Raw genomic sequence first — 128,711 nt, 5'->3', positions numbered from 1 at the left:
GTTTGAAAGCTGCAATAATACAAATTTCAAAATGTTTTGTAGCTAAAGATGTCTGACAACTGAAATGTCTTGCTGCCTGAGAGTGTTCTTGGTTTGTCTTTGAGATCAGAGAAGAGCAAATTGGAAGTTATTGGCTAGAGTGGTAGGATTGTTTCATCACTGGCTGTGAATTTCAAAGCCCTTAATGACAAGGTTGGAAATTGGCCAGCAGGACAACTGGCCAGGATCTAGATCACAGGATGTGACCATGTGTCCAAAGGACTCCTTCCACAGTTTCATTCTGCCCTGAGGCTTCAAGTCTGCCTCACTGGGGGGTCAAACAGTCCAGGAAAGAGTTCCTTAAGCAGTGGAACAGTCTTCCAGAGAGCATGTCAGAGCTTGTGGCCTCTCCTCTACCCCTTTAGGGAGGAACAACTGATCAATTATCTGTCTGTTACCTCTTAAGAGTCATTTTATCTTCACATACTTGTGTCTCTGGCCCAACGGAAATTTGGAGCTTAGGAGAAAGCATGAAGCTCTTCTATAGAACTAAATAACACTACCTTTCACTGAAAATACCAGCTTTGATAAAACTAGAGACTAATATTGAAATAATTGACACTAATTTTTAACCTGAGAGGATTATGTATATATTCACTGTAGTATATGCCTGAAAAACTTAGGTGATCCTTTCATTTACAGATGAAGATAAAGAGGTGCAGAGAAAGTATGAGTTTGTTAGTGCTAGAGATGGGGCTAGAATCTGGGTCTCTTCATTCTGAGTTAAAACTCTTAACAACTTATGATACTTCTTCTTCAGTTGCTCCAAATTCTTGACCTCCATCCAAATCCTTCCCTGGTGCTACAAATTCTTGAGATGGTTCTTCCCTCTTGTACCTTGCAACCTACTTTGATGATTGTTTAAAGGATCAAATTGTGCTTCTCTTGGAAAATTGGAGGAGTCATGGCACCTGTAACATAGGGCAGCATATGGAGAGGGCACATGGGTAATGAGTGTTGATGCCTGAGGATGCTGCTGGAAAAGGGCACACGGCAAGGCTGGTTGAGCCTTCAGGCCACGTCTTGATGGGATCCTTGAATGGTAGTCTTGCAGGACAAGAAATTTGGTTTTGTCTGTGTTTCCAGAGGGCACAAGACCTTTACTATTTTTTTATTTCAAAATATTTTTCATATGAAATAATTATAATGGCAAATGTTAGTCTAAAAACTGTATTCAATTAGCAAAGTAAAAGTTACAATTCTTGGGTCCTAATTAAAAAAATATTAAGTCTAGTCTGTGGAATTTCAAAGTGTAGAAAACACTCTTTTTTTTGTTTTCCAAGGAAAAATTGTTTTGCCAGATGGTTGAGACTGGGAGTGTTTTGTTTTTGTTTTGTTTTTTTTTTGGTTATTTGTTTTTGTTTTTTCAGGAGAAGTTGATTTAAAGCTCTTTGCTTCTAGATTCATTCAGCTCCTACTCCTCACATGCATTGTACCTTTATTAGACCTCATCTGCCCTTAGTCTTGACCTACTTTTTCCCTTGTGTGGACCTCTTCCTCCAAGAACACAGTGGACTTGGCCCCACTGAGCTGTGATCTGTGTCCACCCTCAGAGCTTATATCCTTTGATGTTTGCACTTCCTTGACTAATGGCCTGTCAATTCTCCTTCAAGACACAGAAGGGGATGTTTCCTGTTCTTTCTAATTATATTTTTGGCTACCTACTAGGGAAAAGGATACAGAAAATGTCCCATGGAACAGAGTTTAATATGATGAATTGAGCTGAAAGCTCTGTATAACCATCAAGTATCTTCCAGAAAGACCTGTTATCATGTCTAAAAATCCTTACCAAGTCGTTGTTTAGAAGTCTTCCAGAAAGAAAGTTAAATTTTGTTGACATTTGATATCACCTGGAAATAGTAGCACAGTGACATAGTGGAAGAGAGCTGAATAGCCTGTTATCATAAAGAATTTGTTTGAGCAACGTTTTCACTTTCTAGAATATTATAGGGCCCTAAGGAAATAAGACAGGGGCAGGTAGATTTTGATGTAGGGTTGAGATGGAGTGTGCATCAGAGTTTTCTTTTCTAACTAGCTTAGGTTTCTATTCTGAGCAGAGGAGGTTGCTGAAGAAAGTCATGATGTGTATGTGAGTGTGTGTGTGTGAGACTCTCAATCCATCATGCCTGGAAGCAAAACTCGCCTTTAATTTTGAAGGATATTTTCATTGGATATAATATTCTTGGTTGAAAAAATTTTTCTTTCATCGCTTTAGATACATCATCTCGTTATCTTCTGGCTTGCACAGTTTCTGAGAAATCTGTTGTACATATTAACTTTATGCCTCTATGTCATTCCCCACCCCATCTCAGCTGCTTTTAAGACTTTCCCCCTTTTCACTGATTCTCAGCCATTTGATTATGGTATGCCCTGGTGTGATTTATGTGTGTGGAAATTTTGCTTGGAGTTTATCAAGGTTCTTGGATCCATAAGATGGAATTGTTACCAAATTTGAAAAGTTTCCAAATATTATTTCTTTAGTTTTTTCTGTCTCCTTTCTTTCCTTTTCAGGGACTCTATTACATATATGTTAGATTTCTTGATATTGTCACTGATACAGGTCGCAGAGTCTCTGTTCTTTCCTGTCTCCCCTTCATTTCTCCTTTCTCTGTGTACTTTCATTTGTATAGCTTTTAAAAAAATAATTCTATTTTCTCTTTTAAAAATACTTTAAATTTTTTCAATTACAGTTGATGTACAATATTATATTAGTTTTAGGTATACAACCCAGTGATTAAACATTTATATAATTTGCAAAGTGATCACCCCAGTAAATCTAGTACCCATCTACCACCATACATAGTTATTACAATATTATTGAATATATTCCCTATGCAATACTTTACATCCCCATGATTATTCTTTAGCTACCAATTTGTACTTCTTATTCCTTTTGCCTTTTTCACACATGCTCCCAACCCACGCCCCCTCTGGCAACCATCAAACTAGTTTCTGTATCTATATGCCTGTTTCTGTTCTGCACATTCATTTATTTTGTTTTTCTGATTCCCAGTATAAGTGAAATTATATGGCATTTGTCTTCCTCTGTCTGACTTATTTCACTCAGCACAGTACCCTCCAGGTCCATCCATGCTGTTGCAGATGGCAAGATTCCATTATTTTCTTAAGCTGAGACATATTCCATTTTATGGATTCGCCACTTCTTTATCCATACATCCATTGATGAACACTTAGTTTGCTTTCTTATCTTGGCCTTTGTAAATAATGCTGCAATAATATATGGATGTATATGTCTTTTTAATTTAATGTTTGGATTTCTTCAGATAAATACACAGAAGTAGAATTTCTGGGTCCTTCATTGTTTCTTGTTATAGCCTTTGTGTTAAAGTCTGTTTTGTCTGGTATAAGCATTGCTATCCCAGCTTTTTTGTTTGCTTGTTTCCATTTTGATGAAAAATCTTTTTCCATTCCTTTATTTCAGCCTGTGTGTGTCTTTCAATCTGAAGTGAGTCTCTTCCAGCCAGCATATGTAAGGGTATTATTTTCTTATCCATTCAGCCACCCTATGTCCTTTGATGGGAGCATTTATTCCATTTGCATTTATTTATTTTATATTCAATATTATTTTGTATTAGTTTCAGGTATTCAGCATAGTGATTAGACAGTCATATACTTTACAAAGTGTTCCTCTGATATTTCCAGTGCCCACCTGACAGCATACATAGTTATTACAATTTTATAGACTACATTTCCTATGTTGTACTTTACATCCTGGTGACTATTTGTAACTATCAATTTCTACTTCTTAATCCCTTCACCCTTTTCACCCAATTCCTCAAGCCCGCCTTCCCTCTGGCAACCATTAGTCTATTCTCTGTATCTTTAAGTCTGTTTCTATTTTGTTTGTTTGTTTATTCTGTTCTTTAGAGCCCACATATAAGCAGAATCATATGATATTTGTCTTTTTCTGACATCTCACTTAGAGTAATACTCTCTAGGTCCATTGATGCTGTCACAAATGGTAAGATTTCATTTTTTTAAATTGCTGAGTAATATTCCATTGTATATACATACAACTATTTTTTTATCCACTCATGTATTGATGGGCACTTAGGTTGCTTCCATATATTGGCTATTGTAAATAACGTTGCAGTGAACATAAGGGTGCATATGAGGAGGACCCCCCAAAATGGAATTTACTTATAAAAAATTGTGTATTTATTCTTATATTCTTACATGTTTAAACTTCATTCACTTTCAGAGGCTCTCCATTTGGTGCCATACATCTATTGAGATTTTTTTCCCACTGCTCAGTTTTTCAACTCATTAATTTTGGTGCCTTTTGTTGAGTCAGCTGTTTTTTGTTTCACATCTTACATATGGGCAAAACGTTTCCTTTTGAGGCCTTTTTTTTAAATCTGGGGAAACAAAAAAACATAGCCTGGGGTGAGATTAGGTGAATAGAGAGAGTGGGGCATGGGGGTCATGCAGTTTTTGGTCAAAAACTGCTGCACACGCAACGTGGTGTTGGCAAGTGCTCTTGTAAATAACTCACATGAAATGGGCAAATGTATTGAAAGAGGCTTTAAAAAATTCACTGAAGCCAAATGCAGTTTCTCACAACAATGCCAGCTGGTACACTGATATAGATGGTTTCCTAAAACACGAGCAGGGGAAGCCTGTACTACAAGGGGCCTGCCCTCCAGAAGATAATTCCAGTTTTTTTGGGTCCCCTCTCATATATTCTTTTAAATTAATGTTTTAATTCACATGGCCAATGATTCAATCAATATGCTTACATAATGGAACCTTAATAAAAACTCTGGAAACTAAAGCTTGGGTGAAGTTTTCTGTTAGACAATACATTTCATATTGTCACATATAATGTGCTGGGAAGGTAGTGAGTGGGTCCTGACTCCATGGGGAGAGAACAAGGAAGCTTCATGTTTGGGACCCTCTAAGACCTCATCTTTTGCATCTTTTCTTTTGGTTGTTTATGATTTTTTTCTGCTATAATAAAACTGTAATCATATTTATAGGGCTTTCCTGATTTCTTTAAGTTGATCTAGTACATAATGGAACCTGAAGGGTCTGTGGGAACCTTCAGATTTATACAGTTGTTCAGAAATGTGTGTGGTCTGAAGACCCCTGAACTTGCTGGTATCTGAAGTGAGGGAAGTCTTGTGCAGGACTGTGTCCTAAACCTGTGAAAGTTGGCTCCACTCCAGTAGCTGGTTTCAGAAGTCAATGAAACATGTTTAACAATTTGATTACTATACGTCTTAATATGAGTTGTATGTCTGTGTGTTCATTTTGCTTGGGGTTTGTCAATGTTCTTGGGTCTGTAAGTAGGGTGTTGGATATTGTGAAGGTTACATTGTTACTTGTCTGGATTTAATTGCCTTCCTTTCAAGAGGGTTAGGTTTTGTTAAATCACTTGGGAATTATCTTGATCCCTTTGGGGCATTGATTTGACATTTTGTTAGAAAAGATGCCTTAACTCTAAAGATTTCTACCACTAAAGCATGATCTTCTGGGATCTCTATTTCTTAGGTGATTTCTCCCTTTCTCTGTCTCTGTCTCTGTCTCTCTGTCTCTGTCTCTCTTCTCTCTCCACACACACATATACACACACCATGCCACAACCACCTCTTACATCCAGCTCACTCTGGACCACTATTCACCTGCTCTAGTCACCCCAGAGACCGATAACTAGAGATAGTCCCCAAAACAAAGAGAACACTGAAATTATTCAAACTAGACAATTAAACTAGACAATCATAAGCCTCCTTACTCTGCCTTGTCCATCCCTTCCTGCAAAAACTACAATAAAAGCTCTTGTCCATATTTTCCTCTCATTCCCTCTGCCTTTTGCCTTATCCTGATCCTGCCCCATGTGGTTCTGTGTGACATGCTATGCCTCTTGTTTCTAGGGATCTGTGAGTATAAACTTCATTCATGACAGTCATTTCTGTGTCTGTATATCTCACCATAGATGATTAAAACAAATCTTGGGTACCATTAAAAAACACACAGAGTGTAAATACTATATGATTATATTTACATAAAGTTCAAACTTGAAATATTAGAGGGATCACTTTGAAAATTATATGATTGTCTAACTACTGTGCTATATACATGCAACAAATATAAAATAATATTTAATGTCAACTGTAATTGAAAAATAAAATAAAAAAGCAAGCATAAAAATTATGGCGTTAGAAGTCAGAGTAGTGGTTATTCTGGGAGGAATATAAGGAGGCATGAAGGGAGCTTTTGGTATGCTAATAATCTGTTTCTTGACCCAAGTGCTGGTTACAACAAAGTGTTCAGTTTATGCAAATCAATCAAGCAGTATATTACAGTTTGGGGACTTTATGTATGTAATATTAAACAGTTGCGTTATTGGTTCTGATTCTATATCTCTCCCTGTATCCCTGTTTTTTGCCATCTAACTTTGCAATACTCTCCCACTCTGACTCTGGAATCCAATATGTGATTTGATTTGGCCAATAGAATGAATAGGAGGTAAGAGTGTACTAGTTCTTGGCCTGAGTCTCAAGAGGTCTTGTGCATTTCTTGTACTCTTGTGCTTTTGTTATTGAGATTACATAGATATGTTGGGACTAGCTCACTCATCCTAGGATGACAGCCATGTGGACTAGAGCTGCCCTAGCTAAGGCTGCCTGCCCCAGCTAAGGCTCCCCAGTCAAAACCCAGTCTGGAGCAAGACTCTCAGTTGCTCCACAAATGAATGAATGAACACAGTCAAGATCAGCCAAACCCAGCCTAGGTCAGCTGACCCAAACGTGACTTACAGACACATAAACTGAAAATAATTAGTTTTGTTAAGCCACTGACTTCTAGGGTAGTTTGTAGTGCTGCAAAATCTAATTGGTACAGTGAGAAAAATTAATAAGCACCAAAATAGGGCAAAGTTAGGAAAAGGAGAGGAGGGAATTGAGATGTGAGAAATTTCATTTTAAAAAGTTCTTCCACTGAGTTGGGTTTGAAAGGTCACATTGCTTATTTTCCTGATACTGTATGGCATCAAGAAATCTATAGTTTTCTGTGTCTACAAGCCAGTCTCCCAGGGAGGCTATAGCTATTGAGGACAGAGGAGATGTAACAACTAGGAATGGCAGAAGGAGGATCTGGATATGGATGGGGCATAGAAGGGATGATAAATTGATTCAAGTTTGGGTAGGGTTGAATTTGAGATCTTGGAAGGACATGCAAGTGGAGTTGTTCAGCAGGGAGGAAATGCAGATCAGAAGCTCTGGTCTTTGCTGGAGATCTAGATTTGGGTGTCCTCAACTAGCAACTAGTAACTGAAGAAGCTGGGATTGGAGCTGTGCTGTAAAGCCAATGAAAAAACAGCTCCAAGAAACGGTGAGAGCCAACACCTGATTACTCCATGCAAAGTGCTTCAGTCAGCATAGGTAATTCTTACATGGTGATTAGGTGGAAACTGAAGAATGATTACTGCTTAACACATTGTTGACCAGCAATTTCATGCTGAAGCTATCTCATGTCACTGGCTATTATTTCATAACTGAGTATGAAAGTGAAACAATCTAATAAACTTCACTATACATTATTTATACATAATGAATTGAAATGAAACTTCATATATATCTTCTATATAAATTTTAATAATTCTTTTTGGTATGATAAACTGTAGCAACCACCTACATGCAATGGCATACAACAGGTTTTGCAACTATATCTGGTTTTGCAGTGCTATCCTTTTGAAGAGCATACTCTACATGTTCTAGTTGGATTCATTTTTATGCCAGTGACTATTTTTTTCTAAAATGTGGTCTTTTAGTTGTCCTGAAAGCCTGAATGGTGAATCAATGTAAGGAACTCTTTTAGAGGTACCAGTAGAAGTGCCAGGTTCTGTGCTGCATTCATTTGAATCAGCAGCTATCCATTCTCTAGCTACTTTTAGTAGAAATTTTTGTATCTTATTTTAGTTTGAAAATTGTAATTACAGTAAATTTTGAATGCACTGAATAAAGTGCAATTGATAAGAAAGAATGCTACTTTTTTATGCCACTTTATACTTTTTTGAAAGATACTGCTGTTCACCAAATACTGGTCTGCCTGATCAACTCCTTTCATGTATTTGTTGTAGTCTAATATGCATACAGGTTTAACTACGTCTTGTCTTCCACAGAATTCCTCTTTTGTGTTCCAGTGGATTTCATAGAGGCATCATAAATAGTTGTTATCATATTCACTAGCCTTTTATCTTTCCATGATATAAAAACAATGGGTCCTTTCCATAAAAACGTCATTTCCCCTCTCTGAAGATTCTTTGACTTTTCTTTTAGTAGCTTTGGCAAACCACAGTTCTCCCTTATGGCAGCACAGATTAGTGTTTTCTTTTCTAATAATATTTCAGCTGTAGAAACTCTGTTATAATAATTATCTTGATATACATGGTGCATGAATCAAGATATGGGCTCTTAGACAGATAATATAGTTTCTTGTAGCATTTTGCCTTCACCTGAATAGATCTTGAAGTTGTAAATGTAGCCAGTCTCACTTTCACAAAGCATTCTCACTAAAATCCCACATTTTGTTATCTTTGCTGGATTACATGTTCTGAGGTTGATATGTCCTCTACATGGACCATTGCTTCATCTAGAAGGTAACTCCTGTTTAGGTATATACAAAGACTGACATTTTGGAATAAAGTAATCCAAGAGAGGTCTAATTTTATATAGTCTGTCTTTACTAGATATATTTTGTGAATTATCACTAAGATGAAAAAATGTAAGAATTTTTCTTGAACCTCTTACTGATCATAGTTTTAGGAAATATTGGTGCTTCAACCAAAGGGTCTGTTGAATAGTAATCTCTCCAATGTGATTTTTTAGTTTGTCCCATCAATATCAATAAATTGAGAACCTTCTTTATATCGCTAGTGGTAACTTCAGCCCATGGTAAAGTTTTAGCAGAGTTTTTATAAAATTGTTCCATTTGGCAGTGGTATAAATTGGTTTGAGAAACAACTAAATAAAAAAATTATTATTGAAATCTTACACTTAACTGATGCTCTGTGGATCACTAAGTTTGACAGTTACACCAGAAATATTTGAATAATCCTCCAAAGTTGGTGTAATATCATTTTCAATCCACTCTCCTTCAGAATCACTTTCCCTTTCAGATTCTATTACATTTCTCTTTTGCCATTTTGGCAGTCTAATATCAGATTGATAACTGTCTTCTGATAAACTATCAGTTTCCAAATCACTACAATATATTTCAAAATCACTTGGACAATCAGATAAAACATCTGCATGTAATTCATTGAAAAATTCTTCACTGTCATGATCCATCATGGTTGAGATTTTTTAATAGTAAAACTGACAAAAACCTAAATAAGAAAAGTAATTTTTTTATAATAAAGTGAACACGATTGAACAAGATGATGAAAGATTTTACAATATCCTATATTACCCTGAGTATTACAAATTGAAATAGCTAATGCAAGTGCAAACACGAGCTAACTCGTGATTGGTCAATAATGTTTGGACATGAAAACATGCGTTAACTCGTGACTGGTCAACAATATTTGGGCATGAAAAATGAGTTAAGTTGTGACTGGTCAACGATGTTTGGGCATGAAAACATTGCATTGACTAATGACTGGTCAACAACGTTTGGGCATGAAAACACTAGTTAACTCGTGACCAGACCAGTCAATAACGTTTGGGCAAGAATACATGAGTTAATTTGTGACCGGTTAACAATGATTGGGCATGAAAACACGACTAGCCAACAATGTTTGGGCATAAAAACATGAGTCAACAATGTGTTAACAGACTTCCAGCCAAGATGGAGGTGTAGACAGACACGCTGTGTGTCCCTCCACAACTAAGAAGGAATACAACTACCTCAAAACAAGAAAGTTCCAGAAAAACAAACTGCATGGAAGTCCAGCAAACAAAGATATAAAGAAGAAATACTCATCCAGACAGGTAGGAGGGGCAGAGCCAGGGCAGAGAGGACACGGTGTGATGGTGGCAGCAGCGGCAGGCCCATGGAAAGCACAGTCACACGTTTTAGAAAGTCAGGGGGGACACCTGGGGAGCATTCCCAGGTCCTCACTGGACCTCACAGCTCATGGTTCCAGCATTGGCGAAAACCAAGCCTCATTGCTTCTGACTGTGCAGACCAGGGGTGGTTTCGGTTGAGGCAGAAACTACTTGTCTCTCAGCAGAGTCCACTTGTTTAAAGGACCCCCAGGGTCCTAGAATGTCTGCAGACCCACCCACTCTGGGAACGATGGCCAGGGCAGCAGCTAGAGGGGCACCAGTCTGGTGCACAAGTGGGAGAGATGCCTGGAAAAGGGGTGAGTGCTGGGCAGGCGACATTGTTCCCTCTCGGACCCCTCCCCCACATACAGCACCACAACATGGTGAAACAGGTCGCCCTATACTGATGAATCCCTAAGGCTCTGCCCCTTACAATGTAACAGGAGCAACAGCTCTACCTGGGGTGTGGAGACAAACAAACACAGGAGCCTGTTAGAATGAGGAGACAGAGAAGTATGACCCAAAGTGGGAACGGATCAAGGTTCCAGTGGGAGAACTAAGCTACGAGGAGATAGCCAACCTAACAGATGAGGAGATAGGCAACCTAACAGATGCAGAATTCAAAACACTGGTGATAAAGATGCTCACAGGCTTGACAAATATGCTTGAGTATGGCAAACGCATAAGAGAAGAAGTGAAGGCTATGCTAAGTGAAACAAAGGAAAATCCACACAAAACCAATGGTGAAGGGAAGGAAACCAGGGTTTAAATCAATGATTTGGAACATAAGGAAGAAAAAAAAACAGTGAACCAGTGCAGAATGAGGAAGTAAGAATTGAATAAAATGAGAATAACTTCCCAAATTTTGTGAAGGAAATGGACATACAGGTCTGGTAAGCACGGAGGGTCCCAGGCAAGCTGGACCCAGAGGGGACCACACCAGGACACATCATGACTGAGATGCCAAAGGTGAAAGATAAAGACAGAGTCCTGGGGGCAGCAAGAGAGAGGCAGAGAGTTGCCTACAGGGGGGTGCCTATAGGACTATCAGCGGATTTCTCAGAGGACACTTTGCAGGCAGAAAGGGACTGCAAGCAGTATTCAATGTGATGAAAGGCAACCTACAACCAAGATTACTCTATCCAGCAAAGCTATCATTTAGAATGAAAGGATAGATGAAGTGCTTCCCAGACAAAGTAAAGCTAAAGGAGTTCATCATCACCAAGCCATTATTATATGAAATGTCAAATGGACTTACTTAAGAAAAGAAGATCAAAACTATGAACACCAAAATGACAACAAACTCACAACTATCAACAACTGAATCTAAAAAATACAAACAAAATCTAACTAAGCAAAGCAGAGTAGGAACAGAATCATAGGTATAGGGATCATTTGGAGGGTTGTCAGCTGGGAGGGGGAGGAGGAGAAATGGGGACATGGTGCAGGGATTAAGAAGCATAATTGGTTGGTACAAAATAGACAGAGGGAAGTTAAGAATAATATAGGAAAGGGTGAAGCCAAAGAACTTTATATGCACAACCCATGCACATGAACTAAGGGTGGTGGGATTGCTGGAGGGAAGAGGGGTACTGGGTTGAGGGGAGCAAAGGGAAGAAAAAAATTGGTACTACTGTAACAACATAATAAATAAAATATACTTTAAAAAACTGTGTTAACATATTACATAGCAGGGAGATGATAAGTACCTCTTGGTCAGCAAGCAGAGGGTGCTCTGTAGCAATAATAGTGTCATCAATATATCACCCGTCCCAGGAATCAGAAAGGCCCTCCCCCCATATTGGGCAGATGAGACAGTATGCCTTTCATTAGAACAGCCAGTACAATGGGGCAAGAGTGGATGGGGAAATTAATACTGAGTGGGTCTTCTGAGAGGGAATGCATTGGAGCTAAGGGGGTTAGACTGAAGAAAGCACCCAGGAAAATGGGCGGGGAAGACGGGAAAAGAGAGAGAGAGAGAGAGAGAGAGAGGGAGAGGCATGGAGAGAGACACACACTGAGGTGGAGCCTGAGATAAGGACCAGAGAAGAAAATTAATAGGGAGGAAGTATAAGCTTGGTGCAAAAATGATGTCCGATTTCGAGGTCTATTTAAAAAGTGAAAAAAGCCCATGATTATGAAAATATTTATTTGTTAACATAATCTCCTTTTCTTTCTAGAACCCCATTCCACCTGTCAACTACCTTATAAATGCCACACTTGTAAAATTCTTAAGGTTTTGAAGCAAAATATGAATCCAACTCATTTTCAACCTCTTCTCTTGATGTCACCCTAAGACCATCAAAATGGTTCTGTAGTCCATGAAACAAGTGATATGTAATTAGAAAGAGCAAGGTCAGGAGAATATGGAGAATGAAGCAATATTTCCCAACCAAGCTCTTTCAAGAAATTTTTGGTGAGTTAAGCTGTGTGAGGACGAGCATTATTTTGATGGAAGATGACACCCTTTCTGTTGACTAAGGAGGGTTGCTTTTGGTTCAAAGCTGCTTTCAAACGATGAAGTTGTTCACAGTAATGATTAGCAGTAATTGTTTGATTGTTGTCTAACAGTTCATAATGGACAATTCCTTCCATATCCCACCATACACTCAACATGATCTTCTTTGGATGAAATCCTCTTCTTGGTTGCTGAACTCTTCTTCCTCCTTGACTGATCTGTGATCGGTGGCATTTAATGTTATAGTAAAGGATCCACTTCTCAGCACCTGTAACAAGCCTACCTAAAAATGGTGCCTGAAGGTATTGCAAAAGCAATGATTCACAACAAGCAACACAATTTGCAGATTCTCTGGAGACAGTTCGTGTGTGACCCATTTTCCAACTACTGAAACCTTTCCGCTCCTTTTCAATTGGCGGAGCACGGATGTATGGGCTACGTTAAATTGTTCTGCAAGTTCCCTAGAGGTAATGGTGGGGGTTTTCTGTGACAACAGCTTCCAACACTTTGGAATCAAGTTTTTTGGACGACCCTCTTTTGGCTTGTTTTTCAAATTGAAATCCCCACTTCGGAAATGGGAAAACCACCTCCTGCAACTTCTTTCAGTCACTGCATTGTCCCCATAAGCGCTCTGAATAATCTTTGCTGCTGTACTTGCATTGGCACCTTTATGAAACTCATAGAGTAAAACATTTCTAATGTGGTCTTCAGATTGGGTCGAACATGGGTGCAAATATTGCAGATGATTATGAACAATACTTCAATAATCTGAAAAAATAAGGTATAAATTAGCCACTGTGACATCAAAAAATTATACAAAGAGGCACAAATTTAACAAATACTATCTAAAGTTTTCTTTTAAAAAAGTTGGACATTACTTTGGCACCAACCAACCAAAGTTGTTCACAGTAAAGATTAGCAGTAACTGTTTGATTGTTGTCTAACAGTTCATAACGGACAGTTCCTTCCATATCCCACCATACACTCAACATGATCTTCTTTGGATGAAGTCCTCCTCTTGGTAATAAAGGAAGGTGAGACAAAAGGGTGTACAACAGCAGGTGGGAAGAGGAGGCTAACGCGGAAGGAGGAAAGCTAGGTCAGAGAAAGGATGAGAGGTAAAGAGGCACAAAATGAAGGAGGAGGGTAGCCAAGGAAGTCTGGGTGCTGAATTAAAAAAAAAGAAAAGAAGAAGAAGAAGAAGTAAATAATGAATAAAGTTGGAGAACGACAGGGCGGAGAATAAGGAAGAGTAAGAACGTGTCTGGGTATTTAGAGCTCAGGAACATCTCCAGTGGCACCACCTGTGGAGCCTGACTCATGGGCTGGCGGAGCTGGAGGAGGGAATCTTGCAGGAGAAGCCCCAGATGTTAGCCTGAACCTGGCCAGCTTCGGGGGTCCCGGGGAGGACCGGCAGGGTCACTACTCACTGCCTCAATCTGTGCATCCACACCCGCGCTCAGCGGACTTGACTGGCAGAGGACAGAGTCCCCGGGGCACACCTGGAGATCCGAAGAAAAGCTGCTAAGGAAGGAATTAGGGCCGGGGAGAGGCTGGTACCTGACTGGGGGTGTGGTGGTGCAGAGGGAGCACTGATGCTGAGCGCCGCGAAGGAGTGCGCAGTGCCAACTCAGAGGCGCTGGCAGAGGCGGGAAGTGCGAGGTGAAGAGCCCGGTGTCGAAGGAAGGGGGCAGGGTTGGACGGGAGCGGGCGGGGCCCGAAAGAGCGTGGGGAACTAGAGGGGTTAGGGATGTCCTGGCTTGGGGTGCTTCGAGGGTAGGGGCTGCGGGACTACCCCGCAGAGGATGTGTGTGCAGGTGTGGGAGAACATTCCTCGCTAAATCATGCCTGTTGTTTCTCTCTTCGTTTCCCCGCTCCAGCAGTTGCAGCTTCAGAGGTTGATGGGTGAGGAATAAGTTTACGAAGGGCAGTCTAAGGGGGGAGACCAGTGGCAGGCAGTGAAGAGAGCGGCCGCTTGGGTGGAAGCGCGGATATGAGCTGGTCAAAGGCTCCCCAGGACACATTTTTTGGACCAACAAATGCCTTCGTCCCTGCTCCCATCCTGCCTGCCTCCCGAAGCGCCAGCCCCGAGAAAGGGGCACTGATGCTGAGCAGACAGGGCTGGCCGCGCCCACGTGGGAGGTAGGATGGAAGGCGGGAGCCAAAGCTAAAGGGGCGGACACAGAGAGGTGTCTTGCGCTCCATAAAGGGGCGGCAGGGGCCCCCTCTCCTCTACACTGGCAGCGGCCACTGGCGGAGAAGACAACACCATGCCCGTTCACTGCCAGGAGAGCCCGGTGCTGGCGGGCAGCGCCACTTTGGCCGCTCTGGGAGCCCTGGTACTGTACTTAGGGGAGCCCTCCAGCTACGGGAAGTACACAGGGAGTCTGACGGTGGCTACCCACCTGCCCGCCCGCGCCGCCTGGTTCCTGCAGGAGCTGCCCTCCTTCGCAGTCCCCGCGGGGATGCTAGTCGGTCAGCCCCGCGCTCTCTTGGGCCCGCCTGCGACTGTGCTTCTGGGACTCTTTTGCGCACATTACTTCCACAGGTAGCGTTTTCCCTCTGCGGGCGGGCGTGCGGTGCATAGCCAGCCTCAGGGTGTCCAGGAGCGCACCGTGCACCAGAACTGCCGAGGGGCTGTGGCGACAGCGGCCAGGCGGGCAAGAGTTGGGCTCACAGAGAGCACCTGTGTGGGGTGGGGCAGCTAGATGGACAGGGGCCAGTGGAGAGGAGTTCGCGCCGGGTTCCAGTCGAAATCCTCTGGCTCCTCTGGGGAAGGAGGTTGAGCGGGGTGGGAGGGGAGCGGAAAACTCAGGCTGGGCAGAGCTTTTGACAGGGATGTTCTCTCCAACTCCTCGAGGTCCAGTGTCGCCAATAGGTCTAACCCCTTTTTCCTTTCCTTTCCTTTCCTTTCCTTTCCTTTCCTTTCCTTTCCTTTCCTTTCCTTTCCTTTCCTTTCTTCTCCTCTCCTCTCTCCCTCTCCCTCCCTCTCTTCTTCCCTCCCTCCCTCTATATCAGCCTCCCTTCCTCCCTATCCCTCTCTTTTCTTTGCAGGGTAGGGTCAGGCTGCTTTAAGGATCCTGCTAAATAAGTGTTGACACCTCCAGAAGGAAACAGCTCAGAGGGACCGATGAACTTAATCTTTGAGAGTCTGAGGAGGGAAGTAGGCAGAGCCAGACCTGGACTTTAGTTGTGGGAGAGCAATGATGGAAACCCACTGACCTGAACAGTGAGAGCCCCACTTCTTAGGCTCCACCAAAAGGGACCACTTACCACCTACTAATCTGCCTTTCCAGTTCCCTGGGACTTAAGTGTGAATGGGTTGAAGTTAACTTAGAGCTCAAATGTTCATTAAGTTAGAATTTTCACGTTAAGATCAAGTTTGCCTCATGGTCTAAGAAAGACAGTCAGGAAAGAAACCAAGGGCTTTTAGGATTCAAATCACTGCTAACCTCCAAAAAAGAGGAAGAGGAAGGGGGGACACTATTAAATTGCCTGCTGTGCCCAATCATTTAGCATCTATTGTCTCATCCAACCCTATTATAACCTTGTGAGATATGCATGTATTTATTTATTTTAAATTATATTTTATTGATTATGCTATTATAGTTGTCTCAATATTCCTCCCATTATCCCACTCCACCCAGCACCCCCACTCTCTCAGGCATATCCATGGGTCATGCATATATGTTTTTTGGCTACTCTATTCACTATGCTGTACTTTATGTTCCCATGACTATTCTGTAACTACCTATTTGTACTTCTTAATCCCTTTACTTTTTTTGCCCATCCCACCAACCCCCCTTTCATCTGATAACCATCAAAATGTTCTCTGTATATATGATTCTGTTTCTGTTCTGCTTGTTTATTTTGTTTTTTTAGATTCAATTGTTGATTGATATGTATTTATTGCCATTTATTGTTCATATTTTTTGATCTTCTTAAAGGAGACCCTTAACATTTCATGTAATAATGTCTTGGTGATGGTGAACTACTTAGGCTTTTTATTGTCTGGGAAGTTCTTTTTCTGTTCTTTGATTCTAAATGATAGCTTTGCTGGGTAGAGCAATCTTGGTTGTAGGTCATTGCTTTTCATCACTTTGAATACTCCTTGCCAGCCCATTCTTGCCTGCCAAGTTTCTTTTGAGAAATCAGCCAGTAGTCTTATGGGGGCTCCCTTGTAGGCAATGAACTGCTTTGGTCTTGCAGCTTTTAAGGTTCTCTTTATCTTTAATATTTGGCATTTTAATTATAATGTGTCTTGGAGTGGGCCTCTTTGCATCGATCTTGTTTGGGACTCTCTCTACTTCCTGGACTTGCATGTCTATTACCTTCACCAAATTAAGGAAGTTTTTTAAAAATTATTTTTTCAAATAGGTCTCCAATTTCTTTCTCTTTCTCTTCTCCTTTTGGCACCCCTATGATACAAATGTTGGTATGCTTAAAGTTGTCCCAGATGCTCCTTATGCTATCCTCATTTTTTTCTATTCTTTTTTTCTTCTTGATGTTTTGCTTCCTTATATTCCTATTGCTGATTTGACTTTCAACTTCGTCCACTCCACTATTGACTCCCTGTAAATTGTTGTCTATTTCAAATAGTGTATCCTTCGTTTCTGACTGCATTTCTTTTATACTTCTGAGGTCCTCACTAAGTTCCTTGAGCACCCTTATAACCAGTGTTTTGAACTCTGCATCTGATAGATTGCTTGTCTCCATTTTGTTTAGTTCTTTTTCTGGAGTTTTGTTCTTTCATTTGGGTCATGTTTCTTTGTCTTCTCATTTTGGCAACCTCCCTGTGTTTGTTCTCTATGTATTTGGTAGAACTGCTATGACTCCCTGGCTTGGTAGAGTGGCCTAATGTAGTAGGTGTCCTGTGGGGTCTAGTGGCATAGTCCCCCCACCCCACCATCACCCAAACTGGGTACTCAAGGTGCACCCACTGTGTAGGCTGTGTATATCTTCCTCATGTAGTTGAGCCTTGATTGCTGTTGGCAGGTCAACAGGAGGGCTTTACTCAGGCTGATCTGCTGCAAGAACTGGCTGTGACCACTGACCACCAACCTCCAACCGCCGTGGAGGATCAGCTGTGCAGGTGCCCACTCTACAGAGCAGGGCTCTGGTGCCTGCTAGTCTGCCCTTTGACTGTGTCACTTGTGGAGGTGACTAGGTGGTGGTGCTATGACATGGTCTGTAGCTGTCCACTGGGTTTGCCAATTTTGGGTCTTCCTAGGAGTTGCAGGTCAAGGTCATCCGCAACCTATGTTCTGTCTGGGGCCACCTGATATAAGCTATAAAGCAATCGCAAATGGCTGCTACCTGTGCTGAGTGTGAAGGTTTCCAGAGAGGCCAAGCTGTGAACCAGGATCAGCTGCTGCTAGTGCCAGGTCTAGGAAAATCTGAAGCATGAACCAAGATGAACCATTCATATGGAAAAGCCCCCGGAAACAACTTGGGTGGGTCTGAAAGTTGGGTGGGGTGGAGTGTCAGGGAATCACCGGGGTGAGGCAAACAGTGTGAGCCAGGTTGATGGATTCTCAGATATGGCATTCACCTTTCAGCTCTGTGGTGGTGGGGCTCAGAAAAGGAACAATGGCCTCTGCCAGCACTTATGTCTGGGAAAAAGCTGTCCCCTAGCACTTATTCTGTTGCCAGACACTTCAGCTCCTCCCTCTTTGCCTCTGTTGCCTTTCAAGCTGCTGCCCCAGTGCTGGAACTCAGAGCAAGTGAGTCCGAGTAAGTCTGTGTGCAGGCCCTTTAAGAGGAACTGCCAGGGATTACAGCAGTTTCTGTCTTCCACAGCCTCAATCCCTGATGGTTTTTACAGTAGAAGTTATGGAAACTTATTTTACTGGCACTGGAACCCTGGGCTGGGGTGCCTGGTGTGGGGCTGGGATCCCTTGCTCCCAAGATATCCCTCCCAATTTTATCCACCACATGTTGATGTGGGACCAGCCCACACCTCCACTCCCCCTACGAGTCACGATGTAGTTCCTTCTTTAGTTCCACAGTTGTAGGACTCACATTCAGCTCAATTTCTGGAGGTTCTGAATGATGGTGGTTCTGTAGTTTAGTTGTAATTTTGATGTGGTTGTGCGAGGAGGTGAGCTGTGTTTACTGAGGCTACCATCCTAGCTTTTCTTGAGATATGCACTTATAGATGAAGAAAGTGAGGCAGAATAAGGTTAAATGACTGAATGAAGACGATACAGCTTGTGCCCAGTCAGATTCAACTGAGCAACTCCATAGTTCAAGACCCTTTCTTTCCTTTCCTTTTATTTTTCCTGTTTTTCTTTTCTTTTAATTCTCACCTGAGGTCATTTTTATTGATTTTAGAGAGAGAGGAAGGGAGGGAGAGAGGGAGAGAGAGAGAGAGGGAGAGAGAGAGAGAGAGAGAGAGAGAGAGAGAGAGAGAGAGAGAGAGAGAGAGAGAGAGAGAGATCAATTGCCTCCCATAGGTGCCCCAACCAGGATTGAACTAGACCTAAGTGTGTGTCCTGACCAAGAATCAAACCTGCTCCACCCTACCAGGGCTCAAGACCTTTTCAGCATGATAGGCAGGCAGAGACTCTATGCAGGGAGAAAACAGGGTCCATGGACAGTGGAAGATTGCCAAACCAGGTCAATAACTTGAACACAGTCACAGCCTTATATTTGAGTAGAGAATTTTGAGGATCCAAAGATCAATGAAATCTAGACTAGAAGTCAGGGTAAAGAATGTCTCTGGAAGCTGAAAGGCATAATCCCCTCTCTCTCCATTTCAGGAGAAAGAAATACAGAGAAACTAATTTCAATCTATTTTTACCTATAATCCTTTCTTATCCTCTGGATCTTTTTTATTGGTCAATTCCTACTCCTTTAAAAGAAGCATCTTTGCTGCATTTGATTTATTGATAATAGCCATTCTGGCAGGGTTGAGGTTATATTTCATTGAGGTTTTAATTTCAGTTGCCCTGATGATTAGTGATATGAGTATCTTTTCATAAGTCTATTGGCCAACTCTGAATTTGTTGTTTCTAAGACATGAAGATGTGATGTTTGTTCACCTTTCCCCTTGTGTAAACTCTTTCTTTGACGCCACTGTAGTATTGGATCTGTTATCATTTTGAGTGCTTACAGGTATTCTGCTCTGTGCTAAACACTCTAAATATATTGTCTACTAATCCTCATATTAACCCACTTAGGTAGGCACCAATGTCACCCCCACTTGGCAGGTTGGAAACTGAGGCAAGCAAAGGTTATACAGTAACTTGAGAGCCAGGTTCAGACCCAGAGAGTTTGCAAACAGAATTCAGGCTCTTAGTTACCACGATAAACTATTTTATATTTGTACTTTGCAGGCTTGTCCTTGCCTTTTAAAAACTATATTGAGGCTTAATTTTTTTTACTGCTAAAAATAATGAATGTTAGTAAAGAAAAAATGGAAAATACAAGAAGTAAATAAACATCCATAATTTCAACACCTAAGTATATCAATTGTTAGTTTTAGAACATTTCCATCAAGGCCTTTAAAAAAAATAATTCTTTAATTACAGTTGACATACAATATTATATTCATTTCATGTATATGACAAATGATTAGATATTTATATCTTACCAAGTGATCACCCCTATCAGTCTAGTACCCGTCTGACACCATACATAGTTAACAATACTATTGACTGTATTCCTATGTTATTTTACATCCCTGTGACTATTTTTATAATTGGCAATTTCTATTTCTTAACCCCTTTAATCTTTAAAAAACTTATATTTATTTTTTAATTACAGTTGACATTCAATACTATATAAGTTTCAGATGTACAGCATAGTGGCTAGGCATATAACTTACAACTTGGCACTAATAACCACCTGGCACTGTGCATAATTATGACAATATTGTTGACTGTATTTCCTATGTTGTACTTTACATTCCCATGACTATTTTGTAATTAGCAATTTGTGCTTCTTAATCCCTTTACCTTTTTCACCCAGCTTCCTAACCTCCCTCCCATCTGGTGACTATCACTTGTTCTTTGTATCGATGAGTTTGTTTGTTTTGTTTGTTTGTTTACTTTGTGTTGAGATTCCACATATAAGTAAAAATACATGATATATGTTTTTTTCTGATTTATTTCACTTAGCATAATACCCTCTAGGTCCATCCATCCTGTCACAAATGGTAAGATTTCATTTTTTTAAGTGGCTGAGTAATATTCCATTGTATATGTGTTAAAGTTATACTATGCTGTACACTTGAAACTTACATAGTATTGAAAGTCTAGTGCAATTTAAAAATGAAACTAAATTAAAAAAAATCAGGGTGTCTTGGTTTCCTGCAGCCCTTTGTCTTTCTTAGACAAATTCCCCACTGGTTTCCCAGCCAGATGTTATGGGGCCTCCTCTTCCTGGCACTGGTGTTCAGGGCTGGGAACCTAGTGTGAGGCTGGGACTCCTTGCTCCTTAGAAAGCATCTCTGCACCCAAAATATCCCTCCTGATTCTTAACCACCTCACTGTGGGTGTGGGACCTGCCTCTTCCATGTCTCTGCCCCCGCCCCCACCAGTCTCATTGTGGTTTCTTCTTCTTTCTTTTTTAAAAAAATTAATTAATTAGTTTGTTTATTTTATTTTTAGAGAGGGGGAAAGGAGAAAGAGAGGGAGAGAAATATCACTGTGCGGTTGCCTCTCACTTGCACCCCCAACTGGAGACCTGACCTGCAACCTAGTTATGTGCCCTGACTGGGAATTGAACCAGCAACACTTGGCTCACAGGCCGGCGCTCAATCCACTGAGCCACAGCAGCCAGGGCTGGTTTCTTCTTTATATCCTTAGTTATAGGACTTCTGTTCAGCTAGTCTTCAGGTGGTTCTCTGCTATGGCTGTTTTCTAATTTAGTTGTAATTTTGATGTGATGTGATGTAATGTGAGAGGAGGCAAGCACAGAGTTTACCTACTCTACCATCTTGACTTGCAGTCAAGGGTTTTATTTTTCTTAGTAGATTTTTACACTTGTTATAGTTATACTTGTTATGTTGACTATATAGGGGCTTTTCTTCTGTCTGATTACCTAAAATTTTTAATGAAGTATTTTCACACATTGTAGAGTCTTTGGAAATGTCATCTAAATGGATGCTTGTGATGGCATCTCATGTAAAAATGATAATTTACTTATCCATTAATTTATAGTTGGACATTTAATATCCTTCCCCCCACCCTTTTTTTTTTTTTTGATGTGGAAAGGAGGAGCTAGGTTAAATAAAGCTGTGATGCACATGTTTGCATCTACATTATTCTCAGAACTTAGTACTGTATACTTGGTCAACTTTCCCAGAAGTGACTCAAAAGTCTATGAGCACTTTTGCTTTGAGCCTTAAGGAGTCGTGTGGCTTGATAGTGAGGGTACATGAGGAAAAAGCATCAGGCTGCTTTGGCTTTACCCTGTCCTGCGCATAGCCATGACATAGAGAATAAGATAGAGGGACAAGATCTCAGGAAGAAGGTTGACTCCGGTGTGGGTTGGACTCTTTTGCAAAATGTCCCCCAGGGACTGTTCAGAACAGTAATTTGCCCAGGTGGAAAGAAGTTAAAACTCTTTGCACCTTTGTCCATTCGAGGGTAACACACTAGAATGTAAATTCCAAAAGGGAAAAGGATTGTTGTCTCATTTTTTTTTAATGGCTGTGTCATCAGTATACAGAAACCTGCTCTCAGGTAATTGGTACTAAAATTTGTTGAATGCGTGAATGATCTCTACTTCTGACATCAGTACAGGCAGTTAGAACTGTGGGAGAGCCGGCGATTACTTAGAAATCATTATTGTTGAGACTTCATAAGCTAGGTCAACTCAGATAACTCCCGTCCCTTTGGAATCCATTGTTGCAGATGTTTGGATGGTTTAATCACATGAAAATAACTGTTGAATAAGCATGTTGCCTAATCTCACTGCCAAGATTGTTTGAAGTTAGAGTTAGCTCATCTCTCATTGACCTTGACAACAGCCCTGGAACAAACTTTGCCCAACTCTCTCCGACTGTCTTCATTTTCCTAAGGAGCCTTGGTGTCCCATGCGATGGCTATCACATTACCTATGCCTCTAGCAGCTAATGTCATATTCAAGCCTTGGATGTGACCTCGCTGGAATGCACACATTAGAGTCCGTTTGCGTTTGGAGAGATCTTTTCTGGGATTTAGATGCTGAAACAAATGATATTTTCTAATCAGCACCCCCTTCCCCCACATGGCTCTACTGGTCCCTTCATTCTCCAGCAGCATGAATTCTTCCTCATCCTTCAAGACTCAGATCAGGCACCACTTCCTCCGGGAAGCCTTCCCTGGGGCCCCTCTCCTCTGTAAATCCAGCTGTGATTCTGTTCCTTGGCCTTTCATAGCAGTCAGCATGCCCTTCCATGAGGCACTTCACACACTGGACCATAATAGTCTGTTTTAAGGAAATTTCATTCTCATCTATCCAACCTCCTCATTTTACAGAAGCAAAGCACCAAGAGGTTTAGTCAGTTGGGGCAAAGAGGGGACTGGAACTTGAAGCTTCTGATGTGCCCTGCCAGTGTTTCTCCAATCTCATAAGGGTTGCAGATGTCTCAAATATTTAGAGGTAGTCAAACATCACAAAGATAATTACTCATTGGCTGAGAATCAGATAATGATTAATACCTACACTGGAAATCATCCACACAAGTTCTGCCTCTTGCAGATTGAGAAAGAAGAAAGACCCAGGCAGGGTAAGTCCCATTTTTGTGGTCACTTAATTATGTGTTAAGGACATTCATGAGACATAATTTGGATCGATTAAGATGACTCGAAGGGTTCCTTAGAATGGGAGAGGGTCAGAAAATGTTTTTGTAAAAAGCCAAATAGTAACCATCTTAGGGTTTGCAGCCGTATAGTTTCCATTGTAACTACTAAAATTGGCTGTTATAGCATGAAAGAAAACACAGTCAATATGTAAACAAATGGGCATAGTTGTGTTCCCATAAAACTTTGTTTACAAAAACAGGCAGTGAGCTCTATTTGGCCTGTAGGCTGTATATTGCTAGCCCTTCCTCAAGAAAACCATAAATGACATAGCTTTATATTCAGTGCCCTGATAATTCTATAATAACATTTTGTTATATTCTATAGCAAAGAAGTGGGCATGTTTTAGAAGATTTCTGCTACATTTAAGTAGGATTTCAGTAATAAATACAATTTTCTGAGACTTCATGGGTTCCAGGGCCTTTATTTGAAGGCTTGTGGGAAATAGTAGAAGGCCAGGAATTTACATGGTAAATGGGGTGACATCATAAGCCTATCTAAAAAATATCAAGCTGTGTTTGCCAAAAATGTAAACAGGCTTTAGAGATCTTGACTGTTTCCCTTTTACAACATTGAAGAAATGATCAAATTTTTGTCCATTTAAAATCTAACTTAATGTCACTTAAAAAGATCAGACAAGATAAGGAAACAGTGACCCAAGCTGGCAAAACGATGTGTACAAAGTCACATGGGAGAAAGGAGCAGAGTTCGTAAGGGCTTGAACCCCGGTCTCATGATTCTTCATCAGAGTTCCAACCATTCAGAACTGTGCTAAGTCCTTTGGGAGACACACAAGAAGAGCTCCAGGAGGAAGGCAGGAAGGAACCATCCTTGTGTGTCTATCACTCTTTCTGGTGTGAAAGTTGGGTGGCAGAAAGGTCAGGCCCCAAACAGGTAGGAAAAAGCAAACTGAGGGAGATATGGACCTGAGGGGAACCACAGCCAAGCCACCGAGGTCTCTGGTGCCTGTCTAGGTGTGAGTGTGTGCATGGAATAGAGGGCGGATGAGTGAGTGGGTTTTGAGGGAACCCAATTAATGTCATACCTCTTCCCCACCCAAGTTCAGAGTCAACTGAGAGAGAGACCTAGGAATCAGACAATTAGAGACAGATGACCCCCCTTACTAGTGGTGAAGCTGGTTTGGGATAAAACGTGGATTACCTTTTGGATCATGTGGGCCTCCTAACACTGTACCTCAAAAATATTCACCAACAACCATGGCTGAACAACCATGGACTTTTCCAAGTGGAGCCCGTTCTGAAAAGACAGCAGAATGAGAGAAGGGCTGAGCTGTATCTTTGAGAGGTCATGCTTTCAGATTTACCAATCAAATAATTCACTTCTCCTTCCCAGGGGAGGAGTGGGTGAGAGACTATGAGTGGAAAGGCCAAGAAGGATGCTTTAAAGAAGAGCCCTCAGCTGGCAGAAGGGGGACATGAATGTATTCTGTTATTAGACAGAATACAAACATTGTCTACTTATTGATTTTTGTCAGACCCTGGCACCTTGGTTCTGGCAAGTCTCTATTTTGCTTTTTGACTCCCTGCCATGTATGGCAATGGGGAAACATCAAAGTGGACTCAAGTTGCTTATAAAGTTACTATGCTCAACCCAGGGGACTTTAATGAGAGTCAGCTCAGCATAGGAGCTCTCAATTTTAGAACCCTCTGAACTGGGGCCAACAATGCCATTTGCCTTACATTTGGTTATGGAAGGGGTATAAGAGAAGGGGAAACCAATATTTATTGAGGTCTGAGTGTTCCGGGAATTATGTTACATGTTTTACATTGGTTATTTTATTTTGTCCTCAGGGCAATCACTATTACTAATCCTGTTTCACAAGTGACTGTACTCTATCTGATTGCTGTGACTGGTAGGAGTGAGTGCGAGTGATATGCAAGCACTCGAGCTGGTCTGCAAAAGATGCTCTATTCCCAGATTTGTGGGTGGGAATGTCAGGTTCTGTCTGGAAAAGGAGCCTACTTGGTGACCAATGACTAAAAATTGCCTTCCATGTACTTTGTTTTTGAAAACCTCTCTTCTTTTTAATTTCCAAATATTTTTTGCATCTATGCCACAATATCCAGTTATACTATCCAAGTCTTAAATCAGCCTCTGGGCCATTTTCAAGATTCTTTTATTATACTTGCTTCATGTTGTCAAGACTGATCCTAGAAGTTACTGTGAAGAAAATGTGACAGTTTGCTTTTGACATTTTCCCCATCTGACCATGAAACATCCCAACATCCATTTCTGTGTGCAGTTTCTATTGTTATTTTTTTGTATGTTTTATTGATCATGCTGTTACAGTGTCCCAATTTCTTTTCCCTTTGCTCCCCTCCACCCAGTAGCCCCCCTCCCTCCAGCAATCCTCCATCCTTAGTCTATGTCCATGGGTTGTGCATAAAGCTCTTCTCAACATCCCCCTGTCTATTCCTCACCCTCCTACTTTGCTTCTTAATTCCTGCACCATCTCCCTTCCTCTCCCCCTGCCCTCTCCCACCTGCCCTCCCCCAACATGCTCCCCATACCTATGATTCTGTTCCCACTCTAGTTGTCTGCTTAGTTGACCTTTGTTCCGTTCCCTAGCTTCTGTTGTTGATAGTTGTGATACAGTTTTCATTTTTTAAAATTTAATTTTATTGTTTTTCTATTACAGTTGTCCTATATTTCCCCCATTTCTCCCCCACACCTAGCCCACACCTTCTCCCAGAGTCATTACCCACCTCGTTGTCCATGTCCATGGGTTGTTTATATTAGTTCCTTTACTAGACCCTTCCCCTATTTATCACTTCTCTCCTCCCACCCCGATAACTGTTTTTCTGTTCCTTGTTCAATTTTGTTCATTTGTTTGTGTTGTTCCTTAGTCTTCTGTATTAGGTGATATCATATGGTATTTTTCATTCAGTGCTTGGCTTATTTCACTAAGCATAATTCTCTCTAGTTCCATCCATGTTGTCGCAAATGGTAGAAGTTTCTTCTTTCTTCCTGCTGCATAGTATTCCATTGTGTAAATGTACCACAGTTTTTTAATCCACTCATCTACAGATGGGCACCTAGGCTGTTTCCAGCACTTAGCTATTGTAAACAGCACTGCTATGAACATAGGGGTGCATAGGTTATTTTGAATTGAGGTTTCAGAATTTTTTGTCTAAATTCCTAGCAGTGAAATCACTGGTTCAAAAGGCAGTTTCATTTTTAATTTTTTGAGGTAATTCCATACTGTTTTCCATAGTGGCTGCACCAGTCTGCATTCCCACCAACAGTGCAGTAGGGTTCCCGTTTCTCCACATCCTCGCCAGCACTTGTTGTTTGTTGATTTGTTGATGATGGCCATTCTGACTGGTGCAAAATGGTATCTCATTGTGGTTTTTATTTGCATCTCTCTGATGGCTAGTGATATTGAGCACTCTTTTATATGTCTATGGAGCCTCTGTATATTCTCCTTGGAGCAGTGTTTGTTCAGGTACTTTGCCCATTTTTTACATGGGCTGTTTGTCTTCTTGGTGTTGAGATGTGTAAGTTCTTTATATGTTTTAGAGATCAACCCATTGTCTGAGATATCTATGGCAAATATATTACCCCTTATGGTGGGTTCCCTTTTCATCTTGCTGATGTTTTCTTTTGCTGAGCAGAAACTCTTTAGTTTGATGTAGTCCCATTTATTTATTCTTTCCTTTATTTCCCTTGTCTTAGGAGATGTATTGGTAAAAATATTGCTACGTGGGATATCTGACATTTTCCTGCCTATGTTTTCCTCTAGGGCATTTATGGTGTCATGGCTTACATTTATGTCTTTGACCCATCTTGAGTTTATTCTGGTGTGTGGTGTAAGTTGGTGGTCTAGTTTCATTTTTTTGCACATCCCTGTTCAGTTCTCCCAGCATCATTTGTTGAAGAGGCTCTTCTCACTCCATTTTATGTTCCTTCCACCTTTGTCGAATACTAGTTTACTATAGAGACCTGGGTTTATTTCTGGGCTCTCTATTCTGTTCCATTGATCTATATGTCTGTTCTTATGCCAGTACCAGGCTGTCTTGACCACAGTGGCTTTGTAGTATAGTTATTTGTCAGGTATTGTGATTCCTCCTACTATGTTCTTCTGTCTCAAGATTGCTGTGGCTATTCAGGGTCTATTTTGGTTCCATATAAATTTTTGAAGTGTTTGTTCTAGGTCTGTGAAATACATTGCTGGTATTTTAATAGGGATTGCATTGCATCTATAAATTGCTTTGGGTAGTATGGACATTTTAATGATGTTGATTCTTCCCATCCATGAACATGGTATATGTTTCCATTTATTTGTATCTTCCTTAATTTCTTCCTTCAGAGATATGTAGTTTTCTGACTACAGGTCTTTTATTCTTTGGTTAAGTTTATTCCTAGGTACTTAATTTTTCTCATTGCTATAGTAAATGGGATTTTTTTTTTTAGTTTCTATCTTTAACATTTTATTGTTGGTATATAGAAATGCCTTCAATTTCTGAATATTGACTTTGTACCCTTATATTTTGCCAAATTCACTTACTATATTGAATAATTTATTAGTGGAGTCTATAGGGTTTCCTATGTACACTATCATGTCATCTGCAAATAATGACAGTTTTATTTTCTCTTTTCCAATTTGGATGCCTTTTATTTCTTTTTCTTGTCTGATTGCTGTGGCTAGAACCTCTAAGACTATGTTGAATAGGAGTGGAGAAAGTGGACATCCTCATCTGGTTCCCGATCTCAGGGGGAATGCTTTCAGTTTTTGTCCATTGGGTATGATGTTGGCTTCAGGTTTCTCATATATAGTCTTTATTATGTTGAGACATGCTCCCTGTATTCTCATTTTGCTGAGTATTTCATCATAAATGGGTATTGTACTTTATCAAATGCTTTTTCAGCATCTATGGATATGATCATGTGGTTTTTGTCTTTTATTTTGTTTATGTGGTGTATTACATTTATTGATTTGTGACTATTAAACCATCCTTGCATCCATGGGATGAATTCCACTTGATCGTGAGGTATAATCTTTTTAATGTGTTGCTGGATCCTGTTTGCCAATATTTTGTTAAGGATTTTAGCATCTATGTTCATCAGCAATATTGGCCTGTAGTTTTCTTTCTTTGTTGTGTCTTGACCTTGTTTTGGAATTAGGGTAATACTGGCTTCATAAAAAGAGTTTGGGGTTTTCCCTCTTCTTGGATTTTTGGGAATAGTTTGAAAAGGGTAGATGTTTTGTATAATTCACCCATGAAGCCATCCAGTCCAGGGATTTTGTGTGCCAGGAGTTTTTTATTACAATTTCAATTTCATTCTTTGTTATCAGTCTGTTCAGGCTTTCTGCTTCTTCTTGATTCAGTTTTGGAAGTTTATGTTTCTAGAAATTTGTCCATTTCATTTAGATTTTCATGTTTCTTGCCATACTGTTGTTTGCAGTAATTTCTTACAACCCTTTGTATTTCTTTGATATCGGTAGTGATTCTCCTCTTTCATTTCTGATTTTGTTTATTTGAGTCCTCTCTCTTTTTTTCTTGATGAGCCTGGCTAAGGGCTTGTCAATTTTGTTTATTTTTTCTAAGAATCACCTCCTATTCTTATTGATTTTTAAAAATTGTTTGTTTAGTCTCTATGTCATTTAATTCTGCTCTGATCTTGATGATTTTCTACCTTCTACTCACCCTGGGCTTTGTTTGTTGTTGTTGTTCTGGTTCTTATAGATGTAGGGTTAGATATTTTATTCAGGATTCTTCTATCCTTTTTAGGTAGGCCTGTATTGCTATGAACTTTCCTCACAGGACTGCTTTTGCTATGTCCCATAAGTTTTGCGCTGTTGTGTACTCATTATCATTAGTTTCCAGAAACTTCTTGATTTCTTCCTTGATGTTGTTGTTAGCCCATTCATTATTTAATAGCAAGTTATTCATTCTCCATGAGTTTGAAGGTCTTTGAGTTTTTTCCTTGAGGTTGATTTCTAGTTTCAAGGCATTGTGATCTGAGAAAATGCCTGATATAATTTCAATGTCCTTGAATTTGTTGAGGCTTGTTTTGTGTCCTATCATGTGGTCTATCTTTGAAAATGTCCCATGTGCATTAGAAAATAATGTATATTTTGCTTCTTTGGGGTGAAAAGTTCTATATATATATCAATTAAGTCCATTTGATCTAGAGTGTCATTCAATGCCTCAATATCCTTGGTGTTTCTTTGCTTTGAAGATCTGTCTATCATTGATAATGGGGTGTTAAAATCCTCTACTATGAGTGTGTTGCTGTTGGTATCCTTCTTGTAGTCTTACTATTTTCCTTATATATTTGGGTGCTCCTATGTTGGGTGCATATATGTTTACCAGGGTTTTATCTTCTTGATGTATTGTTCCCTTAAGTATTATGAAATGTACTTATTTGTCTCTTTTCATGGCCTTTGCTGTGAAATCTGTTTTGTCTAAGTATTGCTACCGCAGCTTTTTTTTCATGTCCATTTGCCTGGAGTATTTGTTTCCGTCCTTCACTTTCAGTCTTTGTAAATCTTTTGTTTTGAGGTGTGTCTCTTGTAGACAACATATATGTGGGTCATGTTTTCATATCCATTCTGCTACCCTATGTCTTTTGATTGACGCATTTAATCCATTTACATAAGGTTATTATTGACAGGTACTTATTTATTTCCCTTTGTACCTGTGTTCCTCTCCCACTCTTTTTCTTCTTTTTCTTAAAGCATTCTCTTTAGCGTCTCTTGCAATGCTGGTTTGGTGGAGATGTATGTATTCTTTTAGTCTTTGTCTGGAAAACTCCTTATTTTACCTTCCATTTTGAAGGAGAGCCTTGCTGGGTAGAGTAGTCTTTGTTGTCGTCATCGGCAGCCGTCCGTCTCGAGAGACGATGGTGTAGCTTCTTAAGAGTCTATCTGCACCGCCGAGAATGGCTGTGCAGTCCGACTCGGGAGTGACATGGTATCTGTCTCCTCCCGTGTTGAATCGACATCTTGTGATGACGCTGAAGCTACAGAGCCTGGGCAGGGTAATATGGAGGGTCTGCTGTTGCCCATGCAGCAGACCCCCCCTCTCTTCGCAGCTGAAGGGTCCAAGGGAAAGACGGAGTCGATACAGCTTGGGTTCAGGTGCGCCGCAGGAGTTGCCGGTGTTGACTACAACGTCAAACCGCCTTAGGGACTCCGGCTCCGGATTTTCTGTCGGGGTTTACTCCCTTAGCCTTTCCCCTGAAGAGGTATGCCGCAAGGCAGCGGAGGTTTTTTGGAGTCAGAGTTTTCCTTCTCTGATGTACCCTGACTGGAAGATCGAACCAGCGACACTTAGCTCGCAGGCCGACGCTCAATCCACTGAGCTAAACCAGCCAGGGCAGTCTTTGTTGTAGGTCTTTGTTTTTCATTGCTTCAAATATTTTTTGCCATTTCCTTCTGGCTTGTAATGTTTCTTTTGGGAAATCAGTTGATAGCCTTATTGTAGCTCCCTTGTATGTTATTTGTTGTTTCTGTCTTGCTACTTTTAGGGTTCTCTCTTTGTCTTTGAATGTTGCTATTTTAATTTTGATGTGTCTTGGAGTGGGCCTTCTTGGGTTAATCTTTATTGGGACCCTCTGTGCTTCCTGGACTTACATGACTTTTTCTCTCACCATGTTAGGAAAATTTTCTGTTATTTCTTTTTCAATCAGGTTTTCTATCCCTTGCTCTTCTTCTTGCCTTCTTGTATCCCTATGATTCTAATGTTGTGTCATCTCATGTTGTCCTGCAGGTCTCTTAAACCTCTTCATTCTTTTTTATTTTTATTTTTCATTTTGCTGCATTGTTTGGGATTCTTTTTCTACATTGTCCTCTAACTCATTGATCCAATCCTCTGCTTTGTTTAGCCTGCTTTTGATCGATTCTACTGTGTCCTTCAGTTCAGAAATTGTATTCTTCATTTCTTCCTGGTTCTTATTGATAGTTTCTATGTCCTTTCTTATGCTTGTGTAGTTCTCAGTAAGTTTCTTGTAGCTTCTCTTGAGTTCTTGGTAGTTTTCCTGGAGTTTGTTGTAGTTTCCTCTGTTTGTCAAGTTCACTGAGTTTCCTTATAACCATTCTTTTGAATTTTATGTCTGATAGTTGGCTTATGTCTGTTCCATCTATCTCTCTTTCTGGGGATTCCTCTTTTCCTTTCATTGGGAGATTGTTTCTGTGTCTCCCCATATAGTATGCTTCTTGTTTGTTTCTGTTTCTTGGATTTGTATGCTTTGATACCCACTTTTGTGTTATGAGATTCTGTATAGGAGACCTGGGGGATTCAGTGGTGCAGTCTATTTGATCTCCTGAGCTTGATTCTCTTGGGATGCCCTTTATGTCATTTGTTTAAGCCGTCTGGTTATATTTTGTTACTCTTTGGTAGAACCTTCCCTCTGGCTAGTTGATTGAGAGTTACTCTGCCCACCTTGTCTTGAGTTCTTTTGTGGAGATGCTGTTAAAACATAAACACACAACCCAGGCAAGAAACCCCCACCATCAAAAATATCCCCCATGCACAACCACACTATCATTAGCAAATGAGCCAGTATTAATATAGATGTAAAGAAGTTAAGACTATTACACTATATGAAAAACTGATAAGAGTTGTTTTAACTGATAGACGGTTTTTGAGAGAGAAGATGGTAGAATAATGGTAGTAGCAAGTAGGGTTAAGGCTTTGCAAGACAGTAAGTAGTATTTAACCCTGGCTGGTTTGGCTCAGTGGATTGAGCGTCGGCCTGCGAGCTAAGTGTCGCTGGTTCGATCTTCCAGTCAGGGCACATCAGAGAAGGAAAACTCTGATTCCAAAAAACCTCCACTGCCTTGCGGCATACCTCTTCAGGGGAAAGGCTAAGGGAGTAAACCCCGACAGAAAATCCAGAGCCGGAGTCCCTAAGGCGGTTTGACGTTGTAGTCAACACCGGCAACTCCTGCGGCACACCTGAAGCCAAGCTGTATTGACTCCGTCTTTCCCTTGGACCCTTCAGCTGCGAAGAGAGGGGGGGTCTGCTGCATGGGCAACAGCAGACCCTCCATATCACCCTGCCCAGGCTCTGTAGCTTCAGCTTCACTGGAGAGGACACTCCAGCGTCATCGCAAGATGTCGATTCAACACGGGAGGAGACAGATACCGTGTCACTCCCGAGTCGGACTGCACAGCCATTCTCGGCGGTGCAGATAGACTCTTAAGAAGCTACACCATCGTCTCTCGAGACGGACGGCTGCCGACAGAGGTAGTATTTACATTGTATGTTGAAAAAGGAAGGAAGAATGAAGAATGAAGTAAGAATGTGGCATTGTATAGTATTAGGTTTATATAACAGTTATATGCTATATATTTTGTGTGAGAGGGAGGATAAACAAAACATAAAAACAAACAAAAAAATTAAAGATGAAGAATAGGAGGGAAAGAGGGGAGAAAACGGATTAAAGAAATATTTTTTTCTCCAGTACAACCTTTGGGCACTGTCCTTCTTTTTCTGGATCTGCCCGTGGTCAAAATTCCATGATTTCAAATCTTCTTTTCTGGCTGTCTGGCTGTGAGAGAATCTAGCTGGATTCTGGGGCAGCTATATTCTCACTGGTGGGCCTGCTGCCGCTCCCTGCTGTGAGCCTCACTGAGTTGGGTCTCTCCCCACTTGTCCTGCGGCACCCTCCATCAATCCTCAGGCTTGTCTAGCAATACTGTTCTGCTGGCAAGCCAGTGTGCAAGCTCCTAGTCCCTGCCCAGCCTTAGGTCCTGTCTCCGCTCCTTCTCCAAAAAAGCCTCTGTGTTACCTCCCAGCTGCAGCACTGGGCTGCATCCATCCCTGGCTAGCAGCACCTTATTGTGTGCCTGTGAGTACAGCTTGCCTGTCTGGGGTCCCTACTGAGTCTGTGTTTCCACTGCAGCTTTCCTGTATGGGCCCTTCTCCATGGCTCAGTTCTTCTCTTTTGTTTGGTGGAGCAGTGATGCACACACCGGGGCGCAGGGTTGCCAGTCCAGGGTTGTTAGCCCAGGGAGTTCCCACCTAGACTCAGTTCATACGGTTTCTCACAGTTGGGCTGTTCACTGTCTTCCACGCCTCTGGCTGTTTCAACAAAACCTTGATGACTCCCTCCAGGACTTTGCTGGTCCTAGCGCCTATGGGAGGGAGCAGTTTCTAAGCAAATCCTGGCTAATGGGCTGGTCTGCAGCTGCCCCTTTCAGGTGTGGTGCAGGAGAGGCATAGGGTTGGGGGGCCCAGCGACTCTGTCTTGAGAGCGTGGGCAAGCTTTCTGCCTTCTTTCATGCCGCTCCCACACTCCCTTCCCTGTTCACGCTATCTGAAATCTGCACTCATTCACTCCTCTCCATGTTTGTACTCCAAGTTCTTCTGCAATGGGAGCAAGCAGACAACACTGCTACCTACTCTGCTGCCATCTTCTCTCTCCTCCTGTTTTCATTTTAATGTTCATAGTTTTGATATCCTTTTTCTTAAATAAGTCCCTTTAACATTTTGTATAATAATGGCTTGGTGATGATGAACTCCTTCAGCTTTTCATCGCTTTGAATATTTCCTGCCAGTCCCTTCTTGCCTGCAAAGTTTCTTTGAGAGATCAGCTGACAGTCTTATAGGTACTTCTTTGTAAGTAATTCTCCTCTTCTCTCTTGCTGCTTCTAAGATTCTCTCTTTATCCTTAACCATTGGCATTTTGATTATGATGTGTCTTGATGTGGTCCTCCCTGGGTCTAGTTTGTTTGGGACTCTGTGCTTCCTGGACCCAAATGTCCATTTCCTTCCCCAAATTAGGGAAGTTTTCCTTCATTATTTTTTCACATAATTTTTCAATTTCTTGCTCTCCCTCTTCACCTTCTGGCAACCCTATGATTCTGATGTTGGCACGTTTATAGCTGTCCCAGAGTTCCTAAGCCTCTTCTCATTTTTTCTAATTCTCATTTCGTCCTTCTGTACTGGTTGATTGTTTGTTTCTTCATTATGTTCCAATTTGTTGATTTGAACCCCAGTTTCCTTTTCTCCACTACTTGTTTCATATGGATTTTCCTTAATTTCAGCCAGGATAGCCTTCATTCTCTCCCCATCCTGTTTGATCTTTGTTGTTAGAGTGGTAAGCATCCTAATCACCAATGCCTTAAACTGTGCTTCTGTTAAGTTATCTATCTTCTTATCTGTTAGGCATGCTATCTGCTCATTGCTTAGTTGTGCCGCTGGGATCTTGATCGGCCCCCACTTCTGGGTCGTACTTCTCTGTCTCCTCATCTTCCTGTGTTTGCCTCTGTGATTTGGGCAAAGGCTGTCCCACCTCTTATGTTCTAGGGGGCAGAGCCTTAGGTATTCGTCAGTACAAGGCAACCTGTTTCACCACGTTGTAGCGCTGTATGTGGGGGAGGGTCAGAGAGGGAACAATGCTGCTTGCTCAGCACTTTCCCCTTTTCCAGGCACTTCTCCCACTTTTCTGGCACCTCTCAAGCCATTTCCCTGCCTGTCATCCCCAGAGTGGGTGGGTCTGCAGGTGTTCTAGGACCGTGGGGGCCCTTTAAACAATCGGACTCTGCTGAGAGACCAGCAGTTTCTTCCTCCACGCCAACTCCCATGGCATTGCACAGTCAGAAGCAATGAGGCTTGATTTCCCCTGGTTCTGGGACTGTGATTTGTGGGGTCTGGTCAGGAGCTGGGAACACTCCCCAGGTGTCCCTCCTGACTTTTTAAAATGTGTGACTGCACTTTCCACTGGCTTGCTGCAACCGCCGCCGCTGCAGCCACCACACCACGTCCTCTCTGCCCTGGCTCCACCCCTCCTACTTGTCTGGATGAATATTTCTTCTTTATATCTTTGTTTATTGGACTTCCTTGCAGCTATATTCATAGCTTGACTTCACCTGGGAATCTCCAAGCCCAGTACAGGTAGCAGTCATCTCAGATTGCTTTATAGGTCAAGCATGGTGGTCAAGAGCAAAACATGGGTGGAGGCTGACCTTGGCCTGCACCACCCAGGAAACCCCAGAGTCTTCACACCCAGTGGACAGCTACAGACCACATTGGAGCACCAGCATCTGTCCCTGCATAGCTGATCACCCACAGAGGGTGAAAGTTGGTGGTAAGTGATCACAGCAAGTCCTTGCAACTGACTGGCCTGGGTAAGTCCCTTCCGTTGACCTGCCAACAGCAACCAAAACTCAACTGCAAGAGGAGGGTGTACTCATCCCACAAAGAGTGTGCACATTGAGTACCAGGCTAGGGTATAGGGGAGGCTGTGCCACTGGACCCTACAGGACACTTACTATGTTAGGCCATACTACCAAGACACAGAGTCAAAGCAGCTCTACCTATTATATAGAAACAAACACAGGGAGGCTGCCAAAACAAGGAGACAAAGAAACATGGCTTAAATGAAAGAAAAGATCAAAACTCCAGAAAAAGAGCTAAAAAAAATGGAGAAAAGCAATCTATCAGATGCTGAGTTTAAAACACTGGTTATAAGGATGCTCAAGGAACTTAGTGAGGACCTCAACAGCATAAAAAAGATCCAGTCAGAAATGAAGAATACACTAAGTGAAATGAAGAACAATTTAAAGGGAAACAACAATAGAGTGGATGAAGCTGAGAATCAAATCAATAGTATGAAACATAAGGAAGCAAAAAACAACCAATCAGAACAACAAAAAGAAAAAAGAATTAAAAAAAAAAACGAGGATAGTATAAGCAGCCTGTGGAACAATTTCAAGCATTTCAACATTTTTTTTTGGTAGGAGTTCCTGAGGGAGAAGAGAAAGAGCAAGAAATTGGAAACCTATTTGAAAAAATAATGAAAGAAAACCTCCCTAATTTGGTGAAGGAAATAGACATGCAAGTCCAGGAAGTACAGAGAGTCCCAAACAAGATGGATGCAAAGAGATTCACTTCAAGACACATCATAATTAAAACACCAAAGATTAAAGATATAGAGAGAGTCTAAAAAAGCAGTTTGTTACCTACAGGGAAGTTCCCATAAGACTGTCAGCTAATTTGTCAAAAGAAGCTTTGCAGGCTAGATGGGATTGGCAAGAAACATTCAAAGTCATGAAAAGCAGGGACCTACAGCCAAGATTACTCTACCCATCAAAGCTGTCATTTAGAATCAAAGGGCAGATAAAGAATGCCCCAGACAAGAAAAAAACTAAAGAAGTCCACCATCACCAAACCATTATTATATGAAATGTCAAAGGGGCTTACTTGAGAAAAAGATCAAAAGTATGAACAATAAAATGTCAATAAATATATATCTATTAACAATTGAATCTAAAAAACAACTAAGCAAACAAGAAGAACAGAAACAGAATCATGGATACAGAGAGCGTTTTGATGGTTGCCAGGTGAGAGGGGTGTGTGGGGGAGTGGGTGAAGAGGTGAGGGGATTAAGAAGTACAAATAGGTAGCTACAGAATAGCCATGGGGATGTAAAGTACAGTATAGGAAATGGAGCACCCAAAGAACTTATATGCATGACCCATGGACATGAACAATGGTGTAGGGATTGCCTGAGGGAGTAGGGTTTGCTGCATGGAGGAGAGCAAATGGGGAGAAAGTGAGACAACTGTAATAGTGTAATTAATAAAATATAATTTAAAATGAAAGTTGTATACAAATATTTGTAGCAACCAAAATAAACTGGAAACAACCCAAATATTTGTCAACAGATGAATGAGTAAACAAACTGTGGTATAACCACCTGTGAGAATATTACTCAGTAATAAAAATAATGAAATATTGATGCATGCCACAACATAGATAAATCTAAAAATATTTATTCTGGCAAAAAGAGGCAAAGAAAGAAGAGTGTATGCTTTATGATTTCATTTATATAAAATTCTATGAATTTCAAACTAATGTATAGTGCAAAGAGTGCATTAGTGGTTTCTGGAGACAAAGGGAAGTGCAGCAGAGTGGGATAACAGGGTAAAAGCAAACTTTCGGTGGAGATGGATATGTTCTTTATTTTTATATCAAAATGGTTTCAAAATTTGCTAAATTTCATACTGCTAATATGTGCAGTTGATTGTTTGTTATACCTCAATAAAGATTTAAAAATACTATAGTTAGGCCTTGAGAAAATAGTATGTATGTGTGGCCCTTTGTCACTGAGAACTGTCCAAACTTTCAGTTTAACAATAGTTGAAAACATACCCCCTTTTTTTTGGTCCAGATATGTCATGTGGAAGAAATACTCAAGAGAAATAATCAAAAGAATAAAATCAATTTACACAAAATGATATAGTGTTTTTCTTCACAACTATGAAACACTGGAAGTTACTTAAGTGCTCTGTAATTTGAGGGCTGATTGTAATCAATATGATTAAATATCATGTATACTTAAAAATATTAGCCTCTTGGACTGTATCTAGAATGGAAATAAGTATACGGTCATTTAGTGAAAAAAATGGCACATAAAGATTACACTCTGAATAAATTCACATCAACATGTATAAATTCATATTAACAATGGTTGGAATATAAAAACCTTTACCCCCAACCCTTTTGTTTCTGTTGTCATGAATTATCCCTACTTATGCTGTGAGTTCACGTCCATATCACAGTAGCTATTGTCTTTCTTTCTTTTAAAAATGATTTTACCTCCTTTAACCTTTATGTTATATTTCAGTGTATAATATGTATTCTTAAAAAGTGTTGCAATTTCCTGCTTCTGTCTGTTAGTCATCTTACTCATAGTTTTGTATCAATTTGTATGATGCCAAATGGTTGGAATTAGAAAACCATCATTTTCTTTTTGCAGATAGTAAGAAATAAAGGAGACAAAATTGCATCTTAGAGAAATGATGCATTTGTGTTTAGCAGTGTGTGTGCCTTGTCCTTAGGTTTGTTGAACTCTGCACTTCAAGATGAAAACCACCCCATGTTGCCATTCATAATTTATTAATTTGCTCATGATCGGTTAGCATGAGTGGCTGAGCAGGTGTGCCTACACACAATGCCAAAAACTACGCCAAATTTATCAACTTAAAGGAAAAGAAAAGATAAACTAGTTATTCAAATGAATTGAAAGTACTCAGGTCAAGAGTTTGAACCAGGTCTCTTTGTGTACTCAGATTTTGTTCTTCTGGGGTTTGAATGAATGAATGAGTAAGGTCAGCAGTTAGTAGCTTGTTTCTTGTGGGAGGTTGTGGCTCATTGATGATTATCTTTCCATTACTCAGAGAAATCCTCAAAGTTTTTAGAACCTTGGGAATTCATTAGTCTTTTATACTGAACTTTTATTTTGAGATAGAGGCAGGAAGAAAAGAAAAATGAGTGAATGAACAGTTCCAGGGTCTCCCAATACTACCAGGACTCAAATAAAAAGATTCAAAAACACATTAAACAGAAAACTTAAAAATGGTGTACCATATTATAGGTCTCCATGAGCTAATACACTTAATGATTTTTTAAAAAATAATTTAAATAGCTCTCCTGAATTATGAGCAGATGACATCCACAGGGGGTTGACAGGATGACCTGGCTATCCTCAACTTCCAGGACATCAGACAAGATGGGAAGAAATCCCAGGAGCTTTGGGGGGAAACTTCACATTGAATTTTTCCCATGGCACTGCCTTTAATAGAAAATGATTAACCACTTTATTGCAGAGAAGAAGCATGGTTTTATTGAATTGGGCCTTTCTTTTTATTTTATTTCTGAGTTTTAAAAAAAGATTTGATTATATTTACTTTTAGTGAGAGGAGAAGGGAAGGAGAAAAAGAGGGAAAAACATCGATGTGTGAGAGACATATCGATCCGCTGCCTCTAGCACACCCCTATCAGGGGACGTGGCTCGCAACCCAGGCATATGCCCTGACTGGGAATCAAACCGGCGACCTTTTGGTTTGCAGGAGGGAGCTCAATCCACTGAGCCACACCAGCCAGGGCAAGCCTTTCTTCTACTAGATTTGGCAATCTAATTTCTCTGTGTAGATACAGAATTGGGAGGAGCCAAAATATCTGGTCAATGTCAACTTGAAAAAATTGATTAAATCAGCCACCGGAGGTTATTATGCCAGCAGTTTTTAACCCTGACTGCAATTTGGATCATCTAGGGAGATTTTCAAAAGCTACTAATGATGAGTGTCCTATGTCTAGGATTCTGATTAACTTATCTTCAGTGTGCTTCTTCCCTTTTAGTTCCTAAAGCCCCTCAGGTGATTTCATTATGTAACTGGTACAAATCTCTGATGTAGACAAGTGCTCATGCAACTGATTCAATTTTTTTTTTTTTTTTTAACACAGTGACTGCAGGAGAGTGAAATGCTCAATAACATAAACCCTGGAGTTAGCTTCACCTGGACTTGAATCCCAGCTTTGACATTTCATAGCTCTATGACCTTAGGCTAAGTTAATCTTACTGTGCCTCAGTTTCCTTATTTGTAAAATAGGGACAACAAGAATACCTTTCTCCTAGGATTGTTATAAATATTAAATGACTTAATATGTGCAAAATACTTAGAACATAGTAGACACTATAAAAATATTAGCTACCTGTGGTCCTTGCTGGTGTTTCCTCTACTAGATGAATGAACTGAAATGAATTCCAATGGCCTAATATTTCTCTAACAAGGAGTTTCAGTTTCCTGCAGCTGCTGTAACACATTATCACAAATTGGGTGGCTTCAAACAACAGAAAGTTTTTTCTCTACCATTCTGGAGACCAGGAGTCTGAAATCAGGTGTCCATAATACTGCTCCCTTTGGATGCTCTGAAGGAAATGCCATTCCTTGGGTCTGTCAGCTTCTTGTGGCTGTCAGCATTCCTTGCCTTGTGATTGCCTCTCTGTGCTGTCTTCCCATCACGTTTCCTCTGTGGATCTTTCTTCTCTTTCTCTGACCCTTTATTGTATAAGAATACATGTGATTGCATTTAGGGTCCACCTACATTATTTAGGATAATCTCTTCTCAAGATCCTTAATTTAATCACATCGTTTGCCATGTAAGATAAGATTCGCTTTTTTGTTGTTGTTATGATAAAGTCATATTTAGAAGTTCTTGGGATTAGAGAGTGGTTATACTTTATTTGAGGGCCACCATTCAACCCAGTACACAAGGTCATAATAAAATGTAAGTGGATGGGATGCACCACTGATTCATTCTGTGATTAGTCACCTTTGCTTTTGGCCTATGCATCCTACTCTCTAGTATGTCCAAAACCATTATTTACAATGATAGGTATGACATGAATACACAGACAAATTAATGTTCATTGTCAGTGTTTGTTAGTTCTTGGGAAGGACTCAGGGATGTGGGCCAAGTGTTCAGAGGACTGGTTGGCCTAATGCCCTCTGGCATACAGAGAGGCTCCAACAAGAAAAGACATCTTGGTGGGTTCTGCTCCAAAGGAAATAATTTGGGGGGAACTTTATTTTGTGATTAAGTGCAGCCTAAAATCCTCATCAATTCTGGCTTTAAACTTGGATAAATTTGGTGCTTATTTCAAAAGAGAACAGTGTGATGGTTCATTAATCAGGACTCTCAGTTTCAAGTGACAGAAAAATCAATTTAGATAGGCTTAAGTAAAACCTGAACTTCTTAACTGTCATAACTGGAAGATTCCAGCTTCAGCTCTAGATTGATGCTGTGGTTCCAAAGATACTATCAGGACCCGGTTTCTCTCTCCAGCTCTTGGCTCTACTTCTCTACTTCTTTTACTGGCGCCATTCTCAGAAAGGCCATCCTTTGGTTGTGCCAAGACAACTGTAGAATCTAAGAGCTTGTATCCTCTCAGATCCAAGGGATGTGTAAAAGACCAGTTCTATAAAAAATGTAAAAAAACCAAAAAACTTAACTGGGCTTTGTTGGATCACATGCTTATCTTGAAACAACTATGGTTCTGGTTGGCTGAGGAGCCTGGAGAGGATGAACTCTCTCATGGGCTTAGACTAGGGAAGGAGAAATGGGGTAGTTACCATAAGAAGGAAGAATGAATGTTGAAGAATAACTACTATAGATGTGACAAGATCTTTGGACTGAAATGACTGAAAACAAAACCTGGATTCTCTTGAAGGGAATATGGGATTTTCCCCCAATTTTATACTTCTATTTAAATTCCCCTTTCCATTTGGAAATCAATGAGTTGATTTGAAGCAAAGGACCCTCATTTAAATCCCATCTCTGTTGCCCCTTTGTAGTTGTGTGGCCTTAAGAAAATTACCACACATTTGTGAGCTTCATATTCTTTACTGGCCCAGCATTAAGATGCATGTGCACACACACACACACACACACTCATGACAAATATCTTATTAGGACCATCCATCACCAGGATGCATTTTGCCCTTACAATTCTTTTCCTATGGTCTCAAAACATCTCTGAAATTCTTTTTTTTTTTTTTTATCTCTGAAATTCTTACCATTCAACTCTTTTATTGGGTTTAAAGCAAATGTGTTTCTAGAGAGCCAGGTAAAAAACAAAAACAAAAACAAAAACAAAAATCTAGTAGATCCCAAGGAGAGGCAACATGAAGTCCTCCATCACTGACTACTCATATGCCATCTTGGAGGGGATGAGCCAGATAAAGTCATATTGTGAGATGATTTTTATTGCCACATGCAAGGCAACCATCAAGAAAAAGTGGTCTCTCCATCCTTCCACATCTGTTTTAAGATTTTTCTCTCACTACTTCTCTTGTCGTCCAGGCAGGGCCTTCGTGTTCCCTGGAGATACTCAATGCCGTAGGGAATCTCTACATTGAAAAAGTATGTCTATAGTTTTTTGTTCCCTAAGGGTCTCCAGTTGCAAGATGACACCTCTCCTCCTTAACCACCATTCTCATTCTCACGGTGAAGTGGATATTCGGTAGGGAGAGTGACATGTGATCGCTGTTTGATTAAAGCAGTCATGTGAGGCATGAGTGCACAACGGGTTCAACTCTCTTTCAAGGGATAGTGTATATCTTCAACCTTCTATTTTGGTGTAAGAGATTTTTTGAGAAGGATACTGGGTCTCGTTTCTAGTCTCCTAAGATCAGTTGCAGATGTATCTACAACAGGTGCTAACTCCACTTCTGAAATCTTACTGGTCATAGGTTTTAGCTATCACTTAGAAGATAATAGGAAGAAGAACAAGGAAAATGGAATGGTAGGTTTCCAGAAAAGAAATGGAAAGATTTGAAGACAGAGACATTTCCAGGAAAATAAACCTTTTAGAGTGTGAGCATCCATGTTTCTGTCATGCATGACTGGGATCCCGAGAAAGTAGGAGAAAAAGGTAAAAAGGAAGAGAGGGCCCCACAGGAAATATGATGTGAGCAGACACAAAGACCAGTTTCACCACTGGTTTTAGGCTGTCCCTAAGCTTCTACAGAGAAGCTCAAATGACATCTTTCCTTGGTTGGGGAAAGAAAAACACACTTAGTCATTAAGTTCTAATATGTTCCAGTTACATTAAATTATACATCTAATTCTTTCAACAAACTTTTGTGAAGTTGGTACCATTATTACCCCTTTATCAGTGGGAAACTGAGGTTCAGAGAGATTAAGCTTCTAAGGGCATGTGGTAGTTTAAAAATATGTCCACAATTTTTTTGATATGACTTCTTTGAAAAGCTGGTACCCAAGTTCCCTCTCCTTGAATGGGGGCCAAAATTTGTGGCTTGTATTTAGCAAATACAATGTGACAAAGTGATGGTGTGTGACTTCTGAGATTAGGTCATAAAAAAGATAGCTTTTGTTGGCATCCTCTCTTGGATTGCTTGTTCTGGGGGAAGCCTGCCACCATAATATGAGGACACTCAGGATGCCCTTGTTTGAACCCAATGTGGTTAAGTCCCATGTGAGGAGAAGATAAGGACTTCTGCCCACAGCTGGCACCAAATGTCCAGCCATATGACTGAGCCATCTTAGATGCAGATCCTCCAGCCCCAGTCAAGCCTTCTGACAATGGCAGGTTTGGCCAAAACCTTACCTGCAGTCTCATGAGGAACCCTGAGTCAGCACTGCTCAGCCAAGCCGCTACTGAATTCCTGACGCACAGGAACTGTGAGTGAAACTACATGTTTGCTGGTGTTTTTAACCACTAAGTTTTGGGAGTAATTTATTATGCAGAAATAAATAAATAAATGATACAGTCATGTGTTTAGGAAGTAGCTCTTGTACCATTTTCTGTTTGCCTAAATTGTCACCTAAATAGAAACAACCAAATAGAAAGATGGTAAATAAAATTTAGAGTAATTTGTTACTTATATATTAAGTTCTTTTAAAATTTCTTGAGTATATACTTATTGAGTATTCTATACCCCAAGAACTATTCTAGATTCCAGGTTAGCTTTCACACAACTGAGCTTCTCTCAGGCCTAGCTCCTGAAACTGATTTGTGGATAAGTGTTGGGCTGGTGGCATCAAAATCATCTGGAGAGCTTTGGTAAATCCCTGAGAGAGTTTAATTTAGTAGGTATGGTAATTTTGATATTCAGCTATATCTGCCACTGACCTAGAAAACTTAGGGGCTGTCTCCAAAGTCAGAGACAATGTCTTTCTAGGTGTCCACAAACAACTGTTACAGTTGAAAACTGATTCTCCAAGTCAACCAACATTGCTCATGACATATATACCTTCAGACAGTGCACATTTCTTAAACTTTTAAATTTTGAGATAATTACAGATTCATATGTAATTGTTAAAAATAATATATAAGGAGTTCATGTAACCTTTACCCAGTTTCCTTCAAAGGTATTATCTTGTGATACTATACTACAATATTATATCAAGGATATTAAGACCTCAGTCCAGTTAAGAGACAGAACATTTTTGTCACCAGGAAATTTCCCAGTGTTGCCACACTCACTTCCCTCCTGCTCCCACCCCAGCCTGAATTCCTGGCAATCATTCATCTCCTCTTCATTTAAACACTTTTGTGATTTTAACAATGTTATATAAATAGTAGCATATTGCATGTAACTTTTGGAATTGGGTTTTTTTTCACTCAGCATAAATACCTGGAGCTTCATCCAGGTTGTTTCACGTATTCCTAGTTCATTCCTTTTTATTGCTGAATAGTATTCCATGGTAAGAGTATATTCAGTTTGTTTAATCATCCACCAATTGAAAGACATCTGAGTTGTTTTCAGTTTTTGACTGTTATGAATAAAGTTGCTATAGACATTTGTGTACAGGTTTTTGAAAATTTAAGTTTTCTGTCATATCGTAGTTTCATGTTTAGGTTTTGAAGAAATTGGCAAACTGTATTTCAGAGTGGATGTACATTCTCACCAGCAATGTATGAGTAATCCAGTTTCTTCATATCTTTGTCAGTATTTGGTGTTGTCAGTTTTTATTTTAGCCATTGCCATAGGTGTGCAATAATATCTTATTGTGGTTTTAATTTGCACTTTCCAACAGTTAATAATGTTGAACCTTTTTCCATATACATATTTACCATCTGTATATACTCATAGGTAAATGTCTATATCTTTTGTCCACTTTCTAATTGAATTTTTAATATTTAATGTTGAGTTTTGAGAATTCTTCATGTATTTGAAGTTCCATTTTTTTGTCAGAAATGTAGTTTGCAAATATTTTCCCCAATGTGTAGCTTGTGTTTCCATCCTCTTGACAGGATCCTATGAAGAGCTAAAGTTTAAAAAAATTGATGAGGTCCAATTGATGAAAAAATTAGGTGTCAAGTTTAAGACCTCTTTGCTTAACCCTAGGTCTGAGAATTTTTCTCCATTTTGAGAGCCTGTCTTTCCTCCATTTAATTTTCTTTCTACCTTTATAAAAAAATCACTTGGCTCAATTTGTGTGGGTCTATTCTGGTACTCTGTGCCATTGATCGACGTGTCTGTCCCTCTGCCAGTATCACACAGTCTTGATCACTATAGCTATACAATAAATCTTGAAATCTGGTAGGCTAATTCCTCCTACTTTATTCGAGTTCCTTTGCATTTCCACATAAGTTTTAGAATTATGCTGTCTATATTTATGAAAAATCTTGCTAGAATTTAATAGGAATTTTGTGAACTATTTGGGGAGAATTAACATTTTTACTATGTTAAGTCTTTCGATCCATGAACATAGTGTGTCTCCACTTATTTAGCTCTTCTTTGATTTTTCTCATTAATGCTTTGTAGTTTTCACCATACATGTTCTGTACATATTTGTTTAGATTTATATTTAAGTATTTTAAGTTGGGTTAATTGTAAATGTTACTTTGTATTTTTAGTTTCAGTGTCTATATGTTCATTAATAGTATATAGAAATGTAGTTGTATAATAGGATATCCTGCAAACTTGCTAAATTCACTTATTGGGAAGTTTTTTTGAGTATATTTTTTGGGATTTTCTGTGGCGATAGTCGTGTCATTTGGAAACAAAGATATTCTTGTTCCTTCATTTCTGATCTGTATGTTTTTAATGTTGTTCTTGCCTAATTGCACTGACTAGAGTTTCCAGTACTTTGTTAAATAAGAGTGGAGAGAACAGACATTCTTGTCCTTTTCATGATCATAGAGGGCAAACATCCAGTCATTGACTATTAAGTATGTTAGCTGTAGATGTGCTTTATCTAGTTCAAGAAATTTTACTCTATTCCTATTTTCTTGGCATTTTTGTCATTATTATGTGCTGAATTTCATCAAAATATTTTTTACAATGATTAATATGATAAAAATATTTCTCTTTTTTTTCTGTTAATATGGTGGATCACATTAATAGATTTTTGAATATTAAGTCAGTCTTGTATCCCTGGAATAAACCCCACTTAGTCATGCTGTATAATTTTTTAATATTTTGTGTTTACATTTATGGGGGCTAATGACCTGTAGTTTCTTTTCTTTGTACTGTCCTTGTATGGTTTTTGTGTCAGAGTAATACAAGCATTATGAAATAAAGAGATTATGTAGAATTGGTGTTAATTCGTCTTCATATGGTTGATAGAATTCTCTAGAGAAACCACATAGACTTTGAGATTTCTTTTAGGGGGAGTTTTAAAATTATGAACTAAAATTTTAAAATAGTTATAGGGCTAGTCAAATAGTCTATTTAATGTGAGTTGTAATAGCTTAGATTTTTCAAGAATTTGGTCCATTTTATCTAAATTGTCAAATTTATGTATGTAAAATTGTATGTAGTATTTCTTTATTATCCTTTTATGTTTGTAGGTTCTGTAGTGATATCCCCTGTTTCATTCCTGATTGTGCCTTCTTCTTTTTCCTTCTTAGGAAGTGTGCAAATGTTATTAATCTTTTCAAAGAATATCTTATTTTATTTACTGTTTCAATGCTTTGAATTTTATTGATTTCTGTTCTTTATTATTGTCTTCCTTCTGCCTGTTTTGGGTTTATTATGCTTTTTTCTAAGTTCTTAAGGTAGGGACTTTGAGACCTTTTCTATTATCTATTATATTCAATTAGTGCTACAGATTTTCCTTTCAGCATTGATTTAGCTAGCTGTGTCCCACAAATTTAGATATGTTGTGTTTTTGATTTTCACTGGGTTCAATGCAGTTTTTTAATTTCATTTGCAGCTCCTCTGAATCATAAATTATTTAAAACTATGCTAAATTTTTAAGTTTTGGAGATTTTCTCTTCTTTCTATTTGATTTGTAGTTTGACTCTGTTGTGGTCAAAGAACATGTTTTATATGATATTAATTTTTTAAAAGTTACTGAGGTTTGTCTTATGATCCATGATGTGATTTATTTAGATATGTGTCCTGTGGGCTGTTGTTCAGTAGAGCATAATATAAATGCTGGTTAATCCTGTTGGTTGATGATATTGTTTAGTTCTTCTACCTTCTTCCTGATTTTATAGCTTTTCTAGTTTTCCTATCTATTATTGAGAGAGGTGTGTTGAAGTTCAACTATTATTGTGGATTTGCCTCTTTTTTCCTTTTAGTTCTCTTAGTTTTGCTTCCCATAACTTGCAGCTTCTTTGTTTGGTGATATACATTTAGGATTACTATGTCTTTTTGTTGGATTGACAGTTTTATTTTTATATAATGTCTTTCTTAATTTCTGGTAATTTTCTTTGCTTAGAAGTATACTTTATTTGAAATTAGTATAGCTTTCCTGCTTTCTTTTGATTAGTGTTTGCATGATATTTTTTTTCTGCCTTTTTCTTTCAACCTGTCTATATTAGATTGAGTTTGTAGTGGACAGCATGTAGTTTAGTTATGCTGAACTATGTATTTTAACTGGTGTGTTACATTTAAATTTAATGTAATTATTGATATATTAAAGGTTAAGTGTGACATTTTATTTTCTGTTTACTGTTGGTCAGTTTTCCATATCTGATTTCTTTTTCCTGGTTCCTGTGGATTACCTGAATTAAAAAAACTTTCTTATGACTTCTGGTCAAGATGGCAGCAAAAGTAAACATGGCTTGCTTCCTCATACAACCACATAAAAATTAAAGCTAAAATATAGAACAGCTATCACTCAGAACTGTCAGAAAATGAGTTGAATGGAAGTCCAACAACTATGGAATTAAAGAAACCACATCCATCCATCCATCTGATAGGAGAAGTGGAGTTACAGTATGGGCTGGTCCCACACTTATGTGTGGAGGATGAAAATCCAGGAGGCATATCTAAGCAGTGAAGAATCCCAGCCCCATACCTGGCCCCCCAAACCAGGGTTCCAGTGCCAGGAAGATAATTCTGCATAATTTCTGGCTGAAAAATCTAGTGGGGATTGAGTCACTAGAAGAAACGTCTGGAAACCCAACAATTCCCTTAAAGAATCCACACATGGACTTACTCAGACTCACTCCCTTTGAGCTCCAGCATAGGGGTAGCAACTTGAAAGGCACCAGTGGTACACAGGGAGAAACTGAACTGTCTGGCATCATGGCAAGAGCTTGGGGATAGCTTTCTCCCAGACAGAAAGACTGGCAGAGGCCAATGTCTTTTTCTCAACCCTCCCTATACAGAGCCACAGAGCCAGAAGGCTGGTGCCATATCTGAGACTCCATTAACCCAGCTGATACTGTTTGCCCTGCCCTGGAGAGCCCCTGAAGCTCTATTCCACCCAACTTAAGGGCCCATTCAAGCTGTTAAGAGTGGCTTTTCCATATGAATGGCTGGTCTTGGCTCATCCTTCACAACTTCCTAATCCTCTCAGACAAGCAATAGCTGGCCCCAGCAGGTCCCTAGCCCCCATACCTGTTGCTAAGTGGTCCTAGGCCTGGTACTAGCAGCAGCAAGTCTAAGTTCAAGCTTGGCTTCACTTGGGAATCACCAGGTCCAGCACAAGTAGCAGCCATTTCAGACTGCTTTATAGCTCATGCAGGGTGGCCCCGCACAGAACACAGGTTGGGGATGACCTTAGCCTGCATCACCCAGAAAACCACAGAGCCTGTACACCCAGAGGATAGCTGCAGATCATGTCGGAACACCACAGTCCTACCCCTGCACATCTGATCATCCACAGAGGTCAGAGGTTGGTGGTCAGTGGTAACAACCAGTCCTTGAATCTGACTGGCCTGGATAAACTCTTCCCATAAACCAGCCAACAGCAAACAAGGCTCATCTACAAGAGGAGGGTGTACTCAGCCCACACAATGGGTGCATCTTGAGTACCCACATTGGGTGATAGGGGAGGTTGTGCCACTGGATCCTACAGGACACCTACTACATTAAGTCACACTACCAAGACAGGGAGTCATAGCAGCTCTACCTAACACATAGAAGGAAACATGGTGGGGGCGGGGTGCCAAAATGAGGAGACAGGAAAACATGGCCCAAATGAAAGAATAGATAAAAATTCCAGAAAAAGAACTAACCAAAAGTCAGATAAGCAATCTATCAGATGCAGAGTTCAAAGCACTGGTTATAAAAATGCTCAAGGAACTTAGTGAAGACCTCAACAGCATAAAAAAATTAGTCAGAATAAAGGATACACTTATTGAAATAGAGAACAATTTACAGGGAAATAATAGTAGAGTGGATGAAGTCAAGAAGCAAATCAATTATATGAAACATAAGGAAGCAAAAACAATCAGAACAATAAGAAGAAAAAAGAATTTAAAAACACGAGGATAGTGTTCTGGGATAACTTCAAGCATTCCAACATTTGTATCATAGGGGTGCCAGAAGGAGAAGAGAAAGAGCAAGAAATTGGAAACCTATTTACAAAAATAATGAAAGAAAACTTTCCTAATTTGATGAAGGTAATAGACATGCAAGTCCAGGAAGCACAGAGAGTCTCAAAGAAGATGGATGCAAAGAGATTCACTCCAAGACACATCATAATTAAAATGCCAAAAGTTAAAGATAAAGAGAGAATCTTAAAAGCAGCAAGAGAAAAACAGTTACCTACAGGGGACTTCCCATAAGACTGTCAGCTGATTTCTCAAAAGAAGCTTTGTGGGCTAGAAGGGATTGGCAAGAAATATTCAAAGTCATGAAAAGCAGGGACTTACAGCCAAGATTGCTCTACCTAGCCAAGATATCATTTAGAATCAAAGGGCAGATAAAGAGCTTCCCAGACAAGAAAAATCTAAAGAAGTTCATCATCACCAAAACATTATTATATGAAATGTTAAAGAGACTTACTTCAGAAAAGGAAGATCAAAAGTATGAACAATAAAATGGCAAAAAATACATATCTATCAACAATTGAATTTAAAAAGCAAGCTATGCAAACAAGAAGAACAGAGACAGAATCATTGCTATGGTGAGCATTTTTATGGTCAGATGGGAGTAGGGAGTGGGGGACTGGGTGAAGAGGTGAGGGGATTATGAAGTACAAATAGCTAGTTACAGAATAGTTATGGGATGTAAATTGCAGTATAAGAAATGGAGAAGCCAAAGAACTTATACTATACGCATGATCCATGGACATGAACAATGGTGTGGGGATTGCCTGAGGGAGCGGGGTTGCTGCATGGGAGGAGGAAAAATGGGAAAAATTGAGACAATTGTAATAACATGATCAGTAAATAAAATTAAAAATTCCAATTTGACTTATCTATTGCATTTATTAGTTATTTTTGTTTAAAATATATGTTCTTGGCTTATTGAAATATAATTGACATATAACATTATGTAATTTTAACATGTCATCGTCATCATCGGCAGCCGTCCGTCTCGAGAGACGATGGCGTAGCTTCCTGAGAGTCTATCTGCACCGCCAAGAATGGCTGTGCAGTCCGTCTCGGGAGTGACAATCCCTGCCGCACTTGTTACAGGTGAAGGCAGATGGCTGTTGTTGCTGCTGTTGACGCTGCTTCCGCCTCGATCTTTTCTGGGCCGCCTCCTCGTTGCGCGCAGCCTCTGCACGTGACGTACCTTGCCTGACCGCGAGCCTCCAGGCTAGGCGGTCGTCTGCTTGAACTTCCCATGTGTTGAGATTGATGGAGCATTGTGTCATGTCCTTTTTGCAGATGTCTTTGAACCGCAGTTTTGGGCGCCCTGTCATCCTCTTGCCTTCTGCTAGCTCGCCGTAGAGGAGGTCTTTAGGGATACGGCCTGCATCCATTCTTTTGACATGGCCGAGCCACCTGAGGCGTCTCTCGCTAAGAACTGCATGCAAACTGCTCATGTTGGCTCGCTTCAGCACCTCGGTGTTGAGAACCTTATCCTGCCAGGCGACATGCAGGACGCGTCGCAGGCACCTCATGTGGAAGCTGTTGAGTTTCCTTTCGTGCCTTGCGTAGGTGGTCCACGTCTCGCTGCCATAGAGGAGAGTGCTGAGCACGCAGGCTTGGTAGATGCGCAGTCTGGTTTTCTCAGTGAGGCTGGAATTGTTCCATGCTCGCAGGTTCAGTTTGGCCATAACTGTGGCTGCCCTGGCGATTCTCCGGTTGACCTCCCTCCAAGTCAACTGACAGAGAGCTCGAGATGGTGGACCCGAGGTAAGTGAAGTCGTTGACAACCTCCAGGGTGTATCCGTCGATGGTGATGCATGGGGGAGTCCCCGTGCCTTGAGCCATAACATTCGTCTTCGTCAGGCTGATGGCTAGTCCGAACTCCTTGCATGCGTGGGAAAGGCAAGTGACTAGCTGCTGGAGTCCCTCTTCAGAGTGTGATGTCAAGGCTGCGTCGTCGACGAAGAGCATCTCACGGATGAGCACCTCTTTGACTTGGTCTTGGCTCGTAGACGGGCCAGGTTGTAGAGCTTGCCATCGGATCTGGTGTGAATGAAGACACCCTCGCTGCAGTCCTTAAAGGCGTATTGGAGGAGCATGGAGAAGAAGATTCCGAACAGCGTAGGCGCGAGGACGCAGCCCTGCTTTACTCCGCTGCTGACTGGGAAGGCCTCAGAGGTTGCGCCGTTGTAGGACACCGTGCTGTGCATGTTGTCATGAAAGGACATGACCACAGCAAGCAGATGTGGTGGACAGCCAATCTTCCGTAGCAAGCTGAAGAGTCCGCTTCGACTGACCAGATCAAACGCCTTCGTGAGGTCGATAAAGGCGAGGTAGAGTGGTTTATGCTGCTCGTGACACTTCTCCTGCAGCTGGCGTAGGGAGAAGATCATGTCCACTGTTGATCGGCCAGCTCTGAAGCCACACTGGGACTCTGGGTAGACGCGGGAAGCAAGGGTCTGCAGGCGGGCAAGAGCGACCCGGGCGAATACTTTGCCGACGACGCTGAGGAGAGAGATGCCCCGGTAGTTGTTGCAGTCGCTGCGGTCTCCTTTGTTCTTGTACATGGTGATAATGTTGGCGTCTCTCATATCCTGGGGGATGTAACCCTCCTTCCAGCAGCGACAGAGTAGATGGTGGAGCGGCTGTAGCAGGACTGGTTTCCCGCTCTTTAGGATTTCTGGAGGGATTCCGTCGCTTCCTGGTGCTTTCCCGCAAGCGAGGCGGTCGATGGCTTTGCCGAGCTCTGCCGCAGTAGGTGGGGTGTCTAGCTCCTCCATGACTGGTAGGTCTGGGATGGCGTTAAGAGCAGTGTCTGTTACGGTGTTCCTCGTCGCGTACAGCTCGAGGTAGTGCTCGGTCCACTGCCGCATTTGCTGTTCCTGGTCAGTGATGACCTCACCTGTCTTGGACTTAAGGGGGGCGATCTTGGAGGGGATTGGGCCTGTTGCCTTCTTGATACCCTCATACATTCCTCATGCGTTGCCTATATCGGCGGCTTCCTGGATGGTTCTGCACAGGTTTAGCCAATAAGTGTTGGCACAGTGGCGGGCAGTCTTCTGGACTTTGTTCCTGGCAGCCCGTAGAGCTTGAAGTGTACTGGGAGTGGGCGTGGCCTTGTAAGCCAGTAGGGCCTTCCTCTTAGCCTCGATCACGGGTTCCATTTCTTCCCAGTGAGCCTCGTACCAGTCAGCGTTCTTCCGCTCTTTCTTCCCGTAAGCAATAATGGCGGAGTTGTATATGGCGTCGCAGAGACGTGGCCAATTGGATTCGATAATGTCATCTGCCGCCATTCCCTCGCCGAGTGCATCTTCCATCCTGTTGATGAATTGCTGGGTCTTAACTGGGTTGCTGGCACAACTGGTGTTGATGCGTGGGCGACCCTTCATCTTGGAGTGGTGCAACCTCTTCGGCATTATGCGCACCTTGCTTACCACGAGGGCATGGTCCATGTTGCAGTCTGCACTGTGGTAGCTGCGGGTGAGGAGGGTGCTGCCAATATCCGTTCTTCTGGTGATGACGAGGTCAAGCTGGTGCCAGTGGCGGGAGCGGGTGTGCCTCCATGACACCTGGTGGATCTCTTTGCACTTGAAGAATGTGTTTGTCACGCACAGGCCGTGGTGACACGAAAGCTCAAGCAGTCGCTGACCATTCTCATTGATCTTTCCTCTCCCAAAGTTTCCGAGGCAGGTGGGCCAGGCCATGTGGTCGGCTCCTACTCTTGCGTTGAAGTCTCCAAGGAGATAAAGAGCGTTACTTCTGGGGATCTTGGATAACGCTTCATCCAGTGCATGGTAGAACTGTTCTTTCTCTTCAGTGGTGGCGCAGAGGGTTGGGGCATATGCGCTGAGAATGCTGACTGGGCCGAAAGTTGTTGACAATCGGAGGGTAAGTAATCTCTCTGTGCCTCCTGTGGGTGGCTCTATGGAGTTAACAAGCGTGTTCTTCACAGCGAACCCAACACCGTGCTGTCTTGGTTGGTCCGGAGACTTCCCTTGCCAGTAGAAGGTGTAGTTGGTTTCTCTGATAGCTCCGTTGTCGGCCAACCGGGTCTCCTGTAGAGCCGCAATGTCGATGTTTAGTCGTGCCAGTTCCCTGTCGATGACGGCGGTTTTCCTGGCACCATTGATCCACGGAAGGTCTGCAGTAAGTCCGGGACACATGGTCCTGATGTTCCAGCTAGCGAGGCGAAGAGCTGGAGGCTTCTTTCTTGTTGTTTGCTTGGAATTGCCTGGTGCGAGTGTTTTGTGGCCCACTTTTCAAGAGACGCCTCTCTGATCCCCACGCACCCAGTGGGGCAGGCGAGCCATGGCGAGACGGCACCTAATTGGCTGGGGGCTGCCCAGCTTGAGGCGGGCGGTAGCTGTCCAGTGAGGTGCGATGACCTCTCCCACTGTCAGAGGAGACCCCTGGTGCTCGTTTCCTTCGCCAATCGGATGAGCTTATAACCGGTAACTGTCTCCTCCCGTGTTGAGTCGACATCTTGCGATGACGCTGGAGTGTCCTCTCCAGTGAAGCTACAAAGCCTGGGCAGGGTGATATGGAGGGCCAGCTGTTGCCCATGCAGCAGACCCCCCCTCTCTTCGCAGCTGAAGGATCCAAGGGGAAAGACAGAGTCAATACAGCTTGGCTTCAGGTGCGCCGCAGGAGTTGCCGGTGTTGACTACAACGTCAAACCGCCTTAGGGACTCCGGCTCCGGATTTTCTGTCGGGGTTTACTCCCTTAGCCTTTCCCCTGAGGAGGTATGCCGCAAGGCAGCGGAGGTTTGGAGTCAGAGTTTCTCTTCTCCTTAGCCTTTCCCCTGAAGAGGTATGCCGCAAGGCAGCGGAGGTTTTTTGGAGTCAGAGTTTTCCTTCTCTGGTGTGCCCTGACTGGAAGATCGAACCAGCAACACTTAGCTCGCAGGCCGATGCTCGATCCACTGAGCCAAACCAGCCAGGGGGTAATTTTAACATGTACAATGTGATTATTTAACATACATATGTATTGTGAATTAATGACCACTATAAGGTTAGTTAACACATCCATCACTTCACATAGTTGCCATTTTTGTTTGTGTGGTGAGAACTTTTTAAGAACAAGTCTTAGTAACTTTCCAGTATATAGTATAATACTGTTAATTGTAGTCACCATGCTGTACATTAGATCCCCAGTCCTTATTTATTTTATATCTGGAAGTTTGTACCCTTTGACTACCTTCATCTATTTTCCTGCCTTCCCCCAACTCATCCCTAACCCTGACAAGCACCAATCTTCTCTGTTTCTATGAGTTCAGTTTTTAAGAGTTCCCATATAGGGTAGATCATACAGTGTCTGTCTTTTTCTGTCTAACTTATTTCACTAATGTCCTCAGGTTTTATCTATGTTGTCACAAATGGCAGGATTTTCTTCTTTCTTGTGGCTGAATAACATTTCATTGTTAAGTATACACAACATTTTGTCAGCCCATTCATTCATCAGTGGACACGTGCATTGTTTCTATGTCTTGGCTATTGTAAATAACGCTGCAATGAACATGGGTTGCATATATCTTTTTGATATCCTGTTTTTATTTCTTTTGAATAATTCCCCAAAGTGGGAATTCTGGGTCATACTGTGGTTCTCTTCGAATTTCTTGAGGAATCTCCATAGTGTTTTTCATAGTGGCTGCACCAATTTACACTTCTACCTATATACAGTGCATAAAGGTTTCCTTTGCTAATACTTACCACTTGTCTTTTTGACAGTAGCCATTCTGACATGTGTGAGGTGATATCTCAGTGTAGTTTTGATTTGCATTTCTCTGATGATTAATGATGTTGAGCACCTCTTCATGTACCTGTTGGCCATTTGGATATCTTCTTTGGAGAAATGTCTATTCAGTTCTGCCCATTTTTAATTGGATTATTATTATTATTTGCTATTGAGTTATATGAGTTCTTTCTACATTTTGGATATTAACTCCTTATCACATGTATAATTTGCAAATATTTTTTTCTATTATGTAGGTTGTCTTTTTATTTTATTGATTATTTCCTTTGCTCTGCAGATATTTTTAGTTTGATGTAGTCCAATGTGTTGATTTTTACTTTTGTTGCTTGAGCTTTTGATATTATGGCCAAAAAATTATTGCTAAAAACAATGTCAAGGAACTTTTTCCTTATGTTTTCTTCTCGGAGTTTTAAGGTACTGATACTTACATTTAGGTCTTTAATTTATTCTGAGTTAAATTTTGTGACTGGTGTAAGATAGGGGTCCATATTCATTCATTTGGATGTGGACATTCAGTTTTCCTAAACCACTTATTGAAGAGACTATCTTTTCCCCATTGAAGATTCTTGTATTCCTTATCTTATATTAGTCAACTGCATACGTGTGGTTTTATTTCTGGGTTCTTAATACTTTTCCATTGGTTTATGTGTCTGTTTTTATGCCAGTACCATACTCTTTTGATTACTACGACTTTGTGACAAAGTCTGAAATAAGGAAGTGTGATGCTTTCAAATTTGCTCTTCTTTCTCAGAATTGCTTTGAATATTCAGGGTATTTGTGGTTTCATGCAAATTTAGAATTTTTTTTCTTTTTCTATGAAAAATGCCATTGGAATTTTGTTAGAAGTTGCATTGAATTTATAGGTGGCTTCAGATAGTATAAACATTCAAACAATATAAATTCTTCTGATCCATGAACATGAGATAAGTCTCAATTCATTTGTGTCTTCTTCAGTTTCTTTCATCAATATCTTACAGTTTTCAGCATATAGCTCTTTCACCTCCTTGATTCATTTACTTATACATATTTTATTGTTTTTGATGCTAGTGTAATGAGATGGTTTATTTATTTTTCATATAGGTCATTGTTAGTGTATAGAAACACAATTGACTTTTGCATGTTGATTTTTTATCCTACAACATTACTGAATTCACTTATAATTCTCATTTATTAGGCTTCATAATCAAAATTTGCTGGTGTGTGTGTGTGGGGGGTGGGGCCCAAGTTTTATTTTGTGTGTGTGTGTTTGGCGGTAGTGCCGCAGCTATTTTCTTAGAAGTTTCAGTTTGCTGGATTGCTCCTTTTCCTTGTCGGTTGGATAGAACGAGTAAGCTTTTGTTGGGGCTTTCGTGCCTGTGCCCATTGGCACTTAGGGGTTGCTAGCTTTTCAGCTTAACCTCTAAGATGTATGAGGCTAAAAGAAAACCCAGAGAACTGAATGCTAAGTTGTTCTTTAAAGCCCAAGGTCTCTAGCCTATGTGACTTCTTCTCTCCATCCTTTAGAGTCTTCTTATGTTTGTTTTTATATGAAATGTGCAAAGAATTAGTTATATTTAGCAGTAGGAATAGAGAAAAGTACATTTACTTTACCTTCCTGGAAGTGGAAGTTATGATGCATATTTGATATGCATGGATATTATTTAAAGATTTGTATGCATGTGATATATAATGTCCAAAGACGGTGAGAGACTCTTTCATTCATTCAACATTTATTCTAGGCCTACCGTGCCAGGCACTGTTCAAGGCACTGCAGATATAGCGGTGAACAGAATAGATGATGTTCTCATTACAGGCCATACATTGTTGTGAGAAGAGAAAGACAGTTAGCAAACAAAACATAGTGTGTTCCATTGTGAAAAGTGCTATTGGAATAAGGAAAGAAGGTTTAGGAAGACAATGAGTGCTGCAGACATTGGAGGTCTGGTATTTTATACAGGTGGTCAGCAAAAATAACGTTGGAGCAGAGACATGAAAAAGAGTGAGCCTTGTGAATATCTGGGGAAGATCTCTCCAGGTGCGAGACGAAGGTCTGAGGTGGCGCACACTGGTTCTGTTCAGGTAACAGCAGGGAGGCCAGAGTGGCTAGAGTGAGATGGGCAAGGGAAAAAGTTGTAAATGACATCAGAGATGTAGTTGGGCAACCGGACTGTGGAGAGCCTTGAAGGCAGGCATAGGAATTTGGGCTTTTCCTTTGCAATGAGGTTTTTTGTTTGTTTGTTTTCAGAGGAAAATAGTATGATCCAGCTTACAGGTTTACTCTGTCTGCTCCGTGGAGGAGTGACTACAATGAAGGAGGTACAGGTCAAGTGAGGCAGCTTTTGCAAATGTTCAAGAGGGTTCAATGATGGCTTGAACTCAGATAAGAGTTGGTGAGGTGTGGCCAGACTCTGGAAATATTTTGAAAGTATAACTTACAGGTTTTGCTAATAGATTCTATGTGGGGGATGGGAGGGGAGAGAAAGAGAAAAGAGAAAGAGGGAGAGAGAGAGAGAGAGAGAGAGAGAGAGAGAGAGAGAGAGAGAGAGAGAGAGAGAGAGAGAGAAAGAGAGAGAGAGGGAGAGAGAGAGAGAGAGAGAGAGAGAGAGAGAGAGAGGGAGTCAATGATGGTTTAAGGTCCTTGGTATGAGCAATTGGAAGAATGAAACTGCCATTTTTTGAGATAGGGTAGACTCAGGGAGGTACAGGCGGTTTTGGGAAGGGCAGGAATTAAGGGTTTGCGTTTGGATGTATAAAGTCTGAGATACTCTTTAGTGTGGATGTCTAGTAGGAACTTGGTCATATGAGTCTAAGTTTAAGGACTGCAGCCATCCTGTGTACAGACATAAATTTGGGAGGGATAATTATATAGATAATATTTAAACATATGAGATTAGACATGATTACATATACAGTGGCTGTAGATAAACAAGAAAAGAGTCCTGAGCCTGACACACTCCAATATTTAGAGGTCAAGGGGGTGAAGAGAAACTAGCAAAGGAAAATTAAGAGAAATTAGTGACATAGGAGAAGAACCAAGGGAGAGTGGTGTGCTGGGAGCTGACCGAAGGAAGTGTTTCCAGAAGGATGGAGTGATTACATGGTCAAATAAAAAGAGCTGAAAATTGGCTCTTGGATTTGGAAATGTGGAAGTCCCTGGTGGTCTCACCAAGGGGAGTGTCCATATTGGGAGAGGAAGAGAGGAGAGAAGTGAAGACAGATGGCGAGTGTAGACAACTCTTCGGAAGAGTTTTGCTGTAAAAGGAAACAAAAAAGGGATGGTGGTTGAAGGGGGAGGTGGGGCTGAGGAAGGAGTTATTACTATACATACCAAGTATATGTATATTTAGATATTTAGATATAGAATTTGAATTTATTTTGATTGACAATGAAATCTAAAATTTCATATAGTGAAAAGTCTTCACTAGGCTTGGTAATCTTAGCAATAGCATTTATATTTGAAGAAGACTTAGTTAAGTATGAATTGGTCTGCGCAAGATGTATAATTTTAAAGGCTGTTTCTTTGGTTAAAATAGATTCGCAATTTCAGTTAACCCTTTCCAATAAGAGTCCCCCCAAATGAATATTTACTTAGCAATGATAGAAAATTTTATATTTACAGAGTATGCATCAGTCTCTTCATCAGAACCAACACAAAGATGAAACTTTACATTAGCAGTGTAAGAGGGAATTAAAGTGAAGTGGTCTCAAGTCAGAGAAACTGAGTCTGCTAAATGTGGGCCATGGGATTTGAAGGTGAAACTCACCTGCAACCCTCCACAGCACTAATTTAAGCCTCTTGAGCCACTTGATCCCCTTTGCCTTCCTCATCATTGTTTCTATTGCTTCCTACATTGAAGCATTTATTTTGAACTGCTTCCAGCTTTCCAAAATCATAATCACTCAGATCAGAAGAACTGTATTTGTTCTCCAGGACGCCTGGCTCTCCAGAGCCTTTTGCCTGTGCTGTGTGTTCACCAAACACCTTTCTTTTTCCAGCTAGGCTCCTTTTCCCAGGCTTCCCTGCAGCTGGGTGGGGCCAAAGTACTGAGGGTGGGAGTAATACAATATAAGGTTCTTTCAGCCAGTACTTCCAGCCCGCAGCCTGGCCCGCGAGATAGCAGGTCCGTGAGATAGCGGGTACACAATCCTCTATGCTCTCTCCCTTCCCTTGTCTGCTGGCTGGAGGAGGAAGATGCGCTGGAAGAGCCTGGCTCCGGATTGTGGAGCAGAGCATCACCCCTGAACAGGTTTGCACTGTGGCCTGAGCAAGAAATGAGCTTTTATTACGTGGAACCTCTGAGACTTTGGAATTGTTTATTATAGTAGTGAGCCTGCTTTGATTAATACCTACTCCTTTGGTTGAGATGTGATTAGTATTCACTTTGCATTCATACTTAGAAGGTCCAGAGGGTAGGGGTGGGAGGAAAACATGGCTACATGCACTATGTTCTGGGTCTTTGAAAGGCAAGGACTCTGTCTTTGGGCCTATTTGGGTGGCACTGTTGGCATGAACAGGACCACATTGGGAGGCAAACAACTCTTTTTAAATAACCTTTCTGTAGTTTTCCAGAAACATTTCCCTCTAAGAACTTAAGCCACTTTTAGGGCCTTGAAGGTCTCATGGGGTATAAGAGGAAGGAGAAACAAATTATTCAGCAACTATCCTGTGTCAGGAATTTTTTTATTGCATCATCTTATTTAATTTTTACAAAAATCCAGTGAGGTAGTAATAATTAACCTCAGATTATAGATGCTGATAACCAACTACACTCATTGTTCTTTGTGATACCCAGTTTGTCAAGAATTTGGGCAGTGGAGCTCTTTCTAGCTGGCATCTGTATAATTTTGACAGCCCCTGCCTTCCCTTTAATCTTCAATGTTTCCTTGCTTTTCAGCACAACAAACGGACTCTTGTACTTTTCCTGCCATGGATCTAAAATATGCTATTCCTCTGCGGTGCCCAGCTCATTTAGGGAAAAGTATTTACAAACAAAGACCTGGGTACTGTGTGCTTGTTATTGTTGGGGTGCCATGACTTTAAAAGGGAGAATTAAAAAAAATTCTTATTGATTTTAGGGAGACAGTAAAGGAAGCAGAGAGGGAGGGAGGGAAACATCGACTAGTTTCCCCTAACATCTCACACCCCCTGTTGCATGTGCCTGGACCAGGGACTGAACCCACAAACTAGGTATGTGCCCCAACCAGGAATCCAGTCTGGGACCAACCAACTGAACCACATTGCCAGGGCAAAAAAGGATAATTTTATCTTAATTAAAATTTTTCTCACCAGCAATGTATAAGGATTCTAATTTTTCCACATCCTCACTAACACTTATTTTCTGTTTTATTTTTATTTATGTATTTATTTTTTTTTACTTGTCAGAAGGAGACTGGCAGCATTACTACTGAGTTATACTGCTAATTAACCTTCAACTATTTGTATAGCCCATAAGAAATAACACTGCTCACACATACGAGAAAGCAAGTCAATGAAATGTGCACTGTTTTATTTTTAATTATAGCCTTCTAGTTGGTTTGAGGTAGTATGTCATTGTAGTTTTGATTGACATTACCCTAATGATGTTGAGCATCTTTTCATAGGCTTATTGGACATTCATTTATCTCTTTTGGAGTAATATCTTTTCAAGTCCATTGCTCTTTTAATTGGGTTGTTTGTTTCTTTGTTGTTGAGTTGTAGGGATTCTTTATATATCCAGATATTAAATTGTTATCACAAATGATTTGCAAACATTTTCTCTCATTCTTTAATTGTCTATTTACTTTCTTGATAATGTTCTTCATTGAAAAAGAATTCTTATAAGTAGAAAAAAAAGAGTTCTTAATTTTGATAAAGTCCAATATATCTATATTTTTCTCTCCTTAATGTTAAAAATATATATTTTTTCAATTTCAGTTTACATTCAATATTTTTTTGTATTCATTACAGGTGTACAGCATAGTGTTTAGACAACAATATACTTTACAAAGTGTTCCCCCCTGATATTTCCAGTGCCCAACTGACACCACACATAGTTATTACAGGATTATGGGCTATGTTCTCTGTGCTGTACTGTACATCCCACGACTATTTAGTACTTCTTAATCCCTTCACCTTTTTTACCCAGTCCCTCAACCCCTCTCCTTTCTGGAAACCATCTCTCCTTAACTTTTGAGGGAGTTCCTCCATTGAAAATTTCATTTCAGTTGTAGTTTTCAACTCCAGATTTCTATTTGGTTCTGTTAACCAAAAAATGAAAAGCTGCAGTGAGAGGCAATAAGTGTTTACTTGAGATCCAAAGAATAGCTCTTTAGGAAGCACTGATTCAGGCAGAAATCCAAACAATATTCTGGTTAGGGGATAAGGCAGGGCTTGTTATGAGAAAGGGAAGCGACATAATTATGTGAATAGAAGAAAGGAATTTCTCTTGGTGTTAATAAGTCAGGGAAGGAATTTTTATAGGTGCAAATAAGCTAAGTTATTATTTTTAAGTGTATTTTATTGCTTATGTTGTTACAGTCATCCCAATTTTTTTCCCTTTGCTCCCCTCTGCCCAGTACCCCTTTTCCCCCAGCAATCCCACCTCCCTTAGTTCATGTCCATGGGTCGTGCATATAAGTTCTTTGGCTTCACTCTTTCTTATATTATTCTTAACTTTCCCCTGTCTATTTTGTACCAACCAATTATGCTTCTTAATCCCTGCACCAATTCCCCATTTTTCCCCCTTCTGCCTCCCAGCTGATAACCCTTCAAATGATCCCCATACCTATGATTCTGTTCCTATTCTGGTTTGCTTAATTGGATTTTTTTTTAAATTTATTTTATTTTTATTTTTTAAATTTTATTTTTATTGTTTTTCTATTACAATTGTCCCACTTTTCTCCTATAGCTACCCTCCACCCAGCCCTCCCCTTCTCCCACAGTCAATCCCTACCCCGTTGTCTGTGTCCATGGGTTATTTATACTAGTCTCTTTACTGAAGCCTTCCCCTGCTTACTCCCCCTCCCCCCCGATAACTGTTACTCTGTTTCTTGTTCAATTTTGTTCATTTGTTTGTGTTCTTCATTAATTTCATGTATCAGGTGATATATGGTATTTTTCTTTCATTGTCTGGCTTATTTCACTAAGCATAATTCTCTCAGGTTCCATCCATGTTGTTGCAAATGGCATGAGTTCCTTCTTTCTTTCTGCTACATAGTACTCCATTGTGTAGATGTACCACAGTTTTTTTATCCACTCATCTACAGATGGGCACCTAGGTTGTTTCCAGCACTTGGCTATTGTAAATAGTGCTGCTATGAACATTGGGGTGCATAGGTTCTTTTGAATTGGTGTTTCAGGATTCTTTGGGTATAGTCCTAGCAGTGGAATCGCTGGTTCAAAAGGCAGTTCCATTTTTAATTTTTTGAGGTAATTCCATACTGTTCTCCATAGTGGCTGCACCAGTCTGCATTCCCACCAACAGTGCAGTAGGGTTCCCGTTTCTCCACATCCTCGCCAGCACTTGTTGCTTGTTGATTTGTTGATGATGGCCATTCTGACTGGTGTAAAGTGATATCTCATTGTGGTTTTTATTTGCATCTCCCTGATGGCTAATGATGTTGAGCATTCTTTCATATGCCTATGGAGCCTCTGTACATCCTCCTTGGAGAAGTGTTTGTTCAGGTACTTTGCCCATTTTTTAATTGGGCTGTCTGTCTTCTTTTTGTTGAGACATCTAAGTTCTTTATGTATTTTGGAGTTCAATCCATTGTCTGAGATATCTATGGCAAATATATTTCCCCTTATGGTTGGTTCCCTTTTCATCTTGCTGATGTTTTCATTTGCTGAGCAGAAACTCTTTAGTTTGATGTAGTCCCATTTGTTTATTTTTTCCTTTATTTCCCTTGCCTTAGGAGGTGTATCAGTGAAAATATTGTTATGTGGGATATCTGACGCTTTCCTGCCTATGTTTTCCTCTAGGACTTTTATGGTGTCATGGCTTACATTTAAGTCTTTGATCCATCTTGAGTTTATTCTGGTGTGTGGTGTAAGTTGGTGGTTCAATTACATTTTTTTGCATGTCCCTGTCCATTTCCCCTAGCATCATTTGTTGAAGAGGCTCTTCTCACTCCATTTTATGTTCCTTCCCACTTTGTCAAATATTAGTTGATCATAGAGACCTGGGTTTATTTCTGGGCTCTCTATTCTGTTCCATTGATCTATATGTCTGTTCTTATGCCAGTACCAGGCTGTTTTGATTACAGTGGCCATGTAGTATAATTTGATGTCAGGTATTGTGATTCCTCCTATTGTGTTCTGCTGTTTCATGATTGCTGTGGCTATTCAGGGTCTATTTTGGTTCCATATAAATTTTTGAAGTATTTATTCCAGGTCTGTGAAATACATTGCTGGTATTTTAATAGAGATTGCATTGAATCTATAAGTTGCTTTGGGTAGTATGGACATTTTAATGATGCTGATTCTTCCCATCCATGAACATGGTATATGCTTCCATTTATTTGTATCTTCCTTAATTTCTTCAGTGTTATGTAGTTTTCCAAGTCTTTTATCTCTTTGGTTAAATTTATTCCTAGGTACTTTATTTTTCTTGTTGCTATAGTACATGGGATTCTTTTTCTAGTTTCTATCTCTGATATTTTATTGTTGGTGTACAGAAATGCCTTTGATTTCTGAATGTTGACTTTGTACCCTGATATTTTGCCAAATTCACTTATTAGGTCGAGTAGTTTTTTTGTGGAGTCTAAAGGGTTTTCTATGTACGCTATCATGTCATCTGCAAATAATGACAGTTTTACTTCTTATTCTCTAATTTGGATGCCTTTTATTTCTTTTTCTTGTCTGATTGCTGCATCTAGAACTTCCAAGACTATGTTGAATAGGAGCGGAGACAGTGGACATCGTTGTCTTATTCCTGATCTTAGGGGGAATGCTTTCAGTTTTTGTCCATTGAGTATGATGTTGACTTTGGGTTTCTTGTATATGGCCTTTATTATGGTGAGGTATGCTCACTCTATTCCCAGTTTGTTGAGTGTTTTCATCATAAATGGGTGTCATACTTTATCAAATGCCTTTTCAGCATCTAATGATATGATCATGTGGTTTTTGTCTTTCATTTTCTTTATGTGGTGTATTACATTTATTGATTTGTGAATATTAAACCATCCTTGCATCCCTGTGATAAATCCCACTTGATCATGGTGTATGATCTTTTTAATGTGTTGCTGGATCTGGTTTGCCAATATTTTGTTGAGGATTTTAGCATCTATGTTCATCAGCAATATCAGCCTGTATTTTTCTTTCTTTCTTGTGTCTTGACCTTGTTTTGGAATTAGGATAATTCATAGAACGAGTTTGGGAATTTTCCCTGTTCTTGGATTTTTGGGAATAGTTTGAGAAGGGTAGGTGTTAGTTCTTCCCTAAATGTTTTGTAAAATTCACCTGTGGGGCCATTCGGTCCAGGACTTTTGTGTGCCAGGAATTTTTTGATTACTGTTTCAATTTCACTCTTTGTTATCAGTCTGTTCAGGTTTTCTACTTCTTCTTGATTCAGTTTTGGAAGATTATATGTTTCTAGAAATTTTTCCATTTCATCTAGGTTGTCAAGTTTCTTTCCATATAGTTGTTTGTAGTAATTTCTTACAGTCCTTTGTATTTCTGTGATATCGGTTGTGATTTCTCCTCTTTCGTTTCTGATTTTGTTTATTTGGATCCTCTCTCTTTTTTTCTTGATGAGCCTGGTTAAAGGCTTGGCAATTTTGTTTATTTTTTCAAAGAACCAGCTCCTACTTTTGTTGATCTTTTGAATTTTTTGTTTCATCTCTATGTCATTTAATTCTGCTCTGATCTTGATGATTTCCTACCTTCTACTCACCCAGGGCTTTGTTTGTTGTTGTTCTAGATCTTGTAGCTGTAGGGTTAGATTTTTTATTTGAGGTTCTTCTATCCTTTTTAGGTAGGCCTATATTGCTAGGAACTTTCCTGTCAGGACTGGTTTTGCTGTGTCCCATATGTTTTGGGCTGTTGTGTACTCATTATCATTTGTTTCCAGAAACTCCTTGATTTCTTTCTTGATGTCATTGTTAACCCATTCATTATTTAATAGCATGTTATTCTTACTCATGAGTTTGAATGTTCTTGAGTTTTTTCCTTGAGGTTGATTTCTAGTTTCAAGGTATGGTGATCTGAGAAGATGCTTGATATAATTTTAATTTTCTTGAATTTGTTGAGGCTTGTTTTGTGTCCTACCATGTGGTCTGTCTTTGAAAATGTCCCATGCACATTTGAGAATAATGTGTATTTTGCTTCTTTGGGGTGAAAAGTTCTATATATACCAATTAAGTCCATTTGATCTAGAGTGTTGTTCAATGCCTCAATATCCTTAGTGTTTCTTTGCTCTGAAGATCTGTCCATTGTTTACAAGGGGGTGTTAAAGTCCCCTACTATGAGTGTGTTGCTGTTGATATCCTTCTTGTTGTCTTTCAAGATTTTCCTTATATATTTGAGTGCACCTATGTTGGGTGCATATATATTTACCAGAGTTATATCTTCTTGATGGATTTTTCCCTTAAGTATTATAAAATGTCCTTTTTTGCCTCTTTTCATGGCCTCTGCTGTGAAATTCGTTTTGTCTGATATAAGTATTGCTACCCCTGCTTTTTTTTCATGTCCACTTGCTTGGAATACTTTTTCCCATCCCTTCACTTTCAGTCTTTGTAAATCTTTTGTTTTGAGGTGTGTCTCTTGTAGACAGCATATACGTGGGTCATGTTTTCATATCCATTCTGCTACCCTATGTCTTTTGATTGGAGCATTTAATCCATTTACATTTAAGGTTATTATTGACAGGTATTTATTCATTTCCTTTTGTACCTGCATTCCTCTCCCTCTCTCTTTTTTTTCTTTTTCTTACAGCGTTTTCTTTAGCATCTCTTACAATGCTCATTTGGTAGAGATGTATTCATTTAGTCTTCCTTTGTCTGGGAAACTCCTTATTTCACCTTCCATTTTGAAAGAGAGCCTTGCTGGGTAGAGTAGTCTTGGTTGTAGGCCTTTGTTTTTCATTGTTTGAAATATTTTTTGCCATTTCCTTCTGGCTTGCAGTGTTTCTGTTGAGAAATCAGTTCATAGTCTTATCAGAGCTCCCTTGTATGTTATTTGCTTTTTTTTTCTTGATGCCTTTAGGATTCTCTCTTTGTCTTTGAATGTTGCTATTTTAATTATGATGTGTCTTGGAGTGGGCCTTTTTGGGTTCATTTTCACTGGGACCCTCTGTGCTTCCTGGACTTGCATGACTTTTTCTCTCATCAAGTTAGGAAAATTTTGTCATTAATTTTTTAATCAGGTTTTCTATCCCATGCTCCTCTTCTTCTCCTTCTTTTATCCCTATGATATGGATGTTGTTTCATTTCATGTTGTCCTGCAGTTCTCTTAAATCCTCTTCATTCTTTTTCAGTATTTTTTCATTTAGTTCCATTGTTTGGGAAATTTTTTCTACGTTGTCCTCCAACTCACTGGTCTAATCCTCTGCTTCGTTTAGCCTGCTGTTGATTGATTGTACTGTGTTCTTCAGTTCAGAAATTGTATTCTTCATTTCTTCCCAGTTCTCATTAATAGTTTCTAAGTCCTTTTTTATGCTGGTGTAGTTATCCATAAGTTCCTTGTAGGTTCCCTGGAGTTCCACTGGAGTTTGTTGTATTTTTCTTTGAGTTTGTTGAGTTCAATGAGCTTCCTCATTACTATTGTTTTGAATTCCATGTCTGATAGTTTTCTTGCTTCTGTGTCATCTATCCCTCCTTCTGGGAATTCCTCCTTTCCTTTTGGTGGGGTGTTATTTCTATTTGGCGGGGTATTATTCCGCCTCCTCATTTTGGGCACCAGTCTTGTTTTTGCTTCTCAGATTGATCTGCTTTTATTTTCTGCCTTTGTGGTGTGACCTTGTATACAGTTGTTGAGATGCTGCCTCTAGCTGATACCACTTGGAGGGGAGGAGTCTGCTTAAGTGATTTCTCCCGTAGCACTGGGGATGATTTTGTACTGGGACCTTGTCTGCTGTTCTCTCAGCTCTTTCTCCAGAGCCAGCGCCCAAAACTTATTACAAAGTGCCTCTAGTTCACTTTATCCTCCTTTGGCCTCAGCCAGGGGTGAGTGCACACCCTCGCGCAGGCCAGGGGCTGGTTGACCCATTGCACACTGGGGAGGGCAGGTCTCAGGTGGACTGGTTGCTTGCCTGTTCCCATAAAGGGGGGAGGCCTCTCCGTGCCAGCAGATTGGTTTTGTGCCTGTTGGGGCAGGCTGCGGACTGCTGGCAAGTTGGTTTTGCACCTGTTGGGGCGGGCCGGGGGCACCTGCGTGCGCTGGCTGGCCGGTTGGTTTCACACCTGTTGGGGTGAGCTGACAGCGCCTGGGCACACCAGCTGGGGAGTTAATTTTGCACCTGAGCAGGTGGACTGGGGCACTTCCCTGTGTGCATTCATGTGACCCAGGGGGAGGGTTGGAGAGTGCGCAAGTGCACTTCTGTGCCCGCGTTCCTCTAGAATCTTGTCCCATCCCTAGCCTCTCCTCCCCTCTCTGCAAAAAACAAAAGAGAAAAAGAAAAAGGAAAAACACATTCATACACACACAGCAGTACGCTGTCTCTTGCCTCTCAGAACCAGATGCCACCTGGTCCACTCCTGGCTCTGCCAGTGGGCAGAGCCTTGCTCTCCTCCCGACTCCTCTCTGGGGAAACCTAGGGTCACTAAAAAACCTTTGCACACTGCCAGTCACAGCTCAGGGAGCCAAGCCAGTCAGAAATCCTGTCTCGTCCCTTTCTCCTCCACTGTCCTCACCAGACAGGTTACTCCCAGAGGGTCTTCTCAGATCCAGCAGTGCCAAGGTTCAACTCCTGCCAGTATCCTATGTTAACTGAGATGTTCGTCCACAATTAACCCAAACTACAGACAGGTTTCGGGAGCAAGCAAGCACTACCTCCCCTCACTCCTCCACCATCTTTTCTCCTCTGTTTTTATTTCCTAGATTCAGTTGTTTATAGTTCTGTGTTTGTTGTCATTTTAATGTTCATAGTTTTGATCTTTTTCTTAAATAAGTCCCTTTAACATTTCATACAATAATGACTTGGTGATAATGAACTCTTTCAGCTTTACCTTGTCTGGAAAGCACTTTATCTGCCCTTCCATCCTAAATGACAGCTTCACTGGATAGAGTAACCTTGGTTGTAGGTCCTTGCTTTTCATCACATTGAATACTTCTTGCCTGAAAAGTTTCTTTTGAGAAATCAGCTGATAGTCTTATAGGCCCCTCTTTGTAGATAACTCTCTGCTTTTCTCTTGCTGCTTTTAAGATTCTCTCTTTATCTTTAACTATTGGCATTTTAATTATGATGTGTCTTGGTGTGGTCCTCCTTGGGTCTAGCTTGTTTGGGACTCTCTGTCCTTCCTGGACTTGTATGTCTATTTCCTTCCCCAAATTTGGGAAGTTTCCCTCCATTATTTTTTCACATAAGTTTTCAATTTCTTGCTCTTCCTCTTTTCCTTCTGGCACCTCTATGATTCAGATGTTGGCATGTTTAAAGTTGTCCCTGAGGTTCCTAAGCCTCTCCTCATTTCTTTCAGTTCTTGTTTCCTCATTCTGTACTGGTTGACTGTTTTTTCTTCCTTATGTTCCAAATCATTGATTTGAACCCCAGTTTCCTTCCCTTCACCATTGGTTTTGTGTGGATTTTCCTTCATTTCACTTAAGCTAAGTTATTCTTTACCTGTACAGGATAATGCTAATTCTGAACAATGTCTTTAATTTTCAGTTGGGTAGTCAGGATGTCTGTTTTCTTGTTAGTTTTGCAATTGATTTGCAAATACAAAAAATATATATTTGTAATGGTTGAAATACAATGTTGGCTGTGCCCAGTTCAAAGGTTATTTTTCCCAGTTCAAACATTCCGAAGGACTGAGGAGTAAGCTGTGCAAGCAGTCCCTCTGATGTGGCTGCCCAGCTCTATTTTAAAGTGGCTTCACTATGCCAGCCTTTCACAGTTCCTTTTTCTAATTTCTATCTCTTCACTGATGTTCTCTCTTTGACGAGATGTCCTTCTTATACTTCCCTTTAGTTCTTTAGACATGGTTTCCTTTAGCTCTTTGAACATATTTAAAATAGCTAATGTAAAGATTTTGTCTAGGAAGTCCAATTTTCTGGGCTTCTCAGGGAGAGTGTCTATTGATTGCTTTTTTCCAATATATATGTGGTGCTTTCCTGTTTCTTTGTATGCCCTAAAGTTGTTGAAAGCTAAGTATTTCAAATAATACTATGTGGCAACGTGGGAATCATATTCTCCCTGCTTCTTAGGGTTTGTTGTTGCCTGTTGTAGTAGTTGTTTCTTAGTGACTTTTCTGAACTCATTCTGTGAAGTCTCTGTCTTTGTTGTTGTGGCCAGTGAAGTCTCTGCTACTGAGCTTAATGATCAGTTAATGACTGGACAGAGATTTCCTGAAATGCGTGGTACCAATAAGTCCCCTGTCTTTGCCAGGGGCCTCTGTGTGCATGTTAGGGGACTCCATGTGCATGTTGGGAGACTCCTTCAACAACCACCATGTAGGTTACGACTCTTTTGTAGACTCAGTTGCTACTTGTGCAGACCTCAAGGTCAACCAGAGGTGAGAGCTCAGGACATTTGCAGGTCTTTTTTGAGTATGTTCATGGCCCTATGCATATGTGTGGCTGTCTAGATTCTTAGGAATGTAAGTGAGCTTTTCTTTTTTAAGTATATTTTATTGATTATATTGTTACAATAGTTCCAATTTTTCCCCTTTGCTCCCCTCCGCCCAGCACCCCGCTTCCCCCAGCAATCCCCCCCCAAGTCCATGCCCATGAGTCATACATACAAGCTCTCCCACTTCACCCTTTTGTATATTCTTTTTCTTTTTTTAAAAAAATAATTAATTAATTATTTTAACAATAAAAAATAACAATCCCTCCCTCTCAGACTTAAGACCCTTTATAATCTTAAAAAGGACAATGGGCAAAGGTCTCGTGCTCCTCTACCTGCTTCAAGCTGGACATGGTCATTGTCCTACCTACCCTTGGGTCCAGAAGTCCCTAATAAGAGTGGGGGTGTGGAGGGGAGGGTGGCCTTCCCACAAGGGGAAGGATCGTGCAGACTTCAAGTCAGTTGGCTGTCCCCAGACAATGGCATGCTTGGTTTAACAGGCTGGCATCCTTGTTGTATTCTGGGGACAACAGATTTGGCAACAGGGTTAAAAGACATCATTCATTCCAGTAAATGAGCTTTTCAAAGTTTCTATGGGTAGCTCATTCCTCAGCTTTTCCTTCTAAACTTTCTGATTACTGTGTAATTACTGTTATCCATTGCCTCAGGCCACTTTGCTGTTAAGACATTCAAAAAATATCCCCCCTACCCAGAAACTCTGAGCACTGGCTAAGTTTGAGGTAGAACAAAGACAAGCCTTTTGAGGGGAGCCTTCTGGGGAACCACCAGCAGGTAAAAGAATGATTTCTCTTTGGAAATGAAGCTTTGAAATAGTTCCAGCCCTGTTCTGATCTCCCCAGTTCTGGGAATGTGGGCTGTTACTTTTCAAGACTGCAAAGAGTGGGAAAGTGGGAGATGGGACAGGGTGAGTTTAAAATGCCACAAAACTCGTTGCCCTTACTGAGATTCAACCATTTTCTTGCCCGCAAATATTCTCCCCAGATTACTGCAAGTCTTTGGTTAATATCCAGGGTTCTGAATATAGTTTTTCTGTTTTTGTTTTCTTTGCTTTTATGAAGGGGTGAACTCTTGGAGGCCATCCTTCTGCTAGTTTTTTCTCTTGATTAACTTTCTGTTTTTTTTTTTTTTAATTTTTATTTTTTAACAAGGTTACTTTTATTTTATTTTATTTATCTGTTTTTAGAGAAAAGGGAAAGGAGAAAGAGAGGGAGAGAAACATCAATGTGTGGTTGCCTCTCACACACCCCCAACTGGGGACCTGGTGTGCAACCTAGTTGTGCCTTGACTGGGAATCGAACCAGTGACACTTGGTTCACAGGCCGGCGCTCAATCCATGGAGCCACAGCAGCCAGGGGCTGTTGATTAACTTTTAAATTTAAGAATAATTCTAAAATTTGGGAGAGTGTTTCATAAGTTGGTTTTAAGTTCACATGAACAAATAAACAGTCAAGAATAAATTGAAAAATCCTCAAAAAGTATGGTGATGTAAGAATGGCCCCAGCTAGTATTAAGACATTTTAAAGTACAATTATTAAAACAGTGTAATTTTGGCAATAGAAAGATCAATGGAACAGAATCAAGAGCCCAGAAGAAGAACCAATATATATGTATGATCATTTAGTGTATAATAACAATGGCAATGTCTGTCACTGAGAAAGATATTTAGTAAATTTACTAGCATTAGGCAAAAATAAGTTGGATTCTATTTCAACTTCTTACCAAAAAATAAGTTCCAGATGTATCAAAACTTTAAACATAAAAAATTATTAAAATAATGGGAAAATTTTGGAGTTATAACAAAATTATGTCTGAATTGGTACATTCTAGAAATAACTCAATGTTCATCAAAGTAAAACAGATAAACATACATGGTATATTCTTACACGAGAATGACATATAACAATAAAAAATAAATGAAGTATAACTATATACAACAATATGTTTGCATCTCAAAAACATAATGATGAGTTAAAGAAATAAGACATTAAAGAATATGTCAAGAATCATAGAAATAATTGCTATAAAAACCAGGGTGATCGTTACCTCTGGGTTGATGGTGGTACTGTGAGCAGAGAGGGGCCCATGGGAGGCTTCCTGGGTGATGACAGTGTTCTATTTCTTCACTTAGTGGCTATTTGGGTATTCACTTGATAGTTATTCATTAAACTATTCATATAGGCTTATGAACTTTCCTGTTTCAGTGCACCACAAAGAAGAAAAATTATAAAGAGAGTGTAATTTGAGGTATAGCTTTTAGCACATACCTTGAGTAATATTTTATTTCGAGGCTTTTTTTATTTTTAAGCCCTTCTTCCTAGATTCCTCTAGATTCATAATTCCTACCATTTAGAGAAGTTTCTACTTTGTCATGGGATTCTGCAGCCATTTATAGAGAATGCTACAACATCAGAAGTCAAATCATATGAGAGAGACATTATAGAAAGCCATATGGTCAAATGGCTACTATCAAAATGCCATTCCCTTGGCAGATGGCGTAAGCCAGGCTTTCTCTTTCTTCCCACATAATCTGGATTTCACTGCTTTATAGAAAGCATCAGCATCCAATCCTGGGTTCTGAAGACTGAATATACTAACTATTGGATGGTCATGACATTTACCTTTCAAGACTACTCTAAGAATAAAATTAGATAATAAATGGTGACTACAATGGATTTTAATGAAACAAGACAAATGGAAATGCTTGTTTTAGAATGGGATAATGTTCCTTTATTGCACAAATTTAAGGGAAAGTGATTTTTTAAATGGGTTTGATGTGATTATCTGTTTGGAACCTTTGCCTCTCATTGATATATATACTTTTAACAATGGATCCTGACCTTTCTCCCCCATTTATTCTAGGACATTTGTTTACTCATTCCTCACCAGAGGGAGGCCTTTTCCAATTGGGATACTTTTCAAAGGCTCTGTCTTCTGCATGGGAAATGGATTCCTGCAAGGCTACTATCTGACTTACTGTGCCGAATACTCTGCTGAGTGGTACACAGACATACGGTTTATCCTGGGTAAGTAAATCTGACCGCTTTTCACCCAACACTGCTTCCCACAGTCTAACTCACCATCGCCTGGTCCCGCTGCCCTATTACAGTAACCTCTCAGGGACTCCCAGTCCTGTCTCTAGATAGCAGCCTGAGAGAGCTTTGAAAAACATCCTGTCTTTCCTCACCTCAGAACTCTCCAATGAGATTTCAGGATAAAAGGCAAATTCCTTACCACTGCCTGTGAAGCCCACATGTCCTTGGTTCAGCCCAATTTCCTGATCTCATTTCCTGTCTCATCCACCTCATTTACTGTGCTGTAGCCTCAGTGGCCTTACTGGTGAGCCTTAAATGGTCAAGTTTGCCCTGCTCCAGAGGTTTTTCTGTGTAGATCACTCCCGCCGCCTAGACTGCTCTGACCCTCTATACCCATGAAGCGTTGTCCCTCACTTTATTTAGGTCTTTATCAATTCACACCTCCTCTCATAGACTTCTCCTGACCGCCTATCTAAAATCGTAGAAAAAGCTGATCATTGAATTTGTTTCATTATCTACAAGAGCAACTAAAGTCCAGGAAGGTTCAGCTTGTTTATATATTATTTTGGCTCAGACCAAATATCTAGGGATTATCCTCAATTCTTCTCTTTGTATCACACACCATATTCTATCCATCAGCTTAGAACTGCTGCTTCTAGCTCCAAAACATGTGCCAATGGGGCTCACTTCTCCCGAAATGCACTCAGTTCATCCTAGTCCAAGCCACAGTGACCTCTTGCCTGAACTGTTATAGTGACCTTCAAACTAAACTGGTCCCCAGTAACACCTCCACACAGCAGCCACAAAAACGTTTGGAGACACATAAAACCAGAGGATTAGTTGTGCGAATGCTGATACACGTGCACAATGACGTTTTCTGGAGCCACAAAAACAAAGGAAAAGAAGCAAAAACAAGGAAGATCTGTGTGTGGTCATGTGGAGACAACTCCATCCCATACCCTTTTTTTTTTTTGGCTGGATCTTAGTACCATTCTTAGAATTTGAAATTAAGTGCTCTTCCCTTCATTTTAGAAAACAAAAGACAAAAAAACTTAGCTTTTGAGAGAAACATCAAAATCAGGATGCATTTTTTTTCACTTTCTCCTCTCTCTTTGCTTAGGAGTCTTCTTATTTATTTTGGGAATGGGAATCAACATTCATAGTGACCATATATTGCGCCAGCTCCGGAAGCCTGGAGAAATCATCTATAAGATTCCACAAGGTAATGCCTCCTGTGCCCTCCAGTTTCCCACCCCTCCTGGGGAGGCCGTCCCAGGGGTTATGCTGTGAGTGACAAATGAAGAGGGTGCAGTGAGCGTGCAAATGACACAAGGTATCCCAGTTTGGGGACTAGCTAGGGACTTCTCCCGCACATCCCATCCCACCCCACAACAGATTTCTGCTTCTGATCTGAACCCTGTAGCTCAAGAGAGGTACAAGAGTTCCCAGAAGGCACAAGATCACAATGCCCTAAAGATGGGGGCAGGGGAGGGTGAGGCTTGCATGGGGTGGAAGTAGACTGCCACCTAGTTGAAGCTGGTTAGATTATCATGTGCTGTATTAGAGTTCTGAAGAGAAACAGAACCAATAAGGTAGAGATATAAATACAGATATATATTGTTTATTATAAGAAATTGGCTTACATGACTATGGAGGCTGAGAAGTCCCATGATCTGCCATCTGTAAGCTGGAGACCCAGGAGAGCAGGTGGTATACGTCCTGGTGAGAGTGCAGGAGAAGACCGATGTCCCAACTTGAAGACAGTCAGGCAGAGAGGGTGAATTTTTCCTTACTCTGCCTTTTGGTTCTTCTCAGGCCTTCAGAAGTTTGGATGAGGCCCACCCACCTTGGGGAGGGCAATTTGCTTTACGCAGTCTGTCAACTCAAATATTAATCTCAGCCAGAAATACCCTCATGGACATACCCAGAAGTAATGATTTACCCAAATATCTGGGCCCTCCATGGCCCATTCATGGTGACATAAAAAATTAACATCATGTTTAAAAAGAGTGTTGGTATTTCCTAGGTTAGCAAATAAGAGCTGAATCATGCAGGACCAGCAAATTTGTCCTCTCCAATAAGTCTCACTAGATTTACGTAATGAGTAGTCAGAGGTAGTACTTGCATATTTCTTGCCGTTTGTATTATATTCTCAAAGGTATAAAGAACCATATTTACTTAATCAAAAATTGGGATGGGATCTCTTACAAGTGCATTTTTCAGAGGTAAATCCTAACTGCTTCTAAGAAACCAGGCTGTGAGCTAACAAATATAAGCAGGTGGAAGTGAATCAGTCCAAGTAATCTTTCAATATTTTTAGGTACATATTTGTGTAGATTAGTGGCTCCCATCATTTTTATGTAAATAGAACCCTTTACATTAAAAATTTTCCTGACGCTAGCTGGTGTGGCTCAGTTGATTGGGCATTGTTCCGCAAAGTGAAATGCCGTCAGATCAATTCCCTGTCAGGGCACTCTCCTGGGTTGCAGGTTTGGTCCCCAGTTGGGGGCGTGTGAGATGCAACTCATCGATGTTTCTCTCCCTCTTTCTCCCTCCCTTCCCATCTCTCTCTCTCTCTAATTTTTTTTAAATGAATTATGACATGGTGTTAGTGCAGATTAATATTCATAGATTAGAAAATAATGACAAAACTACTATGAATTCAGTAGCACATTTAAATGAATTTAAGTGTTGCTAACATCCTAACAGTACCTGTATCAAACAAAAATAATACCATAGGTTGAGCTGTATCATTGGCTATATTTATAGACAATTTATAGATCTTTCCAATAGGTCAATGTTTCCTCTGGGGTTTGGGGAATCACAGCTTGGAAAGGGCCGATGCAACATCACCCTTAAGGAAGGTAACTTTAAGGGGTTTCTGTTTTTAAATCTTCACTCAGTAACCAGACAAAGAAGAGCAGAGAAAGCTCTTAAAAGCTAGATTGCCAAGGTTAGTTTCCAACTATTGAGTGATTTTAGAGGATGAGTTAAAAACAAGATACTCTTTATATAACTATGGAAAGAAGATATTTGTTTTAGGTGACACTTTGACAGTTTGTTGTGGGGCACAAATTCCAAGTGTGGATACATTTACTATTATTAGAAATATGGTGATTTCTCGGATAGTTCAGATATCAGAACACATGGTTAGATAGAAAGTAAACCTTAAAAAGCAATCGCAGCAGACCTCACTAGGCTTCAGGAGCTCCCACTCCCTTCTTTAAACTTGAACAGAGTATACTGCTTTGGGAGCGCAAATGCCAAAGGAGAATGGAATTCCTTCTCACATCAATATTCCTATTCTCGCCTAGTTTGTAGTTCTACCCCATGTGACTGTGAACATGAAATATGCTGACCAGGAAAGAGTGAAAAGGTGAGAGGTGGCCTGGAAACATCACTTCATAGAAGGCAACAAAATCTAGACCTCCTGCCTCTCATCTTTGTCCTTTCGAGAGCCAGGGGTCCTGCCATTGTTAGAGATCTGGATGGAGCCCATCAAGCAGTTGGACCATCCCTTATGGTTCCAGAACATGCTGAGGACAACGGGCTGATGTTGCTTGCTTTGTTTGGATTCAACCAAACTGTGATGACTGGGAAAAGAGTTTCCAGTATATGTATTTACCCTTATGTAAGTTGGAACAATGCAGAAGGGTTTTAATGTCACCGCAATCCCGTTCCGATGACTGACTTCATTCTTCTGCACACAGGTGGCTTGTTCACATATGTTACGGGAGCCAATTTCCTTGGTGAGATCATCGAATGGATCGGCTTTGCCCTGGCCACCTGGTCCCTCCCAGCACTTGCATTTGCATTCTTCTCCCTTTGTTTCCTTGGGCTTCGAGCTTGTCACCACCACAGGTAAACATTGCAATCATGGTGGCAGTATCTACATAGATTTCCACTCCAAACAGGCTTTTAGCACACTAAAGGCTTTTAGTCACACATAGAAACCTAAGACATTCATTTTATTGTAATCTGTACTGGTGAGTTCTGCCTTCTCGGGCTTGCCCTGAAGTTGGAATTCAGTTGGATGACAATAGCAGTGACAACTGTTTTTCTGTGAGAAGAAATGAAGCCAGGTAGACAAAGGCACTCCAGGTGACTTGGGAATCCACCGTGATGCCTTGTGGAAGAAGGCTTCCCAGAGAAAAGTGCCTTGTCTCCACGTGAGGCTCTGTGCCTTCTAGCAGGCTTAGCTGATGATTGCTACTGGTTGGTAAGAGTCAACAGGTACATGGAACAACTTCCATTTCCATGCTTGAATTCAATTCATTTCTATCACATTTCTTAAAGTAGGACCATGCTCAGCACTTTTAAAGCTTCACAGATAATTCTGAGGTATAGCCAGGATAGAGACCCACCGGGGAAAAGCACTAGCCCTGTGCCCATTGTGACTGCTATTTTTAATTCTAGCTTTGGTGCTAACAGTTCAGGTCATCACAGAGCCCTGGAAACTCCAGGATCATTCCCCTGGAATCTTTTTAATGTTAGGGCTTATTTTGGTACTCTCCTCCTGCCCCTATCCCCACCCTCCATAAATTATAGCCAAGGTCGTTGCTGGCTTCCTGGAAGGTATGCAAGCAATCTACTCATGTGATGCAATGTGAGGGCTGTCCCATCACCTGGGAAAAGCCAGGAGATTGCTAGGGTTTGGAGCCTTTCCTCTGCTGGTCTAGCTGAAAGCTTGCCTAACTCCCACCTGCCTCCCAACCCCTGCACCTGGGATGTGGTGGGGACAAGAGAGTTAACTAAAAATACCACTGGCAGGGAAAGAGCAACATACTAAGTTGTTATCAGGCTTTAAATGTGAATTTTAGATTCTTTCTCTAAAAATGACTTTTGTAGTTGGAGGAAAAAGAATGCTTATGATTATTGGGGAAAGGGGGGGTAGGGTGAGGAAAGGTGGGAGGGAGAAAGAGAGAGGGAACAGGAGGAGGAGAAGGAGGGGAGAGAGGGGGGAAGGGAGAGGAAGGGAGTGGGGGGGAGAGAGGGAGGGAGGGGGAGAGAGAAAGAGAGAGAGAGAGAGAGAGAGAGAGAGAGAGAGAATTCAGAGGGAACAGAAACTCACTTGGACCCAGGACCCAGGGGAAACCCCTTAAGCTCCTGCATAGGAGTTTTAGTCCAGCTAGTGATTAATTGCATAGTCCTGAAGGTTACACCAAGAATGGGTTCTTTCCCCAGAGTAGAATTTATTCCAGAAATAAGTAAATCAGCAGCTCTCCTCATGACCTGGTCTTGTCACCTCTTAGACTTGAGGTGGGGGTAGGTGTGAGTGGAGGGCAGCAGAGGATCCCCAGCCCAGAAGAGGGTCAGTGTAGCAGCCACTTTAGGCAGGATCTGCTCCCCTCCCCACAGAGGCCAAGAGGGAGTGGGGGGAGAGGACATTGGCCAGCCATTGGAGGGCGGGGCCGTGAGAAGCATGGACTCAGGCTTGGTCACGGGAGGGACAGCAGTTGCACCTAAGGGCTCCAGCTTGGGTAACAACGAAATCCAAACTGAGTCCCTGTTCTTTTATGTCAGCATCTCCAGAGGGAGAGCAAGAGGGCGTCCTTTTTATAGGGCTAACTGGGCTCTGTGGGAGGCAGCGCGCCCCATCTCTCATCGTAGCTCCAAAATCCAGCCATCTCTTGTAACGTATTATTACTAGTTGTCCCCCCTTCAGACTAAGGTACTTTAACAGTGTTATCATGATTATAACTTGCGAACTACCAGCTTCAAGAGGACAGCCTGGCCACTTACGGAGAAAGCCTTCATATAAGATGTATTAGTCTCCCAGGGCTGCCGAATCAGAAAACCACAAACTGAGTGGCTGTATTCTGTCATCGTTATCATTGGAGAAGGTGTTCTCTCATTCCGTGGGTTGCCTTTTCATGTTGTGAATGTTCTCCTCTGCCGTGCAAAAACTTTTCAGTTTGATGTAGTCCCATTTGTTTATTTTTTCTTTTGTTTCCTTTGCCCGAGGAGATATAGCAAGAAAAAATATTACTAAGAGAAATGTCTGAGATTTTACTGCCTATGTTTTCTTCTAGATTTTTATGATTTTCAGTTTTACATTTAAGTCATTAATCCATTTTGAGTTTATTCTTGTATATGGTGTAAGAAGGTGGTCTAGTTTCATTTTTTGTATGTATCTATCTAATTTTACCAACACCATTTATTGAATAGACTGTTTTTACCCTATTGTATGTTCTTGCCTGCTTGGTCAAATGTTCATTGACCATATAGATGTGGTTTATTTCTGGGCTCTCTATTCCATTCCATTGACCTGTATGTCTGTTTTTATGCCGGTACCATGCTGTTCTGATTACTATGGCCTTGTAGTATAGTTTGATATCAGTGTGATTCCTCCAACCTTGGTGGTAAAAGACCTATACTCAGAAAATTATAGGACACTGAAGAAATAAATTGAAGATACAAATAAATGAAAGCATATGCTATTCTCATGGATAGGAAGAATTAACATTGATAAAACATCCATACTACCCAAAGCAATCTATAGACTCAACACGATTCCTATCAAAATACCAATGATGTTTTTCACAGAACTAAAACAAATAATCCAAGGATTTATATGGGACCACAAAACACCTTGAATAATCACAGCAGTCTTGAGAAGGAAGAACAAAGTTGGAGGAATCCTGCTATCTGATGGCTCACTGTTCTGGTGGCAGAAGTCTGAAATGAAGGTGTAGGCAGGGCCATGCATGTTCTCTCTGATGGTCTGGGGAAGAATCCTTTCTTGCCTCTTCCTAGCTTTTGGTGGGGGCCAGCAATCCTTGGTGTTCATGGCTTATAGCTGCCTCACTGTCATCTTCACCTCTGTGTTCACATGGCCTTTTCTTCTGTATGTCTCTGTCTCTGTGTCTTCTCTCCCCTTCTCCTGGGGACACTGGTCATATTGGATTAAGGGCCCATCCTGTTTCAGTATGACTGCATTTTAACTTAATAAGTTATATCTGCAGTGACCCTATTTCCAAAATAAGGTCATTTTCTCACATACTGGGGGTTAGGACTTCAGCATATATTTTGTGGGGACACAATTCAACCCATAATACAAGGTAACATTTTCTTGGCATCTTGGGCCTCATGAAGGGATATTTCCCTGGGAGCATTTTAGTAGGGTTAACCTTATCCATAGCCTTTGGGGGTCTCTGGTTCATACATTTTTCAGTTGAATTCATGGAGTACTTCTTTCTGGCTGTTACATTTTTTTCATTGTGGTAAAAGATAATGACAAAATCGACCATTTTCAGTGTACAATTCAGTGGCATTATGTACCTTCATTATCTTGTGCAACCATCACTGCTACCCTCTGGTTATTTATATTTCCCAACACCCAAGGTTCTGATGTTTATAAGAGTAGGGTGCAGGAAGGAGAAAGGAGATGGACAAATGGCCTTCGGGAAGAGTTGGGCCCTGAATAAGTGTAGGTTGACTTATAAGAAGGATTTCAGACACAGCAAACCTCAAACATTGTTTATGTGTATAATTATTTGTTTCTTGTCTTTTAGGTTCTACCTCAAGATCTTTAAAGACTACCCCAAATTTCGGAAAGTCCTCATTCCATTTATCTTTTAAAGAAACCAAATAAAAAGAAGAAACAAAGCTCCCACTGTGCCGTTGAAAATCACAAAGCTGTTCAACCCGTAATCTTTAAAGTTCACCCATATATGATATAATCGTTCATATATATATGATATGTGTATAGTAGACCTTCTGTGGCCTTCCAGCTGGCCTGGAAGTCATCTGTGTGGTACCCACTTACTGTATATGTTCACTCTCCCAGTGGTCTCTATCCTGATCTCCTGTTGAAGCTTCAACAGGGCCCTTAGCTATTCCTCCTAGAAAGTGCACAGCTTCCCCACATATTTTTCCTTGTGTAATCCAAGTACATGTGACTCTATATCTGCTCTGTCTCAATGTAATAGAGCTCTGTAGTCAAGAAAGTTATGGTTGAGGGAAATGTTTGTAGAATTAATTGAAGATACATATTCTACACCCATACAAATGAGCAGAGACTTAAATTTTGAAGCTGCACTGCCCCAGAGCAAATATTCTGCCCAGTGAAAATTCAGTCACATCTTCCTTTCCTTAGTCAATTATGAAAGATGTGTGAACTGATTAGGTAGACTTTTAACAAAGGAGCCCTCTCTTCATATTGCTGAAAATGCAACCACCCCTTGACCCCATTTCAAGTGTGCCCTCGTCTTAGTGCCTCTGTCTTCTTGAAGATTTCATAACCCCTGTTAGAGATATCAGAGCCAAACCCTGAGAACAGGTGTGGGTTTTCCTGCAGGTTTTAATGATCACAAAGAAGACATAACAGTGGATGACTACTGAGAGAGTAAAGAAGTGTTTGAGTAGCTACTGCAAACTCTCCGATCCTTGGAAACCAGTGGAAATATCCACATAATGAGTGAGTGTCAAATAAGGAGATGACTGAGGAAGAGCAGATGCTGCTCACCTCAGTGACGTCCCTACAGTGACAGTGAGGCAGAGGGACCCAGTGACTTTCCTCCTGGATGTCTTCACCCCAGTTCCCAGGATCTGATCAAGAAGGTGCATCTTGAGCACCAGTCCTCAAAGGGCCCCAGAACAGAAGCTGCAACTGGAGGGAGGAATCTGGGCAGAAAACCGGTTTTTGGGGGCTCAGACAGTGATTCACACCTAGTTTGATTTTTTATTATTTTTTTTATATTCAGCGTTTCCAAAACTTAAAAATGTGGGGTTTTCTACATCCTTGTTTCCTTTAAAAATGTTGGAGAAACAGGACTCACAGAGCCTGCTAACAGCTGGGACTGATCAGCCAATTCGCACTAGAATTTGCAACCTCGGTGGAGGGGTCACCCTAGTATGGGGGCCGAGACATTGGGCTCTGGGAGGAAGGGGCTGAAAACTTGTAATCAGAAGGTATGAAGGTACTTGTCTCCCCTGACGTAGCTCTGTAGCAAGCATTGGTAATATTGGAGAAACGAGCATCTTTGTTATCAGATGCCATTCTAAATACAGAAATTCACTATATAGAACACATAGAACTCTTGAAAGATCTAAGGACGATGTTAGATTACTAAAAAAATACAAATTGTAACCATATAAATAAGTGTTTTTGCTGTTCATTAAATGCCTCCTGAATCATGGGTGTTAAGTAACTTTGTTTGAATTAAAAGACTCCTGGACTTATGAAGATTTTTATAAAATGTTGAGCTGTGTTTCTTTTTCTTCTTTTTTCAAGGTTCTTTTTTTGTTGTTTCTTCTTCTCTCTTCATTTTGCCAACTTGAAATGAGGGGTTTTGATCTGAAACCAAAAAAGAAAAATGACTTACAGAGCTTCTCCACCACAGTTCAGAACTCCAAGCAGGTGCAGTACAGGTGCAAGGACATGTGCGATGATTAGATGCCACCCCTAGCATTCAGGAACACACAGGGATGGGGAGACACACTCCTAGAAATGAATCGTAAAGTGTGGCTGGAGCTCTGTGACGTAAGACTTCCAGTTCTCTCCATGACACTGTCTTATAAGCATAGAAAAAAATCCATGTCAGACCTTGCAATGTTTTAGGTGCTCAATAAATGGTAGTATTATTTGCCTAATACTTGTAATCTCAAGACAAAACTTACTTAGCAATCGCACTTTTCCCCTACTAAAAGGTGCTCTCTAGAATTTTTTTTAGGTATATTTCATTGATTATGTTGTTACAGAAATCCCAATTTCTTTTCCCTTTGCTCGCGTCTTCCCACTACCACCCTTTCCTCCAGCAACCCCCCCCCCTTAGTTCAATGTTCATGGGTCATGCATATAAGTTCTTTGGATTCACCCTTTTCTATATTATTCCTAACTTCCCCTTGTCTCTTTTGTACCAACAAATTATGCTTCTTAATTCCTATACCATTTTCCCATTTCTCCCTCTTCCCCCTCTCAGCTGATAACTCTCCAAATGATCTCCATATCTATGATTCTGTTCCTGTTCTGGTTATTTGCTTAGCTTTTAAGATTTTTTTAATTTTTAGATTCAGTTGTTGATGGTTATGAGTTTGTTGTCATTTTAATGTTCATAGTGTTGATCTTCTTTTTCTTGAGTCCCTTTAACATTTCATATAATAATGGCTTGGTGATGATGAACTCCTTTAGCTTTATCTTGTCTGGGAAGCACTTCATCTGCCCTTCCATTCTAAATGATAGCTTTGCTATGTAATCTTGGTTGTAGGTCCTTACTTTTCATCACATTGAATGCTTCTTGCCATTCCCTGCTTGCCTGCAAAGTTTCTTTTTAGAAATCATCTGATAGTCTTATAGGTACCCCTTTGTAGGGAACTCTCTTCTCTTGCTGCTTTTAAGATTCTCTGTTTATCTTTAACTATTGGCATTTTAATTATGATGTGTCTTGGTGTGGTCCTCTTTGGGTCTAGCTTGTTTGGGACTCTCTGTGCTTCCTGGATTTGTATGTCTATTTCCTTCACCAAATTTGGGAAGTTTTCCTTCATTATTTTTTTACATAAGCTTTTCATTTCTTGCTCTTTCTCTTCTCCTTCTGGCACCCCTTTGATTTGGATGCTGGCATGTTTAAAGTTGTCCCAAAGGTTCCTGGGGCATCCCTCATTTCTTTCAATTCTTGTTTCCTCATTCAAACGGTTGACTGCATTTTTCTTCCTTATGTTTCAAATAATTGATTTGAACTCCAGTTTCCTTCCCTTAATTATTGGTTTTGTGTGGATTTTCCTTTGTTTCATTTACCATAGCCTTCACTTCTTCCTATATGCATTTGCCATACTTAAACATATCTCTCAAGTCTGTGAGCATCTTTATCACCAGTATTTTGAGCTCTGCATCTGTTAGGTTGGCTATCTTCTCGTTGCTTAGTTCTCCCACTGGAACCTTGACCCATTCTCTCTTTTGAGCCATACTTCTCCGTCTCCTCATCCTGACAGGCTCTTGTGTCTATTTGCATCTGTGTCTTAGGAAGAGCTGTCACACTTGTTACATTATAAGGGTGGAGCCTTAGGTATTCATCAGTTCAGGGCGACCACTTTCACCACATTGTGGCACTGTGTGGGGGAGGGGTCTGAGAGGGAACAATGCTGCTTGCTCAGCACTCATTCATTTTCCAGGCACTTCTCCAACTTCTGTATGGGACTGGAGCCCCTCTAGCTGTTGCCCTGGCCATTGTTCCCAGAGTGGGTGGGTCTGCGGAATTCTAGGACTGTGGGGGCCCTTTAAAGAAGTGAACTCTGCTGAGAGACGGGCAGTTTCTGCCTCCGCCCCAACCCCCACTAGTTTGCACAGTTAGAAGCAATGGGGGTTTATTTTCCCTGGCGCTGGAGCCGTGAGCTCTGCAGTCTGATCTGGTGCTGGGGGTGCTCCGCAGGTGTCTCTCTTGACTTTTTGAAATGTTTGTGCTTTCCACTGGCCTGCCACTGCTGCCGCTGCTGCTGCCACCACACTGCATCCTCTCTGCCCCAGCTCCATCCCTTCTGCCTGTCTGGGTAAGTATTTCTTCTTCACATCTTTGTGGGTTGGACTCCTATGAAGCTCGGTTTTCTAGAACTTCTGGTTGTCTCTAGTTTTGAGGTAGTTGTACTCCTTCTCAGTCATGGAGGGAGGCTCAGCATATCTATTTAGGCCTCCGTCTTGGCCGGAAGTCTGATGATGTTGGTATGTTTAAAGTTGTCCCAGTGGTTCTTAATCCTCACCTCGTTTTTTTCAATTCTTGTTTCTTCTTTCTGTTCCAGGAGAATGTTTATTTCTTGTTTTTGTTGTTTTTATTTTTCCAAATCTCTGATTTGAATCTCAGCTTTTTTTCCCATCACTGTTGGGTCCCTGTATATTTTTCTTTTTCTTTTTTACTTTAAAAAAAGTATATTTTATTGATTATGTTGTTACAGGAGTCCCAATTTTTCCCCCTTTGCTCCCCTCTGCCCAGTACCCCCTTCCCTCCAGCAATCCCACCCCCCTTAGTTCATGTCCATGAGTTGTGCATGTAAGTTCTTTGGCTTCACCCTTTCCTATATTATTCTTAAGTTCCCCCTGTCTATTTTGTGGAACATTGGTCCCACTGTAGTTATAATGTCTTCATAGGGGGCCCTCTGGCTCAGCTCAATAGCCTGCTGTTTTGTCAGGACAAGAAAGCTATAAAAGCTGGCAGCAGTTTTTTTTTGGTCACTATTTTTGCAGAGGGTCATCGGGGTTTCACTCCTGTCTTGTGAATTCCCGCAAGGCATTTAACATGTGACATATTCTTTGATTCCATTTCTCTCCCTCAATATTTTGTTCATTTCCTAAAGATTCCAATTCAACTGGGAAATTTTCAATTTTTTGTGCCAAGATGACATTCACTAAAGAGGATTCCTCAGCAGTCAAATAAACAATATCCTGCTCAGAATTAATATTTTTATTGATATCTTCATGAGAGCTGCAATTTGATCCATTAATTACATCCTTCCAAGTTTTGGGTTGAATTAAGTCTTTCTGGGAATTTGGATTTTTCATCATAGAGGTCTCTACTATGTTTTCACCTCTCATTTCTTTCCTTATTGATTCCTTCTGTATCATTTTTCTTCCAAGTTTAAAGCCCGAGGACAGAAAGCATTTTGTAAACAACATTTTCAGTTCAGTATGAGTCAGATCCTGGGTAGCAGTTGACAGAAGTGTATCAACTCCTCCCCTCTTTTTCCACATCATCAATCTTTGGGTAGGAGGTGCAAGTTCCAAAACCATGAGAGTATCAGCAAAGAAAGTAAGCTGTTTATGCATAATTTTGCTACTGATCTCCTTGACTGGATCTATAAGCAATTTCCTCTTTTTGCATTTCCTTTTCCAAGCAATGTCTGAAGCATCTTGGATCAAGGGTAAATCCTTCCTCTTTATTTGATAATGTGGTTTCATACATTTTTTCATTTTCCAGTGGATGTATACATTCTGGATTATCTGGTTCTCCCACTCCATTATGGGGAGGCTCAGGAGGCAGGGAATTTCTCTGTTCAAATGCATGTCTTCTAACAGGATATTCTCATCATCTTGCAATAGATTGTCAGTCATTTATCCTGCAGCCCCTTCATCACCACATCAATCTCCACTATCATAGCGCAGAGATTTTTCTCCATTGAAGCTTCCAGAACTATGTTCAACTACAGGCCCACTGGAATTCAGCAATATCTTGTCATCAAAGAAGCTACAGCTTCTGAGAATTTCAGATTCATCCAAAGCTCCCAGCTTGGAAAAGCAGATCATTCTGATAATCTTTAAGTGTGATTTCTTCTTGTCTGCTTTGGTTCTGAGCAAATTTTTCTAAAACATCAATAGCATTCACATTCTGGATTTCAAAATCATGAAATTCTTCTGGAAGAGTGATAGCACTGTAGGTTGCTTCAAAATTCTCTTTTGGAAGGTCAACTAGTCCTGTCTTGATGAGTGTCTCTTCTTTATATCTCTGTTTGCTGGACTTCCATGCAGTCTGATTTTCTGGAACTTCTGGTTCTTTCTAGTTTTGAGGTAGTTGTAGTCCTTCTTAGTTGTGGAGGGAGATGCAGTGTGTCTGTCTATGCCTCCATCTTGGCCGGAAGTCCCTCCTGACTTTTAAAAACGTGTAACTGTGCTTTCTGCTGGCCTTCTGCGGCTATCACTGCTGCCATCACCACACCGTGTCCTCTCCACCCTGGCTCCAACCCTTCTACCTGTCTGGATGAATATTGCTTCTTTATATCTTTGTTTGTTGGACTTCCATGCAGTTTGAGTTTCTGGAACTTCTGGTTGTTTCTAGTTTTGAGTTAGTTGTATTCCTTCTTAGTTGTGGAGGGAGATGATGCAGTGTGTCTGTCTACATCTCCATCTTGGCCAGAAGTCTGATGATATTGGTACGTTTAAAGTTGTCCCAGTGGTTTTTTTTTTTTTTAAGTATATTTTATTGATTATATTGTTCCAATAGTTCCAATTTTTTCCCCCTTGTTCCCCTCCACCCAGCACCCCCCCCTCCCCAACAATCCCCTCTCCAAGTCCATGCCCATGGGTCGTACATGCAAGCTCTCCTGCTTCACCCTTTCATATATTCTTCTTCTTCTTTTTTAAACCCAGTGGTTCTTAATCCTCACCTTCTTTCCATTCCAGGTATATGTTTCTTTCTTTCTCTTTCTTTCTTTCTTTCTTTCTTTCTTTCTTTCTTTCTTTCTTTCTCTTTCTTTCTTTCTCTTTCTTTCTTTCTTTCTTTCTTTCTTTCTTTCTTTCTTTCTTTCTTTCTTTCTTTCTTTCTTTCTTTCTTTCTTTCTTTCTTTCTTTCTTTCTTTCTTTCTTTCTTTCTTTCTTTCTTTCCTCTTCTTTCTTTCTTGTTGTTCCAAATCTTTGATTTGAATCTCAGCTTCCTTCCCATCACTGTTGGTTACCTGTATATTTTTCTTTATTTCACTTTATATAACCTTCACATCTTCCTTTATTTTGTGGCCATAGTCAATCATTTCTCTGAGCATCCTGATTACCAGTATTTTAAATTCTGCATCTGATAGGTTGGCTATCTCCATTTTGTTTAGTACTTTTTCTGGGGTTTTGTTCTGTTCTTTCATTTGGGCCATATTTCTTTGCTCCTCAATTTGGCAGCCTCCCTGTGTTTGTTTCTGTGTATTAGGTAGAGCATCTTTGACTCTGTGTCTTGGTAGTATGGTCTAATGTAGTAGGTGTCCTGTAGGGTCCAGCGGCACAGCCTTCCCTGTCACCCAAGCTAGGTATTCAAGGTGTACCATCTTTGTGGGCTAAGAATACCCTCCTCTTGTAGTTGAGCCTTGGTTGTTGTTGGCAGGTCAATAGGAGGGATTTACCCAGGCCAGTCAGCTGCAAGGACTGGCTGTGACCACTTACCATCAACCTCCACCCTCTGTGAATGATCAGCTGTGCAGGGACAGGGTGGTGGTGCTCCAACATGGTCTGTAGCTGTCCACTGGGTGTGCTGGCCCTGGGGTTTCCCAGGTGGTGTAGACCAAGGTCAGCCCCTATCTATGTCTTCCCCAGGGCCACCTGCCTGAGCTATAAAGCAATGAGATGGCTGCTACTTGTGTGGGCTTGGATTCCCAGGCAAAGCCAAGCTGTCTACTACTAGTGCCAGGCCTGTGACTCACTGAAGCCAGCTGTTGCTTGTTTGATAAGATTCAGGAAGTTGTGAAGCATGAGCCAAGACCAGACATTCATATGGAAAAGCAGCTTAGGGGGACCTTCAAGTTGGGTGGGGTGGAGTCTCTGGAGTTCCCTAAGTTGTATCAAACAGAGTTAGCCAGGTTGATGGAGTGTCAGATAATGGCACCAGCTTGCCAGCTCTGTGGCAGGGTGGGGTTTAGAAAAGAGACAATGGCCTCTGCTGGCTTTGATGGCAGACACTTTGGTTTCTCCCTGTATGCCACTGGTGCCTTTCAAGCTGCTACCCGATGCTGGAGCTCAGAGGGAGTAAGTTTGAGTAGGTGAGTCTGTGTGCGGGTTCTTTAAGAGGAACTGCTTGGGAATCCATCAGTGTCTTCCACTGACTCAATCGCCCCTTGGCTTTGCAGCTGGAAGTTGTGGGGACTTATCTTCCTGGCACTGGAACCCTGGGCTGGGGGAGTTTGGTGTGGGGCTGGGTCTCTTTGCTCCCAAGATATCACTCCCAAATTTTTATCCACCACACACAGATGTGGGAGCAGCCATTCCATGTCTGTGCCTCTCCTACCTATCTTGATGGATGCGGTTTCTTTAATTCTGTAGTTGTCAGACTTTCATTTGACTTGATTTCTGACAGTTCTAAGTGATGGTTTTCTATATTTTAGTTGTAATTTTGATATGGTTGTGTGAAGAGGCAAGACATGTCTGCCTATGCCACCATCTTGACCGAACTCTGTGTAATTTTAAACCTTCCCTTGATAATCAAGGTATTCTTAGTGCTCTAAAGTCATTGTTTTCAAATCCTTTTCTCTTTGCTTAGGCTTAGACTATATATAGAGATAGAACACAAAGTCTGAGTGTGTGCTCATCCCTAAATATATTTCCTACTTCTCCTAAAAATAGTGGCAACAAAAATATGGTTCATTTAGGTTTCTGTGGAGTGGTTCTTGGTTAAAATAATACATGTGTCTTATTAACTAACAAGATACTTTGTCTTGCTCTTGCCTGAAACTTTCATGGAGGTAAAGTTTTCCTGCTGACCTTGTAGTATATATTGTGGGGCTTTGTTTGTTTTTCAGAATTTAAAGATCTGGAGCACCCTTTAGATATCAGCTAGTCCCACCCCTTCATATTATAGATGGAGCCATTGTAAACCACAGTGTTAAAATGCCTCCCCAGGTCCCATAGCTGGTCAGAGCAGCCATCTTGTCATGTATGTGGAAGGATCAGAAGCCTTTTCTTTCTCTTAAGGAACAGCAGGCTTCCAGAAGAGAGAGTCCAGAGAGGCTACACACACGGATGTGAATTTAAAGCCTGAACACCTTTATTCATTTAACAATAACGTATGGAATATTTGAGAAGGGGTGGGAGGATATGGTTGGATTAGACATAATTCTCGCCCTTTAGAGGGTGTCGTTAGGTTCTGAAGGGCTCACGTGGGAGAGGAACAGCCAGAGCGAAGGGCTGTACCACGGTTCACGTGTGCATGGGCTCTCCTGCCTGCTTGAGACACCTGCTTGTTAAAATGAAGGTGTGGTTGGGATCTCAGTGTAGTAGAGGTGACATTTGTGTTCAGTTTGGGAAAAGTTTTATGTCACAAATCTTCCTTATCCCCAATGTAATAAGCAACATGAGCTCCACTGTATTCTGAAGGAGAAAATACCTCTAATGAGAGAGTTGCCATTAAATAGTGATGACGTGGTTAAAGCCCATGATTTCACTGCCCTGTAACAGTGCAATAGCCATCCCGACTCTCTGTGATAACCTCACAGTTATCTCACCAAGAAGCAAGGGAGAAAGGTCTCGGCATATGAAGGAATGGAGTCATGAAGGGACGGGATTAAGCAAAGAACAAAACCAATAGACACAAACAGTGTGGTGACTAGCAGAGGGAAAGAGGGCTGGGGAGAGCTAGAAGAGGGTGAAGGGGGGATAAATGGTGATGAAAGGAGACTCGGGGTGGTGAACATACAATATGTATTGTAGAAATGTACACCTGAAACCTATATAATTTTATTAACCAATGTCACCTCAAAAAATCCAATAAGGAGTCATTTCCTTGCCTAGACTTTTAATTCTCTATAGGCTGTGAGCTGATATCCGGGCTTGACAAGTAAGCAGGGTTACACTGAATGTAAAGCAAAACCTTCTAGAGAGAGCTGTTGATTGTTTTATAGCCTCCACACTATCCCACGATAAAAGGAGAGGCATGGTGCCAGCTGGTAATGTGGGTCCTTGGATGATTTAATAGTCATTGAGTGCATTTAATATGTAACGAAGAGATTTTTTTCTTTCTCTCTAAAAGTGCACTGAGCTGTGATCTTGAATTGTTTCTCGTTTCTTCCCACCAACTGTAGCTCGGGATGAGGATGAATGAAATACATTGTTAGGGAAGGTTAAACTATGTACTAAGCTGTGTTAATTCCTTTTGTCCCAATCTTCTGAAGTTCAGGTTTGATTTTGCTCAATGTAGTCAGAGCCTAGGTGACAGGTATCCAATATCCTCTCCCATCTGGCAGGCTGGCTGAGAGGAGGAGGAGAGCAGAGGGAGAAAGTGGAAGCCGAGGGGACCTTTCGTGGAGGAGCAAGGGGAGAGTTGACAACGAGGTGAGGTGAGTGCCTTGGGAGAGAAAACTCCTCCCTGACACAGTGGGCTTCTTCCCTTTCCCATGTGTCCAGGCCGTATAAGTCCGATCCCTTCTTTATTATCCAAAGGGAAGTAGTCCCTCAGAGAGAATAAGCTCTTCTTCGAACCTCTTTTTCACGAGGGAAGGAGCTAAGTTTCTTCAAATACAGGCCAGATGGCTGTACCTCAGAATCAACAATTTAATGCTATCTATGTACTCTCACCTCATAAAGATGCCTTTAAGTCTCTGCAGCAGTAACACATGTGAGAAAGAGTTCAAGGAAGGGTTCTGAGAAGTGTGTGCACGGTTCAGGTTTTGGGAGGCCAGTGGGGAAATGGGAGTGTCCAGAAGATCAATATCCAGTAGGGTTTCCCTTTTCATGGTCTTTGTTTTCCTTTACTCCAGAGGCCCCCTGAAAAAAGGATCCTTTCTTATAGGGACACCTTGTTTTTCAGCATTGACTATGAAGCAAACTATAAGATGAATTAAGTTTCATTAATTAATTTATTAGTGCATTAACACATTAATTCATTAAAAATTATTATACTATAGATAGAGATGTAAACTTCAATGCAAAGTGTGTTAAGTTAAGGATGCATATTGTATAAATTCTAGAACAACTAGAAAAATATATAAATAATGAACTAATAGTAGAAAAGAAGAAGGATGATAAAAAACTACTCAATCTGCAAATAAAACAGAAGAAGTGAACATAAAAAGGATGGGAAAAGTAGAAAATAGTGATATAAGTGTAATTCAATTATATCAGTGATTACTTGAAATGTAAATGGTATAAGCATTGCAATTAAAGGGCAGAAAATTTCAGACTAGATAAAAAAGCAAGACCCAGCCTTATGTTATATACAAGAAATGTGCTATAGATATAAACACTAAGGTTAAATGTAAGATGGTAAAAATATATATATTATGAAAACATTAATTTAAAAATATCTGGAGTGGCTAAACTAATTTCAGACAAAGTAGATTTTAGTGTAAGAAATATAAATAATAAAGACATTACATCATGACGAAAAGGTCAGTTCTCAAGAAGACAAACCTAAATTTACATGCACCAAATAACTGAGCTTTAAAACATATTAGGCAAAAACTTATATAACTGAAAGGAGAAATAAACAAATTTGTAACTGTTGTCAAATATCAACACTCCTGTCTGCGAATACTATCCATACACTTTCAAAGAGCCTACATGTCAAAGAAGAAATCACAAGCTAAATCAGAAAATATTTTGAGTCAAATGAAAATAAAAAGCATGACATATCAAAATTGCTGACTTGGGATGTCCACAGCTGGTCATGATGTAGTAATCAGGACTGTATTTACAGCTAAGATGCCAGAAAAACATATGGAACAATGTTCATATGTTGAAAAATAGACAGTGTGTGTCAATGATTTCTGGGCAAAGGGAAATAAACAACATGAGCCCATGATTTCCTCAATTTATTGAGAAGAAAAGTTTCCAAGCCACAGCACAGGGACAGGAAACCCAAATAGAGCTGTTGGTCTCCCTGAGTTAATAAGACAGAGTTGAGGATTTGAGAAAGCCAGGAAAGCTAGGATTCCAAGGGCAGCGGTATCTGCTGTGTTTCCATTTTTTATGGCTTTCCTCTGAAGGCAGTAACTCAAAGATGGGTCAATAAAAAGTATGCACTCTGAACAACAGGAAAAATATGACAGAGCCGTGTGGTCATGTGGGACAATGTCAAAAGGTCTTTCATATATGTAAATGTAGTTAAGGGGAAGAAAAGAGGGCAGAAAAAGTATTTAAAGAAATAATGGCCTCAAACTTCCAAAATTTGGTTAATGACCTAAATTTACAGATTTCATAGTTTCATAAGCTCTAAGCAGAATAAATTTGAAGAGAATTTCCTAGAAACACCATGCTCCCATCCCCCACCTGGCTGCTAGCAGAATTATTAGCAGATAATAATGTGGCTGAAATGCTATTACACTTTGTCAACAGTTCAAATGCATTGTATTGTAAAAGCAGATGTATTCTGTACTGTACTAGCTCAACAGACTCTTTATTTTTTAGCCTGTAAAACTGTAGGAAAAACCTAGATTTCTGGTGATCTCTGAAGACAAGACGCATCAAACTTTTCATTCATTCAACAATCCTATATGGAGATCATTGGCTAGCCACATACAGGAGAATGAATGTGAGCCCCTGTCTCACACAATAAACAAAAATTAACTCAGAGTGACTCATAAAGTTAAACATAAGAACTAAAATTATAAACCTTGTAAAACCAGACATAGAAATAAATCTTTGTGATGTTGTGTTAGGCGATGATTTCTTAAGATATAGCACCAAAAGCAAAAACAATAAAAGAATGATAGGCAATTTGGTCTTTAAAACATTGAAAACTTTGCACTTCAAAGGACATCACAAAGAAAAGTAAAATGACAACCCACAGACTGTGAGAAAATATATACAAATCATATATCTTATAAGGGATTTGTATCTAAAATTTATAAAAAACTCTTAAACAACTCAACAATAAAGAGACAAATAACCCAATTAAAAATGAAGATTTGAAAACATTTCTTCAAATAATATATGCAAATGTCCAATAAGAGCATAAAAGATGCCCAATATCATTAATTATTAGGAAAATGTAAATCAAAATCTCAATGAGATACCACTTTGCACCTACCAGAGTGGCTATAATCGAAAAGACTGAGAATAAAAGGGTTAATGAGGATGTGTAGAAATCAGAACCCTCGTACATCACTGATGGGAATATAAAACGGTGCAGCATCTTTGGAAAACAGTTTGGCAGTTCCTGAAAATATTAAATAGAGGGGTTACCATATAACCTGGCAATTCTGCTATGTATCTATCTGCTCTAGTTGGGTCAAGCACGAAGTGATCTGAAATAATTAAATACAGTGATACCTCGGTACTAATCATTAATTAGTTCTGGAACTCGTGACAAGTGCCAAAACCAAGGAGTACCAAACATTGAAGCAACGAAGGAGCATTTTCTTGGAGTGCGGGGAGCGTCGTGACTCACACAAGTTCTAGCCAAGTCTGACAAGTCCAGACCAAGCGTCAAGTAGTGAAACATATTTTTCTTGTCAAAATGCAGTGAGTACAGGGATTGACGAGTTCTGAAGCAGACAAGTATTGAGGTTTGACTGTATTTCATGGCGGGGATTAGTTTGTCTAGTTGACCCCTTGCCACAATGCAGAGTGCACATTGAGGAAATGAAGCAGAGGTGAGAGACTGAGCAGTGCTTGGAGTGCCCTCTGGTGGGCACTATCTAGAAGTGCAGACAGGGTGGTAGGAAACGGTTGGCATGAGAACTCTGGGCACCCTAGGGACTGTGGAGAGAGGCCAAAAAAGGAAATAAAAGGTAAACTTCAAGGGAGAAAGATTTGATTAACCATAAGCAAGACAATAAACCTGGATGTGAGTTCCCCATCACTGGAATGTTCAAGAAGAGGCTGAGGACGACCAGGCTGAATGTCTCTATAAACAGCATTACAAAGAAATTACAAGAAGAAAAAGTCTTATATCCCTATCTCTGTATTGACTCTGAGTTTTCTGTGATGTCATTTACCACCTGTCTAAAGAACTCACTGTAACATTTTTTGCAGGGCAAGTGTGGTGGCAATGAATCCCCTTAGTTTTCCATTACTTGAAAGTATCTTTACTTCACCTTCATTTTTGAAAGACATTTTTGCAAGATACAAAATTCTTCATTAATAGGGTTTTGTTTTCTGGTCAGTGCTTTAAAGATGTTTCACTGTATGCCTGCCTCCTTGGTTTCTGAGGAGAAATTGTGATCCTTCAAATAGTTGTTGAATATACTATGTCATTTTCTCCGAAATTATGATTTTATAATTTTCTCTTTGGTTTTCAACTGCTTGAGCATGATGCTTCTAGGAATAGTTCTCTTCAAACTTATTCTGCTTAGGGCTTGTGAGACTATGAAATTTGTAAATTTAAGTCATTAACCAAATTTTGGAAGTTTGAGGCCATTAATTTTTAAAATACTTTTTCTGCCTTCTTTTCTTCCCCTTAACTACATTAACATATAGGAAAGACCTTTTGACATTGTCCCACATGACCACACAGCTCTGTCATATTTTTCCTGTTGTTCAGAGTGCATACTTTTTATTGACCCATCTTTGAGTTACTACCTTCAGAGGAAAGCCACAAAAAATGGAAACATGTTGTGTTCCTTGCCGCGAATTTCAACTCTCCTCCAAAATTTTTTACTTCAGTTTTGTCTGTAGAGTCTCAGGTAGTTGTTTTTGTATTTTGTCTAGATAATACAATTCATATTTGCAGTGAGATCAGGTTTTTAGGCGTTCTTCTCCCAATACAGTAAGTAGAAACTAAGGGTATCATTTCACCTTGAAGTCAGCACAGATTTTACTTAATCCCTTACAATTTATACAGTCGTATTTACAGAAAGTTCTTCATGCATTAATGTAAAAAGAATTAAATAAAGCTTAAAAACTGGTCATTACATTACACCTTTTAATGATGAAAATAACTCATACAATTACAACATTTTTCAATGTTTTGCTCTTAGTTAACTAGAAAAATCTTGCTGACTTTCAATGCTTTGGTTTCTTTATCAGTAAAAAAAAAGTTAAATTATATTAGCCTGTTCTGAAATATATTCTACAGTGATATGAGATGTTGCTTGTAAAAAAGTTGTGTGGTTCAATACACTTGGGATCTGTAAAATTAGACAAAGTTAAGGGTTTTTTTCTGTAGCATTTTTCAGAACCTTTAGTGTGCTAATACATGTTATGAATTTTTGTCTCAGGCTTAAATATGGTTCATCATGCTATTGTAACTGATCCTGTCTTTATTTAGAACCTTGATATTTTTGTTATTCATATATTTTTTTATATTAACTTTTTCTTTAAGTGCTGCATCAGAATTTATTTATCTTGATTACTGAGTTTTTTGGTGCCCTCTTATATTTTACAAGAGCCTCATTTGCCTCATTTTTTTCACTCCAGTCCCCAGAACTGAGAGATTCACTAATACAGCTTTGTATTTCCTAAAGCATGAAATTCAACAAACTCATCACCTTACAAGACTTTTTATGACTTAGTTCTTATCTACATGAATACCCATCTCCTCTCTTTCTCTACTTTACTTTCTTCTTGTCACATGAATATTCCGTACTCAGTTCCCCCCTCCAAACTTTGTTACTCTTCCATCCAAACCAGGACTGACTCCCCTTCCCCATTTCTTTTCTTTAGGGAATCCAAACTCTTCAGCACCGTGATCAAGTCTCATTTCCTTCTTACAAGCACCCCTGACCCCTGGAGGGAGACCAGACTTTCTCCCTTTCTGCTTTGTTCATGTAATCCCCAATGGTCCTACACAATGCGATCCTAAATTGTGTGCTCCCTAGGATCATTTTATGGGTTTATATCTTGTCCCCTCTGTGGTGCATAGCCCATGTGTCACACTTTGGAATCATTTTAGCACAAAGCATTGTGTGGTCATGCAGGGCATAGTAACTGCTGTTGATTTGAGAGGTTGCTTCACAATTCCTTCAATTCACTTCTTCTCCGTTGACTCTTTGCTCTTCTTTTTTTCTTATCCACAAATCCATGACGATCCATAATCTCAGGTTCACTTGGTTTCAAACTAAACCTTTACAGTAGTCCCTCTCTAAATTGCGGTTCACTTACCGTGGCCTCACTGTATGGCAGAATTTTAAAAAATATTGTATTTAATTATTTATCATGGATTTTTTGCTATATCGCGGGATTTTGCGGTACTGTATGTACTCATCAGCTTTGAACTCAGCTCTAAATTCTAGGTGTCAACACGAGACAAAGTTTGGAAGGAATTCCCTGCCGGATATGCAAGTTCATGAGTCCTTTTCTGCAAACACTCCTCAATTTACCATGTGTAGATCTAATGTCTGTAGTCAGCTGGGTCGCAATCTGTCTCCCACAGATATAAACAGCAGAACTTTTCCTTCTGAGAAATGTGGTACCCTATCAAAGATGTCCTTGATGGCACAGCAGGTAGGGTGGTTTGTGTTCTATAAGCTATCCACTTTTTCATCCCCTTCGCTGAGAATCTAAAGCTATGTTTGGCCTCCTGCCCCTTAGGCTTATCTCTGTACTGAGTAACCTGCTGCGTTATCTGCTTAGAATGTTGTAACCATAAAAAAAAAAAAATGTTGTAATTGGGAGTGAATAGTTATGAAAGGGCTCTTCGTAGCTTACTGAAGGCTTTCTCCAACAAACAAACATCTGAAGTTTAGACAGAGAGCAAAGGGCTCTGGAACCAAGAGATCTAATAAAGGGAAATCTGTTGTAATTCCTCTCGGGCTTCTTTCTGCTAAGTTGGTCTTCCATATCAGAAACAGAACCCATATTTTGTGCAAAGAAAACCATACTTGGCAAGACAGCATACTGATTCTCTGAATCTTTCTTTTGACTATCCATTTTACTAACAAGTGCCTCATTTGCCAATTAATTCGTCCTTTTGAATGGGCAAGAGGCTGCCAAAGCTGCTGTCTCCTGGGATGGCTAAGAGAAGAAAGCATCCAGGGAAGGTTGGATTGCTCTTAGATACCTGACTTGCCATTTTGTCCTCATGCTGCCTGTATTGTTATAAAAGTGAACATTGGTTTGGGGAATGAGAATTCCTATGTCAGTTAATTCAACTGATCTGACCTTTTGCAACTTCCCAGGGTCCTGCAAGATTAGTCAGCATGGCCACATAGGCTCCCCAGGGAACTACATAGGGGAAAGACTTCAGGCAAAAACACTGCATTATTGCATTTTTTCCTTTAATTTTTTTTATTTTTATGTTTCCTTAAATAAGTCCCTTTAACATTTCATATAACAATGGCTTGGTGATGATGAACTCCTTTAGCTTTACCTTGTCTGGGGAGCACTTTATCTGCCTTTCAATTCATTCTAAGTGATAGCTTTGCTGGATAGAGTAATCTTGGTTGTACGTCCTTGCTTTTCATCACATTGAATACTTCTTGCCAGTCCCTTCTTGCCTGCAAAGTTTCTTTTGAGAAATCAGCTGACAGTCTTATAGGCACCCCTTTGTAGGTAACCCTCTGCTTTTCTCTTGCTGCTTTTAAGATTCTCTCTTTATCTTGAATCTTTGGCGTTTTATTTATGTTGTGTCTTGGTGTAGCCCTCTTTGGGTCTAACTTGTTTGGGACTCTCTGTGCTTCCTGGACTTGTATGTCTATTTCCTTAACCAAATTTGGGAAGTTTTCTTTCATTATTTGTTCACATAAGCTTTCAATTTCTTGTTCTTCCTCTTTTCCTTCTGGCACCCCTATGATTTGAATGTTGGCATGTTTAAAGTTGTCCCAGAGGTTCCCAAGCCTCTCTTCACTTTTTTCAATTCTTGTTTCCTCATTCTGTGCTGGTTGACTGTTTTTTTTTTCTCCCTTATGTTCCAAATCACTGATTTGAACCCCTTTTTTCTTCCCTTCTCCACTGGTTTTGTGTGGATTTTTATTCATTTCATTTAGTATAGCCTTCACTCCTTCCTTTAGGCGTTTGCCATACTTAAGCATATCTGTCAAGCCTGTGAGCATCTTTATCACCAGTGTTTTGAACTTTACCTATGTTAGGTTGGCTATCTCCTCATCGCTTAGTTCTCCCACTGGAATCTTGATCTGTTCCCTTTTCTGGGCCATATTTCTCTGTCTCCTCAACTTTACAGGATCCTGTGCTTGCCTCTGTATCTTAGCTACAGCTGTCACACCTGTTATGTTGTAAGGGTTGGAGCCTTAGGTATTTGTAAGTGCAAGGCAACCTGTTTCACCACATTGTGGAGCTGTGTGTGGGGAGGGGTCTGAGAGGGAACAATGCTGCTTGCTCAGCACCTGCTCCTTTTCCAGGCACTTCTTTCACTTCCATATGGGACTGGTGCCCCTCTAGCTATTGCCCTGGCTGTCATTCCCAGAGTGGTTGGGTCTCTGGATGTTTTAGGACCACTGGGTACTTTAAAACAAGTGGACTCTAGTGAGAGACCAGCAATTTCTTCCTCCACCCCAACCCCTACCAGTTTTCACAGTCAGAAGCAATGAGGCTTTATTTTCCTTGGTGCTGGAACCGTGAATTGTGTGGTCCGGTTTCGTGCCGGGAGCACTTCCCAGGTGTTCCTCCCTACTTTCTAAAACGTGTGGCTGTGGTATCTGCCAGCCTGCTGCTGCTGATGCTGCTGCCACCACCACACCACATCCTCTTTGCCTCAGCTCCACCCCTCCTACCTGCCTGGGTGAGCATTTCTTCTTTATATCTTTGTTTGTTTGATTTCCATGCAGTTTGATTTTCTGGAACTTCTGGTTGTCTCTAGTTTTGAGGTAGTTGTATTCCTTCTCAGTTGTGGAGGGAGACATAGCATGTGTGTCTGAGTCTCCATCTTGGCCGTAAGTCCTGCATTTTTTCCTTTAAAAACTTGGTGAGCTGGCTGGCCAGTTGTCTTCAGATTATGCTAATGTTGCTGACACCAAAAACAGGATGAGAAGTCTTTTGATTCCTTTGCTCTAGACCACTCCCTGTTCTCAGCTCTCCAGGTGAGGAAAAATGTAGAGAAGTAAAATCATGGAAAAGTTCATCAACGAGTAAAGGAGGAAGGAGTTTTTTGCTAAGGTCTGGCTCAGAGGTCACCTAAGTCAGCTTATATATGATTCTCACTATGGTGTCTAAAGCTTCTCATATGGCCAAGGGATAGAGTAGGGGGTTTCCAACAATAGGAAACACCAGAATGACATTACAATTCATCCAAAAACAACTCATAGGCAATAAATACTAAAGCCTAAGAGATATTGGTAGAAATAGAGGGCTAGTATCCTAGTTGTTGAACATGTGACCAAACAGTTACACCTGCTAACACAGATCCACACATGATATAGATCTATATACACATTTACCCATGATCCTGTGTGCGTTATTTTTTTTTAAATGAGTAGTATTTCATGCTATGAGTGTACCAAAATTTATTTATCTCTTTTCACTTATTGATGGAGATTTGGGTTGTTTTCATTTTTGGCTATTGTGAAGAAAGCTGCTGTGAACATTTTTGGAAAAGAGCTTTTGTGGGCATATATTTGCATTTCTTTTAGGTATATACATGTAAGTGGAATTTCTAGATAATAAGGTAGTTATATGTTTCTCTTTATTAGAAACTGCCTAAGAGTTGTCCAAAATGAAGTTACCATTTTGCACTCATATTACAATATATGAGAGTTTTAATTGTTTCACATCTTCAGAAATTTGTATTGTCAGTCTTTTTGGTATTAACTGTTCCAATGGCTTAGAAGTAGTATCTCATAGTATTTTTAAATATTAAGCTTATGAAGGTATAATTTACACAGAATAAAATTTTAATTACAGTTTGATGAGTTTTAAGAACTTATGCAGTTACATAATTACAATGCTACCACAACCCATATACAGTATATAATGTCTGTCCAAAAATTATCCATCCATGTGGTATGAAAAATAGACATATTTATTGAAGAAGATACAAGATACAAGAAACATTGTACATAGGACAATGATGCTTTCCTGAATTTTACTGATGGTCTGAAATCTCTTCCTTTTCAAAGGTGATTTTAGTTTTGGGAAAAGCCAGAAGTTGCAGGGCACCCAAATTGGGCTGTAGGGGAACTGAGTCACCTGGGTGATTTGATGTTTTGCCAAAAAACTGCATGAGATGTGATGCATGAGAGGGCCCGTTGTCATGATGAAGCTGCCAATCACCAGTTGCCATAGTTGTGGCCTTCTGAACCATTTGAAAGTTTCTCCAGAAGAATGTTCAAGCTTAATGCAAAATTTGATGCAGATTCATTGCTCTACTCAGTCATTTTTTTTTCCTTTTTTTTAATTTTGGTTTTTCAATTACAGTTGTCCCCTTTTCCCCTAATTTCTCTCCCCGACCCAACCCACCCCCTCTCCCGCAATCATATCCCTCCCCGTTGTCCATGTCCATGAGTCTTTCATACAGGCTCTTTAATTAAACCCTTCCCTTACTTATCCCCCTTCTCTCCCTCTCCCCTCCCCACTATTGACTGCTATTCTGCTCTTTGTTCTATTTAGTTCCTTTGTTTGTGTTGTTCTTTAGTTTCCTGTATTCACACTCAGTCATTTTTAATGTGATGGCCACTCAGTACCCCTGCTCACTCAATGGCGTCTACCACCCCCACTGACTAGTACAGTGAAGTCATCATTATTCACACATGTGCATTCCAGTCTACTCTCCTTAACTGCCAGGCTACATCAATGCTGCACCAACTATTTTCATTATATTAAGAGTAGCTGGAACTTCCGGCCAAGATGGAGGCTTAGACGGACAGCTAGGTCTCCCTCTACAACTAGAGAGGAATACAACTACTTCAAAACAAAGGATAACTAGAAATTCCAGAAAATAAAACTACACGGAAGCCCAACATATGAAGTTATAAACCAGCGGTGCTATTTGGGCAGGTAAGAGTTAAAGAGGGCAAAGCTGTTTGCGGAGCGGCGGGGCGGCGAAAAATCCCGGCAGCAGTCAAGCCCCTGGCAGTGCGTGACCCCGGCGCTGGGGAGAGCGGCCGCTGCATCGCCTTGAACAGTGAGGCCCAGGGGGGCGGGAGGACGGATCCCGGTCTCCTAGCTGAATAACTGTGTGAATCCATCTTGGACCCCCGCCCCCAAAGAAAGAAAGCACCACAGGGCTGCGAAATAGGTCGCAGACAGGCGCCGGTCGCTGACTTGTGACGCGTACACAGGCACTGCCCCCGACAGCCGGCCCAAGAAAACAAAACGCATCTGTCAAAATGAGGCAGACAACTATAGAAATCCCGGTGACACAGCTCACCAGACAACAGATAGAGAACCTGACAGATGAACAGATAAGAAACCTGTCAGAGGCTCAGTTCTGGGCCATTGTTATCAGGTGGCTTACAGAATTCACAAAAGAGCAGGAAAAGATAAGAAAGAAGCGAAAAACTTTCATAACGAAAGGAACAAAACCGCATACGAGACAGATGGTGAGGAAAAAATATCCAGAGTTCATTTCAACAAACTGGAATATGGAGAAGGAACAAGCAGTCAACCAATGCAGCGAGAGGAAATGGGAAGCAACAATGAGAGGATCAGAAACCTCTGGGACAGCTATAAAAGGCCCAACATAAGAATCATTGGTTTGCCAGAGAATGAGGAAGATGAATTAGAACTTGAAAAATTGAGTGAAAATATAATAAAGGAGAACTTCCCAGACTTGGAGAAGGGAATAGACTTGCAGGTCCAGGAAGCAAGGAGAGTTCCCAAGAGACTGGACCCAGGGAGAACCACTCCAAGACACATTATAATCAAAATGTCAAAAATTAAAGATAAAGAGAGAATCTTAAAAGCAGCAAGAGAGAAGAAAAGAATTATGTACAAAGGGGTCCCAATTAGACTATCAGCTGACTTCTCAAGGGAAACCCTACAGGCAAGAAGGGACTGGCAAGAAATATTCAAAGTAATGAAAATCCAAAACCTACAACCACGAATACTCTATCCAGCGAAATTGTCATTCAGAATAGAAGGACAGAGAAAGTGTTTCCAGGACAAAATAAAACTGAAAGAGTTCATTAGATCCAAACCACTGTTATATGAGATGTTAAAGGGACTGGTTTAAAAAACAGAAGCTAGGGAGATGAAACAAAGGCAAACTAAATAGGCAACGAGAGTGGAAAAGGAACTGTGGGTACGGGAAGCATATTGGGGGGAGGTCAACAGGGAGGGGGAGTGGGGAGAGGGAGGGAGATGATATAGGAATTGGGGATCAAGGTAGGAGGGAATGGAATAGACAGAGAGAGGTTGGGAGGAACTGTATGCACAACTAATGGACATAATCTAAAAGGGGGGGACAACTGGAGGGAGGGGGGCCACTGGGTGGAGGGGAGCAGAGGGAAGGGAAATTGGCACAAATGTAATATTTTAATCAATAAAACACATTAAATCTGGAAAAAAAAAAAGAGTAGCTGGACTTTTTCTGGACAAACCATAGCATATGTTGTGTATATAGTATTACTATCATATGGAAATTGTGCCGTTTTCCAATCATAATGAACTCACCCTCATCTCAACTTCAGACAACCACTGAGGTGCTTTTATCACTATAGATTAGTTTGTCTTTTCCAAAATTCCATATGAATAGAATCATAAAGTGTGGACTTTTTTCCCCACTCAGCATGATGTTTTTGAACTATATCTGATGTCTTTGAGTTATTGCTGTGTGTATCAATACTTTGTTTTTTTTTAATTAGTAGTATTCCATTGAATCAATGAGCCACATACATGAACACTGTCATTTATTAACTTGTTGATGAACATTTGTATTGTTTCCAGATTTTGGCTCTACACATAAAGCTGCTATTAATATTTGTGTATAAGTCCTTGTGTGGACATAGAAGCAGGGAAATAATAGAGAAAGAAAGTAATGAGTTATGAAAATAGAAATAATTTAGATAGGCTCAGTGTAATAAAACATAGTTTTTTGGAGAGAAAAACTGGATAAACCTTAAGAAAGAGTGATTTTGGGATAAAAGAAGGCATTGACAATTTTTTAATAAGAAAAAGAGACATAATTACAGATAGAAAAGCACTATGACAAGTAACAAAAATCTACATGCCAATAAATATAAAAATCTATTTTTCTAAATGTATAATAAAACAAATTGTCTCCAGAAGAAATAAGATTGAATAAATGAATAATAAACTTTAGGAGTGGGTACAGATGATAAAACTGAGGCTCAGATTGATTAAAAAGGTACATTGTTTGTAATAACCAGTTTATACACTAGCAATGACCATTATTAAAACAAATTGCTAGTTAAAAATTTCCCCACCCAGATAAGGGAATATTTATTACAGGTAGGCTTTACTGACCTTTCAAGGGACAGGTGATTTCTATCTCATGAATATGGTCAAAAATGGAAAGCTACGCAGCTCATTTAATGAGACCAGAGTAACATTGACATCAAAATCATAGTCAAATAATAAAAATAGATACAAAAATCTCAAATAAATTGTTTGCATAACATATATTTCTAAGTAACATACATCACAATAAGGGGGATTATTCCAGAAATGCAAGGGTTGTTCAACATTCAAAAATCTATTAGTGTAATTCTTCACATTAGCAGATGAAAAGAAACACTATATGATCTGAATAGGTGCTTAAAAAACATTTGAGAATGTCAATCCTCATTCATGATTTTTAAAAACCCTCTTAACTAAAAGTAAAAGGAACTCCTCTCTTGACAAATAATGGTTTTTAAACACTACACCAAGCATCATATTTAATAGCTGAAACTCAGGAATAAGAAAAGTGTGCTTTCCTTACAATTCTTAACCAAGAAGAGGGTTCTCGCCAGGAACTGAAGTGGCGGGCCCCCTGATCTTGGACTCCCCAGTCTCCAGAAGTGTGGGAAATAAATTTCTGTTGTTTAAGCCATGCAGACCAAGCATCCCATACTGACTAAGACACCAAGTAAGGGATTCAGCCTCCTGACCACCTTAACTCCCTTCTCTCCCTGGGTATTTGTGATTTTCCCCTCTTGCCTTTCCTTCTACTTCTTGGGTTCTTAATCCTTAGTCTCTTCTCCTCCTCCTCACTTTGCCTCCTAAGTGTTGGTGTATTCTCCAGGAGACTGTCCTAAGGTCCCTGAGTCCCTCTCCCAGATTGGATAGCCCCAATATGAACTCTTAATCCTCCTCTCATACCTTGTCCTCTTGCAGTCACCATGTCAGTGACTGACCTGGGACCTCAACTTCTTCCCAACATCAGGGGTCTCACCAATGTCAGAGTGACTGGCTGAATCAAAGGTTGCTAATCGAGGAGGCTCAAAAATATTTTGCTTGTTTAAACTAGTGTTTGCAATAAATGAAAGATAACACAAATTCACATTTTCATTTATTCTGGAAATCTGAATTTCCCCATGATAATAATAACTGGGAGCCAAGTGGAAGCTGTTCCCTTTATTCAAGGCATGTGCCATCCTATCTGCTGTACAATCAATTGGCCACAGTCCCTGCTACTGCCTATTTTTTTCAACAATATACCTGGCATGCTCTGCTTTTTTTATTACCTGCACAGACCTTGTCATAAGGTGTGTCATAAACTTATCTGGAAACATTGGTGGCGCTTTTTTAAAAATGTTGCAGAATTATTCATTGCATATGCAAAAAATGTATATGCTATTGCAATAGGATAGGAAATGTGGGCTTTACTTGCTCCAGCTCACCTTTTAAATAAAAGAAAATGAAGTCAAGTCCCCTATGAGTGAAGATAGGTTTCTTTTAGTATCTATGGTGGCTGCTCTCTGCCCTTGATGTAATTAATTATGAACAAGACAAATAAACTGCCTGATTAGTTTGTGCTTGTACAGCATTTAGACCTCACCCGAGCTAAATGATCAAGTCACCTAAGTTTGCTCAGTAATTTCTGCTCTCTTGGTTGGACTCATTTATTTGGGTCAGATGGGTTGTTGCTGGGTAAATGTCTCCAGGTCATCAGTTTTAATAGGAGCTCTGTGTCACTTTTCTACACCACAGACTTCATCTAGTGGAGGGTGGTCCCCAGGAAGCTGGACAGCCACTCACCTTTCTTGGAGATTCAGCTCCTTCCTGAGCTGTGCCTCCGGTAGGAGATGGGTCAGGTGTGGGAGGGGAGCCTCAGCTCCACGCAACAGCAGTGCCCAGGGCACAGAGCTGAGCCCCAGGTACCGCTTCTTTATAAACAAAACAGAAAGCAATGTTTTTGAAAACTCCAAACATATACCAGAAACTAATATAATATTGTATGTCAACTGTAACTGAAAAATAAAAAAATTATTTTAAAAAATTAAAAAAAAGAAAACTCCAAACAACAATTTATTGTATTATTAAATCAGGGATATATAACATGTGGGGACAGATTATAAACAACAAAAAAGGCTACTAAATGATAGATGGTCTGTTTAATCCACTTCAGCTTCCTGATAACATTTTGCAGGTGTAATTGGGTTCTGCTAAAGCCAGACCACATCTCCTTGTCTGCCAGCAGTTTGCTCTTTGTTTTTATGAGCATATTTTTCTACATAAAATGATCTCCAGGAACCTAATTACTTCAGGGGTCTTCACTCCCTGACAAAAGTTTGTGCCCTGCTCTCCCTTTCCTTTTATAAAACGGGGACACACTTTAAGAACAGCTGTTTTTTAAAAAGGTCAGCCTATTATATATATATGTGTGTGTGTGTGTGTGTGTGTGTGTGTGTGTGTGTGCATATACACACACTGTATTACCATATGCTATAGTAAGCTATATGCCATAAATAAAAATATGACACAAGCCAAATGCACTCATATTTCAACAAAATAGAGTTTCTGTGCAGAAACTGAGACCTAAGTAGCCTGTCAGATTGAATCAGCTCCATATTGAATTGTCCTCCATGAGCCACCATGTTTCTAAGATCTTATTACTTTTGGCAACAGAAAAAAAAACTGACCACTCTTAAATGAAAATTTAGGCTGGACTGGTAAGGCAGTACAACCTGGTCTCCTCAACTGAGGCAAAGCCAAAGAATTAAGTTAGTCCCAAATGGCATGATGTACCACGTTTACCTGAGAGTTTTACTTCTCATTATTACAAGCAGAGTTGGAGAGTGCCACGACTTGGCCACCTGCTTCCATTTCCATTGTCTCTTGGCAGGTCTCCTTGGGCTGAGTGTGTACAAAGTGGCTCTTGATCCAAGGAGAAAGCAGAAGAAAAAAATGTAGAAAGGGTAAGTAAGTCGATTTGGGGAGAAGAGAGTAGAAAGGGAAACATTTATTGAAAACTGACTGTTGCCAGGCGTTTTGTATATTTTGTCCCACTTAATGTCATAAAAGACTGATAAGTAGGTATCCTGTCCATACTATGTATGAAAGAAAGATGTGAGACTTTGAGAGACTGACTGGCTAACTCCCAGACCCATATTCTTCCTATTACTACTTGGAGAATGAGAAAAAGGGAGAAGCAGCAAGTTTGAAGGGTTATGACCCCCTCACTGCAGGGATTTGTTGAGAAACATGCACAAGGGAGATGTGGCGCTAAGGGGAGGATGACAGGCGTAGAGGTATCATTTTAAAAGCCTGAGAATCAAAGGCAAGGCCCAAGGAGATCTGTCAAACCTCTTGAAGGCACAGGCTTATGTTATGGAGTGTTTGGATTTTGTGGTTCCTTGATTTAGCCTGATGAGAATGGTGAGGGGTGGAGTATGTTCTATCCATTAAGGAGCAGGAAGTGGACAGATGCCAGGCATGCTCTGACTTCAGTGTTAAGAGAACGCCTCTGCCTGCTTTGTGGAGAAGAGACAGTCCTGGCTAAAACATGGATCTAAGCAAACCAGACAGGGGGACAGAGCAGTGGTCTGGGTGAGATAGTGTGGTGGCAAGAACCGGAGTGGTAGTGATGGAGAGAGTGACAGTGATTGAATTTACATTATATTTTGAAGGCAGAGCTAATGTCATGGCTGATGGATTGGAGGTAACATGTGAGACAACGAGAGATGTCAAGGATAATGACAAGATTTTTTTTTTTTTTTTTTTTTTTGCCTGAGCAATTTATTAACACTGTGATGGGGAACTATCAAAGCAGAAACATTTTTGAAAAGATAGAAATTAAGCCTAGTTTGGAATATATAAGTCTGAAGATACTATACACGAGTTGGATATCACGGCTGGAGCCATATACAGAAATGCAGGGCATTTAAATCCATGACGCTGGGTGAGATCAGTATGGGACTGAGTGCAGAGAGGGATGAGAAGAAGTCCATAGGTCAAGGGTCACTCTGGCTTCTGTGTTAAGAATCACTACTGAGCCATCTTGGAGTGATCCACAGTTTCTCTCTTACACCCCACATTTAATTTACCAACAAATCCCTTTTCTAACCATTTCCATGGCTATCACCTTGATCACAGCTGCCAGGATCACCTTTGATGATTGCAATACTTTTATAACTTTGTTATGGCAGCCCAAGCAGACGATTACAAATGGTAGTGACTTTGCAGTACCTGATCTCTGGTTTTTAGTACCTCTCTCCCCTCCTCCTCACTTTAGCCCTCTAGTCCTTTTAACGCTTAAAAAAAAAAAAAAAAAACTCCAGTATTAAATCCTTTGGTCCTGAAACTACATAAAGTGATTTCCACTTTTCTGATCACATTTTCTAGACTTTTAAAAGTATATTTTATTGATTATGTTGTTACAGTTGTCCCAATTTTTTCCCCTTTGCTCCCCTCTGCCCAGTACCCGCCTTCTCTCCAGCAATCCCACTCCCCTTAGTTCATGTCCATGGGTCGGGCATATATGCTCTTTGGCTTCATCCTTTCCTGTATTAGTCTTAACTTCCTCCTATCTACTTTGTACCAACCAATTATGCTTCTTAATCCCTGCACCATATCCCCATTTCTCCCCTCCCCTCTCCCAGATGATAACCCTCCAAATGATCCCCATACCTATGATTCTGTTCCTATTCTGATTAGCTTAGTTGGATTTTGGTTTTATTTTTTAAATTCTGTTGTTGATAGTTGTGAGTTTGTTGTCATTTTAGTGTTCATAGTTTTGATCTTCTTTTTCTTATATAAGTCCCTTTAAATTTCATATAATAATGGCTTGGTGATGATGAACTCCTTTAGCTTTACCTTGTCTGGGAAGCACTTCATCTGCCCTTCCATTCTGAATGATAGCTTTGCTGGATAGAGTAATCTTGGTTGTAGGTCCTTGCTTTTCATCACATTGAATACTTCTTGCCAGTCCCTTCTTGCCTGCAAAGTGTCTTTGGAGAAATCAGCTGATAGTCTTATAGGCACCCCTTTGTAGATAACTCTCTGCTTTTCTCTTGCTGCTTTTAAGATTCTCTCTTTAACTATTGGCATTTTAATTATGATGTCTTGGTGTGGTCCTCCTTGGGTCTAGCTTGTTTGGGACTCTCTGTGCTTCCTGGACTTGTATATCTATTTCCTTTGCCAAATTAGGGAAGTTTTTCTTCATTATTTTATTCATATAAGCTTTCAATTTCTTGTTCTTCTTCTTTTCCTTATGGCACCCCTATGATTTGAATGTTGGCATGTTTAAAATTGTCCCAGAGGTTTCTAAGCCTCTCTTCATATTTTTCAATTCTTGTTTCCTCATTCTGCAGTGGTTGACTCTTTTTTTTCTTTCTTATGTTTCAAATCATTGATTTGGACCCTAGTTTCCTTCCCTTCACCATTGGTTTTGTGCAGATTTTCCTTCATTTCATTTAGCATAGCCTTCACTTCTTCCCTTATGCATTTGCCATACTCAAGCATATCTGTCAAGCCTGTGAGCATCTTTATCACCAGAATTTTGAACTCTACGTCTATCTCCTCGTCATTTAGTTCTCCCATTGGAACCTTGATCCATTCCCTCTTTTGAGTTGTACTTCTCTGTCTCCTCATCTTGGCAGGCTTCTGTGTTTTTTTGCCTCTGTGTCTTAGATAGAGCTATTGCTTCTGTTAAGTTATAAGGGGTGGAGCCTTAGGTATTCATCAGTATGGGCGACTCATTTCACTATGTTGTGACGCTGTATGTGGGGGAGGGGTCTGAGAGGGAACAATGCCACTTGCTCAGCACTCACCCCTTCTCCAGGCACTTCTCCCTCTTCTGGTATGGGACTGGCACCTCTCTAGCTGTTGCCCTGGCCATTCCCAGAGTGGGTGGGTTTGCAGACATTCTAGGATTGTGGGGACCATTTAAACAAGTGGACTGTACTGAGAGTCTGGCAGTTTCTTCCTCTGCCCCAACCCCCACTGGTTTGCACAGTCAGAAGTAATGAGGCTTTATTTTTTCTGGCACTGGAACCATGAGCTGTGCGGTTAGGTCTGGTGCTGGGAATGCTCCCCAGGTGCCCCTCCTATTTTTTAAAACATGTGAGTGCACTTTCCACCGGCCTGCTGCTGCCACCACACTGCATCATCTCCTCCTGGGTTTTGCCGCTCCTACCTGTCTGGCTGAATATTTCTTCTTTATATCTTCGTTTGTTGGACTTCCATGCAGCTTGATTTTCTGGAACTTCTGGTTGTCTCTAGTTTTGAGGTAGTTATATTTCTTCTTAGTTGTGGAGGGAGATGTGGCGTGTCTGTCTAGGCCTCCATCTTGGCTGGAAGTCCCATTTTCACCCCGATTAAATTTTGACTGATGTAGTATTTACTACCAGGGATGAGGGCACTCGAATTGGATCAAAATTTACTGCTATAGGTGCAATTGCCAGAGATTTTGAAAAAAAGAAAAAATGAAATTAAAAAACAAAGCAATATATTTAGAACTGCATTTATAGATATGATTGGAACTGTCAAAAAACTTGAAATCTCTGTTATCTTGAGCAGCTAAAGCATTTACTCTCAGTTTGCTTGTTTAGTTGACTGAGACCTGACTTGGCAAAGGCTTAATTCAATGAGGTTGAGGTGCCATAACTTCTTTGGTATAATCCAAAGGCTTAAGGAGAGGACAATTGAAATGCATATTTCAGGTGTGACCATCCCACAGTCTATTATGTCCCCAGGCAGATCCAAAGCATTGAGAAATGTACATTAAAACTCACATTATTTTAAGTTTAAATATTTTACTTATACTCCTCAAAAGAATTTATTAAAATTTTACTTTCTTGGCTTTGATGGAAGCAGTCATCAATGATATCTCCAAAATCTCCTTCTGGGAAAAAAACTAATCGTTAAAAACGATGGCTCATTATGGAACCGTTGAATCCTGTCTTGATTAAAAATTTAGTATTTGTTCATCATAAAATTGTTTGCATTAGTTTTGATTTTTAAAAATACCACATTAAGATAGTTTGATGTTGATTGCTGAGTGTTATTGGCACTCTCTTAAATGTGGTGCCCAAGGTGACGCTTCCTTTACCTCACCCTAGTCCTGACACTGGCAAAACTACACAGTGTGCTGGGTGAGGGGGTAGGCACCTGGGTGCATTGCTCAAGCAGGCAGAATGAACATGCTCAGGGCGCCTGCGAAGTAGGCACACCAAAACCCAAACCCAAACCTAAAACAGATGAAAAAGATTACAATCTTTTTAAGAAGCTTTTCCTTTCTGATATTTGTCCCATTTGCTTTTCCCCCTTCCCTCACATGTTTATTTTTCTGAACCAGTTGAGAGAACAAGGATATTCTCATCTCTTATATTATCATAGTACAGGGATCAAAATTAGGAAACTTAACATTGATATAATCCATAATCCATATTCATTTGTGATAATTATTCCAATAATATCAATTAAGGCTATTATCACCACCCCCCCCCACATATATATTCCAGGATCCAGTCTGGGATCATGCATTGCATATAGTTATCATATTTCTTTAGCCTGCTTTAATCTGGACCTGCCCCTTTCTTGGTCTTTCATGACCTTGACATTTTTGAAGAGTACAGACCAGTAGTTTTGAAAGCTGTCTCTTGGTTTGGATTTGTCTGATGGTTCTGTATCTTTGATGAGGACACCACCAAGGTGATGCTGTGTCCTTGTCGGTGCATTATACCAGGAAACATGGGGTGCTGGTTTGTCCATTATCGCTGATGTTTGAACTGTTCACTGGGTTAAGGTGCTGTCTGCCTGGTTTCTCCATTGTTGTTATCATTTCCCCCTTTTTAATTAATAAATAATTTGTAGGAAGATGTTATGAGGTCATGTCATTATCAAACTCTTACCCAGTAGTTACAGCATCCATAGAAATGAACATTTTAAAGATTCAGCAGGCATGCACACTCACCAGCATTTTGGATAGAAGGTGAATAGGAACAGCCCCATCATCTCTTCAGCTCTCGGGGCTCTAAGAGTTTGCCTGGCTCTGTCATACCAAAGTCAGTGCCACAGTGTCTTACAGAGTTTCTAGTGACAGGGATTTTCTTTGTTGATTTGGCAACAAAAGCTGTATTGGACGATGGGTCTGCCAGAATTTTGAATTGGCCCCTGTGCCCAGTACAGCGGCTTTCTGCCTGACTCTCTATTTCCTTAGGAAAGTTTCAGCCCAGGAGCCACCTTTGTTCCTGAAATAAACTTCTGTTGCTACGATATCTTCCAGGCACACATAAGTTCTGTTTGATTCAAAGTGTGGGGAAAGGCTCTTGCTGGGACCCGTACCGTAGATGTTTATCTTGGTGCACCATCCCATAGCACCCCTTAATGTTTGAAGCCACCTATAATTAATGAGTACTGGTAGGGGGACACTTATAACATGAGAAATATGCTGTTCCCAGCGCAGGTGGGTTGGTAAGGTGGAGATGGAAAAGCTTCTTGGGAGGAAGCATTCTAGGCTTATGAGACAGATGGGAAATATGAGGGAAAGGGAGCCAGGGCTCAGGGTTCTTAATCATACACACGCGCATTTACAGAGTGATAGTGAGAGAGAGAGAGAGAGAGGGAGAGAGAGTAGGAAAACAGAAGGATGGAGAGAGACAGGGAAGGAGATGGGTGGAGAAAGGAAAAAGAATTTCTGTTTGTGATGAGATGGGTGTTTGTTAGTTCAACCCTATTTCTGGGTAAGACAGCATAAAGAAAGGGAGATTTTATTGGCATAGAACTTTTATTAGCTTTTTCATGCTAATAAAAACTATATATTTATAGATTTTATAAGATCTGTATATGAAATATAAATTTTATAATATACAATTACACTAATTTATAATCCCACTAACAGTGCACAAGGATTCCCTTTTCCCTACATCCTCACCAACACTTGTTATTTGTTGACTTTTTGATAATAGTCATTTTGACAGATCTGAGGTGATATCTCATTGTGGTTTTGATTTGCATTTTTTGTATGATTAGAGATGTTGAGGATTTTCCTATGTCTGATTTGTTAACTGCACAGAAGCTTTATTTTCTTTATGAACTTCCCTCCTTTCTTTCCTTTTGATTCAAACTGGCCTTGTCCAGCACCATGACTCATCTGCCCCCTGCATTCCTTGCGTGTCCTCTCCCTTAGTCATCAAGGCCTCAGGACAATGAGGCCCTGGTTAGCATTAAACAGTCTTAGAATGAAATCTCAGGTCTATTGACCACAGAGACAGAGTTTCGATAAAACCAAAGATAACATCTAGACCTCAGTTTTGTTTTTGTTTCAGACCCAGAAAAGTGGAACGACCCCACCAACCCCACCTTATGAAACTAGACTAAACAATGCCATGGCTGACATCAGAACCAGATGCAATGGTCAACTATGTCTACCCTAGTACCAAACCATCAGTAGAGACCCCAACCCTGACCATGACCCTAACTCCCTTAGTCCCCTATATAACTCATCTCCTAGAAGCCATTGGAGAGCCAATTCTTTGATGCTACTTACCTGTAACTCTGGACTTGGCCACATTTCCTCAAATAAACACCTACTTTTTTGGCTTCAAACTCTCCTGTTTGTGTTTGACTGGGCTTTGATGGACACAGGCAAATGGCCCCTTTAGTTCAATAACAATGCCTTGTAGATACCTTCAACCTTTCTTTGCCTCTTTTCCTTCTATTCCACTCACCTGTTGCAACTCAACCTTGCACAAACCAAGCCACTACCTGCTCGGTGGCTGGCTGCCTGCACCTGAGTGTTTCAGGGAAGAAATCCCACATTTGGGTAGATCGATATGACTTTTCAGTTCTGTGATAACCAATTATTCTAAGCTCATGATGTCCAACCTCACTGCTGAGATAAGACCATTCTTTCACTCTTTTCAAGGAACATTTGTACATTCTTCAGTTTTCTAGCTTCATGCATCTCATTCTATATTCTTCTCACCTTGCTTTGTGTTAATTCTTTTAAAACTCCAAATGGCATATAATATAGAAACCCTATCCATTTCTCCCTACTACCAAATCCAAGCACCTGCTGGTATTACCACCCAATTTTCCTCCTGTCCTGTGTCTGAGAAATGTCCCTTTTCCTTTGCAAACCCAGGCTCCCCTTTTGCCTTATCAGGATCTTTGTCCCTTTGTGAGGGTTCCTGCTTTTATCCTCTTTAACCCTTAGCTCTCTATTGGACCCAGCCAATAAGTATTTGCATATCACCCTTTAATGTTATTCTAATCTCCTCCAGCTATTGCCCCAATTCTCTGTTTCTCTACTTCGGCTGTACTTTTTCCAAGAGCTGAGTCACAACACACCCTCAGCTCTCATTTATTCTTCATTGTATTCAATTTTGGTTTCTGCCTCCTCCACTGCATAGAAAACAATCCTCCTGGGTCACTTCATGCTGCCTAAGCCAATGATGATTTCTCTGTCCTCCTTTCACTGGACCTTTTGAGGCATTTTAGACTTTTAAACATTTTTAAAAATATTGTGTTTCTTCTCTTGGCTTCTGTATCATACTCACTTGGTTTTTTCCAAACTCTTTGGTCTTCTCAGACTTTTCCTTTGCCAGCACCTCCCAACACTTCCTCCTTCCCTCCCACTCCAGACCCCCTGCTGAACTCTAATATTTGAGTTCCTCAGGGAGTAGTTCACGGCCCTCTTCTCTCTACCCTTAAATCCTCATCCCTTCTGCTCCCATGACTTGTGGTATTATTACTTTATATACTATGACCCTTAAATGAATATCTGTAGCCTAGACTTTCTCCGGGTCCCCAGACTCTTGTAGTTAATAACTTTTTTGATATTTCTAACTAGATGGCTCAAAGAAATCTCAAAACTACAATGTCTCAAAGTAAACATTTCATTCCCCATTCTCATTCCATCATTTTTCCTCTTCTGGGATAATTACACTCAGGAAGAACCAGCTCCATTTCTTTGCTACCTTCTCATTCTTTGCTCCTGCTCCCCCAACACAGAGTCGAATTCCTCACAAATTGCAGTTGATTCTATCTCTAAAATATGTCTTGAAATTATTGCAGACATGTCCATATTCATCTCCATAGATCTAACCCAAGCCAACATCATCTCTTGTCTGACTCCTGCCTAACCTCCAAATTGGTGTTTATTTCAACTCTTGCCCCACTTCAATCCACTCTTCCTGTAGCAGTCAGAATGATTAAATAAATGAGGATAGGATTATGTCTTATGCTCACAAATAAACTGCCCCCTCACCACTGAAAACCATCAGTGGCTTATTTCGCTTAAAACACAATCTAAAACCCTTTCCATGGTCTGAAGTTCCTGCATGATGTAACTTTCCTCACCGACTTGCCCTTGAACTGCTTTTCCACTCAATCACTACACTGATTTCCCTCCTCCCATTAGTACCTCAACTACACCAACTGCTTTTCCATCTCAGGGAGTTTGTATAATCTGTTCATTCTGCCTAGAACATTCTTTGCCTGGCTAACTCTGAGGCAGTGCTCATTTCTAACATTATTTCCTCATTATTGCTTTCTCTCTGCTTTCCTATTTCTTGACAGCCAGTATTTTCTATTTTAAGAGCCCATTTTGTAAATCTATATTTATTTGTGTGTATTGATTTAAAGTCAATTTCCTCTAAAGACATCTAATCTCCATGAGGGTAGAAACCAGGCCTGTTTTTTTTTTCCCACTGCATATCAGTGATTATAGTTCCTGACCCATATTAGATACTCAATATATGTTGGTTGAATGACTTTATTGTTGAGTATAATGTAGGTAATGATAAGTTCTCCAAACCCAGGCTGAGACCAATTGCCTACTTTTCACTGAAACTGTCCTGAATCTCCTAATCCCACAGATAGGGATGTATCATTTCCTCTTATGAAGTTCTATTTTATAGCCTTCTGAATTTATACTTACAAGACTACTAATGTTAGACACCACTGATATTCACAAATATTCCATTCTCCTCTACTTTATGGTACAGGTAGGATTATGTTCTCTTACTGTGTTATATTATTGTTTCCAATGTCTGCTACTCCTTGATGTGATAAGATCATTATAGCCCCTTGTCATCAGGTTTGCGCATGTGGTACCTCTCCATGTAGGAGGATTATATTTCTCTGATATCAGGTGGGCTAGATGACTCATTTTGGCCTAAGACTATAAGTGAAGAGTGCCACTGCTGAGCAGAAACATTAGAGCCATCCTCTTAATCCACAAACTCTCATTTTCATTTATCATGTGAATGACAGTGTCCCATATAGGGGCTGCTCCTTCAGCCTGGATCCCAAGGCCTTAGATAATCTGCAGCCAGCATGTCACATGAGCAAGAAATAAGCCTTTGTCACAGTTAAACCCAACCTAAGCTGACTGATAGACTCACTTCCTTGCAGTTGGATATGACCAATGTGACTGATTTTGCCAACAATATGTGAGTGCAAGTAACATGTGTCACTTCTAGGTGGGTTTAGCTTGGTCATATCTCTCCAAGCTTCAGAAGTCATGCCTCTGGGTCCAAATGCAATGGAGCAGTAAAGAATCAGGAACAAAATGTAAGGAAGATTAGATATTTATGACTTGGTAAAGAAAAAGAATGAGATTGCCTGGAAGAAGACCTTTTGAACCTAATACAGAAGGGCCTTGACCTTCTCATCCATATCCTTACTGCTGAAATCCTGGGTGTCAGAGATCACTTAGTCCCCTCTCTCTTTGGCTCCCCACCAGTGAAGTGAAGGAGTGTCGTGTACTTACTGCAGCCGTATGGCCCAAGGCAAGCTTCCGGAAGGAGTCCATGCTCCTTCCCTGCCTGCTGGTGGGATTCAGAATCTTTCTCCTATAACGTGCCAAATTGATATCATTGTTTTATTGACAGATGCACATGGTCAGGAGGTTCTCGAAAGAGTGGCTAAAATGCAGTATAAAATAGTTCCAAACTCCAACTTCTGCTGCAAGAAACATTTCCTATATATACCTGCTCCATTCTTGGAAATTAACAAGTGTCATCTCCTTACAACCACCAGGTAGGGAAAGTATTAACTATAGTAGACATGTGGGGACATCAGTTTAGACATATGGGTACAGAGCTGGTGAGTGGAGAACCTGGACTTTGAACATACATTTGAATTTCCTCCTCCCCCTCCTCCTCCTTCCCGTCCTCCTTCCCCTCCCCCTCCCCCTCTTCCTCCTTCTTTTTCTTCTTCCTCCTCCTCTCTCTCATATATGTGTGTGTGTGTGTGTGTGTGTGTATGACTTTGCATATAGCACTACTTATCTCTATGACATTTTTCCTTGGAAGCTCTTTCTGGCCTGGAACCAAAGGACATTTCAACCTCCTGGAAACAGTACCTTTGTAACAAAAACTAGTTCTTAGAAGTATGATGGAAGAGCCCAGAGGGGCAGGCTTTGAGAACTAAAACAGCAAAACCTTCTTTCCCAAATCCTGTTGGTTACTCCAGCATAAGCTCTGTGAGCCCAGAGATTACCAGAGCTCCCAGTTAGAGACACTGGCCTGAGACAGTGCTCTCAGGGATGCTTCAGCCACCCAAGGCATAACCTAGTGTCCTTCTGAGTACAGTGAAATGCTCTGGATGAGAAGGCCAGCTGCAGGGTTCCTCTTCCCAGATCACTTCCCAGAAGTAATTGTGGGCTTCCCAAGTCAGAGAACACACCATAATTAGGGGAAGATGCTGGACAGTCACCTGCTGCTGCCATGTCTGTCCTTAAGCTGATCTACCAGCTCTTGAAGGTGACTAATTGTTTGATGGTGGCTCTTCCAGGCTTTTTAGGGCCTTTGATTATTTGGGCCTTAAGGAAGTTCTGGGTGGGAATTTGAATGGCATATCTGTGTTAAGTTTTGTAGAAAAACCATGTTTTCCTGCCCTCTCCTTCTACATTTCTCTTCTTTTTGGTGGATGCTAGTAAAAAAGGGCTGACTCTCCAGGCCCTTACTGAGGCCGTAGGCAGGTACTAGGCGTGTGAAAATGGGAGCAAACTTAAGCCCTTTAATTCAGGTCATGCCAATTACTGCTTCTTGGAGCTGAGATCTGGTTCTCATACCCTATCCTTATATTCTGGAAAACTGGCCTTTACTGACAGGATCTGGGCATTTCTTATCTCATTTATCTCTTATCTCACTCTACAAAGGCTGGTACAGCCTCAGCCTGCTTCCCACACAGTGTTAACGTAAATAACAGCTTCCCTACCCATGTGTGAGCAGAAAGGGACTTGAGCATGGGAACTTTGGCTTTCCGAGGGTGGAACCTGTGGGACCTTCTGGAGGGAAAGATGTCTGCTCCAAAAGCCCAGCAGGCCACTGCTCCTTTTCAGAAAGGAGGTGAGAAGCGATTATCTTAGCTTTCCAGGGCTTTCCTTGGAGGAGGTGCAGACAATCCCATGGTCTGACTCCCTTCCTGTCGGAGCTGACTTACCTGACACAAGCAGTCAGGTTTGCATCATGGCACTGGAAACATGAGGCCACAGAGATGGGAACACGCTCCCGGCTCACCCTCCCTGTGCCTGGGGTTGGCCTTCTTTGAACTACCTCCTGGGTTCCGTCCTCATCCTCTGCCCAGACCAGTTTTCCCACCTGTCCTTTTCTCACCCTTCCTTATAGTCTTCACTTGCCCATTTATGAACTAATTCCATCCCCTTAGCAAACATTCCTTTCAGCCCCCTTCTGAAGTGTTCCTCATGAGAGTACCTTGGAATCATTGCTCACAACAAAGCTCCAAACCATGAGAGACTCCCATAAGATCAACTGTTTTCTTGAAAGTCCTGTTTAAATCAACATTTCTGGTAACTGGAGCTTTTTTGGGCATAACTCACTTCTTGCTCCCTGGATTTTCATTGTTAGTTTTGACTGTTTCATTTTGTAAATGTGAAGGGTTTCCTCCCTGCTTCCTTATTTGTCATCCCGTATTCATTAGCTCTGTGCACCAGTCAGTTTCCAGAGTCTATACAAGTTTCTCGGCCATAGGAACAATGAGGAAGCTCAAGAAATAATCTTGGGGATCTAGTAGAGTTAAGGAACATTGACTATGGAATTAAAACCTGGGGTTCAAGTTCAAACTGCTCTTCACTCACTCTCAGAACCTATTTCTTCAGATGAAGGTGGGGCTTGTGATATCAGGTATTTACGAGAAGACCATGAATTAATCCAATATTACAAAGGAACTGTTATACTGTGCAAACTGTAGTGCACCATGGTAATAATGGTAAAGGAAGAAAGAAAGAGAAAAGTAATGATAAGAAGAAGCACAAGAGTAAGAAGACTTTCACTTCTGGCTGGGAGGGAAGCAGACTTGGCAAATCCTGTGAAAAGTATTGGTGCCTTTCCTTCAGCCTTCTACAGCTGAGCAGAAGTCATTGAGCAAATATTTGTTGATCACTAGTGTATGTTACCGGGGGTACAAAAATAAGTAAGGTCTGGTCTCTGTGTTATATGCCATAATAGAAGTAAGCATAAAAATATAGTGGAAATAGGCAGGGAGCAATGAGTTTTCCTGGGTGTGTACTGTGTGTAGATCTCAGCCTATCAGTAACCAATCTTGTGGTTAGACCACATCTTGTGGTTTTTATTTTAATTGCAAGACATTTTTCAGCAATATCCATCAGGAAATTTAGAGGGAAAAGGCTATTACCTATAAAACCTGGAAATTACATGACACACCAGGGGCCACACACACACACACACACACACACACACACACTGAAAGAGAGAGATAAGAGAAAGAGCTAGAGAGAGAGAGAGAGAGAGAGAGAGAGAGAGAGAGAAAGCGTGTCTGCGAGCCCTAGGTTCTGCTTTTATCGAGGTCGAAGGTGGGGGGGCCTAGGGTTTTATAGCCTCATTCTTTATTGGTGAATTTAAAACATGAGAGCTGAAATTAAGCGCAGGGGAAGAGAAAAAAATCCCATGTAGCCCAATGGTCAGTTATTGAAATCAACCAAGATCTAAAGTAAAGGAGCCTTGGTGCAGGAAGGTGCCTGGCTCTTTATCTAGTCCTATGGCTGGCAACGTGTTTATTCAATAACCTATAAAGTGCTGGCCCGGGCAGCGTAACCTCTTGTCTGGGCCTCAGAGTGGGGCTGTGATCAGCTATTTTCAGGGTTACTGGGTTGATTTGTAGGAGCACCAGACTTGCCAGCAGGACGACTTCTTGTAAGCCCAACCCCCCATTAGATCTTTCAAGGGAATCAAGTCTGTGCATAGAGTGGACAAGAGTTTCGGGCAGACAACATATTTTGTACTACCACAAAACATTATGAATGTCCCAGAGGCTTACTGAGGAGAGGATCACTCAGGATACTCCATGTTAGGAAACACTGGTCTAAGCAGTTACATGAAAAGAATAAGCATACAATGTAAACAAGGAATAAACTAACAGTAACAAAGGGGGAGATGGGAGGGAGAGAAGGGGTAAGAAGGGGAAGGGTCTAGTCAAAGAACATGTATGAATGACCCATGGACATGGACAACTGGGTGGGGACTGACTGTGGGGGGGGACAGGGTGCAGGGAAGCAAGAGGGGGAAAAAAGTGAGACAACTGTAGTGGAAAAACAAACAAACAGAAAATTTTTTAGTGGGGGGGGAATAAAAATATAAAGAATAGAAATGCAAGTTCAGTGAATATTAGAAGGACAAGGATTTTCCTTCCGATAAGACAGTCCTACAGATTTAGAGACTTGTATGTGGGTTATGTTACATAAATTAACATGTGTTTTCTGTTTTCAAAGGGCATAAGCCTACAATCTCATTACCTGAGTGATTATCTGTATGCATAGGCCTCACTTAATCCTGTCTGCATTGCTGCCTCCTGAGACTCAATGGTTTGGCTAAACTAAGTGGCTGGGTTGGTGAAGAACGGGGTGGTCTGTGGGCTTCACTTTAAAACTGGTTTCTCTTTTCTATCCTAATGGCTTGGACAGAAAAAGCCCAGAGGCCTGAGATGGGGGAAACCTAAAATATTTCCCTCAGTCCAAAATAAGTATAATGGGCAAAAGGGTTTTGGACAGGTGAGATGTACCTGGCACACCTTCCTCCAAAGAAGCCCTTCTTTTCCCTAATGTGGGACATTGAAAAATTAATACCTGTCTTTTGTCATCTAGTGGTTACGGATTAAATGATGTCCTTTAACCCTGTTGCCCCCAGAATACAACAAGGATGCCAGCCTGTCAAACCAAGCATGCCGTTGTCCAGAGACAGCCAACCAACCTGGAGTCTGCACGATCCTTCCCCCTGTGGGAAGGCCACCCTCCCCTCCACATCCCCACTCTCATTAGGGATTTCTTGACCCACGGGTAGGTAGGACGACGACCATGTCCAGCTTGAAGCAGCTAGAGGAGCTCGAGACCTTCATCCATTGTCCTTTATAAGATTGTAAAGGGTCTTAAGTCTGAGAGGGAGGAATTGTTATTTTTTATTGTTAAAATATTTAACTAATTAATTAATTAATTTTAAAAAAAAAGAAGAAGAAGAATATATGAAAGGGTGAGGCGGGAGAGCTTGTATGTACGACCCATGGGCATGGACTTGGAGAGGGGATTGTTGGGGAAGGGGGTTGCTGGGCGGAGGGGAGCAAAGGGGAAAAAAAAAATTGGAACTATTGTAACAATATAATCAATAAAATATACTTAAAAAAAAAAAGACATTAAACAACAACAACAAAAAAAAAAAAAAAAAAAAAAAAAAGAATAAGCATACAATCAACCAGAGCAGGTCGATCATCTGATACTATTTTCTTTTTTTTTTTTTTTTTAACACTCCAGCTACACTGATGCTGGATTAGAAGTGGGACTGTCCTGTGACAAGGCACAATTTGTTCAGAGATGGGTGAGGCTCAGGGGACAAGAATAAGAGGGCCATTACACACTTGGGGTAGACTTTGACTTTGGAAAGGAGGGTGAAAAAAAAAAGTATTTTCCCACACCATAATACCCCAGAATGTCAGATCTGGAAGGGTTTGTGGTATTCTACAGATGGGAAGGGGTCTTACTGAACGAGTCAGAGAGAGGAGCAGATCCTTGGCTATCACCTGCATCTCTTGTACCCTGGACTGGGACTCTTTCCATGGCTTCATCTCAACCTAATGTTTGGTTGCCAAAATTCCCTAGACCAGTCAAATGGGACCTCTGTCTGCTCATAACAAAGGCATAGCTGGCCAAGTTTTACCTAGGAAAAAGTTTTTAAAATTTATTTGTATTTTTTTGGAACCAATTCATAAGCTCACAGTCTGACCATTAAAGCACTTCCATTTTGCTCCAGGCAAGGTACTTCGTGAATTTGCCAGGAACTTCGAGCTGCTACTTCATTGGCACCCAGACCAGGCTACTGGGACTGTATGACTCATTTACAAGATTCTTGGTACCCTAGTTCCTACTTTCATATGAGATTCTTAGAATAATGATGATAATAGGGTAGATATGATGAATACAGGACATTTAATAGAGTAAAAACAGTGACAGTGATCAAGACTAAAAATATATAGTTCCTAGGTCACTAAGGACTATGAACTCTTCTGGTCTGGCTCCTCACCTGAAGCTAGAAGATACCCAAGAATTTTAGGGAAAGGGAACTTGACTAGGGGGCCATGGCATAGTCCCTGAGATACGTGGTTGCCATTCTGTGTTCATTATCCTTGAGACCCACTCCTTTGGGTCTTCTGCCTTCCTTCTTGCTTGCTTATGTCTAAGTCTATCAATATTTCTGCTCAGGTCCACAGGTCTCATTATGCAGGTTTAAAACCTCCCCCATTTAGGTTCATGTTCCTTCAACGCTCCAGGAAGCTACCAAGCCACCAAGGAACACTGCTTTCCTGAAGCCTTCTGGTTCTCTTGAGAGAAAAAGGGCCAAGTCCAAGTGTTGGGTAGCCTGCAAGAATACTCTTGCCTTGCCCCTTCTCTGCATATCCAGGGTTGGAGGGAGAGGTGGTAGTAGTCACAGATTCCATTTCATTTGCTTATCCTGGCAGAGCAAGGCTGGGATCTGGGTTCTTTTCTAGGTCCCCAAATTGTCAAATTGTTGTTTGTTTTATTTTTCTTTTGAAAAGGAAGGAAATATTGACTTTCCATCATCTGGTTCTTCTCTCTCCCTGTAACATTTTCACACTCTATATTTCATTTGAGATCACAGCATTTCCCCAGATTCTTGTAGCCAGATACCCAATTTCTGTTCACTGGATGATGTCTGTCCTCAAAGTACCTTTACAGAGACTATAAAAGTGAAGAGAGAGACATAAAACATGTTGGTGTGTTTTTCAGAAGACAGGCCTGGCGGGTCCCCAGCCAGCTTCTGCTGTGCTGCACACCATTCTTGCTGTTTCGTTTTCCATGCTCTTCAACCTGATTCTCTCAGGGCCAGAGTTTCTCACGACTGATACCTCTTCAGCGTTGGGACATTTGTCCATGAAGTGGTTTCTCTCCTGCCTCTGACCCCTGTTCATGAGTAAAAGGACTGTCTGGGTGGCATCTAGCTAGGAAAAGTCTATTATTCTCTGCTGTTTATTGCCATCAGAAGATTCTAGAATCAGAGGGACTTGGCTTCAAATCTGATTCCCCCTTACCAGCTACATGAGTTCCTTAACCTCTCTGAGCTTTGCCAACTTCCACATTTCTAAAACAAGAAATTATATCTATCTCATACAGATATAGAAATAAAGGAGATCCATACAGAATGCCTAGTCTAGGAATTTGGTGCATATTAGCAGCTTTGTAAATCTATGTCCTCTTCTAAATATCTCCACTGTGGAGGTGATTTAGCCTTTACTAGTAGACTAGCCTCAGAACTGGAGGCTCCCATTGTAACATTTATAAAACTACATACTCCCCTAAGAGAGCTTAAAATTATGTGTTAGATCAGTAAGAGAATGAGAATGTCTTAATTTACTCAGTCATTATAAAAGTCACTGAAACAAAGCTAACAGTAAAAGTAATCTCCTTAAGTTGCTCAACAAGAGTTGCTCAATGTGCTGTGATGTACATGTAGCATTGTAGCTCATGAGACTAAAATCCCTGCATCAGGAAAATGGTAAATATCATGTCATAAAACTTTGGGATTAATCATGAGTAGCTAAAATAGCAAATATTCATGCATATATGCCAAGGATCAACTGGCCTTCAAGGTACTGGAGAGAGGGGTAGACCTCTTACAAAGTACAACCAAGAATGGAAGAGAAGGTCCCATCAATAGAGGACAACATTGGCCAGGTACGGATAAGATCTCCAGTGAGGGACTCATGCAGAAGGAAGACTCTCTGCAGAAGATTGCTCCATTTTCCTTTTCTTCTCCTTGAGTGCTGGGAAAACTAAGCAGACTCTGGAGAAGAGGCCTGAGGTGGCTAACTTGCTCTCTGCCCCAGATGCTTCCCTTTTGGGCTTATGCCTCAGAGTGTGAACAGTGGTTTAATGGACTTGTGTTTGTTTGTTTCTTTTTTTTTTTTTTAAGGTGAGAAGGGGTTTCTTCCTTTTCAAAAGAAAAATAAAGCAAATAACAGTATTAGTAACACTAAGTTCCTGTGGAGAGTGTTCTAGTTCGAGGACAAATTTAGAATGGGAACAGCAGGTGATCTTCTTGTAGACTTCTGCATCCTGGATTGAGTTCTTAGAAGCCACTGCCATAAAACTACAAGGCAGCTGTGGGAGGTATCAAAGAAGCTCTCAAGTTTTCATATGACAACTATAATATTTTAAAGATATCAATATATGAGCCTGAAACCTGCATCTTTGCTGAGGGGAGTGGGGATATTTAGGAGCGAAGATAATACTCTGGGTTCCATTTCCACAGTGTTGGCTCAGGGATCATGAATTATCTGTAAGGTACCATTAGGGTGCTCTTTAAGCTTCTTTGACCCTCTAGTGGAGCAATGCCCAGCACAGTGCCTGAGATATGCAAAGTCTCACAACGATGATAAATTAATGAATGTGTGAATATTCTCTAGTGAAGACGTTGCTCTGAAGCCCATCCATCTTTAAAGCCGAGTGCAGGGATGGGGACACTTAAGGCCAAGGACTTGTGGATGAGACCAAAGTTATCTTCTGCTTAGGAGCCCAGGATTCTCAGTGATATCGTTTGCACATGCAGCTTTGCATGTGAGTCAAGCCAGACATCTCAGCCACGCTGCTTTGCCTTTAACTGCAATCGGGTTCTGTCTTTGCTGTCATTCACTTATTCATTCACTCACTCATTCATTCATTCATTATTTAATAAATACTTCTTGAATAAATATTGTGTCTACCATGTCCACACAATGTTTTTCACTGAAGAAAACAGATAAACCTCTCTGCTCTTGGAGAGCTTAATGTATTAGTGAATTTATTACTAGAGGCTGTAACAGGCAAAACAAGAAATCTCAGGGGGCAAACATAGTACAAGATTATTTCTTGCTTCTATAAAGTCAAATACATGATAAGGGTGGGAGAGGAAAGTGGTCACATTACTGTACTTAAGAAGTTTGGCTGACTGGAAGCTCTGCTATCTTCTTTGTGTGGCTCCCAAGGTCACCTTGGGCATTGACATTAGCCATTGTCAGACAGTTGGGAGAGAGAGAATGGGAGCTGGGACACTGTGACCATTACTTTCACCCATATTACATTAATCAGAACTCAATTATATGGCTTTCTCCCTGTAGAAGGGGGCTGGGAAATGTCATTCCTGGCTGGGCAGTGACTTCCCAGCAGAAACTCTTCAACAGAGAAGAAGGACATAAATAATTGGGGATCAGGTAGAGACATGTTGCATACTTACATTCTGTTGGGTGCAGGGAGACAGACAATAAATATGTAAGTGAGTACATTGTATAGTATTTCAGATGGTTAATAAGAAAGTCAGAGGAAGGGAATAGGGGGTTCAAACAACTGTTAAAATAATTTTCCCAACTGGTTATTCATTGGGCTGTATTGTCTACAGACCACATGTGAGGTGATCCTCTGAGTGAAGAAGTAAAGGCTCTTCTTCCTGAATTGTGCTAGATTGGAAAGAGACCTTCCTTTGTATCCAGACAAGCCCATATTGTCACCACCACAAATGACCCTGGAGTTACAGAGTTTATTAAATGCTAAAGACATTATCAAAAAACATAACAGATGAAGACTGATAAAGTAGGATTAAATTTGTTTCTGGATCTTTTCCATTCCTCTGGCTTTTATGTGCCAGTACTAATGCAGGCTGAAGTTCACATCCTTTTAGTTTTGACTCTAAGTCCACTTTTGGATAATCCCACCTTCTTGATTCTAAAGGGTTCTACTTCCCTGATGTGTGTAGAACATTTAGCGTGATTTCCTCCCTCATAATAGAGTAATGTGTCCTTTATGTTGAGGAATACCGGCTGGTTACCTTATATCAGTGATAAGAGGTTAGTTGGAAAGTTGCTAGTGAGGGAAATTGAATGGTGTTAGGATATGGAAGAAAATTCCATCTTTGATAAAAGGCAGAGGTATGGACATTTCTGAAAACTCTACTTGTTCCTTGCATTGTGGGCTCAATTCACCAAGCCTTTCTTCATCCTTCTTACAGACCAGCCCTCTGCTAGGCACCAGCAACAAAGCAGTAAGCACAGTTCTGCTCCTGATCTCAGGGGCTTCACGAACTGCCAGGCTGGATTCCAGCCAGACCGTGAAGGGCTGAGTGTCATCCTCACAGTCCCGGGGTTTATGCTCCGTAGTTAGTGAAGAAACATCAGAGAGGGGACTTCTTTGCCTGGGAGTGGGTGACAGACATAGAAACTGGCATTCACTTGCCTTCACAGCAAGTCAGCCTTTCTGACTCTCATTTTCTCTGTCTGGAGAGGGAAGATAATAATAACTTCCCTGCCCGTCTTATAGGGCTTCTTTAAGGATCAAATGAAATCACATTATGTGCCAAAGAGATGCTATTCAGGTGTCAAGAGCTATCATTAGGACTGGTCGGTAATCTAGATATTTGGGAAACTTGGGTGCTGGACAGTGATGCTCTGAGAACGTGGCAAAATCTTTCATCCAGAATGGGCCTATGTAGCAGGAGAGTCAGGTGTTTGACAAGAAAATTAGTTTAAAAAAAAATCTGAACAATGGAAGATTTTGAAAGAAAAGTTGATTTTTCTTCTTTTCAAGTCAAGTCTGTTATAAGTGAAGGAAAGGAACAGGGACGACCTGCAGGGTACAAACAAAGAATCACATGTGGGTGCAAAGAGAGGGAGTGAGCAGACCAGTGGTGTCACTGCAGAGGCAGGTGAGGGGCTGGCTGTGAGCCTTCTGCCAGAGGCCGGGGGACTTGCCAGGACACGAGCTTGCCAGGGCACGAGCTGCAGCCGTCCTTCAGAGGACACTTGAAGGCTTTCCTGAACCATTCTTCTTCCAGGAAACATGTGACCCCAAAGGGCTCACTATTCCAGAAATAATGACTTGGCTCTTGGCAGCATTACTACTCTTCTTATCTCCTGTGATTTCCTAAAAGTGTTGTTCCAAGAGGAAGACTTGTGTCCAGCAGGCCTCAGGGCTTCTCTGGCTTCTCTGTGGAATCTGGGACCTTACCTGCCAATGCAGTGTGGATTATAAAGAAAGACATTCTTTAGAAAAATGGGGTAAGTTAATGTAATGTAAGTTATCACTGGCCTGTTCCAAGATCATGAAATCCCATGAATTCAGCCCAAATTTGAGAATTTACTCAACATTGAAAGCATATATAGGAGGTCGTCAGCTTTGAAAAAAATGCTTGTTTTACATGGTTTTCCCCTAATTTATAAATCTGAAAAAATCACAGAGAAAGGAATGGTCACACATATTTTGCTGAATAAGAAGTAATCATACTAAGTTAAAGTTTTTTTAGTCAAATCTAAGTATTATAGAAATAAATTAGTTATTATAGTTACTACAGGAATGAAATCTGAACGACAACATAAGTGCTTACTGAAAAGACATCATAGTCTCGTTTTTCACTGGTCCACAGTAACAGAGAAGAACTTTACCTCCAGATAAGAGAAGGAGGCAGAAAACTGGCTGAGTGGGAGAAGTAAATAATTACATACATATTGAGCATCTACTATGGGTCACACACCTAACATGAGTCCCATTTAATTCTCACCACAGTAGTCTACAAAGAAGACATGGTCACCCCCATTTCATAGATAAGTACCGAGGCCAAGAGAATGGTTTTTGCCAAAGGTCGCACAGAAGTGGTGAGGCTAATATTCAAGCCAGTCTACCTAACATCAAACCTGAGGTCTTTCCTCCACCTGCCCCCTTTACCTTGAAAGCTTCTTGGGACTTTGGCTAGAGGCTGGCCAGGAAGTAAAGGGATTGGAAGGGTGGGGGTCGGTTAAGAGAGGAAAAGCCCCTCCGTCACACAGGCGTGAGGATCAGGGAGGATTCACCCACCACAAATCACTGCCCCAAACTTAGCCACTCTCTCTCTTTCTACCTCTCTCCTTCCTTCTTCTAGGGCAGGGTTTCTCACTCTTGGCCCTGTTGACATTTAAGACCAGAAAATTCTGTGCTTTGGGGGCTGCCCAGTGCACTGTAGGAGGTTTAGTAGCATCCCTCATCACTGTCTGCTATATACCAGTAGTGACCTTCCCAGTCTTAGCACTAAAACTTATCCCCAGACACAACCAAATGGCTTCAGGGGTTGGGAATCCTCCCCTGCCCCAGTTAAGAATCGTTGTTTGATGGTGACCAACCAATGCAGTTTGCCCTAGAGTGAAGGGATTCAGGGCTAAAACCAGGATGGTCAGGGGCAAACTGGGTTGACTGGTCACCCTACAAGTGAAATTTCATCCCCTGCTTAAAAAAAGGCTGTAAAGGCGGTGGTTGGGAGAGAGGCATTGTGTTGATAATGTGGTTGTCCCGACATTCTTCTGTTTCTCTAAGCTGTTGCTGTGCCAAACACCTCTGCTTAATACTCCTCTCTCTCCACCACTAGCCCTACCCCCTCGTGCCCTGATGTAGCCTGCCAGGGGTATAGGGCAAGGCACTTACTTCAGAGGGGCTGTTTGAGCAACTGTGTGGGTCTTTTTAGGACTGAAGGAGACCAGAGGAAATCCTGGTGTGTGTGTGTGTGTGTGTGTGTGTGTGTGTGTGTGTGTGTGTGTGTGAGGCAGTTGGGTGTTAGACTAGAGAGAGCTCATTGGTGCTGCCCAGGTGGGCATTGCATGTGTATGTGTGTTTACATTAGAAGTTTGTGAATGCTGGATGGGGGAAAGGTTTACAGCTCTGACTTAACTTGGCCTGTGCCTAGGGTGTGTGCACATTTTAATTTATTTGGTATTATGAAATGTTTTTGTGAGCTACTCTGATGATCTATTAAGGGCATATTTCTGAGAGACATGAATAAAAGAAAAGCCTCAAAACTGGGTTGTGTTAGGGTTATTTTTGTTGTGTTGTTTGAGAA

The 128,711-nt window shown here is 40.8% G+C and overlaps 1 protein-coding gene, 1 non-coding gene and 1 pseudogene across 2 annotated transcripts; 1 reads left to right on the top strand and 2 right to left on the bottom strand.

The window, feature by feature from the left end:
- The first annotated feature begins 14,757 nt into the window (after positions 1-14,757).
- On the top strand, positions 14,758-80,545 carry SRD5A2 (steroid 5 alpha-reductase 2). The gene is made up of 5 exons (XM_090280206.1): positions 14,758-15,055; positions 72,616-72,779; positions 73,909-74,010; positions 76,499-76,649; positions 80,303-80,545. Exons 1-5 carry the CDS (start codon positions 14,778-14,780, stop codon positions 80,367-80,369), a joined length of 762 nt encoding a protein of 253 aa, XP_090136332.1. The 5' UTR covers positions 14,758-14,777; the 3' UTR covers positions 80,370-80,545.
- Positions 60,411-60,538, bottom strand: LOC150005796 (small nucleolar RNA SNORA19). The gene has a single exon (XR_016512154.1). It is a non-coding gene; the product is annotated as a small nucleolar RNA SNORA19 (small nucleolar RNA).
- A 4,246-nt stretch (positions 80,546-84,791) lies between the features above and the next one.
- Positions 84,792-85,824, bottom strand: LOC150005794 (double-strand-break repair protein rad21-like protein 1 pseudogene; annotated as a pseudogene).
- Between the last annotated feature and the right edge of the window lie 42,887 nt (positions 85,825-128,711).

This window comes from Furipterus horrens, unplaced genomic scaffold (assembly GCF_987537825.1).
Source record: "Furipterus horrens unplaced genomic scaffold, mFurHor1.1.pri manual_scaffold_6, whole genome shotgun sequence".
Taxonomy (NCBI): domain Eukaryota; kingdom Metazoa; phylum Chordata; class Mammalia; order Chiroptera; family Furipteridae; genus Furipterus; species Furipterus horrens.
This window is presented reverse-complemented; position numbering and strand designations above follow the sequence as displayed.

Coding starts and splice junctions, on each gene's coding strand:
- SRD5A2 (XM_090280206.1), top strand. CDS start 14,778: ATGCCCGTTCACTGCCAGGAGAGCCCGGTGCTGGCGGGCAGCGCCACT. Junction 72,780..73,908: donor AGACATACGGTTTATCCTGG/GTAAGTAAATCT, acceptor CTCTTTGCTTAG/GAGTCTTCTTATTTATTTTG. Junction 74,011..76,498: donor CATCTATAAGATTCCACAAG/GTAATGCCTCCT, acceptor TTCTGCACACAG/GTGGCTTGTTCACATATGTT.